Below are 144,179 nucleotides of genomic sequence, written 5' to 3'. Positions count from 1 at the left end.
GGATGAGCAATCCTTGTTGATTTCACTCCCAGCATGGAAAAAAAAATAATTCGGTTCAGGAGATCCTGAAATAAGAGAGAAAATAAGGAGAAATGATGGGTATCTGAAATAATAAAAAGTAAAATGAATTGAAAAAAGTAAACAAGAAAAAGTTTTTTAAAATGGTAAAATTCAGAGACTACGATAAGAAAGAGAATCTCCAAAAATGGTTTAGGGTGTGAGTTAGGCTTGGAAAGTGCCTCTAGTCAAAGGAAGCAGGAGTTGATCTGATTCCACTGCTGTTGGCGTATCTCTCACAGCTCTTTGGCAAGCAACACTCCTCTGGAGGCTGCTGACTGCTTGGTACCCCTCGGGGAGTTTATAAAGAACATTAGATAACATAGAGGCTTGTTTAGCTTAGTTGCTGCATTTAGTTTTGGTATTGAGGATTTCATATGTTGCCAATACTTTCGTTTTGTTATTTTATTATTGTTATTTTTATTATTGTTTATTATTGTTATTTTATTATTGTGGTGTTTGTTTCAAAAGACTGAATGTTAGAAGTATATTTTAGGCCTGACTAAAATGTTATCAGGGCCAGGAAATTTGGTGAGATTTCTTTCAACAAAAATCTCTTAGGCTTATTAGTGCAACTCAATTCTAGGAAGCTCAAGAAAGCTACTAGTTTCAACTCATCCAGTTGCCAGATGCTAATCTCTTGATAGCATGCTGCTTCAGCATTCATTCATCTATCGCTTGCTTTGGTTTCTGCCTTAGAAAAAGGCAGGACCAAATGCAGAGAAACTGAAAATCAAACAAGCATACTCGCTGAGAATATAGTTAAAGGAAATAAGGTTTTTATTTATGAATGCGGCAAAGGTTACTGTTCCTTACAAAATGATAGTGACATAAAATAAAAACAACGACTCTGAAAAGAATGCAAAATAAGCATCTCAGTGTTTAAACTCGCATCATAAATCCCATGGGTTTTATTTTATAGGAAACCCCTTAGGTCCTGGAATGTGTATATCTAGGTAATCCTGAGAAAACCACTAGACTGTAAACTCCATGAGAGCAGAGACCAGATTTACTTTATTTGATTTTGGATTTCCAGTGTTTAGCACGTTCCTGCTATATAGTAGCCGGACAAGAAAAATTTAACAAAGAAATGAATGATAATTAATTGGAAGTAATCAGGGAATCTAGACCTGCCTTAATGAACCAGATGTGAGATATATCCTCTGAAGCCTAAAAAATCAAAGGGGTGATGCTAACAGTGTTGCCTTTTAGAGACAGTTGGAATGGAAAAATGTTTATTTTTTTCTGAGGTCTGCCAGTTCTGTCTTGAATGACCTAAACCATGAAATTTATACCTCAGAATATTGGCAACTATTTAGATGAAACCAAACTCAACCATCTTCAAAAAAGTGACCTTTCAGAGAAAGTTGCTGTTCTTTTATTGACCTCTTAAATCAAACTTATTTTTAATGTGTCCCACATGTTTAAAACACAGTCTGCATCAAACTTAACTCTAAATTATGATGCATCTGAACCTAAATATTGTCTCAACTAAAAATTTTTAATCAAAATAACAGTGCACTTACTGGCTTAATTCAACATGGGGGAGCTGATGTTTCTGAACCCTGGAGGCTAATCCTATGATAGCAATAGTCCTTGAGTAGTGTAGATTCTTTTGCTTCTATTTTTGAAGAAAGGTAATGAATATAAAGGTAATGAATATAAAGGAATATAAACATCAGAGTTCTACTTCATTAAAATGTGGTTTAAAATGAGGTGAAAACTGTCAGAATATTCTTATTATCATGTGTTATGAACAGAGTATGGCAGGGAATAATTTATTCATCTAGAATGAGAGTGCTAACTGTAAAACCCTTTGGTCAAAAGCACAGACTCTGAAGCAGACTAAAGTGCTTAAACCTTGGCTGTGTCACTTACCAGCTATATGACCTTGGTAATACTTCATCTTTTTGGGCCTCGGATTTCTCATTTGTGAAATGATGGTAATAATATTACCTATTTAACAGGCTTGTTGTGAAGATTCAATGAGTTAATATGAAGTTCATAGAAAGTGCCTGGAATAGTGGCCGGGCGCAGTGGCTCACACCTGTAATCCCAGCACTTTGGGAGGCCAAGGTGGATGGATCACGACGTCTGGAGATCTCGACCATCCTGGCTAACACGGTGAAACCCCGTCTCTACTAAAAATACAAAAAATTAGCTGGGCGTGGTGGCAGGCGCCTGTAGTCCAGCTACTTGGGAGGCTGAGGCGGGAGAATGGTGTGAACCCGTGAGGCAGAGGTTGCAGTGAGCCGAGATTGTGCCACTGCACTCCAGCATGGGCGACAGAGCAAGACTCCATCTCAAAAAAAAAAAAAAAAAAAAGGTGCCTGGAATATAAGTGCTAAATAAGTGTTTGGTCACTCATTCTTTGTCATAAAGTGACACAAAACTTTAATCATTCTTTGGAGAAAGTTATGTGAAAAGGAAGAGCAGCATGCAGTCATAACATTAATTCCATCAATTCCTTGGCTGAATCTCTGTGCAATTAGGCAATCGTTTTATTGCCAGTCCTGTTCCAATGTTATTTCACTTCAGTGGGCCTAGGAAGGCTTTAATGCTGACTTCTTTCCCATCATGAGCAGAGTAATGGGTCCTTTGGATACCAAATCCCTTGGTGTAGCTCCCTTGGCTTAAATTAATGTACTCTGTTCAACCAGTCACACCCTCCTCACCCCCAGGATCCCACAGCGTCTCTCATTCTTGCCACCACCAAAGCAGCCTGCCAGCTTGTACTTGCCTCTTGAAGTTCCCAGGCAAGAGTCAGAGAAAGGTTCCCTGTGTCCTCCTAACTCCATGGTATGGATCAGACACTTACATGTGCAGATCCTCTTTCTGCCTTGGCTCACAGCACCCCGGCAACTCTCACCAAAGAAATCCTCCTTCCAAATCCTTGCTCCAGTCTTATTATTAACTCCTTATTACTTGCCATGTGGGTTTTAGGGTTGTCTGACTAGTTCTCAACCATACCACTTGGAAAATGTGTAAGTGCTACTGGATGTTGTCCCTTAATTCATTTTAATATCTGATGTTTACATACCTTGGTGCCTCAGTTAAAATTTCTTATTTTGTCTTCTTATAGAAGCAATAGCCTGGTTCTATAAAGACATTAATGATATTTTTAAAATAAGGTTTTAATCCAGACTTTCTGTTCCTGCAAATTCCTTTTGTGCAGTGTGCGTTTTTCTCTGCTCTTTATCCTTCATCCTGCACCCTTTTTTCAAGAGTCTGGTGGTCCTCGACAGCCCTCATTTCAGAGAAAGGAACTGAACACTGACTGGAAGCTCTCTCTGCATGTGTTGATTGGACTGTACACTGTGGCCTCTCTGCAGGGTAATCTAGCTGGCATTTCCACTGTGGAACACTAGCAAAAATGAATGTGTTAGGTCTTTCATCCAGGGATGATTATCCCAAGAAAAGAATCTTCCAATTTCCTGCTTTTGAAGTATGGGTGGTAGATAGGATCTGGATTGTCAGTTTTCTAAGCCAAAGTGAAGGAGACAAGGGTTTCACCATTCATAATGTAGACTTTGCTGATTCTCCTGTTTCAAGTATTGCATCTCACTCTTGCCCTCAGCCGTGATGTTATCTGTAAGTCTCGAACCTCTGTGGGCCAGATCTTTGGATTCTCCTGGTTCTATCTGTCTTGTACCAGCATACAGTGAATCTGTGTGTGTGATGAGTGAGGAAGGGGATAAGAGACTTTCATCCAGTCTTCCTGTGAATAATGTCATTTATACCTTCACTAACAGAGATACTTGACCCTCCAATTCCTAAGCCTTTCTGCAGGTCTGCAAACTCCCTTTGCCAGATAAGATTGCTATTTATCCTGGTGACTGAAGACAAAGGGCATATACTCTTGGGAGTTCTGGAACAGGTGCTGGTTTCCATGACTGAGAGACCCATAGATGGTTCACATCACGGGACTCTGTGCAGACAACCCCCAGTACCAGCCTGGAGCCTGGTAGACTTGCTAGGTTGCTAGATCCAGAAGACAGGTAACAATCACTACAGCTCAGCTCTCAGGAAGCAACATGCACAGGAAAAAGGGAAGAGTACTACATCAGGGCAACATCCTATGGGACAAAAGAATCTGAACAACAGCCTTCAGCCTTAGACCTTCCTTCTGACAGAGCCTGCCCAAGAAGACGGAACCAGAAAACCAATTCTGGTAATATGACAAAACAGGTTATTTAACACCCCTGAAAAATCACACTAGCTCACCAGCAATGGATCCAAATGAAGAAGAAATCCCTGATTTACCTGAAAAAGAATTCAGGAGGTTAGTTATTAAGCTAATTAGGGAGGCACCAGAGAAAAGTGAAGCCCAGTGTAAGGAAATAAAAAAATGATACAAAAGGTGAAGGGAGGAATATTCAATGAAATAGATAGCATAAACAAAAACAATAAAAACTTCAGGAAACAATGGACACACTTATAGAAATGCAAAATGCTCTGGAAAGTCTCAGCAATAGAATTGAACAAGTAAAAGAAAGGAATTCAGAGCTCGAAGACAAGGTCTTTGAATTAACCCAATCCAACAAAGACAAAGAAAAAAGAATAAGAAAATATGAACAAAGCCTCCAAGAAGTCTGGGATTATGTTAAACAACCAAACCTAAGAATAATCGGCATTCCTGAAGAAAAAGAGAGATCTACAAGTTTGGAAAACATATTTGAGGGAATAATTGAGGAAAACTTCCCTAGCCATGCTAGAGACCTAGACACCCAAATATAAAAAGGACAAAGAACATCTGGGAAATTCATCACAAAAAGATAATTGCCTAGAGACATTGTTGTCAGGTTATCTAAAGTTAAGATGAAGGAAAGAATCTAACTTAAGAGCTGTGAGACAAAAGCACCAGGTAACCTATAAAGGAAAACCTAACAGATTAACAGCAGATTTCTCAGAAGAAACTGTACAAGCTAGAAGGGACTGGGGCCCTATCTTCAGCCTCCTCAAACAAAACAATTAACAGCCAAGAATTTTTTATCCAGTGAAACTAAGCTTCATATATGAAGGAAAGATACAGTCATTTTCAGACAAACAAATGCTGAGAGAATGTGCCACTATCAAGCCACCACTACAAGAACTGCTAAAAGGAGCTCCAAATCTTGAAACAAATTGTGGAAACACATCAAAACGCAACTTCTTTAAAGCATAAATCTCACAGGACCTATAAAACAAAAATAAAATTTAAAAAGACAAACACAAAAAGCTAAAAATCAAGGGATACATGCAACAAATAGCACAATGAATGCAATGGTACCTCACATCTCAATACTAACATTGAATGTAAATGACTCAATCTCCACTTAAAAGATACAGAATTGGAGAATTATAAGAATTCTTGCTACCTTCAAGAGACTTACCTAACACATAAGGACTCACATAAACTTAAGGTAAAGGGGTGAAAAAGACATTTCACACAAATGAATATGAAAAGTGAATATGAGTAGCTATTCTTATATCAGACAAAATAAACTTTAAAGCAACAGCAGTTAAAAAAGACAAAGAGGGACATTTTATAGTGAAAAAAGGCCTTGTTTGACAGGAACATATGACAATCATAAATATATATATACCTAAGACTGGAGCTTCCAAATTTATAAAACAATTACTGATAGACCTAAGAAATGAGATAGAAACAACGCAATAATAGTGGGGGACTTCAATGCTCCACTGACAGCACTAAACATGTCATCAAGACAGAAAGTCAACAAGGAAACAATGAATTTATACCATGGAACAAATGGACTTAACAGATATATACAGAACATTCCATCCAACAACCATAGAATATACATTCTATTCAACAGCATATGAAACTTCCTCCAAGATAGACCATATGATAGGCCACAAAATGAGCCCAATAAATTTAAGAAAATTGAAATGACAGCAAACACCCTCTCAGACTACAGTGGAATAAAACTGGAAATCAACTCTAAACCTTTAAAATCATGTAAATACATAGACATTAAGTAGTCTTCTCCTGAATGATCTTTGGGTCAAAATGAAATCAGTATAGAAATTATAAAATTCTTCAAACTGAACGACAATAGTGACACAAGCTATCAAAACCTCATGGATACAGCAAAGGCAGTGCTAAGTGGAAAGCTCGTAGCCCTAAATGCCTACATCCAAAAGTCTGAAAGAGCACAAACAAACAATCTAAGGCCACACTTCAAGGAACTAGAGAAGCAAGAACAAACCAAACCCAAACCCAGCAGGAGAAAGGAAATAACCAAGATCAGAGCAAAACTAAATGAAATTGAAACAAAAATAAAATTATGAAAGATAAATGAAACAAAAAGCTGGTTCTTTAAAAAGATAAATAAAATTGATAGACCATTAGCAACATTAATCAAGAAAAGAAGAGAGAAAATCCAAATAAGCTCAATAAGAAACAAAATGGAAGATACTACAACTGACAGCACACAAAGATCGTTCAAGGCTGCTATGAACACCTTTACACACAAAAACTAGGAAACTTAGAAGAGATGGATAAATTCCTGGAAAGGTGCAACCCTTCTAGCTTAAATCAGGAAGAATTAGATACCCTGAACAGACCAATAACAAGCAGCAAGATTGAAATGGCAATTAAAAAATTACCAACAAAAAAAGTACAGGACCAGACAGATTCACAGCAGAATTCTACCAGACATTCAAAGAAGAATTGGTACCAATCCTATTGACACTATTCCACAAGATAGAGAAAGAAGGAATCCTCCCTAAATCATTCTCTGAAGTCAGTACCACCCTAATACCAAAACTGGTAAAAAACAACCAAACAAGAAATATGCAGGACAATATCCCTGATGAACATAGATACTAAAATCTTTAACAAAATACTAGCAAACTGAATCCAACAACATATCACAGTGATAATCCACCATGATCAAATAAGTTTCATATCAGGAATGCAGGGATGGTTTAGCATATGCAAGTCGATAAATGTGATACACCACATAAACAGAATTGAAAACAAAAATCACATGATTATCTCAATAGAAGCAGAAAAGCATTTGACAAAATCCAGCATCCCTTTATGATTAAAACTCTCAGCAAAATTGGTATACGAGGGACATACCTCAATATAATGAAAGCCACCTATGACAAATTTATAGCCAACATAATACAGAATGGGCAAAAGTTGAAAGCATTCCCTCTGAGAACTGGAACAAGACAAAGATGCCCACTTTCACCATTCTACTTTGACATAGTACTAGAAGTCCTAGCCAGAGCAATCAGACAAGAGAAAGAAATAAAGGGCATCTAAATCAGCAAAGAGGAAGTCAAACTGTTGCTCTTTGCTGATGATATGATCATTTATGTAGAAAACCCTAAAGACTCCTCCAGAAAGCTCCTAGAACTGATAAAATAATTCAGCAAAGTTTCTGGATACAAAATTAATGTACACAAATCAGCAGCTCTTTTATACACCAATAGCGACTAAGCTGAGAATCAAATTAAGAACACAACCCCTTTTACAATAGCTGCAGGAAAAAAAAAAAAAAACAACTTAGGAATATACCTAACCAAGGAAGTGAAAGACCTCTACAAGGAAAACTACAAAACACTTCTGAAAGACATCATAAATGACAGAAACAAATGGAAATGCATCTCATGCTCATGGATGAGAGAATAAATATTGTGAAAATGACCATAAACCAAAAGCAATCTAGAAATTCAATGCAATTTCCATCAAAATACCATCATCATTCTTCACAGAATTAGGAAAACAATTCTAAAATTCATATGGAACCAAATAACAGCCCATATAGCCAAAGCAAGAGTAAGCAAAAAGAACAAATGTGGAGGAATCACATTACCTGATTTCAAACAATGCTATAAGGTTATAGTCACCAAAGCAGCATGGTATTGGTATAAAAATAGGCACATAGACAAATGGAACAGAATAGAGAACCCAGAAGTAAACCCAAATACTTATAGCCATCTGATCTTTGACTAAACAAACAAGAACATAAAGTGGGGAACGGACACTCTTTTCAACAAATGGTGCTGGGATAATTGGCTAGCCACATTTGGAGAAGGAAAGTGGATCCTGATCTCTCACTTTATACAAAAATCAACTCAAGATGGATTAACTACTTAAATCTAAGACCTGAAACTATAAAAATTCTAGAAGAAAACTTTGGAAAAACCCTTCTAGACATTGCCGTAGGCAAGGATTTCAAGACCAAAAACCCAAAAGCAAATGCAATTAAAAAAAGATAAATAATTGGAACTTGATTAAATGAAACAGCTTTTGCATGGCAAAAGGGACAGTCAATAGAGTAAATAGACAACTCACAGAGTGGGAGAAAATCTTCACAATCTATACATCTGACAAAGAACTAATATCCAGAATCTACAACAAACTCAAACAAATCAGCAAGAAAAAAACAAACAACCCCATCAAAAAGTGGGCTAAGGACATGAATAGACAATTCTCAAAAGAAAATATACAAACGGCTAACAAACATATGAGAAAATGTTCAACATCACTAAGGATCAGGGAAATGCAAATCAAAACCACAATGCAATACCGCCTTACTCCTGCAAGAATGGCTTTAATAAAAAAATTAAAAAATAGTAGATGTTGGCGTGAATGCGGTAAACAGGGAACACTACTACACTGCTGGTGGGAATGTAAACTAGTACAACCACTGTGGAAAGCATGTGGAGATTCGTTAAAGAGCTAAAAGTAGAACTATCATTTGATCCAGCATTTCCACTGCTGGGTATCTACCCAGAGCAAAATAACTCATTATATGAAAAAGATATTTGTGCACACATGTTTATAGCAGCACAATTCGCAATTGCAAAAATATGAAACCAACCCAAATGCCTGTCAATTAATGAGTGGATGAAGAAACTGTACATATATATGATAGAATACTACTCAGCCATAAAAAGGAATGAATTAATGGCATTTGCAATGACCTGGATGAGATTGGAGACCATTATTCTAAGTGAAGTAACTCAGGAATGGAAAACCAAACATCATATGTTCTCACTCATAAGTGGGAGCTAAGCTATGAGGATGCAAAGGAATAAGAATGGCACAATGGACTTTGGGGACTCGGGGAAAGGGTGGGAAGTGGGTGAGGGGTAAAAGACTACAAATAGGGTGCAGTGTATACTGCCTGGGTGGTGGATGCACCAAAATCTTACAAATCACCACTAGAGAACTTACTCATGTAACCAAACACCACCTGTTCCCCAATAACCTATGGAAATAAAAAAAAATTTTAAATTAAAACATAGAAGAAAAAAAGGATGTAACAGAATGATAGGCTGGTGGTAAAATCTGTTTAATCTTGTTCAGTAGAAGGCATAAGTTGTGAAAACTGCCAGATATAATATGGTGTTGCTGTACAGGGATACCTTGTCTTACTGCACTTTGCTTTATTGTGCTTCATAGATATTGCATTTTTTACAAATTGAAGGTTTGTGGCAACTGTATTTTTAGTAAGTCTATTGGCACCATTTTTTCAAGAGCAGATGCTCACTTTATGTCTCTGTGTCATGTTTTGGTAATTCTCACAATATTTCAAATTTTTTCCTTATTGTTATACCTGTTACAGTGATCTGTGATCAGTGATCTTTGATGTTACTATTGACTTCATTTGGGGGCATTACAAACCACATCCATATAGGATGTCAAACTTAATCAACGAATATTCTATGTGTTCTGACTGCTCCATTGATTGGCCATTCCCCCATCTCTTTCCTTTTTTGGTGGGCCTCTATTTCCTGAGACACAAGAATTTTAAAGTTAGACTAGTTAATAACCTTACAATGGCCTCTAAGTGTTCAAGTGAAAGAAAGGGTCACAAATCTGTCACTTTAAACAAAAAACTAGAAGTGATTAAGCTTAGTGAGCAAACCATGTCAAAAGCTAAGATACGCTAGAAGCTAGGCCTTTTATGTCAAACAGTGAGCCAAGTTGTGAATGCAAGGACAGAGTTCTTGAAAGAAATTAAAAGTGCTACTTCAGTGAACACGTGAATGGTAAGAAAGCAAAAGAGGCTTATTGCTGATATGGAGAAAGTTTTAGTGGCCTGGGTAGAAAATCAAACCAGCCACAACATTTCCTTAAGCCAAAGCCAAATCCAGAGCAAGTCCCTAATTCTCTTCAATTCTGTAAGCTTCAGAGAGTTGAGGAAGTGGCAGAAGAGAAGTTTGAAGCTAGCAGAGGTGAGGTCCATGGGGTTTAAGAAGAGAAGCCATCTCCATAACATAAGAAGTTCCAATACTGGTGTAGAAGCTGCAGTAAGTTATTCAGAAGAACTAGCTAAACAAATCAATGCAATTGGCTACACTAAACAGCAGATTTCCAATGTAGGCAAAACAGCCTTCTATTGGACGAAGATGCCATCTAGGATTTTCATAGCTAGAGAGGAGAACTCAATGTCTGGCTTTAAATCTTCAAAGGACACACTGACTGTTTTTCAGGGCAAATGCAGCTAGTGACTTGAAGTTGAAGCCAATGCCCATTTAGTATTTCAAAAATCCTAGGGTGCCTCTCAGAACGTTTGAGTGAAAAAAAAGAAAAATAATCCTAGTGCCCTTAAAAATTATTTTAAATCTGCTCTGACTGTTCCCTATAAATGAAAAAGCAAAGCCTGTATGACAGCACATCTGCTTATAGCATGGCTTACTGAATATCTAAATATTTTATGTCCACTGTTGAGACATACTGCCCAGAAAAATTTCTTTTGAAATATTTCTGCTCACTGACAATGCATATGGTCATCCAAGAGTTCTGATAAAATTGTAGAAGATTAATATTGCTTTTGTGCCTGCTATCATAATGTTATTCTGTAACCAATGATTCAAGAAGTAATTCTGATTATTTTTAAATAAATGAAATCTTGTTTTGGTTGCCAGGCTGGAGTTGAACTCCTGGCCTTAAATGATTCTTCCACCTCGGCCTTCTGTGTAGCTGGTATTGTAGGCATGCACCCCCATGCTTGACTTTCAAATCTCATTATTTAAGAAAGATATTTTGTAAGGCTATAGCTGCCATAGCTAGTGATTCCTCTGATGAATTTGGGCAAAGTAAGTTGAAAACCTTCTGAAAATAATTTACCATTCTAGATGCCATTTGTGATTCATGGGAGGAGGTCAAAATATTAACATTAACAGGAGTTTGGAAGAAGTTGATTCCAACCTTTATGGATGAATTTGTGGTGTTCAAGATTTCAGCAGACAAAGTAACTGCAGATGTGGAAATAGCAAGAGAACCAAAATTAGAAGAGAAGCCTGAAGTTATGACTCAATTGCTACAATTTCATGATAAACTTTAATGGATGATGAGTTTCTTTCTATGGATGAGCAAAGAAAGAGGTTTCTTGAGATGGAATCTACTCCTGGTGAAGATGCTATAAACATTGTTGAAGTGATAAACAATTTAGAATATTCGATAAACTTCATTGATAAAGCAGTGGAAGAGTTTGAGAGGATTTACTCCAATATTGAAAGAATTTCTATTGCGGGTCAAATGCTATCAAGCAGTATCACTTGCTACAGAGAAATCTTTCATTAAAGGAAGAGTCAATTGATAAAACAAACTTTTTTGTTGGCTTATTTTCAGAAATTGCCATAGCCACCCCAACCTTCAGCAACTATCACCCTGATCAGTGAGCAACCATCAACATTGAAGCAAGACCCTCCATCAGCTAAAAGATTATGACTCGCTGCAGGCTAAGGTGATCATTAGCAATTTTTAGCAATAAGGTATTTTTAAATTAAGGTATCTACATTGTATTTTTGTTGGAATGTTGTTGCACATTTAATAGACTACATACAGTATAAGGTAAATATAAATTTCATATGCACTGGAAAACCAAAAAAATTGGTATGATCTCTCTACTGTGATATTTTCCTTATTGTGGTGATCTGAAACCAAACCTGCAATATCTTTGAGGTACGCCTGCCTTGTTTATGTTAGAACGTTCATAGATATATCAGGCCTAACTTAGCATCACAACTAGAACTCAGTATTGTCAATGGTTTACGTCGTTTCTGCATTTAGTGGAGACTTAAACATTCATCCAGATCCTAAATTTTTTTTCTCTCCCTTTTTTTTTTTTTTGGTACGTTTACAGTCTGGAAGGTATTGAAATATCTAAAGAATAATGAAAAACTAGAATTGGGTGAGGCCAACACTCTCATGGTCATTTCTTTCCTGTGTTATTACTTTCTGTGATACCATCCAGCACAAAATAGTATTTATCTATTTTTAATGACATCCAGGGGATAAGATTCCTCTTGGCCACTTGGACCAATGCTTAGGAGACTTCTCTGAAAAGAAGTGTTTCATATGTAGTGTGAATCATTTGTTTTGCTCTTTGAGTTCTTGTGAATAAATTCGGAATTAGTTGAGCACCTGCTATGTGCAGTACCCAGGGTGAGGGCCATGAAAGGCAAAACAATATTTACAAAGTGTCTCTATCCTTATTAAATGTAAATAAGAAGGAAAATATATAAATATTCAAGTAGTTAATTAAAATACAAGGAATATGATAAATATTAAGTGGTTAACAAAGAAAATAAATGCAATATGAGACTCTAGAAACCATAGACAACTGTGAGATGGGGCGATTAGGGAAAACTTCAAAGAGAACATAACACTTTCATTGAACCTGGAATTATGGGTAGGGTTTGGGCTGGAAGAGAAAAAATGAGAGTACACTCAAAGTGAAGAAAATTGGGCAACAGTGCTGTGTGATAGCAAATCTCTACATTGTGCTCAAAAACAAAGGGCAGACAACACCAATTCAGCAGAGGATTTGAGTGGGCATGCACCAGGGTCTAAGACAGGAAAGACAGGATGGGCAAGGCTTATGAAAGGCAATAAATGCATGTTAGGTTGTTTTGAGTATTAGTAGGAAATCACTGGGTGTGGTTAAGGGGAAAAGTAACATGGTATAAGTATTTTATGAAAATTAATCTGGCTATAAAGTACTGCCTGGTTTGGAAAGGAGAAGATTCCTTTTATTTTGCCTTTAGTATATCCAGAGAAGGATTTGAATAAAGCAGAGATATATGAGAGTAAAAGAATAAGTACATTTACTATAGTTTACTTTTATAAAGCAGATAAGGTAATGCTAATATTATTAATTGTATTATTAAGTAATTACAGTAATTGTAATATTTACTGAGAATGTTAAATGTTGTCAAGTATCCGTGAATTTTTACCTAAAAAATTTATGTGGCTCTAGTTATGATATTTTAGTAATCATACGGTTATATCTTCTAACAGCCTAGTAGTCAATCTGGATGAACTGTACTGGGTACCCAGGAGGAAGCACACAGAATTTAAAAGTCTGTCATTGACTTGAATTTATTAGCTCTTCTTTGTTCATAAGAAATGGAAACATTCCATAAAAACCTACTTTTTATTAATAGAAATTAATAATGCCTCTGTAGAGGCATTTTACTCTACATTTCACTCTGGCTGTAGGCTTATTTCAACTTTCTTTATACTAAAGTGGAGGTACATCTTTATCTTTTTTTGTGTGAAAGATTTATGTAACTCAGGCACCAAAATATCTAGAGCACCTGCATGACTAGAAACTTTATAGTGCTAATTGCCAATATGGTACACCGCCAGATAAGCACATCAGATGAAACTCTTAAAAACAAATATTGAGGCTGGCAAGATGGCCAAATAGGAACAGCTCCAGTCTGCAGCTCCCAGTGAGATCAACTAAGAAGGTGGGTGATATTTTCATTTCCAACTGAGGTACCTGGTTCATCTCATTGGGACTGGTTAGGCAGTGGGTGCAGCCCACGGAGGGCGAACTGAAGCAGGGTGGGGTGTTGCCTCACCTGGGAAGTGTAAGGGGTCAGGGAACACTCTCCTGTAGCCAAGGGAAGCCTTGAGAGACTGTGCTGTAAGGAATAATGCATTCCAGCCCAGATACTATGCTTTTCCCATGGTCTTTGCAACCCGCAGACCAGGAGATTCCTTGAGATGCCTACACTACCAGGGCCCTGGGTTTCAAGCACAGAACTGGGCAGTCGTTTGGGCAGACACTGAGCTAGCTGCAAAAGTTTTTCCCATACCCCAGTGGTGCCTGGAATACCAGTGAGACAGAACCGCTCACTCCCCTGGAAAGGGGGCTGAAGCCAGGGAGCCAAGTGGTCTAGCTCAGTGGATCCCATCCCCACAGAGCCCAGCAAGCTAAGATCCACTGGCTTGAAAATCTTGCGGCCAGCACAGCAGTCTGAAGTTAACCTGGGACACTCAAGTTTGGTGAGGGGAGGGGCATCCACCATTACTGAGGCTTGAGTAGGCGATTTTCCCCTCAAAATGCTGCTGGGAAGTTCAAACTGGGCAGAGCCTACCACAGCTTGGCAAAGCCACTGTAGCCAGACTTCCTTTCTAGATTCCTCCTCTCTGGGAAGGGCATCTCTGAAAGAAAGGCAGCAGCCCCAGTCAGGGGCTTATAGATAAAACTCCCATCTCCCTGGGACAGAGCACCTGGGGGAAGGGGTGGCTGTGGGCACACCTCACACAGGAGAGCCCCAGCTGGCATCTGGCAGGTGCCCCTCTGGGAAGAAGCTTCCAGAGAAAGGAACAGGCAGCAATCTTTGCTGTTCTGCAGCCTCTGCTGGTGACACCCAGGGAAACAGAGTCCAAAGTGGACCTTCGGCAAACTCCAGCAGATCTGCATAACAGGGGCCTGGCTGTTAGAAGGAAAACTAACAAACAGAAAAGAATAGTATCAACATCAACAAAAACCAAAACAGCATGGTACTAGAACCAAAACAGAGATATAGACCAATTGAACAGAACAGAGCCCTCAGAAATAATACCACGCATCTACAACCATCTGATCTTTGACAAACCTGACAAAAACAAGAAATGAGGAAAGGATTCCCTATTTAATAAATGGTGCTGGGAAAACTGGCTAGCCATACGTAGAAAGTTGAAACTGGGTCCCTCCCTTACACCTTATACAAAAATTAATTCAAGATGGATTAAATACTTAAATGTTAGACCTAAAACCATAAAAACCCTAGAAGAAAACCTAGGCAATACTATTCAGGACATAGGTATGGGCGAGGACTTCATGACTAAAACACCAAAAGCAATGGCAACAAAAGCCAAAGTTCACAAATGGGATCTAATTAAACTAAAGAGCTTCTGCACAGCTAAAGAAACTACCATCAGAGTGAACAGGAAACTTACAGAATGGGAGAAAATGTTTGCAATCTACGCATCTGACAAAGGGCTAATATCCAGAATCTATAAAGAATTCAGACAAATTTACAAGAAAAAAAACAAACAACCCCATCAAAAAGTTGGCAAAGGAAATGAACAGACACTTCTCAAAAGAAGACATTTATGCAGCCAACAGACACATGAAAAAATGCTCATCATCACTGGCCATCAGAGAAATGCAAATCAAAACCACAATGAGATACCATCTCACACCAGTTAGAATGGCAATCATTAAAAAGTCAGGAAACAACAGGTGCTGGAGAGGATGTGGAGAAATAGGAACACTTTTACACTGTTGGTGGGACTGTAAACTAGTTCAACCGTTGTAGAAGACAGTGTGGTGATTCCTCAAGGATCTAGAACTAGAAATGCCATTTGACCCAGCCATCCCATTACTGGGTATATACCCAAAGGATTATAAATCATGCTGCTATAAAGACACATGCACATGTACATTTATTGTGGCACTATTCACAATAGCAAAGACTTGGAACCAACCCAAATGTCCATCAATGATAGACTGGATTAAGAAAATGTGGCACATATACACCATGGAATACTATGAAGCCATAAAAAATGATGAGTTCATGTCCTTTGTAGGGACATGGATGAAGCTGGAAACCATCATTTGCAGCAAACTATCACAAGGACAAAAAACCAAAGAACACAGGTTCTCTCACTCATAGGTGGGAAGTAAACAATGAGAACACTTGGACACAGGAAGGGGAACATCACACACTGGGGCCTGTCATGGGGTGGGGGAAGGTGGGAGGGATAGCATTAGGAGATATACCTAATGTAAATGACAAGTTAATGGGTGCAGCACACCAACATGGCACATGTATACATATGTAACAAACCTGCACATTGTGCACATGTACCCTAGAACTTAAAGTATAATAATAAAAATAAAATAAAAAATCAAAAAAAAGAAAAGCTTAAGCTTCAAACATTCTTAGGAAGTGTGGGGAAAAAATATATGTATACATTCTAACTTTCTAATGAGGCACAGAATAGATACATGAGCAAAATAGTTGCTTTCATAATAAAGAAGAGTGAATGCAAAAAAAAAAAAAAAAAAAAGAACATACACACCAAAATCTCATCTGAAGGTCACCAACATCAAAGACTAAATGTAGATAAATCCACAAAGGTGAGGAAAAACCAGCACAAAAGGGCCGAAAATTCCAAAAACCAGAATGCCTCTTCTCCTCCAAAGGATCACAACTCCTTGCCAGCAAGGGAACAAAACTGGAAAGAGAATGAGTTTAACAAATTGACAGAAGTAGACTTCAGAAGGTGAGTAATAACAAACTTCTCTGAGTTAAAGGAGGATGTTCTAGCCCAATGCAACAAAGCTAAGAACCTTGAAAAAAGGTTAGACAAATTGCTAGCTAGAATAACCAGTTTACAGAAGAATATAAATGACTTGATGGAGCTGAAAAACAGCACGAGAACTTCGTGAAGCATACACAAGTATCAATAGCTGAATTGATCAAGTGGAAGAAAGGATATGAGATATTGAAGATCAACTTAATGATATAAAGCATGAAGCCAAGATTAGAGAAAAAAGAATGAAAAGGAATGAATAAAGCCTCCAAGAAATATGGGACTATGTGAAAAGACCAAATCTACATTTGATAGGTGTACCTGAAAGTGACAGGGAGAATGGAACCAAGTTGGAAAATAGTCTTCAGGATATTATCCAGGAGAACTTCCCCAACCTAGCAAGGCAGGCCAACATTCACATTCAGGAAATACAGAGAACACCACATAGATACTCCTCGAGAAGAGCAACTCCAAGACACATAATCTTCAGATTCACCAAGATTGAAATCAAGGAAAAAATGTTAAGGGCAACCAGAGAGAAAGGTCAGGTTACCCACAAAGGGAAGTCCATCAAACTAACAGTGGATCTCTCTGCAGAAACCCTAAAAGCCAGAAGAAGAGTGGGGGCCAATGTTCAACATTCTTAATGAAAAGGGTTTTCAACCCAGAATTTCATATCTAGCCAAACTATGCTTCATAAGCGAAGGAGAAATAAAATCCTTACAGACATGCAAATGCTGAGAGATTTTGTCACCACTAGGCCTGCCTTACAAGAGCTCCTGAAGGAAGCACTAAATATGGAAAGGAACAACTGGTACAAGCTGCTGCAAAAACATACAAAATTGTAAAGACGACTGACACTATGAAGAAACTGTATCAACTAACGGGCAAAATAACCAGCTAGCATCATAATGACAGGATCAAATTCATATGCAACTATATTAACCTTAAATGTAAATGGGCTAAATGCCCCAATTAAAAAACACAGACTGGCAAATTGGATACAGAGTCAAGACCCACCTGTGTGCTGTATTTAGGACACCCATCTCACATGCAAAGACACACATAAGCTCAAAATAAAGGGATGGAGGAATATTTCCCAAGCAAATGGAAAGCAAAAAGAAGCAGGGGTTGCAATCCTAGTCTCTGGTAAAACAGACTTCAAAAAAACAAAGACCAAAAAAGACAAAGAAGGGCATTACATAAGGGTAAAGAGATCAACACCACAAGAAGAGCTAACTATCCTAAATATATATGCACCCAATAGAGGAGCATCCAGATTCATAAAGCAAGTTCTTAAAGACCTTCAAAGAAACTTAGACTCCCACACAATAATAGTGGGAGAGTTTAACACCCCATTGTCAATATTAGACAGATCAATGGGACAGAAAATTAACAAAGATATTCAGGACTTAAACTCAGCTCTGGACCAAGCAGACCTAATAGACATCTACAGAACTCTCCACCCCAAATCAACAGAATATACATTCTTCTCAGCATCACATTGCACTTATTCTGAAATTGACCTCATAATTGGAAGTAAAACACTCCTCAGCAAATGCAAAAAAAAAAAAAAAAAAAAAGCAGAAATCAAAGCAAAGTCTCTCAGACCACAGTGCAATGAAATTAGCTTTCAGGATTAAGAAACTCACTCAAAATCACACAACTACAGGGAAACTGAACAACCTGCTCCTGAATGACTACGGGGTACATAACGAAATGAAGGCAGAAATAAAGATGTTCTTTGAAACCATTGAGAACAAAGACACCACATACCAGAATCTCTGGGACACAGCTAAAGCAGTGTTTAGAGGAAAATTTATAGCACTAAATGCCCGCAGGAGAAAGTGGGAAAGATCTAAAATCGACACCCTAACATCACAGTTAAAAGAACTAGAGGAGCAAGAGCAAACAAATTCAAAAGCTAGCAGAAGACAAGAAATAACTAAGATCAGAGCAGGACTGAAGGAGATACAGACATGAAAAACCCTTCAAAAAATCAATGAACCCGGGAGCTGGTTTTTTGAAAAGATTAACAACATAGACCGCTAGCCAGACTAATAAAGAAGAAAAGAGAAGAATCAAATAGACACATGAAAAAATGATAAAGGGGATATCACCACTAATCCCACAGAAATATAAACTACCATCAGAGAATACTATAAACACCTCTGAGCAAATAAACTAGAAAATCTAGAAGAAATAGATAAATTCCTAGACACATATGCCCTCCCAAGACTAAACCAGGAAGAAGTCAAATCCCTGAATAGACCAATAACAATTTCTTAAATTGAGGCAGTAATTAATAGCCTACCAACCAAAAAAGAAAAAAAGAAAAAACTACACCCAGGACCAGACAGATTCACAGTTGAATTCTACCAGAGGTACAAAGAGGAGCTGATGCCATTGCTTCTGAAACTATTCCAAACAATACAAAAAGAGGGACTCATCCCTAACTCATTTTATGAGGCCAGCATCATCCTGATAACAGAACCTGGCAGAGACACACCAAAAAAAGAAAATTTCAGACCAATATCCCTGATAAACATCGATGCGAAAATCCCCAATAAAATACTGGCAAATTGAATCCAGCAGCACATCAAAAAACTTATCCACCACAATCAAGTCAGCTTCATCCCTGGGATGCAAGGCTGTTTCAACATACACAAATCAATAAACATAATCCATCACATAAACAGAACCAATTACAAAAACCACATGATTATCTCAATAGATGCAGAAAAGGCCTTTGACAAAATTCAACACCCCTTGATGCTAAAAACTCTCAATAAACTAGGTGTTGATGGAATGTATCTCAAAATAATAAGAGCTATTTATGACAAACCCACAACAATATCATACTGAATGGGCAAAAACTGGAAGCATTCCTTTTGAAAACTGGCACAAGACAAGGATGCCCTCTCTCACCACTCCTATTCAACATAGTATTGGAAGTTCTGCCCAGGGCAATTAGGCAAGAGAAAGAAATAAAGTATATTCAAATAGGAAGAGAAGAAGTCAAATTGTCTCTATTCACAGATAACATGATTGTATATTTAGAAAACCCCATAGTCTCAGCCCAAAATCTCCTTAAGCTGATAAGCAACTTCAGCAAAGTCTCAGGATATAAAATCAATGTTCAAAAATCACAAGCATTCCTATACACCAATAATAGACAAACAGAGAACCAAACCATGAGTGAACTCCCCATTCACGATTGCTAGAAAGAGAATAAAATGCCTAGGAATACAACTTACAAGTGATGTGAAGGACCTCTTCAATGAGAACTACAAACCACTGCTCAAGGAAATAAGAAAGGATACAAACAAATGGAAAAGCATTTCATGGTCATGGATAGGAAGTATCAATATCGTGAAAATGGCTGTAGTGCCCAAAGTAATTTATAGATTCAATGCTATCCCCATCAAGCTACCATTGACTTTCTTTGCAGAATTAGAAAAAAATTACTTTAAGTTTCTTATGGAACTGAAAAAAGCCCATATAGCCAAGACAATCCTAAGCAAAAAGAACAAAGCTGGAGGTATCATGCTGCCTGACTTTGAGCTATACGACAAGGCTACAGTAACCAAAATAGCATGGTACTGGTACCAAAACAGATATATAGACCAATGGAACAGAACAGAGGCCTCAGAAATAACACCACACATCTACAACCATCTGATCTTTGACAAGCCTGACAAAAATAAGCAATAGGGAAAGGATTACCTATTTAATAAATGGTGTTGGGAAAACTGGCTAGCCATATGCAGAAAACTGAAACTAGACCTGCTCCTTACATCTTCTACAAAAATTAACTCAAGATGGATTAAAGACTTAAATGTAAGACTTAAAACCATAAAAACCCTAGAAGAAAACCTAGGCAATACCACTGAAGACATAGGCATGGGCAAAGACTTCATGACTAAAATACCAAAAGCAATGGCAACAAAAGCCAAAATTGACAAATGGGATCTAATTAAACTAAAGAGCTTCTGCACAGCAAGAGAAACTATCATCAGAGTGAACAGGCAACCTATAGAATGGGAGAAAATTTTTGCAATCTATCCATCTGACAAAGGGCTAATATCCAGAATCTACAAGGAACTTAAACAAATTTACAAGAAAAAAACAACCCCATCAAAAAATGAGCAAAGAACATTAATAGACACTTCTCAAAAGAAGACATTTATGCAGCCAACAAACATATGAAAAAATGCTCATCATCACCGGTCATTAAAGAAATGCAAACCAAAACCACAATGAGATACCATCTCACGCCGGTTAGAATGGCGATCATTAAAAAGTCAGGAAACAACAGGTGCTGGAGAGGCTGTGGAGAAATAGGAACACTTTTACATGTTGGTGGGAGTGTAAATTAGTTCAGCCATTGTGGAAGACAGTGTGGCAATTCCTCAAGGATCCAGATCCAGAAATACCATTTGACCCAGCAATCCCATTACTGGGTATATACCCAAAGGATTATAAATCATTCTACTAGAAAGACACATACACACATATGTTTATTGCAGCACTGTTTACAATAGCAAAGACTTGGTACCAAGCCAAATGCCCATCATTGATAGACTGGATAAAGAAAATGTGGCACATATACACCATGGGATACTATGCAGCCTTAAAAAAGGATGAGTTCATGTCCTTTGCAGGGACATGGATGAAGCTGGAAACCATCATTCTCAGCAAACTAACACAGGAACAGAAAACCAAACACCGCATGTTCTCACTCATAAGTGGGAGTTGAACAATGAGAACACATGGACACAGGGAGGGGAACATCATACTAGGGGCCTATCCAGGGGAAGGGGGATCGGGGAGGGATAGCATTAGGAGAAATACCTAATGGAGATGATGAGTTGATGGGTGCAGCAAACCACCGTGGCACGTGTATACATATTTAACAAACCTGCATGTTCTGCACATGTATCCCAGAACTTAAAGTATAATAAAACAAACAAACTAAAAACAAGTATCAAAAGCACCTTTCTTCTAGATTTCTTGATAACAGCTTTTTTTTTTTTTTTTTTTTTTTTTTTTTTTTTTTTTAATAAAATGCTGGGGATTGGATTGAGGCCTGAATTGAAAAGGAATTGGAGGAGATATTTTAACGTGAAAAAAACTTTAGAGAAAATTTTATTCCTTTGAGCTTTTTTTTGATTGTGTATAATCTGCTCCTATGATGTTAGTGGGCATGATAGTCAACAAAATTTCCTATTAATTCTATTCTGCCTGGCTTATATCATCTTGGTACATCAAGAAAGCCGTATGTATCAAAGGTGTTCTTGGATGCAGTATGAAACTGGACTTTGCAATTTGATGACAAAATGATGGACATTTTAGATCATTTCGGGGAAAAACTGGTCATACTTAGATGGGGTACAGTTTATTGTACTATTATGAATGAAAACACTAGGAATCCATTGAATTCTGATTTCTTTCACTTTTAGCATTTATGTATTGTTTTGTATCACACATGTTCTTACCTATTGTAACTATTATGATTTTGATGAATAAAGAGATTATCTAACATTGCAAACCCAGTACAATTTAGGTATGTTATTTATGGTTAAATTACTGACTGTTAAATGAATGAGTCACTGAATGCTACAAAGTAATTCTGTATACAGAACAAAATTCAGCAATTTTTAAGGCATAGCTCTTGTATTATTTTCCTGCTCTTATATAGATCATAGCTTTAGAGGAAGCACTAAAACCAATGAGGGAAAATTCCCTTATAAAAAGTCTCCCACTTGTTAGAATCTGAACAAATCCTTGACCGGAGGATTCTCGCCACAGATGAATTCTAGGATCATTACTTTGGACTCACCTTTAAGGACCATGGAGTGGATAGAACAGGTTCTATTCTATCCTCTGTCCTCTCTCTGTTTGAAGGTTTCACATGAAGCAAATTTTAATTTCTGTGAAATGGAATCTTCCGACTTGCACATATGATGTAGGTATATGCAATTATTTGCATGCTGACATTTGTCTCTTTCAATGGTTCAGAGATGTTTTACTTTGACATGACTCTATTTCTTCTTGTTTTCACGAGTGTGTGTATGTGTGTGTATGTGTATGTGTATGTGTGTGTGTTGAGGGGAGACTGGGTTTCTGATCTCAGAAATTCTTTGCTGTACTTTCTTATTTTTCCCTTTATTTCAGTTTCACATGGTTTATGAATCCTTTACTCACACGTTTTCTTTACCCATTTGAAGTAGAATATCAACAAAAAGCATTCAAAAGAATTACTAATAAAAGACATTATAAAATAGTTTTAAAAATTCAATTCAGTATGGAGTTTGCAGAAAAAATGGGAATCTGATTTATATTCTCCTTAAAAGAATCAGCTACTCTCAAATTTGACAGTAGCAGAGCAAAACCATGATAAGATATTGAGAAAAAAAATTAAAGGGAACTTTTCATTACTTCCAGTTTTCTTATCCTTGATCCAGCCTTCCAGAACAAATGTAATGCAATATTATCTTTTTGGTGTGGTCATGTTTCTTCCTAATTGAAATCTACAATTGTATTATGGTTGCATTTAGATAGATTTAATCAAATCCTACCCTGCTTTCAACACTGAGATCCAAGTTTATATCTCAAGCCCATTATGTACTGTATGAGAGTCCAGCCACTAAATAAATGGATCATAGTGATCATGACACTTTTCTTTTTAAACACAGAATATCAGATCTTCTATTGTTGACACTTCTTGAAGATAATTGGGAAACTGGGTTGCTATTTGGTCCAGTATGTAATGAAAGGCAAGGTGACTTATCCTCCACAGACTTGTAGGTTTCCAAGTATTTGTTAGACTGTAGCCACCGGGGGTAGAATTTTTAATATATTCTTTTTTCCTAAATGTAACATTTTCTATCAAATGAACTAAATTACCTCTAATATCTTCATGACTATTTTATTCCATTCCATTATAGACTGGACAATTGTAGGTGGCTGTGGAATGACTTTGCCCTTTTGTCAGTAGCTGAATGAAAATTAGACCAGACTAAAGAGACAGGCTAGTGGGTGTAAACATTCAAAAACAAAAATTGCTTAACAAGAATCAAAGGTAGTAACGATTTTCAAAGGCTGCAATTCAGCAAGAGAGATTTGAAGTCTGGAAAGGATGCAGTGGTCATATAGTAATGGAAAGTGTAGAAAACTTCAATATATTCATGGTTGGATTTTTCTTCTTTGTGAATAATGGATAGTGTTAGCAAAATATTCTTTCTTGTGTAATGGAAATAACAATTGTTTTCAATTCTTCTTCCAATTTTTATAAAATTTTGAATAGTAGCCAAATAACTAGCTATTTATGCCTCATCCTTCTCCACGTAGTTTTAATCCCTGGACGTAAAAATATGGTTTACCCAAAGGTGTACGGACAGGAAGAGATTCATATAGTATAGAGACACAGAAAACCTGTAGATTAGGATCTAGGTTTTGCATGCACCATCTGGTCTCTGTTCTCTTGAAGATGTGTACGGTTTATCAGGGGTCAGCAGGTGGAACCTCACCACCTGGGTGTGGACTGTGAGCCAGAAGATAAGATGTTCTCAACACCCATAAATTTCCATTCTGCTCTGAGTGAGGGATGATTCCACATTAAAACAACAATAGTATATTGCCTGTGATAGACATTTGGTTTAGAAATATTATAATAAGAATTATTTATTTCTGCTCTGAATTATTTTTACTTTTTTTGCTTGATAGTATTTGTTTTATACAAAATAGGTACATAATCCATTTATATTACAAAAGTTTATAGTGACATTTAGAATGCATATCCAAGTTCTATTTTAGTGGTCTTTCAGGATCACTGTTGTGGTTATCTTTATGGATTTGTAGTCTCTAGGTGGCAGCATTTCAAGTCTTTAAAATACATATTTTAAAGTATACCAAAAATGAGGTGTTTCTGAATGTGGCTAGTGATATTTTGGGGGAAGTGTGGCAAGAATGCCTAATTTGCTGAGAAAAATCAAGGACTGGTTGAGTTTTCAGGACACATTTGTCATTAATAAAAATGAAATTGGCAGGAAACCAACTGGCTGCCCACAAATAAAAGAAGTTTGTGTTTTTGTTCACAGCTGGGCTTTCCAAGGATTGACAGTGTGAGTCTCCATACACCATACTCTCTAGAGTGCTGGTGGAAAGAAAACCTCCTCCAGTCATTTTTCTCAGAGTGTGTGAGTTCAAAGAGAATTCTCTGCTGCAGTGGTCTGTGTGGCTTCCTAAACAGGGACATGACCCTGGGCTGCATGCCCAGAACAACACCAGATTGGCTGCCTGTCATTACAAGAAACATTTATTGACTACTTATTATATGCCAGCTACAGTCTACTTACTTTACATAAACTTATGGATTTATTCTTCACGATAATCTTAACAAGTAGCCACTGCTATTCTCCATTTTGCAGATGAAATACTGAGGCTCAGAGACTTTGCCCAAGGTAACACAGCTGGCAAGTGGCAGCACTGGGATTTAAACTCACCCAGGCTTACTCCACAGATTTTTTTCTTATCTACCATGCTAGACTGTAGAGTCCAAGCCAGGGAAAAGGCCTAGATAGAGAGATCAAAGTACAGCAGCAGCTATAGTGTGGCTTTCTTGGGCTTAGGGGAGAAACATTTATGTTCAAGGTTTTACAAAGAATTCTTCTGAAGACTTTGAGTCTACTTTCTGACCTGGCACTTCAATTCAGCTCAGCACACATTAATCAAGTACCTCTTATGATCTAGGAATCATGCAAGGCATGAAGCACAGAAAGACAGGTAAGGTACAGATAAGACTTTACCCTAAATCTTAGAAAGATGCTCTTTATTTTACAAATGTCCTTAGATGACAATTCTTTGCCAACATTCTTGAAGCAGCAAAATGATACAGTGAAAATACAGAGCTCCAAATGCATGCTTGTTCTGTACTAGAGGTTAGACTTCCTTTTTGATCCCCTCTCAAGTCATTCAGTGAATTACAACAGATGCCGATATCAGATGAATCTGATTCATAGTGTCTTCTCTGTCTACCTGCAGCAGGCTATGTTTGCTGGAAACTGCTTATTACCCTGCTGGCTTACTGATGAGCTTCTCCGACCACAAATATGCAATAACTTTAATGAAAGAAAAAAAGTAAACTTTCTTCTTCCATTCCTGTATTTTAGATTATTTTTGACTCCTGACCTGTTCTCTAAAATAGCAAATACCATATAGAAAAAGCTATCAGCTGATAAATAGTTTTGCAAAAAAAAGACATAGCAAAACTGCATCCCTAACAATGAAGGCATCATCTGAAATGATATTTACTATCAAATTTCATAAATTACATGTAACAAATAAATGAAAACCTCATACTTTATAACTGTTCAGCAGAAATTGCAACTTGATTCTATGATTATTTTCTACTAGCGACTAGGAACAATTAATTAGGGAGCTCGGAAATTAGAAATGTGAGAAGAATATGTTTGCACTTAAACAATTTGTTCATAAAATGGACTTTAAAAAACTTATTATCTCCATGTCTCTAAAACCCATAGCTAAATAGTAACCTTTCTGGAAGAGATTGTTTGGGGCCATGCCATTGGGGGAAACCCTAGCACTTCATAATAATAATAACAACCATTGAATTAATATTCAATCAAGCTGTATGCTAAGCTCATGCACCATCTCATTCAGTCCTCCCAAACATCTATTTTATGAAGAAGGAACTGAGGCTCAGAGAGGTTACCTTTCCAAGGTCACATAGCTGGTTGTGATAGAGTAGAGTCACCAACCTGGGAGGCTTGTCTAACAATCCTATGCTCATGCCTACCTTCCCATCTCTCCGACAAAATCATTTTACAATTACTCATTGACTGTACTTAGTACCCATTCGTTCAGTATATTGGAACTACAAGCCTTTACTGACTCCCTGAATTTTTGTGGATTTATTTTGGGAAATAAATTTATTTCCCGATTATATACTCTCACTGTTCCAGATGCTTTTTCCTTTCATGACTTGTCACAGTTGTCATTTTGCAATCATTTGTGTGGTGATTTCATTAGTGTCAGTATTAGCTATTTATTGGTATAGCAAATTACTCTGAAACTTTCTGGCTTAAAGCCATAATTACTTATTTTCTCTCATGGCTCCTATGGATCAGGAATTCAGACAGGGCATGCAGGGATGCCTTGCTTCTACTCCATAATGACTGAATCCTCAGCTGGGGCTGGAATCATCTAGAGGCTTGCTCACCCAAGTGTCTGGCAGTTGATGCTGCCTGTCAGCTAGGTGTCTAGCAGAAGCTTTGGTTGGAACATCTATACATAGCCTCAGCATCAGTCCTGGGCTTTCTCACATAATGGCTGTCTCCAAAGGCAGGTACCCAAGACAGAGGGAGAGCACCAATGAAGAAACTGCATTACCTTGTTTGTGAGAGGGAGGAATGGGATAATTTTATTGAGGTATAATTTACATACCATATAATTCACTTATTTTAAGTGTAACATACAATTCAATGTTCCCACTTGTGCCAGATATGGTTTTATTTACACAATTTTGGTAAGCTGGTGCACATGTTTCTTGCAGCTATTTTCTTTCCTGTTGGAAGGGCTGTTGACTCATCTGTAGGTTTTCTATTGCGTGGTTGTCACATTTTTTAATCTTTCATTTGTGGTTTCTCACTCTTAACTCTGTCTTGTCTTAACACAGAGATTCTGCATTTTTGCTTGCTCTTAGGTGCTTACTTTCATCCGTGGCCATGTCTTGGCCTCTGGCTTTTGGGTATTTTTCTGTTTTTAATACCTGCCTCACATAGAAACTATTATTTTTATTTGATCTCTGGCTTCTGATCATTTTTGGGTATAGCACACTCCCTTCCTTGTTTGGCACTCTACGCTCTAGCCTTTTTTCCTTTCACTCTTTGCTTTCATTCCTGCCTCCATTATAGCTCAAGGTCTTAGAGTTTGTTCTTAAGTGGTATAAAAATGGTAGAGTATATAGGAAAATAAAAGCGTAGATATTTTTCAAGGTTTATACCATTGGCATTCATGTGAATGGACACATAATTAAATAAATATCTACTCGTGTTAGGATTAATGATAAAGTGAAGACAATTAGGTATTCTTGAGGTATTCCACAAGTCACTTTGACATCTCTGACGATGGTCTAGCTTATTTGAAACGGAGTCCTTGATTGGAGAAAAAGTATTTTGGGTTCCTGGGCACCATTCTTCCACACACACATATTCTGTATGTTTGTCAAGAACTTTCTTTACACATGTGACTAACCCAAAAGTAGTCATGCAAAATAACTGATAAATGTGGCTTCTGTTGTTGTCAGGCAAGGAATTTCAGCTGTAGACACTATTGACTCACGGCTCTAAACAATTCCTCCCACTTCATTGCAAACGAAACTCTGAATCCTGATTTTGTTCAGGTGTATGACTGAAATGTGAGCAGGAAAGGTGGAGTTAAACTCACACTCCCTAGCTCTGGGCAATAAACAATGAAGTGAAAGCCTACACTCCTCCTTCACCCCTTGGGAGGTGTGGCATGGTGGCAAGAGCTTGGAGGTGCTGCAGCTATTTTGTGACCACGAGGGGGAACCAACAAAGTAGCAGGGAAGCCAACCTAGAGCTCTGACTTATTTTTTTCTTTTGAGATGAAACTTTGCTTTTTTTCTCTGCCTGATCTCAAACTCTTGGGCTCAAGCAATCCTTCTGCCTCAGCCTCCTGAGCAGCTAAAGTAACCAACTCTGGAACTTCTTCTCTAAGGAGTCTTGGTAAGTGAGACACTAAAGTGTCATTAATGTTTAAGCCACTTTAACTCACATATTTTGTTACTTGAAGCAGAAGTGCTCCTAAATGACACAATTCCTAACTGTGAAAAGAACAAATCATATTTATCTCTGTTGGCAACAGAGTAGAAGTATACAACTACTTGCTCTCATTAACAATCTCACTATATGCTGTGCATTATTCCTAAGATTATTATAATTTATAATTTTTCCTTTGGAAATGCAGAGCTCATAATAGCTTTTGAAAATTCTAGACACCTGAGGCCATAATGACTGTGTGTTAAAGAAATATTAAGGTAAGATTATACACAAAAATGGTTTACCCAAGTTTTAGAATTTATGCTTTCATATATTAAAGCAGATAGGGAGAAAATTCTGAAGATCTGAGGAGAGGATTTAGGAAACAGAAATGTTTAGAATTGGAAACTATAACATATCCCTATGGGAGGAGCACAGACTGCTAGGCTAGGGATCATTTTGTACTGCCCAATTGTGTGCAGGACTCCCACTGGAATCAATCAGAGTCATACGCAAAAATCAATGGCAGATCTTGCCCTGAAACTGTAAATGAGGAAAGCTGAAAAATCTGAGATATTTCTTGATATATGTCTGGGAATGTGGCAGGCTTTGGGGAGGTCAGATGCTTGATAGAAATGAATGTGCTTGAAACTCTAATATTGCTGGATAAATTAACAAGAAAGTGAGAATCCTATTCATTGTCTTTCTTTAAACTTGCGATGATTTGTTATTTTTAAAAAAGGCCTCCAGCACTGCAATTATTATTTTTTCCAGATGGTTGAGTATTTTAATGAATAATACTCAGTCTTTGAAGAAATGGTATGAAATTAGACTTTTTTCTTTCCAATAGTCTTAGAAAAAAATTTCTTTTCTTTCAGGCCTAAACCAAACCTGTGTGCCAGAGGCTAAATTCTGTGCATGCTCATTTCTGGAACAGAAATGTTAGGTGAATAAGTGCTGTACCAGCCACTTTATGGGGAGTCTCCTTGACTACTAGAAATAGAATAAAGAAAGCAAGGTGGAACATCTGGCAACGTTAAGTGTCAAAAATCCATTTTCAAAGCCTTTTGTCATGGGGGTTCAAGGGAATAAATAAAAACGTTCTTCTAAGTCCTGGCATGATTCTATATGTTAAGCAGAAGTTGTGATTTATGAAGAAGAAGAAGACTTGAATCGACTAGGTAAACTAAACAGAATCTTGCTCAAAGTCGGTGTTTATTAGAAGTTTGTCTTATCAGTTGTAATTGGAGAGGGAATTTTTAAAAATTTTGCTTTTAATCTTTAGTCTGAACCAGGCCATCTCTGTAATTTATAATCTCATCATTTAGGGGGTAAGTGGTTACTGTATTTTTGTTGCATCTTCCTTGTGGGACACTTTTCATCATTTTTATTAGCATTTTATGACTCCATAGCATGTATTAAGTTAGTATGAGAAATTTACATTATACATTATTTTAGGGTCTACAATATGAGATCCAAGGCAATTTTGAGAAAAAGTAAAAGTATTAAAAATGATCTAAAGTTTTTTGATCTCATGAAAGTCATAAGAGTCGCTTAGTGGATAAGAGCAAAGGTGTAGACAGTCTAATATTTGTGGATGTAGCCCTCAAGACATTTGCAGAATGTGTGACTTCTACAGTATTGTGTAGAATTTGGCGCTTTAGAGATCATGTATTCAGCTCTTTCTCTTACATATGAGGAACTGGAGGAGCTAGAAAAAGTCCATTATCTTGTCCAGCACCATACTTTGGGTTAGTGAAACAGGAAGTGAGCCCACATCTTCTGACCTCTGTTCAGAACAGAAGTCTTTAGACTATGTCATAATATTAATTTCAAATATCTCTAAATTTCTCCAATAGTCCACTGGAGGTCTGTCATTTTATAATTACCTATAGCCTTGTTTTTCAAGAACATTTGCAGGGTTACGGGTTCAATTAAATTAACCCATCAGTACACAAAATTTGCATGTGTTATTTTTGTCCTAAAACAACCTCTTTAAAATTTCCAGCTTACTTCTGGTTTCGGTGTTTTGGGATTTAGTAAATTATTGTGCAATATATTTATACTCTTTATAATATCGCTTCTCTCGGTTTCAATGGGTTTATCAGAAAATGCTGCTATAATTGATCTCTAAGGTCCAACCCTAGAATTCTATTAATCTATATACAATTTCTATTTATTTTGTGGTTAAACTCTCCCTGGTATTAGTATGTTATTGTGTTTCCTTCATTGGAGGATAAAAGCTTTCTTTGTGTTTACTAAAATAATTTTAGACATGAATGGCTAGAAATATTTTTGGCAAGCTTCTGCTTCATCCCTGAGTTAAACTGGGGTTTAAGACTGACCAGGAGAGTAACACTGCTATAGTCTTCTAGAATGCCAAGAAGTCTGGATTAAAAGTAAGTTCCCTGAGCTAGCCGTTGTCTTTCATGTTCTTTAGTGCAGGTCTCTCTTTCTGATCTCCCCGTCCTTGGATTCTCAAGTGCTAGAGATGCAGAACCATTGCTCATTCTACCTTCTCCCACACCCAACCCCCCACCTGCCTGTACTTACTGTACCCTGGGGCAGGTAAGCTATGGCCTCATTCTCCAAAGTTCCTAGGGCCTTAAAGTCCTCTGTTGTCCAGAGCTCCTAGACATGTCATTTTAGTGGTACAGGTACCAGATAGATGCTCAAAGACTTCTCAGGTTGTGGTCTTGGGCCTGCACTGATGGGCTATGAACATAAATTATATCAACTGTAGGGCATGGGGTGGGAGTCAGTGCTACAGGAACTATGGTGCCTGGTTTTTCTAATGTGTCAGTGTCAGTGTGAGGGTGACTATACTGATGATGAGGGTGAAGAGAACCAAATAGTAAACACTACTGGGGAAAACTTGAAATCTGTGCTGATGAATATAAAACAAGGAGGGGAAAATCAAGGTTTAATTTGGCTATGCAAAAAATACCAATTACTTTTGTGACCTAATTTAAATTTAGGTTTATTTATTGAGCAGCAAAATAACAATTGTGTATATAGCTAAATATGTCACATAAATTCTATTGTAAGTTTTATTGATTCCATTATTCAATTTTACTCTTGTACGCTCATTCCCATACTCGTGCAGTGGGATTGTTTCAGATCTTAACAAAAAATTAAATTACATTCTAAGTTAATGGTGAGCTTAAAGGATTTGTGTGAATGTTAATGAATGCCCACCTAGGAACTGTCAGGTACATACAGGCAGATCTTGTGAAGCATTTTCGAATGGGGGACTTAAATCAAACATTATTCTTTGAACAATTCTTTTATAATAACATTTCTTGTTTGTTCCTACATGTTCATTGATAAAATAATGAAAAAAAAGAGTAGTTCTTTATGCATAATTACAACATAGAAAGATAAGTAACAGTACCATTTTGGTATAAAGTTTATGATTCTTTATACACACACACACACATTTTTTGGGGGAGCAAAATTGCTCTCAACATTCTACTTCTTTTGTTTTTACTTTAAAGTATTAGCTTTCCCGGGTTAATGAGGGTATTGCCATAACTGATTTCATTCACCCCCAGTTCTATGAATCCTTATTTCATTTTCACTTATTTTTGTACACCAATATAAAAATTACTTTTAATTCACCATTTCATACCTAACAATGTTTTGTGAAAATCTTCATGTTCTTAAATATTACTCAATATTATTTAATGGCTTTGTATTATTCTATTGTATGTTTATATATATATCATAATATTTTTCCAATCCTTTTTTAAACATTAAGGTCTACTTTAAAATTTTTCCATTGCTATATTTTATGCTGTTATTGTCCTTGTACATAAACTCTTTCACACATGTCTGATGATTCATGTAGAATAAATTCCTAAGTGTGTAATTTATAGGTCAAACAGCCTCCCAAATTTAAGTTTTTATAAATACAGTGAAAATGACCTCCAGAAATGATATACCAGTTTATATACTCCCGAATTTTAGCTTAGCATATTATTAAATATTTATTAATCAAGTTTAACATGATAGCACATTATTTTAATTTGCATTCCTTCCTTTAATAATGTTTTCATATACTTATTAATCACTTGTACCCTTTTGTACATTTTTGTGATTATTAATCTTCTTTATTCATTCCTTTACATATTAACTTTTATTGTACAAATTTATTTATTTATTGTAATTGTATTACAAATTTATTTTATTTTGTTCCTTAACACACTAGCTGTGTAATCTTGGGACAGCTATTTATCTTGCCTGTACCTCAGTGTCTTTAAAGTAGGACTGAATAATCTAGAGCACTTCTTGAGTTAATGTGTTCTGAATCTAAAAAGTGGCTCAGATTTGGGAACTGAGTGGGAGTGTAACTTTTTGTCGGGCTGACCACTCTCAGTTTCCAGCTCTTCCATTGCTACCTTTTTATCTGGTTGTAGACATTAAGCAGCACCGTTGTTAGTTGCATGTCTGTTTTTCTCCTCAAGGTACAAAGCTCTCTTAACAACTCCCTGAAAGTCAAAGCCTCTAGATTACCCTCTTGTCTTGCCTGTAGTTAAGGTGCTTCTGGTGGCTTAGTACCACTACCTGAACTATTATCTTTTATTACAGGGTCCTCTCTCCCCCACAGACATGAACGAACCAGCTCTATGACCACCTCTCCCATAACATCCCAGCCTGCAAAGGCAGCCACCATAGAGCTTCTTAGTGATGTATCAGCGCATTCCTGATGGACAGTGTGTTACTTGGTGTTCCATTCTCCCAGTGAAACATAATTCTGTGGTCAGTATTCTGATCTTCCACGTCTTGTCTAGCATGCCCACTTCTCTCAGCCTCTTTTTTTCTTTCCTCTACCACCTGTCAGGTGACTCTGACATTTCCACCTCACTCAGCATGGGCTGTCACTTTCCGTAGATTTCCAAGAGCCACTCTGGCAACAAATGTACCCACTCCATGAGGTTCCTGCCTGGTGGTTAAATATTGTGCCTGGAGGAAGTGATCCAAGTCAATACATCTTTGTTTATGCAGTTGTATATGCCAGCCTTCTTGACCAAGTGCCCCATAAATGCCATACCAGAGGTACTCTCCTGTCTCTCACTAGTAAAAGATAGATATTTCTTGTAGCTTCTTTGGTGTATAGCGTACTTCCTCCCTTATCAGGCTTAACATGTGCCCATGCAGGTTATGCTCAGATTTATTCTGGTTATAAAGCTGCCATCCAGAAGAGAAAGTAAGGACATCTCCCAAGAGGAATACCTGTTTCTTTGCAGGGATGGAGCCTCTGCAGCATCTCCAGCAAAAGGATTCATGTTTGTGTTTCGTGGTTTTCTACCCAGGGCCCTGATCTTAAGGCAACACACCTTCCTCAACTGAGTATTGAATCATCTGTAGATCTTTGTGACTTAACTTTCCAGATCTTCAATCTGCTGCTCACTAATGTCTTGTCTTCCATTTTGTAGGCTATTAAACAGGCTAATGGCTTTCACACTTAGCCTTTAACTGCATGACAGCCCTCAGTTTCTTGTTATTCTTTTGTAGTTTATTCCTTTGTAGCAGGAACCTCCAACCTCTGTCATCTTTACAGACACTGCTGCCCTTTATCTTCTAAAGGCCTTCCCAAGGCACTGTTGGTGACCTTTAGCAATTCAGTGTCCTGATGCCAAGGCTACCCTGTCTCATATACCATGCAGGATGGCACCCTTTTAATGAGGCTGTGCAGGATGGCACCCTTTTAATGAGGCAGTGAGTGAGCTAGTTCCCACACCCCATCAAACTGCTTTTCTTGGACCACAAGTGGCAGGCACCATTTATGCTTGTTCAGATGTTCAAGAGGCAGGCACCAAGAAAGAATTAGACAGTGTATTAGTTTCATTTGGCTGCTCTAACTAATGACCACAAATTTAGTAGTTTTAAACAGCACAATTATTTTAGTTCTGGAGGCCAGAACTAAAATCAGTTTCTGTCTGAAATTAGTTTCACTCGTCAAGATAAAGGTGTCAGAAAAGAAGCACTCCCTCCAAAAGCTCTAGGGGAGAATCTTTTCCTTGCCTTTTCCAGCTTCTGCTGGCTGCTGGCGTTCCTTTGTGTCACCAGAGTCTTAAAATCTCTCTCTCTCTCTCTCTCTCTCTGTCTCTGCTAGTCATCACTGTAAACCAAAAATAGAATTCTAAGCCCTGCAACCATCCAAATGGATCCCTCCTCTTGGCCAAGAGCATGCCAAAGCTAACCTGAAAAACTAGCTTAGCCCACGATGGGAAAGGGCAGCTGAACAGCCCTCATTGTACCCTCATCCCTTTTGGAATTCAGGGCCAACTAACCAGTATTAACATTAAAACAGAGACCTTAAGACTGGTAGAACAGATTCTTTAAATCTGATGAGAAACATTTACAATCTATTCACTCTGAAGCTTGTTATCTGGAGGCTTCATCTCTATGATAACAATCTTGGTCTTCACAACCCCTCATGGTAACCCATACATTTCTTTCTTTTGATTCCAGGTCTTTAGATAATAGCTCAACAATGGCCAATCAGAAAATATTTGAATCCACCTATGACCTGGAAACCACTCACTCCCCCTTCCAGTTGTCCCACCTTTCTGGACCAAATCAATGTACATCTTACATGTATATATTGACATCTTATGTCTCCCTAAAATGTATAAAACCAAGTTGTTGCTTGAACATGTTGGGCACATGTTCCCAAGATTTCCTGAGGGGTGTGTCACAGGGCATTTGTTACTCATATTTGGCTTAGAATATCTCTTCAAATATATTACAGAGTTTGAGTTTTTTTGTGGACATCACATTGCCTTCTCCTCTGTTTATATTTATGTCAAACCTTCCCTCTGCCTTGGTGCCTGCCTCTCTCTTATAAGGGCAGTTGTGCTAACTGCCCTTTAGGACCCAGCCAGATAATCCAGGATAATCTCCTCATCTCAGGATTCTCAACTAATCACATATACAGAGATCCTTTTCCCAAATAAAATACATTAGCAAGTTCTAGGAATTATGACCTGATATCTTTGGAGGCCATATCTGAGCCTACCACAATATGCAAAGGATTTATTGGGGAAAATAGCTCTGAAAATAAGGGAGAGAACCAGAGAAGATGGAAAAAAGCCTTCAATGCAGTTCTGACATCTCTGAAATGAAGTGACAAGGAAGGGGCAATGTATATAAAGAGTTTCAGACTGCAACACAATTTCTGAAAAGTTTTGTCCAGTCTGATGAAAAGTCCTTGAGACAAAGTGCTCCATTTAAAAAGTCCTGTGTCTTCAGGAATGGGCCTACATTAGTGGGCCCACTGTGTAAAGTCATTGGCTAAATGCAGCCCATTAGAAGCGTGTCCTGGGCAGGATGTGGTGGTGGAGCCAGAAGGGCAAGAGCTTGAACTGTCAGTCATTTACACTTCCCACAGCAGTAAAGCTGAGCAATGAATTTTCATGGCCGTGACATTCATCCATGTATCTCTCCATCAGATCTTGTTGCCACCAAACTTCACATTCTTAAAGGTCACCAACCAGCTGTCCAACCCATTAGCTATTAACCGATAATTAGTTTAGATTTATACCTTTCTGTTTTTCCTTTTATGCTTTCCATAGATTATGCTTGAAGTTCTGCTCAATGGATTTCCTTCCACTACTGTCTTTCCTCAAAACCCCTAAGCAGGTCTATGATCAAAACAGTGTTATATTCTTGGATGGTGACAGAACACCTTGTAGTTATCCTTAAGAAAGCCCTGTGCTTTTCCCTCCTCTATCAACCTGCTATAAGGAACTACTTATGAGTCCATAGACATTGATGAGGGAAAGGCGTCAAGGCAATCAGGGTATGTCCCAGGGAGTCTGATTTACTGGCTCATGTGATTTACTTTGACTATCTAGATCATCTTCAGCCTGGTCCTGAGTGTACCATTTCAGTTGAAATGTGCAATGCTGCTACACATATCCAACTTTGTAATTTGGCACATTAAATAAGATCCAGTTCATGATGGAAGCCTTGGTTCTGTAATTCATGGTGTAAGGGCTAGATACCTTGTGACTACACAACCATGGATTCCCATCATGATGTCTTCTGCCTCTGTCAGACCCAGTTCCAAGCTGAGATCTGGTTTCAAATGAAGGATAGTTGTGGAAAGAAAACGGCATGTCCTTTTCCCCAAATCCTGAGTCTGTGTTGTGATTTTTCTATTAATCCTTCTCTCCACTAAATACACTTCAAGTATCATCCAGTCTGCCTGCTCATAAAGCCTAAATGACAAGGCCACTCACCCCACAGCTTTGTGCTCAATGTTGAGCCTTTTCTCACCTGGGAACCCATTTAAAGCTGGGTGCTTTACGTATTACCTTGTACATGGGTGGGGGCAGTGTACCCAAATATCATATATATTCTCTCTAAAATTTAAAAAGATCTACCAAGCCCTGAGCCTCTTTCTTCATAGTATGATTGCCAAGTGCAGCCAAACTTTCTCTCATCTTAGAGAGGCTATCTTGACCTGCCACAGACCATCACTCCTTTAAAAACTTCTTCTATGTGCAAGTCTCTGACTTTCGTGGAATTTATCTCACCTCCCTCTGGCATGCATATATCTTTCAAAAGCATCTATTTTTTGCTACTTCCTGATCACCAGGTCCAATTAGCATATTACCATCAATGTAATGAACCAGTATGATGCTTGTGGAATATCAAGGCAATCAAAGTCCCTCTAGGATATATTAAGACTGAGAGCTGGAGAGCTGACATAGCTCTGAGTTAAAAGAGTGACGGTGAATCATTTCTAATTTTCTCGATTACTTGTTATAGAAAAGAAGATGTTTGCTGGGTCAATGACTGCATAAAAGGTGCCAAGGGTGGGGATGACTTGCTCCAATGGTGATACCACATTTGAAATAGCAGCTGCAATTGGTGTCACAACCTGATTAAGTTTATGATAATGCATAGGCATCCCTGAACATACATCTGTCTTTTGTATCAGCTAAATAGGGGAGTAAAAAGAGGATATAATAGAAATCTTCACCTCTGCCCCTCTGCACCTTTCATGTCTTTGATGGTGGTATTATTCTCTGCAACATCCAGGGATGGATGTAGTATTGCTTTAAATGAGGTGAGGCTGGGGGATGGGGAAACCAGTAGAGAGCAATGAATCTGGCTTCTTACAATAATAGCTCTGACACCATTGCTTACAAAACCAATGTGCAGAAGGAAATAATCACAGAATGGGTGTACAGTCGCAGTGGATCTACTGTGAGATGGACTAAAACCAAGACTCCATCTATCACCTGACCTCCACAAGACTCTTGTTTGACAAGGATAGCCTTTCTCATCTTTGTGGGTCAACATCAGTTCAGAGTAGTATTTTTCAACATCTGAATATTTACTTCCCTTTTCTCAGTGTACGGTTACCCTGGTACACAGCCGTGTGTTCCTCTGGAGAAGGCTTGGAGGAAGAGTTTTAGTAAACGTCTGTGGCCATGTTCAGGGTCTTCTTCAAGTTCTCCAAATAAGGGATTAGGGGATCTGAGAGCTAGAATTGGCTAAATGGTCTTGTATTCCCATTCCAGTGACTCATGTCAAGTTTTTGCCACTAGACTTAGAATTTTTTCACAGATACATGTCAAACAGTATTTTCATAGCTGCCCATTTATTTTATTCCTAGGGATCTTCATACTCAATTAGCTACCACCAGAGATCCCTTTAGGTTAAAATACTTTGATTACTGCTCCGCCCCATTGGCTTATTACGGTAATTGCACACAGCTTGTCTCTGATGATTAAAGACTGCCACCTGGTTTATATCCATCTGGAAATGAAACCAGGGAGACTAATTTTATGAAGGCATCTGCAACCATCATCCCTAGCCTAAAAAGAACGGCACCATCGAGCTTTTTAAGAATGTTGCAGGCTGGGTGCAGTGGCTCATGCCTGTAATCCCAGGACTTTGGGAGGCTGAGGGAGGTGGATCTCTTGAGGTTAGGAGTTGGAGACCAGCCTGGACAACATGGTGAAACCCTGTCTCTAATAAAAATACAAAAATTAGCCGGGTGTGGTGGCATGTGGCTGTAATCTCAGCCTCTTGGGAGGCTGTCGCTTGAACCCAGGAGGCAGAGGTTGCAGTTAGCTGAGATCATACCACTGCACTCCAGCCTGGGTGACACAGTGAGACTCCATCTAAAAAAAAAAAAAAAAAAAAAAAAAAAAATTAGAATGCTGGTCTTCTCCAACCCAGTGCATTTCCTAATATCTTGGTGAAGGAGATGTCTGCCTGGTTACCAAGAGGAATGGCTAGATTTGGCTAAGCAGATTGCCCATAGTAGTTTCATTTCAACATTATCTCCCTAAGCCTTCATAGTCACTCTTTCTACTGTAGAATGCCAATGTCTGGCATCTATCTTTATCCTCTTTTTGTGTCAGCCACTGTTGAGTCCATACTTTAAATTTTATCCAGCATTTCCAGGTATTTTGTATTTGGAAACTTTTATGATTATATATATATATATAAATTGATTTAATATATTTAAACTTTTATAATTATATATTTATGTATTGATTTAATAATGTATAAATATATAATATTTTATATATAATTAAACATATTCATATTTATATTTTAAGATAAGGGGTCTTGCTATGTTGCCCAGCCTGATCTTGAACTTCTGGCCTCAAGGGATCCTCCCACCTCAGCCTCCCAAGTAGCTGGGATTACAGGCATGAACCACTGTACCCAGCTCTTTTCTGCTTACATATTCTGCCATAGTACAAGAAATGCATTATTTCTATGATTTAAGATTAATATTTATATTATTTTGAATGCCATCTACAGTCCATTATTTTATATTCCCTCTAACTATAATAAAGGCCTTGTTATGCTTTATCTGTTAAATATTCATTACCATATTTTTAATATTGTTTAAAGTTTTTGAGTATAACCTCCTATTATCAATTCACAAATAAATTTTTATCTTAGTTTCTTTCATGTTTTTATAAACCTCTTTGATTCTGCTCTGCATTCTAGTGAGTTTCTTAGTATTGTCAGCCTACTTATCATTTTGACTATGTAAACTACTTTATTCCTTATTGCATTTTTCACTCCAATTGCTATATTTTATATTTACAATATCTTGAAATTTACATGTTCTTATTTTGTTTTTGTTTACTACTCAGTTTTCTGTTTTCTTCTACTTTTAATTGAAGTGATGCCTTCACTGATCCCATTGAATGTTTGCAATATATTTTTAAAAGTCTTTGTCAAACTATTTTATGGGATGAATTTCACCTGGAGTGAATTCCTATACCAATTATTAATATTGTTGGTTGCCTTTCCTAGTGCTGGTATTTCTATTGTTCTTTTTTTATTGCTGTCTAAAAGTCACCACAAATGAAGTGGCTTAAAATAACACATATTTATTATCCTACACTTTTCATGTTTTAGAAATCCAGGAACATCTAGATCAGAATCTAACAAGCTGCAATTAAGGTGTCCAACAGGGCCGAAGCCTCCTCTGAGACTTGGAGTTCTCTTCCAAGCTCAAGTCATTGTTAGCAGAATTTATGTCCTTGCAGCTGTAAAACTAATGTTGGCCTGCGTCTTCAAGGCCAACAGGACGTAGAATCTTTGACTCCTTTTAAAGAACTCACCTGAATAAGTCCGGCCCATCAAGGATTATCTCTCTTTTCATGATCTCAAGTCAATTGATTGAACTTAATTATATTTGCAAAGTGTTCGCACCTTTGCCATATAATGCAACTTAATCAACAAAGTGCCATTAATCATATTCACAAGCTCTGCCTACACTCAAAAGGAGAGAATTACATAGGATATATCAACCAGGAAGTAGAAATCTTGAGTCATTTTAGAATTCTGCCTACCACAGATATATCATGGATTATTTTGGGGGGGAGGGAACATGACATTAATTTTCAGTGGGAGATTTTTCTTTTCTTTGCTTTCTTTACTCGTCTCTGCGGAATGGTATTGCTGCTGCCTCCACTGTGCCTCTTGATTCCTAATCCAAAACCAGGTCTTGCCATTTTTTAATGCTGATTTTCCATGATGATGTTTGGAATGCTGTAGATAGAGAAAAGGTGGTGGGAGAGAGAAAGGTTTTTGGCCTTATGTCCTGATCAAGTGCTGTTCTAAGTCTTCTGCCTCCCTAAATAGAACTATAATCCCGGGTATCACTCTGTATGATTTTTTTTCCTTATTTTAATAATATTATTATTTATTATTTTCAAGCTTTCTTTCAGGATTTGCAGCCAAACCCAGACTTTGGCTTCCAAAAAAACATGAGCCTGGCACTGGTTTTACATGGAGGATGGTGGTCTTCTAGTTTCCTGTGTTCCCACTGTCAACTTCTGCTGCAAAGCCTAGCCACTCTGTACATTCAGTCTCCATTGATCATTGTGCTTTTCTGTCCATTTCTAGACCATCATAATATTTAACTGTTAAGTTGTTTAATTTTCTTCTTTTAATATTATTTTCCTGTCATTTGTACATCTCTGGAACAGAGACAGTTTTCAAAGTGTGAACTCATTATGCCATTTTCAGCCAAAAGTCCCTCAGTGTTTTTTTTTTTCTTATGAAATGTATTTAGTTGGTTATTATTTTTGGACTCAAATTTAGCATCTTTGTGCTTTAAAGAGGTTTCAACATAAAATCATGAGGACTACAAATTTAGAAAAGGTTAGATTTATTTCTTAAAAAGGATTGTAACCTGCAGGCTGGGAAGCAGGCCTCTGGCAGGGACTGAAAACAAGCACTTCAAGGGAGGAAGGGTGAGACAGGAATTTATGCTGAAGGGGTTGGCTAAATATATATATTAAACAGGCTATGGGAATAGCTATGAATATTCATGAACAGGGGAATGCACACAAGATAGTAAGGAAATATGTATGTTACATATGTCTCATGTTCACTTTGGGGTGGAGACTTAACATTTAAATATATTACAATTAGGCCTTACACATCAAAAGGTGAAGCAGGGACATGAAGGCACTCAGTGTGCAGCTTCTGTAAACTGGCCAGAACCAGTCCGTGGTTGATGGTCTCTTATCGAAGAAAGTTACTGAAATCAGTCTTGTCCAATCAAAGCTGTAGTTATGGCTTGTGGAACAGGGAAGGAGGTCAGTCAGTGTCTGGTGGTGAATAAGCTGTGATTGGTAATATATTGCTTATCTTGAGGCCAGCGTTTGTTTAGCTGCTAGAGAAAAAGAGAAACCTTGCGGCAGTTAGCACACAGTTTATTAAGTGTAGGGGATGGGGGTGTGACTTAACCCTCGCCTAGCATGGGCTTAGGTCTTGTTTATAATTTGGTATCTTATTGCCACAAGGAGTCTGTTCCATCATCAGTCTTATGATTTCTGTTTTAATGTTAATGCTGGTCAGTTGTGTTTGGGTATAATGAGGCATGTCTGACTCCTTGTTAAGTCATGACTGGGAATACAGTTTTTAAGGTTTCTTTGGGCACTCATCGGCCAAGAGGGAGTCTGTATGGTTGGTTGGGGGGCTTAGGATTTTGTTTTTAGTTCTCAGAGGGAACATAACCCATTTATGCATATTGCATAAGAAGTAGATTTGGTCTTTTTATTATATTAGCTATGTCTGAGAATTTTGTTAGTGGGTATGAAATGGCAATGAGAAATCTCATTCATGAGCAGCCTGATGACTAGGTTCCATCCCTCTGGATTATTGTATTTATTTTGCCCCTAAAGAATTTTTGAAATTAAAATACTTCTCCATTACTAGAAGAAAGTTGACTTTTAAAAAAAATTAAAACAGAGAATACAAGAAAATGTCTACATGATATTTAAATGGAGGTTAAATCTTGATCTTTCTATGAAGAACCTGCTTGAAGAAAGGCTAGCTGCTGTCTCTTCTCTAAAGACTTTTGTTGTGTGCAAGACAGTGACTTCTTTTACTTGTTTTCTCCAACTGCTACAAAAGGCTTCAAATTGTCTGTTTCTTGTACCTGATGAGTTAAGGGATTTTTTAAAAATAAACTTTTAATGTAGAAGAATTTTAGATTTATGGAAAAATTAAATATAAACACAATACAGAGAGATCCTGTTTCCTCTAAAGTTAACAACTTATACTGCCATGGTACATTTGTCAAAAAATTAATGTTACTTCACTTTAACTGAATTCTAAACTTCATTCAGATTTCACCATTTTTTCTTCTTTTCTGTCTCGGGATCCAATTCAGAATGCCAGATTGCATTAGTCATAATAAAGAGATTCAAAAAATGAAATCACATAGATCCAAATACATTTTATTTGACAATTCTAAATCAAACTACAGCTTGTCTAGGATATATGAGTTCAAAACATTTTCCGTGGAGAAGCTTACTATTAGGGCTATGACAACATCACACTTAAGGAAATAATTTCCACTGGTTGCCCTGATACTGTGGAGGGCATTGAAAGTGGAGAAAAATAAAAACATCAAGACATTGGTGTTATGTTTAGCTTTGCCTTCCAGTGGGTAAGGATTTGTCACTAATACAGAAAAGAAGTATCAGAAATTGAGGATGGGTCAAAATGACCCAAAGGAGAGTCTCACGGTGGATAGCAGAACCTTTAACACCCCAGAGGGCTGGGCTCTCTAAACTGGTTTCCCTGACTACTGGAAGACTCCTATTCAGTGAAGCTGAATGGCCAAGTGTTGAACATTTGGATAAGTGATTGAGGGGTGTGTAGTCACTAAGGAGGCACACTCTGTTCAAAGGCCCTTAAGTAAATTAAAGATTTTCGTCACAAAGGTCCAGCCTTATTTATCTGTGAAATCTTACCTGTGTCTAATTTTGAGACTCTTATTACTAGTAGCTAGGAGGGGTGGAACTTTTCAATACTAAATGCCCTTACGCTTAACTGAACAAGTACAAGGTTCAGTAGACTGCATATAGCAGAACTTCAGCCTGGAGTCTGACATTCCATCACATACAGAGTCCAGTGGGGTTAAGGATTTAAGAGTGGCTTCTCTTCCTACTCCTCTCGTTCCTCCAGCTCTTCTGGCTCAGTTCCAGAGCTGCCTTGTGAAGCTTCCCCTCTCCTAGTCACTAGGAAATTCGAAGCTCCTCCTTCTTTTGACTTTCTCTGCTTTTTCTTTCTCACCTTCGGTGACCATTGATTACGGTTTTCTCCTCAGCCTCAGAGGAATTATTATTTACTTCCAGCTGTTTCTATTTTAGATACGGCTGGGATTGTGTGGGGGTGGTTGTATTTTGGATTCTGTGGGAGAGGAAGCTGTAAAGCAATCAGACATACCACATAGATACAGCACAGTGCACGTGTTCTGTGTGTTATTATGCTAGGAGCACCTTTGTCTATTTCTCTAGGTTTAGCTGCAATACCAAATGCCTACTTTTATTCTCCTTGCTTATATATGCAACAGAAATCAGGAAGGAGTTTGACATTTTCTTTTTTAACACTTCAAACCTATTTTTATTTGAAATATAAAAATTTATACATAGTTTCAAATTAACTTTATATATTCTAATTAAAGTTTCCATTGTTATTCTTGTGTAAAAAGGATGAGTTCATGTCCTTTGTAGGGTCATGGATGAAGCTGGAAACCATCATTCTCAGCAAACTATCTCAAGGACAAAAAACCAAACACCGCATGTTCTCACTCATAGGTGGGAATTGAACAATGAGAACACTTGGACACAGGGTGGGGAACATCACACACCGGGGCCTGTTGTGGGGTGGGGGGAGGGGGGAGGGATACCATTAGGAGATATACCTAATGTAAATGATGAGTTAATGGGTGCAGCACACCAACATGGCACATGTATACACATGTAATAAACCTGCACGTTGTGCACATGTACCCTAGAACTTAAAGTATATAAAAAACAAAACAAAACTAAACTAAACTAAATGAGTACTTGGGAAAATTTGGTAATGGCAAATCATTGAAAAATGCTCAGGAATAGGCGTGTAGGTAAAACAATTATAAATCTGGAAATAATCCTTAAAATCTGGAAGGGTTCTTTACCCTCATTGCTTTACGATTAACTTAAAATTCTCATTTCACTTTGAAGAAATTTAAACTGGAAATCACAATTAATGTATTTTGACTGTGGAATTTGACATTTTCTAGGAATCAGAAATGGAAAGTTAGGGGTAGTGGCACGAGGATGAGGAAAAGACTTTCTTCTGCTTTACTTGTTACATGCTTTCTATTCTTCAGACTTCCCAGTTTCTCTTTTTTCTTTCCTGTTTTGCCCATTTGGACTCTCTGTGTGTCGGCTTGTTTTTCTCTTCTGGTGAATTGGGAGGTCTACGTTCTATTTTTATTGCACGAGTAGCTATTTTTGACACTTTATACCATATTTGAAGCCCTTTCTCTCTACTAATCAATGTCGAATATGAGAGAATGTTTATTGCAGAGCTGAAATTCAAGCCTAAGCACTTTCATTCTAGCATTGTTGCTCTTAATTATTCAGCTCTTAAATGCACATAATGCTGTTTCAACCATTTTTAAATTTAAGCTTTATTTTTAGCATTATTTCCTGTCTTTTTAATTCTTTTTAAAATTTACTTTTTGAGATGGGTTTTCACTATGTTGCCCAGGTGGGAGTGCAGTGGCTATTCACAGACACAATTATAACTCAACTGCTGTCTCAAACTCCTGGGCTCGAGAGCTGCTTATGCTTCAGTCCCCTAGTAGCTGGGATTACAGGCACCACAACATCCAGCTATCTCCTAACCTTTTAAACAAAAATCATGTAGAACAAGATTTCTTGAACAGGGGTTATATACTCTTGGGTTGTAACTTGCCTATGTTTATTTTAGACAGTAAAGAATAGTTTGTTTTACTGGAATGTCTTTTATCTAGAGACTTGGAAAAGTATTGTTGAATCTTTGTTGAGATTAAACATGTGCATAGCTATGACATACATATACACATGTATGGAAATCAGCAGAATTCCAGTTCTAGTTTTTTGTGTCCATCTGTATATATCTGTGTACACTGTATGTGTGTGAAAGAGAAAGAGATATTACTTAAAAAGAAAAAAATATGCAAAGCATATATGAAAAATGTGGTATTTTTTGTACTCCAGAAAACAATTGGTGTTAGATTAGTATACTGGGTGAAACAAAGTGGGGCATGCCATGATGTTAAAAATCTATGCTAATTCATCCACCCATGGCTTTGGCAAGTCTATCAGACAGAGTAACAGGGCTGGCTAATAGTTTACCTAGTCTGTGGAGGTGCATATGCTGCTTTTTTTATTCTTAAATAAAAGTTACCACTTATAAAACATTACTTCTTTTTCCCACTTTAGCTAACTCTCAACCAACAAAAACTCAGCGGTATCAGTTGAATCCATTCAAATTTGTGCTGCAATTGTGCTTTATTAAATGCTTATTTAGAAACATATGACGTTGCTTCCTTCCATTTTCAACCAAAGTTATTTTTTCAGAGAAATATCCTCAATTGTTCATTTTTATTATTTTACTTGTCCTCCTTTACCTTATTCATTTGCCTTTTAAAATAAACATAAAAATTCTATTTCTGATGAGAACCTGGATCTGTGAAGTGCATTCAAGAACAGAGTGAAAGTACAAAGCATGGTAAGAAAAATCAGAACAATATGAAATCATCATAGATTATGGTAGATGAAGATATTATCCCTAAGTTTTTCATAATAAATTTGACAATAAAGGTGATGATAGCTCTTCCCGAACACAACCACTAAATTGTTACCAAGCAGTAGTTATCAATCTAAGGAAACTTTTGATGTACTTAGATGTCAATTTAGTATAGGCTTTTATTATTGTAGAGGTGAAAATGAACCTAAATCTCGTGTCTTTTATGTAAGAAAACAATAAGTAATAACTTCATGAAAAAAATCATTCTTTCTGTACTATTTCCAAAATAAAATGCTTTCATGGAAGGTTTTTCTGTTTTCTTTTTTCCAGTCTCCAAGTTCAGATACTTCATCAGAATACATCTCAATATACATATTTTAAAATTAATTATGCCTAGAACTCTAAATTTTTAATCTTTTGATTTGCAGACCCACGTTTTTCTTCAGAGATAAAAAGCTTTCCTTGATTAATTGTTGAACTGTTAATTTCTTCTATTCATCTTTTCTTTGAATTCCTGTTATGCATAGGTTGAATATTTCACCTTTGCCTTTTTATCATTTGTATCATCTAAACTTCTCTTTCTTTTGTAGGTGATTTTTCTAACTTTTTGTCCCCTAATTAACATACTTAGACCTTCTCATACAATACTTTCTGCTACTCTGTGTTCCAAACATATTTTCCCTTTATTATCTTTTAACAATAAGCTATTTGAAAGAGTTCTGCTTCCAGAAATGGTAAGTTAGCTTATTCGGACAACTGAAGAACATCAAAGCAGTTGTAAAATGACTAAAGGAGTTGGAAAATTATGAACAAAATATCTGACAAAAGGGACTGGCAGAGCTATCTTGCTAGTGAGGGCTTGCAAGGCTATGATATAAAAAGAAAGAAAGACCAGGGAGGTGTGTGTTAGACACTAGTCTTACCTTTCTCCTTCAATGTACTTGCCAGTTTGAAAGGAGTGACTGAGAGGCTTAGAAGCTATACAGAACTTCTAGGCATCTCATACTACTGGCAAATTCCAAACATTGGAATTAGGGCAACAAGTAAGTATGCTAGTAAATAAACTAGGCTTTCAGTTGGAACACTGAAGAACTTTATACTTTGAAAATAAGCATAAAGATTAACAGAGACTAGATCTCACAAAGCCTGACCTCACCTGAAAATCATTTCCATCTGTGATTAGTTTGAGGCGATATACTTCTGGACTTATTCCTGGCAAAGGCAAAGTTCATTGTGGACAAAGAAAAAAAGTATTGCATCTTCAAATGATTTCTAGATATTTCCACATATAATGTTGACACAATAATAAACAGTAAAACACAAAAGTAAAAATAACTGATTAAAAACCTAAATATATCACAATGAGATGCAGATATTAAAGATAACAGACACAAATTTATAAATTACTGTGATAATATATTTAAGACATTCAATTATAAGTTGACATATTTAACCAGACGACTAAAAATTTTAGCAAGAATTGAATGAAAATTTAAAACTAAAATAAATAAAATTAAATATTTAACTCATGGCTTTAATGGCAGATTAGATGCAGTTATAAAGAAAATTAGTGAACTGGAAAATAGTCAAAAGAACTATCCAGACTGAAATAAAGCGAGAAGAAAGGCTGGAAAGAGCATACGATACATATGACATATAGTTAAAATGTCAGTACTTGGAGTCCTTGGAGGAGAGTAAAGATAATGGGACAGAAACAATGTTGGAAGAAATAGTAGATGAAAATTTAGATTTTTTCATGCTTCTATTAAGTTTGCTTTGTCCTGCCTTTGCTTCTTCAAGGTGATAGATACTCAGTGTTTCTATCAAAAATGATTTATAGTCCAGGCATGGTGATTCATGCTTGTATTCCACAGTTTGGGAGGCCAAGGTAGGAGGATGGCTGGAGGCCAAGAGGTTGAGACCAGCCAGAACAACATCATAAAACCACATCTCTACAAATAAATAAAAAACTTAGCTGGGCACAGTGGTGCTTGCCTGTAGTCCCAGCTACTCAGGAGGCCGAAGTGGTAGAACTGCTTGAACCCAGGAGATCAAAGCTGCAGTGAGCCATGATTGTGCCACTGAACTCCAGCCTGAGCAACAATGTGAGACCATGCCCTGTCTCTAAAAAATAAACAAAAAAACCCCAACAACAACAAAAAGGATTTAAAATAGAAAGATTTGTAGGACAAGCTGTATTCCCTGATTGTCTTAGTCATTTCAGGCTGATATAATAAAATACCATAAACTGGGTTGCTTAAGCAACAAACATTTGTCACAGCTGTAGTCTTTTATCCCTCACCTTCCTCCTACCCTTTCCCCTAAGTCTCCAATGTCCATTGTATCATTCTTGTGCCTTTGCATCTTCATAGCTTAGCTCCCACTTATAAGCGAGAAAGTACAATGTTTGATTTTCCATTCCTGGTTTACTTCACTTAGAATAGTGGTCTCCAATTCCATCCAGGTTACTGTGAATGCCATTATTTTGCTCCTTTTTATGACTGAATAGTATTCCATGGTACATATACCACAATTTCTTTATCCATTCGTTGGCTGATGAGCATTTAGGCTGCTTCCATATGAGTTGATTTCAAATTTTATTCCACTGTGGTCTGAGGAGTATCAGATATAATTTCAATTTTATTAAATTTATTGAGACTTTTTTGTGGCCTATCATATTGTTTATCTTGGAGAATGTTCCATGTGCTGATGAATAGAATGTATATTCTGCAGTTGTTGGGTAGAATGTTCTGTAAATATCTGTTAAGTCCGTTTGTTCTAGGATATAGTTTATATCCATTTTGTTGTTTTTGTTGTTGACTTTCTGTCTTGAAGACCTGTCTAGTGCTGTCAGTGAAGTACTGAAATCCCTCACTATTATTGTGTTGCTGTTATAAATTTAGGAGCTCCAGTGTTAAGTGCATATGTATTTAGGATTGTGATATTTAGGATTATGTTGGACAAATCCTTGTATCATTATATAATGTCCCTCTTTGTCATTTTTAGCTGCTGTTGCTTTAATGTTTGTTTTGTCTGATATAAGAATAGTACTCTTGCTTGCTTTTTGTGTCCATTCGTATGAAATATCTTTTTCCACCTCTTTGCCTTAAGATTATATGAGTCCTTATGTGTTAGGTGAGTCTCTTGAAGACAGCAGATAGTTGGTTGGTTAATTCTGATCCATTCTGCATCTTTTAAGTGGAGTATTTAGGCCATTTACATTCAACATTAGTATTGAGATGTGAGGTACTATTCTATTCATGATGCCATTTGTTGCCTGATTTTTTAAAAAAAATTTATTATGTTTTTGTTTTATAGGTCTTGTGAAATGTATGCTTTATGGAGGTTCTATTTTGGTGTATTTCAAGGATTTTTTTTTCAAGATTTAAAGCTCTTTTTAGCAGTTCTTGCAGTGCTGACTTGGTAGTAGCAAATTCTCCCAGTATTTGTCTGAAACAGACTATCTTTCCTTCATTTATGAAGCTTACTTTTTCTGGGATGCAAAATTCTTGACTGATAGTTGTTTTGTTTAAGGAGGCTGAAGATAAGGCCCCAGTCCCTTCTAGTTTGTAGGGTTTCTTCTGAGAAATCTGCTGTTAATCCGATAGGTTTTCCTTTGTAGGTTACCTGGTGCTTTTACTTCAAAGCTCTTAAGATTGTTTCCTTCGTCTTAACTTTAGATAACCTGATGACATTTGCCTAGGTGATGATAATTTTGTAACGAATTTTCCAGGTGTTCTTTGACCTTCTTGTATTTGGATGTCTAGATCTCTTGCATCTAACAAGGCTGGTGAGGTTTTCCTCAATTATTCCCTCAAATATGTTTTCCAAACTTTTAGATTTCTCATCTTCCTCAGGAACACAAATTACCCTTAGGTTAAGCTTTGAATACCTTTTTCAAAAAATTTATTATGTTTTTGTTCTATAGGTCTTGTGAGATTTATGCTTTAAGGAGGTTCTATTTTGGTGTATTTCATAATCCCTAACTTCTTGGAGGCATTGTTCATTTTTTAAAAAAATTTGTTTTCCTTTGTCTTTGTTGAGTTGGGTTAATTCACAAACCTTGTCTTTGAGCTCTGAAATTCTTTCTTCTGCCTGCTTGATTCTATTGCTGATACTTTCCAGTACATTATGCATTTCTCTAAGTGTGTCCTTTATTTCTAGAAGTTGTAATTGTTTTTTTATTTATGTTATCTATTTCACTGAAGATTTTTCGCTTCATATCTTGTATCATTTTTTGATTTGATTAAGTTGGATCTCATCTTTCTCTAGTACCTCCTTGATTAGCTGAATAATTTACCTTTTAAATTCTTTTTCTGGCAATTCAGGGATTTCTTCTTGGTTTGGATCCATTGCTAGTAAGCTGGTGTGATATTTTGGGAGTGTTAAGGGACCTTATTTTTTCATATTACCAGAATTGTTTTTCTGGTTCCTTCTCATTTGGGTAGACTATGTCAGAGGGAAGATCTAGGGCTCAAAGGCTTCTCTTCAGACTCTTTTGTCCCACAGGGTGCTCCCTTGATGTAGTACTTTTCCCCTTTTCCTAGGAATGTGGCTTCATGAGAGCCAAACTGTAGTGATTGTTATTTCTCTTCTGGGTCTAGTCACCCAGAGGAGCTACTGGGTTCCAGGGTGGTACTGGGGGTTGTCTGCACAGAGTCCTGTGATGTGAATTATCTTAAGGTCTCTCAACTGTGGATAGCAGCACCTGCTGTGCTGTAGGTGGCAGGGGAGTAAAATGGACTCTGTGAGGGCCCTTATTTTCAGTTTTGTTTATTGAACTAGTTTTGTGCTGGTTGGCCTCCTACCAGGAGGTGGCACTTTCTTTTTCTTTTTCTTTTTCTTTTTTTTTTTTTTTACTTTAAGTTCTAGGGTACATGTGCACAACCTGCAGGTTTGTTACATATGTATACATGTGCCATGTTGGTGTGCTGCACCCATTAACTTGTCATTTACATTAGGTATATCTCCTAATGCAATCCCTCCCCCATTCCCCCACCCCACCACAGGCCCTGGTGTGTGATGTTCCCCACCCTGTGTCCATTTGTTCTTATTGTTCAATTCCCACCTATCACTGAGAACATGTGGTGTTTGGTTTTCTGTCCTTGTGATAGTTTGCTGAGAATGATGGTTTCCAGCTTCATCCATGTCCCTACAAAGGACGTGAACTCATCCTTTTTTATGGCTGCATAGTATTCCATGGTGAATATGTGCCACATTTTCTTAATCCAATCTATCATTGATGGACATTTGGGTTGGTTCCAAGTCTTTGCTATTGTGAATAGTGCCTCAATAAATATATGTGTGCATGTGTCTTTATAGCAGCATGATTTATAATCCTTTGGGTATGTGCCCAGTAATGGGATGGCTGGGTCAAAAGGTATTTCTAGTTCTAGATCCTTGAGGAATTGCCACACTGTCTTCCACAATGGTTGAACTAGTTTACAGTCCCACTAACAGTGTAAAAGTGTTCCTATTTCTCCACATCCTCTCCAGCATCTGTTGTTTCCTGACTTTTTAATAATCACCATTCTAACTGGTATGAGATGGAATCTCATTGTGGTTTTGATTTGCATTTCTCTGATGGCCAGTGATGATGAGCATTTTTTCATGTGTCTGCTGACTACATAATTGTCTTCTTTTGAGAAGTGTCTATTCATATCCTTTGCCCACTTTTTGATGGGGTTGTTTGATTTATTCTTGTAAATTTGTCTGAGTTCTTTATAGATTCTGGATATTAGCCCTTTGTCAGATGGGTAGATTATAAAAATTTTCTCCCGTTCTGTAGGTTGCCTGTTCACTCTGATGGTAGTTTCTTATGCTGTGCAGAAGCTCTTTATTTTAATTAGATCCCATTTGTCAATTTTGGCTTTTGTTGCCATCGCTTTTGGTGTTTTAGTCATGAAGTGCTTGCCCATGCCTATGTGCCGAATGGTATTGCCTAGGTTTTCTTCTAGGGTTTTTATGGTTTTAGGTCTTACATTTAAGTCTTTAATACATCTTGAATTGATTTTTGTATAAGGTGTAAGGAAGGGATCCAGTTTCTGCTTTCTACATATGGCTAGCTGGTTTTCCCAGCACCATTTATTAAATAGGGAATCCTTTCCCCATTTCTCGTTTTTGTCAGGTTTGTCAAAGATCAGATGGTTGTAAATGTGTGGTATTATTTCTGAGGGCTCTATTCTGTTCCATTGGTCTATATCTCTGTTTTGCTACCAGTACCATGCTGTTTTGGTTACCATAGCCTTGTAGTGTAGTTTGAAGTCAAGTAGCGTGATGCCTCCAGCTTTGTTCTTTTAGCTTAGGATTGTCTTGGCAATGTGGTCTCTTTTTTGATTCCATATGAAATTTAAAGTAGTTTTTTCCAATTCTGTGAGGAAAATCATTGGTAGCTTGATGGGGATGGCATTGAATCTATAAATTACCTTGGGCAGTATGGCCATTTTCATGATATTGATTCTTCCTACCCATGAGCATGGAATGTTCTTCCATTTGGTTGTGTCCTCTTTTATTTCGCTGAGCAGTGGTTTGTAGTTCTCCTTGAAGAGGTCCTTCACATCCCTTGTAAGTTGGATTCCTAGGTATTGTATTCTGTTTGAAGCAATTGTGAATGGGAGTTCACTCATGATTTGGCTCTCTGTTTGTCTGTTATTGGTGTATAGGAATGCCTGTGATTTTTGCACATTGATTTTGTATCCTGAGACTTTGCTGAAGTTTCTTATTAGCTTAAAGAGATTTTGGGCTGAGACGATAGAGTTTTCTAAATAAACAATCATGTCATCTGCAAACAGGGACAATTTGACTTCCTCTTTTCCTAATTGAATACACTTTATTTCTTTCTCTTGCCGGATTGCCCTGGCCAGAACTTCCAACACTATGTTGAATAGGAGTGGTGAGAGAGGGCATCCCTGTCTTGTGTTAGTTTTCAAAGGGAATGTTTCCAGTTTTTGCCCATTCAGTATGATATTGGCTGTGGGTTTGTCATAAATAGCTCTTATTATTTTGAGATACATCTGATGGGCTTCCCTTTGTGGTTAACCTGACCTTTCTCTCTGGCTGTCCTTAACATTTTTTCCTCTGTTTCAACTTTGGTGAATCTGATAATTATGTGTCTTGGAGTTGCTCTTCTCAAGGAGTATCTTTATGGTGTTCTCTGTATTTCCTGAATTTGAATGTTGGCCTGCCTCACTAGGTTGGGGAAGTTTTTAGCTTCTTTGCAATGGGTTCAAACATCCTTCTTTAGCTTGGAGAAGTTTGTTATTACTGATCATCTGAAGCCTTCTTCTCTCAACTCATCAAAGCCATTCTCCATCCAGCTTTGTCCCATTGCTGGTGAGGAGCTGCATTCCTTTGGAGGAGAAGTGAAACTCTGATTTTTAGAATTTTCAGCTTTTCTGCTCTGGTTTCTCCCCATCTTCGTGGTTTTATTTACCTTTCATCTTTGATGATGGTGACGTACAGATGAGGTTTTGGTGTGGATGTCCTTTCTGCTTGTTGGTTTTCCTTCTAACAGTCAGGACCCTTAGCTGAAGGTCTGTTGGAATTTCCTGGATGTCCACTCCTGACACTGTTTGCCTGGGTATCACCAGCAGAGGCTGCAGAACAGCAAATGTTTCTGCCTAATCCTTCCCCTGGAAGCTTCATCTCAGAGGGGCACCCGGCCTTATTAGGTGTCAGTCGCCCCCCTACTGGGAGGTGCCTCCCAGTTAGGCTACTTAGGGGTCAGGGACCCACTTGAAGAGGCAGTCTCTCCATTCTCAGATCTAAGACTCCGTGCTGGGAAAACCACTTCTCTCTTCAAAGCTGTCAGACAGGGACGTTTAAGTCTGCAGAAGTTTCTGCTGCCCTTTGTTCAGCTATGCCCTGCCCCTAGAGGTGGAGTCTACAGAGGCAGACAGGCCTCCTTGAGCTGAGGTGGGCTCCACCCAGTTTGAGCTTCCTGGCTGCTTCATTTACCTACTCAAGCCTCAGCAATGGCGGATGCCCCTCCCCCAGCCTCGCTGCCGCCTTGCAGTTCTATCTCAGACTGCTGTGCTAGCAGTGAGCGAGGCTCTGTGGGTGTGGGACCCTCCGAGCCAGGTGCGCGATATAATCTCCTGGTGTGCCGTTTGCTAAGGCTGTTGGAAAAGTGCAGTATTAGGATGGCAGTGTCTTGATTTTCAGGTGCTGTCTGTCATGGCTTCCCTTTGCTAGGATAGGGAATTCCCTGACTTCTTGCACTTCCTAGGTGAGGCGATGCCCCGCCCTGCTCCATGGGCTACACCCACTTGTCTGGCAAGCCCCAGTGAGATGAATCCAGCACCTCAGTTGGAAATACAGAAATCACCTGGTCTTTTGCATCCTTCATGCTGGGAGCTGCAGACTGGAGCAGTTCCTATTCAGCCATCTTGGAACCGGGCACTTTCAAGACAGCATCAGCTATGGTAACATAGGAATGATCAGGTGGTGGGTAGGGCCCTAAAGCTTCCAAGATAATATGTCCTTTTTCTTGGGCTAAAAGGGTTGATATAGAAAGACCATCAGGTGGGGGCTGGGTTAGGCATGTCCGAGCTCAGATTCTCCTTGGGTGGGGCTTGCTGCAGCTCCTGTGGGAGATGGGGGTGTGGTTCCCAGGTCAAAGAAGTTATGTTCTGAGGGGGATTATGGCTGCCTGTCCTGTGTCATGCAGGTTGCCAGGGATGTGGGGAAAGCCAGCAGTTACTGGTTTCACACAGCTCTCACACAGCCCCAAAGGCCTGTTTTACTCTCACCATGCTCCCCAGAACAGCACTGAGCCTGTTTCCATGCAGCAGGTGAGCAGGCCTGAGATCTTGCCCCAGGTGACCAGCCTCCCAGCTATGAAAGCAAGTAGGGATTTCAGGTTTCCTGCCTCCCCACCTGTCCAGGCTTCTGAGCTGTGTCTGCACTCCTGATTCATTCCCTCCCCCAAGTTCTGTCCAGAAAACCTCGAGTATGGTCAAAACTGTTGCGAAGTTCAGCTGGAAGTTTCCTTCTGCCTGTAGTCTTTTCCCAGTTCCTCTAGCAACATTCCTCAAGGGCATCTGTAAGACAAAGTCAGAAATGGCTTTCCTGGAGACTGTGAACCCACAGGACTCTTCCCACTGCTTCCTCTACCTCTGTATTTCACTCGGCTCTCTAAAATTGTCTCAGCTTCAGGTAAGGTCAAATCTTTCTTCCGTGATCTGGACCTTCAGGTTCCCCAGTGAGGATGTGTGTTCAGGGGTGGATGATCCCCCTTTCACACTTTCACACTTTGGGCACTCATAGTTTGTTGGTTGTCTCCGGGGGCTTGCGGTAGTAATCCACTTCCTTAAAGGGTCTGTAGTTTATCTCAGCTGGCTTTTCTGCCATGTTCCTGTGGTAGTTTTTGGAGCAAAAGTTCAAAATGTGAGTCTGCACATGCTGTTCTGTCCATCTGAGTGGGAGTTGCAATTTAGTCCTGCCTCCTATCCACTGTTTTCCTAACCTCTCCTTTGCCATTCTTGACTATATCTCACAGGGACCCTCGGGGAAGTCAGCCAACAAACTCATGGGTGGGTCACAGGATGAAAGAGGCTCCCAATTATATTTTATGATATAATTTTGAGTGGGGGTGAACTCCCTTGAACAGAATCCGGGGGTGAGCAGGAAGTGTGCTGCAGATATGAACCAGCGCAGGAGCTGGATGCCTGGTCTCATGGGCAAATGGGGAGGGGTATAACCTGAAAGCCTTGCTTGCTCTCTGTGTGGGGAAGCTTATGGCCTGGGGCAGGTCTGAGCTTTGTGCACAGGCTGCCTGGATCTAAATCTGGGGCTGAGTGGGGCACTGCAGGAGTGAGACTGGCCTCACTAACTGGGTGGCAGCTGGGTGAGGCCTGATGCTGCTGGCTATTCTCCACTCCTTTTGCAAACTTTTCTGCATAGCAGAGGCAGTTATACTCCCCCATTGAATATTACCCCCAGTAGCCTGAGAACCACCCCCATCCCCAACAGGGACTACAGCAGGCCCTGCCCAAGGAGAGTGTGAACTCAGCCCATCTAACTCTTCCCCAACCTGATGGTATTTCTTTAACCACCCTGGTAGCTGAACACAAAGGACATCTTAAAATTTGGGGAGTTTTATGGCCCCACCCATTGCCTCAGAAACCAGAATACTTCCCATGGGCAACTTAGGGCAAGCTCAAATCCCACTGCTACTACCACAACTAGTGATCTCTTGCAGGTGCCAACTCCTGGCTGGAGGTCACCAACTCAGGCCATTACAGCACCTTTTGGCAGAATAACACTGTGCCCAGGAAAGAAAAAACAGCTGCTAACACCACTGCCTGAAACAACCTGGCTAACCAGAGGTACTGAGTCTGTCCATGTGACAATTTTGCTCTTATTAGCATAACCAGGATTGGAGAAAGCCAGTACACTAGCACTTTAAGCCTATCTACAACCATGGAATTTCAGAGTCTACATCACTCCTATGCCACCTCCATCAGAGCAGATGCTGGTATCCACTGCTGAGAGACGTGAAGACAAGTCACATCACTGGATCCTTTGCAGACATTCCACAGCACCAGCCTAGAGCCTGGTAACCCCACTGGGTGGCTAGACCCAGAGGAGCAATAGTAATCACTGCAGTCTGGCTCTCAGGAAGCCCCATTCCTAGAGAAAGGGGAAGAGCACAACATCAAGGGATCACCCTGTGGGAAAAAGTTTTCCAAGGGATCACCCTGTGGGAAAAAAATAATCTGAGCAGCAGGCCTTGAGTCTCAGATTATTTCTGCTGGTGGGAAGTTTCTCACAGTACAGACACAATTGCAGTGTTGGGTGTGGTAGAGAAAGTATACCTCTACCCCAACAGATAGGCAGTCTCTGTGATCATGAAGGACTATAGAAAAGGGGCTCTTATTCCTCCTGGCACACCACTTCAGACACATCTGGAGCTTCTCCCATGGGAACACAGTGTGGATGCACCTATGGACAATCTTCCTGGAAGACTTCAGGGTGATTGCAACCCTACAGGAGGAGCACTCCCCAGATTCAGGCCTGCATGGGAGGCAGAGTCACAATTCCTCCCTACTTGGAATATCAACATTCCTACAGAATAAAAGAGGTGCCTGTCTCATCTGAATAGCTGGAACACTGTAACAAGAGTGTTACAGGCTGTGAGGTGGATAGCTTTCCTGCTGGCCTGGCAGGAAGCTGAGGTAGCTCCCACTCTTCACCCTGATAAAACTTCAGCACATCTGAGAGCTCCTCCCACCACCTTCATCAAGGCTGGGACCTCTTACCACCACTGGGTATTACATCTACCCATCTGCCTTAGCTACAACCAGTGCCTCTTCAGGGATACCTTCCTTATTGGCCTGAAGCCTGAATTGTCAACTCAGTAAAAAAATACTGTGGAAAAAAAATGAATAGTACACAATGAGAGAACAAGATAAGCTTCAAGGGATCTCAACTATGCCAACCCCATAGAAGGCAGTGAACTTGCCTACGCACAAAGTACATAACTACTACAACCAGCATCTGGGAAAGCCAGTGCACAAACACTCTCTATAACTAAGGAAATCATACAGATTCTTCACACCTAAAAGCATCAATAATCAAATTAGGCTAAAATAAGTTATAAACATTAAAATTCAATCCTTAAGAAGAAAATTTAAAAAATAAAAAACCACAGTCTGATCAAAAATAAATTCAAGTACAACTTGAAGAAATAGTTATCCAAATGAGAGAGAACTAGAAAAGTAATTCTGGTAATATGACAAAATGGGATTCTAGAACATCTCTAAAGGATCACACTAGCTCCCCAGCAATGGATCCAAACCAAGGAGAAATCTCTGAAATGTCAGATAAGAATTCAGAAGGTCCATTATTAAGCTACTCAAGGAGATAACAGAGAAAGGTAAAAACCAACTTAAAGAAATCTAAAAAAAATACAGGATATGGATGAAAAAGTCTCCAGAGGAATAGATATAATAAAGACAAACCAGTCAGAACTTCTGGAAATGAAAGACGCACTTAGGGAAATAGAAAATGTAGTAGAAAGTTTCAACAATAGACCAGAAAAAGTAGAAAAAAGAACTTCAGAGCTGAAAGACAGTCCTTTCAAATTAATCCAAACACACAAAGACAAAAAATAATTTAAAAAATGAATAAATTCTCAAAGAAATATTAGATTCTATAAAATGGCCAAACCTAAAAATAATTGGTGTTCCTGAGGAAGAGGAGAAGACTAAAAGTTTGGAAAACTTATTTGAAGGAATAATTGAAGAAAAGCTTCCTTGTCCTTGCTAGAGTTCTAGACATCCAAATATAAGAAGCTCAAAGAACTTCTGGGAAATTCACGGCAAAAAGATAGTCACCAAGGCACATAGTCATTAGGCTATCTAAAGTCAAGATGAAGGAAAGAATCTTAAGAGCTGTAAGACAAAAACAACAGGTAAACTGGAAAGGAAAACCTATCAGAGTAATAGATTTTTCAGCATAAACCCTACAAGCCAGAAGAGATTGGGGTTCTAGCTTCAATTTCTCTTTTTTTTGTTTTTGAGATGGAGTCTTGCTCTGTCACCCAGGCTGGAGTGCACTGGCGCGATCTCAGCTCACTGCAACCTCCACCTCCCAGGTTCATGCCATTCTCCTGCCTCAGCCTCCCGAGTAGCTGGGACTACAGGCACCCACCACCATGCCTGGCTAATTTTTTTGTATATTTAGTAGAGACAGGGTTTCACCGTGTTAGCCAGGATGGTCTTGATCTCCTGACCTCATGATCCGCCTGCCTCAGCCTCCCAAAGTGCTGGGATTACAGGCATGAGCCACCGTGCCCAGCCTAATTTCTTAAAGAAAAAATTATCAGTCAAGAATTTTGTATCCAGCAAAACAAAGCTTCATAAATGAAGAAGAGAAAAAGTCTTTTTCAAGCAAATACTGAGAGAATTAGCCACTATCAAACTAGCACTACAAGAAGTGGTAAAGGGAACTCTAAATTTTGAAACACAAGCTTGGTATACACCAAAATAGAGCATCCTTAAATCATAACTGTCACAAGGTCTATAAAACAATAACACAATGAGCAAACAAAGTATCTATGGAACAACTAACCTGATGAATAGAACAGTAACTCATGTCTCAATATTAACGTTAAATGTAAATGGCCTAAATGCTCCATTTAAAAAATACTGAATGGTAGAATGTATAAAATACTATTAATACCAACCAAATATCTGCTGTCTTCAAGAGACTCACCTAACATAAGAACTCACATAAACTTAAGGTAAAGAGGTGGAAAAGATATTCCACACAAGTAGAAACTAAAAGCTAACAGGGGTAGTTATTCTTATATCAGACAAAACAGACTTGAAAGCAACAAAAGTAAAAAAGACAAAGAAGGACATTACATAATGATAAAATAATTAGTCCAACAGGAAGATATTGTAATCCTAAATTTATATGCGCCTAACACTGGAGCTCCCAAATTTATACAAGTTACTACTAGACATAAGAAATAAGACAGATAACAACACAATAATAGTGGACTACTTCAGTACTCCACTGACAGCACTACACTGATAATCAAAACAGAAAGTCAACAAAGAAACAATGGACTTAAACTATACCCTAGAACAAAGGGACTTAACAGATATTTATAGGATATTATCTCAACAATTGCAGAATATACATTTTTCTCATGAGCACCTGGAACATTTTTCCATGATAGAACATATGATAGGCCACAAAACAAGTCTCAATAAATTTAAGAAAATCAAAATCATATCAAGTATCTTTTCAGACAATAGTGGGTTAAAACTGAAAGTCAGCTTTAAAAGGAACACTCAAAACCATAAAAATACATGGAAATTAAATAATCTGCTTTCAAATGACTTTTGGGTTAACAATGAAATCAAGATAAAATTTTTAAAATTCTTGGAAATGAATGACAATAGTGTCACAAGTTATCAAAACTTCTGGGATACAGCAAAAGCAATGCTAAGAATTCATAGCATTAAATGCCTACATCAAAAAGTCTGAAACAGCACAAATAAACAACCTAATGTTATACCTCAAGGAACTAGGCACAGGAACAAAGTAAACTCAAACCCAGCAGAAGAAAAGAAATAACAAAGATCAGAGCAGAATTAAATAAAACAGAAACAAACAAAAAACAATACTAAAGATAAATGAAACGAAAAGCTGGTTCTTTAAAAGATAAACAAAATTGATAGACCATTAGCGAGTTTAACCAATAAAGAGAGGAGATCTAAATAAGCTCAATTAGAAATGAAACTGGAAATATTAAAACCAATACTACAGAAATACAAAACGTCATTTGAAGCTACATTGAACACTTTTACATGCACAAGATAGAAAATTCTGAGGAGATGGATAAAATCTTGGAAATATACAACCTTTGTAGATTAAATTAGGAAGAAATGTAAACCCTGAACAGACAAATAACAAGCAGCAAGATTGAATCAGTAATTAAGAAATTGACAACAAAAATATTTTAAGACAAGATGGATTCACGGCTGAATTTTATCAGACATTCAAAAAAGAATTGGTACCAATTGTACTGAAACTATTCCAAAAGATACGGAAAGAGGGACTCCTCCTAAGTAATTCTATGAAACCAGTATCATCCTATTACCAAAACCAGAAAAGCACATAACAAGAAAATAAAACCCTACAGATCAATATACCTGATGAACACATATGCAAAAATTCTCTACACAATACTCTCTAGCTGAATCTGAGAGCATATCAAAAAGATAATACATCCTGATCAACTGGGTTTCATACCAGTGATGCAGGTATGATTTACCATATCAATAAATGTTATACATCACACAAACAGAATTAAAAACAAAAATCATATAAGCATCTCAATAGATGCAGAAGAAGCATTTGATAAAATCCAACATTCTTTTATGATTAAAACCCTCAACAAAATAGGCATAGCAGGGACATACCTCAAAGTATTAAAAACCATATATGACAAACCCACTGCCAACATCATATTGAATAAGGAAAAGTGGGAAAGCATCCCCCTGAGAATTGGAACAAGACAAGGATGCCCACTTTTACCGCTTCTATTCAAGATAGTACTGGACATCCTGGCCACAGACATCAGATAAGAGAAAGAAATAAATGGCATCCAAACTGAAAAAGGAGAAGACAAGCTGTTGCTGTTCATGGATGATATGATTGTATACCTAGAAAACCCTAAAGACTCGTTTAAAAACTCCTAGATCAGATAAATGAATTCAGTGAAGTCTCAGGATACAACCTAAAGGTACACAAGTCAGTAGAACTGCTATCACCAACAAAGACCAAGCTAAGAATCAAATCGAGACCTCAATTCCAAAACTATAAAAACCCTAGAAGGAAATCTAGGCAATACCATTCATGACACAAGCACAGGCGAAGATTTCCTGGTGAAATCACCAAAAGCAATTGCAACAAAAGCAAAATTTGACAAATGGGATCTAATTAAACTAAAGAGCTTCTGCATAGCAAAAGAAACTATCATCAGAGGGAACAGGCAACCTACAGAGTGAGAGAAATTTTGCAATATGTCCAGGTCATAATGGTTTAATATCCAGAATCTACAAGGAACCTAAACAAATTTATAAGAAAAAACAAACAACCTCATTAAAAAGTGGGCAAAGAACATGGACAGACACTTCTCAAAAGAAGACATTCATGAGGCAAACAAACATATGAAATAAAGCTAAATGTCACTGATCATTAGAGAAATGCAAATCAAAACCACAAGGAGATACTATCTCATGCCAGTCCGAATGATGATTATTGGAAAGTCAAAACACAACAGATCCTGGCATGGCTGGGGAGAAATAGGAAAACTTTTACGCTGTTGGTGGGAATGTAAATTAGTAAAACCACTGTGGAAGATGGTGTGATGATTCATCAAACATCCAGAACCAGAATTACCATTTGACCCAGCAATCCCATTACTGGGTGTATACCCAAAGGAATATGAGTCATTCTATTACAAAGATACATGCATGTGTATGTTCATTGCAGTACTATTCACAATAGCAAAGACATGGAATCAACCCAAATGGCCATTAGTAATAGACTGGATAAGGAAAATACGGTACAGATACACCATGGAATACTATGCAGCCATAAAAAGGAATGAGATTATGTCCCTTGCAGGGACATGGTTGGAGCTGGAAGCCATTATCCTCAGCAAACTAACCCAGGAACAGAATACCAAACACAGCATGTTCTCACTTATAAGTGGGAGCTGAGCAATGAGAACAATAGACACAGGGAGGGGAACAACACACACTGGGGCCTGTCAGGGGGTGGGGTAGGTGGGAGGGAAAGCATCAGGAAAAATAGCTAATGCATGCTGGGCTTAATAGGTGATGGGTTGATAGGTGCAGCAAATCACCATGGCACATGTTTACCTATATAACAAACCTGCACATCCTGTACCTGTACCCAAGAACTTAAAAAAATTAAAATTAAAAAAAGACCTCAACTTCTTTTATAACAGCTGCAAAAAAGCAAACAAACAAACAAACTTAGGAATATACTTAACCAAGGAGGCAAAAGATCTCTACAAAGAAAACTACAAAATACTGCTGAAAGAAATCATAGATGAAACAAACAAATAAAAATAATCCCATACTTATGAATGGGTAGAATCAATATTGTGAAAATGACCATACTTCCCAAAGCAATCTACAGATTTAATACAATTCCCATCAAAATATCATCAACATTTTCCACAGAACTAGAAAAAACAATTCTACAATACATATGAAACCAAAAAAGTGCCCAAACAACCAAAGTAATACTAAGAAATAAGAACAAATCTGGAGGCATCACATTACTTGGCTTCAAATTATATTACAAGGCTATAGTCACCAAAACAGCACGGTACTTGTATAAAAATAGCATGTAGACCAATGGAACAGAATAGAGAACCCAGCAATAAAGCCAAGTACTTGCAGCCAATTGATCTACAAAGCATACAAAAACATAAATTGGGAAAATGACATCCGCTTCAAAATGGTTCTGGGAAAACTGGCTAACCACACGTAGAAGAATGAAACTGGATTCAACAAAATCAACTCAAGATGAATCAAATACTTAAATCTAAGACCGAAAACCATAAAACTCTAGAAGATAACATTGGAAAACCTCTTTCAGACATTGACTTATTCAAAAAATTCATAACTAAGACCCCAAAAGCAAATGCAACAAAAACAAAAATAAATAAATGGGACCTCATTAGCTTCCACATAGCAAAAGAAATAATCGACAGAGGAAACAGACAACCCACAAGGTGGGACGAAATATTCACAACCTATGCATCTGGAAAAAGATTAATATCCAAAATCTACAAGGAACTCAAACAAATTGTCAAGAAAAAAACAATTTCATCAAAAAGTGGGCAAAGGACATAAATAAGAAATCCTTAAAAGGCAATATACATATAAAAATAGCTCAACATCATTACTAATTATCAGGAAAATGCAAATTAAAACCACAATGAGATACCATCTTACTCCTGCAAGAATTGCCATAATTAAAAATAAAAAAATAATAAATATTGACATAGATGTCATGGAAAGGGAACACTTTTACACTGCTTGTTGGAATGTAAACTAGTACAACCTCTACAGAAAACAGTATGGACAGTCCTTAAAGAACTAAAAGTAGAACTACCATTCAATTCAGCAGTCCCACTACTGGGTATGTACCCAAAGAAAAAGAAGTCATTATATGAAAAAGACACATGCACATGTTTATAGCAGCTCAATTTCCAATTGCAAAAATATGGAATTAACCTAAGCACCCATTGAACAACAAGTGAATAAAGAAAATGTGGTGTATATATATATATATATATATAATGGAATACTACTCAGCCATAAAAAAGAAAAAAACATCTTTGCAGCAACTTGGATGGAGCTGCAATCCAGTATTCTAAGTGAAGTAACTCAGGAATGGAAAAGGAAATATTATTTGTTCTCACTCATAAGTGGGAGTTAAGCTATGAGGATGCAAAGGTGTAAGAACGATATAATGGACTTTGAGAACTCAGGGGGAAGTATATGAGAGGAGTAAGAGATAAAAGGCTACACATTTGGTACAGTGTAAACTGCTCAGGTGACAGGTTCACCAAAATCTCAGAAATTACCACTAAGAAACTGATCCGTGCAACCAAAAACCAGCCGTACCTCAAAAACTACTGAAATAAAAAATAAAAATGTAGCATTTTTATATGCCAACAGCTAACAATCTGAAAAAGAAATCAAGAAAATAATCCTGGGCCAGGCGTGGTGGCTCACACCTGTAATCCCAGCACTTTGGGAGGCCAAGGCTGGCAGATCTTCTGAGGTCAGGAGTTCGAGACCAGCCTGGCCAACATGGTGAAACCCCATCTCTACTAAAAAAATACAAAAAATTAACCAGGCATGGTGGTGAATGCTTATAATCCCAGCTACTCAGGAGGCTGAGGCAGGAAAATCACTTGAACCCAGGAGGCAGACATTGCAGTGAGTCGAGATCACGCCACTGCACTCCAGCCTGGGCAACAAGAGTAAATAAAACTCCCTAAAAAAAAAAAAAAAAAAAAAGAGAGAAAGAAAATAATCCTATTTGCAATAGCTACAAATAAAATTAAATATTAAGGAATTAACTTAAGCAAAGAAGTGAAAGATCTCTGCAATAGAAATGATAAAACATTGATGCAAGAAATTGAAGAAGACACAAAAATAGAAAGAGATTCTATGTTCATGGATTAGAAGAATTAATATTGTTAAAATGTCCATACTACCCAGAGCAATCTATAGATTCAATGCAATGCCTGTCAAATTACCCATGACATTCTTTGCAGAAATAGAAAAAACAACCCTAAAATTTATATGGAACCACAAAATACCACAAATATCCAAAGTTATCCTAAGTAAAAAAAAACAAAAAACCAAACAAACAAAACAACTGGAGTAATCACATTACTTGACTTCCAATTATACTGCAAAGCTATAGTAACCAAAATGACATGGTACTGGCATAAAGACAGACACATAGACCGGTAGAATGGAATAGAGAATCCAGAAATAAATCCATACATATACAATGAGCTCATTTTTGACAAAGGTATCAAGAACCTATATTGGGGAAAGACAGTCTCTTCAATAAATGGAGCTGGGAAACAGGATATCCATATGCAGATGAGTGAAACTGGACCCCTATCTCTTCCTGTAATAAAAAATCGAATCAAAATGTATTAAAGACTTAAATATAAGATATCAAGCTATGAAAGTACTAAAAGAAAAAATTGGGGAACCTCTCCAGGACAATGGAGTAGGTAAACATTTCTTGAGTAATACTCTACAAGCACAAGCAGCCAAAGCAAAAGTGAACAAATGGGATTAGGTAAAAAACCTTCTGCAAAGCAAAGACAATAATTTTAAACATAAAGAGGCAATCCACAGAATGGAAGAAAATATTTGCAAACTACTCATCTGACAAGAGATTCAAACCAGAATGTATAGAACTCAAACAACTCTATAGGTAAAAATTTAATAATCTGATTGAAAAATGGGGAAAAGATCTGAATAGACATTTCTCAAAAGAAGACATAGAAATGAGAGACAGGTATACAAAAAGGTGTTCAACACCACTGATCATCAGAGAAATACAAATCAAAGCTACAATGAGATATCATCTCACCCCAGTTAAAATGGCTTTTATCCAAAAGTCAGGCAATAACAAATGCTGAGGAGAATGTGGAGAAAAAAGAACTCTTGTCCACTGTAAAGGGAATTTAAATTAGTATAACCACTATGGAGAACATTAGGAGGTTCCTTAAAAAACTAAAAGTAAAACTACCATACAATCCAGCAATCCTATTCTTAGGTATATACCCAAAAGAAAGGAAATTAGTCTATCAAAGAAATATCTGTACTCCCATGTTTATTGCAGCACTATTCACAATAACCAAGATTTTTAAGCAATGTAAGTGTTCATTCATCCAGCAGATGAATGGTGATATGGTTTGGCTGTGTCCTCACTCAAATTTCATCTTGAATTGTAGCTTCCATAATCCTCACAGGTCTTAGGAGGGACTCGGTGGGAGGTTCCAGGGGTGGGGTTTTCCCATGCTGTTCTCATGATAGTGAATAAGTCTCATGAGATCTGATGGTTTTATAAAGGATTGTTCCCCTGCTCATGCTCTCTTGCCTTCCTCCATGTAATATGTGCCTTTGTTCCTCCTTTGTCTTCCACCATGATTGGGAGGCCTCCCCAGCCATGTGAAACTGTGAGTCCATTAAACTTCTTTTTCTTTATAAATTACCCTGTCTCAGGTATTTCTTCATAACAGCATGAAAATGGGCGAATACAGTAAATTGGTACTGGTAGAGTGGGGTACTGCTATTAAGATACCTGAAAATGTGGAAGCGTCTTTGGAACTGGGTAGCAGGCAGAAGTTTGAAGAGTTTGGAGGGCACAGAAGAAGATGGAAAGACGTGGGAAAGTTTGGAACTTCCTAGAGACTTGTTAAATGGCTTAGACCAAAACGCTGGTAGTGATAGGGACAATAAAGTCCAGGCTGAGGTGGTCTCAGATGGAGATGAAGAACTTGTTGAGAACTAGAGCAAAGGTGACTCTTGATATGCTTTAGTGAAGAAATTGACAGCATTTTGCACCTGCCCTAGAGATCTGTGGAACTTTGAACTTAAGAGAGATAATTTAGGGTATCTGGTGGAAGAAATTTATAAGTGGCAAAGCATTCAATAGGAAGCATAGCACAGAAGTTTGGAAAATTTGCAGCCTGACAGTGCAATGGAAAAGAAAACTCCATTTCCTGGGGAGAAATTCAAGCCTGCTGCAGAAATTTGCATAACTAACACGGAGCCCAATGTTAATCCCCAAGACAATGTGGGAAATGTCTCCAGGGCATGTCAGAGACCTTTGCAGCAGCTGCCCCCCCCATCAGAGGACCAGAGGCCTAGGAGGAAAACATGGTTTCATGGGCCAGGCCCAGGGCCCCCTGCAATGTGCAGCCTCGGGACTTGGTGCTCTGCATCCTGGTTTCTCTAGTCATGGCTAAAAGGGGCCAAGGTACAGCTTGGGCTGTGGCTTCAGAGGGTGCAAGCCCCAAGCCTTGGCAGCTCCCATGTGGTGTTGAGCCTGCAGGTGCACAGAAATCAAGAATGGAGGTTTGGGAACTTCTGTCTAGATTTCAGAGGTTGTATGTAAACACCTGAATGTCCAGGCAAAAGCTTGCTGCAGGGGAGGAGCACTCATGGAGAACTTCTACTAGGGCAGTGTGAAAGAGAAATGTGGGGTGGGAACCCCCACACAGAATCCCCACTGGGGCACTGCCTAGTGGAACTGTGAAAACAGGGCCACTCTCCTCCAGACCCTAGAATGGTAGATCCACTGACAGCTTGCACTGTGCACCTGGAAAATCTGCAGAGATGAAAGCAGACTGAGGGGGGATATACCCTGCAAAGCCACAGGGGCAGAGCTGCCCAAGGCTGTGGGAGCCTGACTCTTGCATCAGTATGACCTGAATGTGAGACATAGAATCAAAGGAGGTCATTTTGGAGCTTTAAGATTTGACTGCCCCATTGGACTTCAGACTTGCAAGGGGACTGTAGCCCCTTCGTTTTGGTGAATTTCTCCCATTTGGAATGGCTGTATTTACCCACTGCCTGTACCCCCATTGTGCCTAGGAAGTAACTTGCTTTTGATTTTACAGGCTTATAGGCATAAAGTATTTGTCTTGTCTCAGATGAGACTTTGAACTGTGGACTTTTGAATTAATGCTGAAACAAGTTAAGGCTTTGGGGAACTGTTGGGAAGGCATGATTGATTTTGACATGTGAGGACATAATATTTGGGAGGGACCAGGGGTGGAATGATATGGTTTGACTGTGTCCCCACCCAAATCTCATATTGAATTGTAGCTTCCATAATCCCCACATGGTGTGGGAGGGACCCAGTGGGAGGTAATTCAATCATATAGGCAGGTATTTCCCATGCTGTTCTCAAGATAGTGAATAAGTCTCACGAGATTTGATGGTTTTATACAGAGCAGCTCCCCTGCACATGCTCTCTTGCCAGCTGCCCTGTAAGACATGCTTTTTCTCCTCCTTCACCTTCTGCCATGATTATAAGGCCTCCCCAGCCATGTGGAACTGTAAGTCCATTAAACCTCTTTTTCTTTGTAAATTACTCAATTTTGGGTATTTCTTCATAACAGTATATAAATGAACTAATACAAATGGATAAAGAAAATGTGGATAATATACACAATGGAGTACTATTCAGCCATTAAAAAGAATGAGATCCTGTCATTTGCAACATCATAGATGAAACTGGAAGTCATTATGTTAAGTGAAATAAGCCATGCACAGAAAGACAAACTTCACATGTTCTCAGTTACTTGTGGGAACTAAAAATGAAAACTGTTGAACTCATGGAGATAAAGAGTATAATGATGGTAACCAGAGGCTGGGAAGGGAAGTGAGCGGGTGATGAGAAGTTGAGGATGGTTACTGGGTACAAAAAATAGCTAGAAAAAATGAATAATATCTAGTATGCTAACACAACAGGGTGACTACAGTCAAAAATAATTTAATTGTAAAATTTAAAATAACGAAAAATATAATTAAATTGTTTGTAACACAAAGGATAAAATACTTAACACGATAGGTACCATTTACTCTAATGTGATTATTATGTATTGCATGCCTGTATTGAAACAACTCATGTAACCTTTAAATATGTATGCCTTCTATGTACCCACAAAAATTAAAAATAAAAAAAGACAAAAAGTAACAAATGCTGGTGAGGAAGCTGAGAAAGGGGAGCACTCATAAAATGTTTCTAAAATAGCACAGCCATTTTGAAAAATAATATGTAGGTTCCTCAAAAAACTAAAAATGGGGCTACCATGTGATCTATCAATCCCACTACCGAGTATATATCCAAAAGAAAAATCAATATATTGTAGAGGTATCTGTGTTGCAGCACTATTCACAATAGTGAAGCTATGGAATCAACCTAAGTGTTCATCAATGGATGAGTGGATAAAGAAAATGTCATATATAAACACATTATTCAGCCCTAAACTAGAATGAAAATCTGTCTTTTGTAGCAACGTAGATGGAACTGAAGGACATTATATTAAGTGAAATAAGCCTGGCAAAGAAAGACAAATATCATATTTTCTCACCCATATGTGGGAGCTACAAATGTGGATTTCACATAGATGGAGATACAGAGTATAATGATGATTATCAGAGGCTGAGAAGGGAAGGGAGAGAAGAGGATGAAGAAAACTCGGTTAAGTGATACAACAACACCGTTATAGAGAAGGAATAAGTTCTACTACTTGAACTACTATAGGAGGGAAATAAATAATTTATTGTATATCTCAAAATAGAAGAGAAGAACTGTAATCTTTCTAACATGAAGACAAGATAAATGTTTGAGGTGATGGATATCTCAATTACCCTGATTTGATCATTATACATTGTAAACAGTTACCACAATAACACATGTATCCCCAAAATATGTACAATGATTATATATCAATTTTAAAAAATGGAATTATATGCATGAGAATATATTAATACCTATTTTATCAGTATCAAGACCTAGAGAGTTTGTTTGTGTGTCTGTGTGTGTGAAAGGTGTCTGTGCTTCTGGTTAAATCTATCATATGTTAATTTTGCTAGAATAAACTTTTGGTAGATTTAGCCTGAGAAATGTTGCTGGCTATTATAATTCTCTTCTCAACAACAGGAACCAAAATATGAATGCAGAACCTTAGATTGTATTCCCATGGAAACGAAATGTGAGATGCTTTTGAAGCAGACTAGAGAGGTTTGCACTGTTCTGTTATAATTAATGCCTTTTTCTGGTCTGTGGATTAAGAGGTGTTTATTGCCCTCTGCTCCAAGCTGGCATCCTCTCTGATGAATTCACTTTGAACTGTAAAACAAAGAGATTTTTCGAAGTATAGACTTTAAAGAGATGATAGTTTCTAAGAGGGTAACCAGTGTGATGAGAGAAATATTTCCATTCATTATGTAGGTTTTTGTTTTACCCTGTGGGACTAGGAAAGGGAAACGAACTGTTTCGCACAAAGATCAGTGAAATACATCTCAGTAGTAAATGAAAGGTTGAATTTTATAATCCCAAATTAATTGATACTGATAATAAAAAATCTCAAAATCAATATTGCAATTAAAATAATTTAAACCATGAGTAATATCAATACCATCATATGGGTAATTTGAAAAAACTAAAAACTCACCACTTCGGTAATTTTTCTGTATGCATTGACAGGACTATATAAGATGCCCCGGTGGGCCTGGTGTCAGTTAAATCAGGAAATCCATAAGATATTTTAAGAGATACTATCCCAATAGGAACCATGTCCCGGTACCCCTCATTATGGGGTTCCTTAATCTGATGGTTTCTTCTCGTCAGTTCCAGTATCTCTTCTTGACAATACCTAATGAAACATTTTAAACTCGTAACTTTTAGAAAGGCACTGAGTCCACAATGTGGCATAAAGTGTATAGGGCTCACAAAAAGTTAAAGGAAGCTTAAACTGAAATCACCAGTGTAGTTAAGCATTAGCAAGAAAACTCTTCTCCTACTGATGTATCCATCCTGGCAGAAGTCATAAAAGTTCTGAAATCACAGAAATGAAGGGAAACAGAGAAGCCAGATAGTGAATTGGATACAGCATTTGAGACCCATTTTATGCATGTGTGGGAAGGAGCCAAGGCTGACAGAACTGCCATTTTCAGCTGAGAGCTCAGCCAGGGCAATGCTGAAGATTTTGCCAAAACAGAAACCTGGAAAGCAGGTGAGAGAGCAGGAGGTAGAGACACTGGGTTATCTAAGTTAATTAGGTAGACTGCATCTCTTTTCGGCCTGGGGCTGCCTGTAATAGACCAGCTGGATGTGTGGCACTGGAAAGTGCTGACTAGTTAGTACCTGAATAACAGCCTACTGCTGAGACTGTATACGTGATTGAGTCCAATAATGCTTCTGAGGCAATTCTTCCTGCATTTATCTTTTGGTTTGCCTTGTTCTCTGCCAATGACTTTACTCTTAAGGTCCATATGCCATACTCATCTGGTTGCTTCCTCAAATCTAGATAACTGGAAACTTTTTAAAATAGGAATTTGAAGCTATCTATCTAATAAGCAAGTTTTGAAAAGAGTGGAAGATAACTGAAGCCCAATAAAAAACACCTGGAATATGAGATACTATTGTGACTTGTGGGAACAACAGTGCTTTGGTTGAGTGAAGACCCTGAAACAGGCAGATCCTGAAAGGTGGATGGAGTGAGCATCAAGGCAAACTCCCTGCTATTTCATTTTCTTCAAGACATCACTGCTTAATAGTTCATGAAATCACTCAGTAAAAAGTGTAAAAAGTCTATCCAGAGTAAGTAGTCATCCAGGAATGGTTCCTACTGCATGGATTTGCAGTTTAGAATCTTGGATTAGGAAAGCAATTTTATTCATTACGGTGTGTATTAAGAACAATGGAAAAGGAAGAGGGAAGTGAAAAAGAATGAATGAAACCTGAAAAACAGCACTGGAATCAGGCTACATTCTTGGAAATACATTTCTCCAAATATACTGGGTCTGCATTTCCTTTCGGTGCACCTCGACTGCTTCCATTTCTCATAATGATATCCACATGCACTGCTGGTCTGGTGGCTTCCTGGTATTGCAGCTCATCCCCTCATGTCTATCATACAGAGTGGCTAAGAGTATGAACTCTGGAGCTAGACTGTATTTTCAGCTCTACCAGTTACTAACTTCAGGCAAGTTATGTAACTGTGTTGTGCCTCTTTTACCTTGTATGTAAAGTAGAGAAAACAAAAGTACTTACTTTAGAGGCTATCCATACATAAGGCGCTTGTGCCTGGCACTTGTGAACATGATAAAAGTACTACGTGCTATTATTACTAATTGCCATAAGCCTCTAGCTGTCTGCAATTGCTCAATGTTCAGTTCTGAAACTACGAAGTCTTTCTGCCTTAACATTGTCAACTGCAATTCACTGATAGATGTACTCATACATTCATTTTTTCATTCACTGGGAAAACATGTTTTAGATACCTGCAATGTGTCAGACACTATAGCAATTTCTAAAACATAGTTCCTGTTGCCAAGTACCTGAGAGAGAGAGAGAGAGAGAGACAGAGAGACAGACAGAGAGAGAACCCTACAGATATGAATCCAAAATGACTCCACAGATAATAATGATGGAAATTCAGGCCAGGATGGAGGTGTCAGATGAGACTTCCTAAAAGGAGTGACACAGGAGCTGAGTCCTGACAACTGAGGGGAGTTATCCATGGATAAAAGGATTGAGTGGGTTGAGATGTGTGGAGAGGGCTTTCCACTTTCTACTGTCTCTGGAGATGAGACAGTAGAGCACATTAGAGAAACTGCAAGTAATTTGATGAGATGCACATATAAAGTAAGGGGAGGGTGGTGGTGAGAGATGAAGTGAAGAAGAAAGAAAGGGTGAGATCTTGAAGTGCCTGTTTTACTGTACTATAGAACTAGGACTTTATCTTTATAACCATGGGGAGCTCAACATATTTTAAATGGTAGGATGTCATGATCAGATTTGTGTCTAAGAAGTCATTCTGGTGCCATTATGAAGGATATTGTATTAGAGGTGAGTAAGACCAGAGAAGGGAAAGTGAGTTAAGAGGCAGTAGTCTGGGAGAGACTTAGTGACTGAAACTGTGATAAGGGGAGTGGAACTCAATATAAGCGAATGGATTGGAGAGATATTAAGAAGGTAGAATCAGCCTTTTTGATGGCTCTGTTTTTATTCCTTGTCTATTTGCTACTGCTTAACTCTCTGCAGTGTTGAAAAAAAAGGGATGTGTCTTTTTCTTCAGTATATCTCCACTAATGTCTTCTTCAAAAGGGCTCCTATGAAACAATGCCTTTTGTGTCTACATGGGCAAATTTCATATATTTGCATGAGTTTGGGTGGGAAAAAATACCTTTCAAACACAGTGTTTAGTAGAAGATTCTATTATTCAGAGTATTTCTTTTGGTTATTATTTGCTATCTCACACCATCAACTCTCCCCCTGGTTACTACAATAGGTTTCAAACTTTTTTATTTTTATTTTTAAAATAAACCCACTGGTTACAGATCATGCTTTTTGCCTGCAGCGTTATGTAAGGCTTTCTGGATATTTGTTTTATGCTCACTCATGCTAGAAAATATCCTTGAGTCTGAGCCAGTGTCTCTGATGACACTTCAACAACAAGGTTGGTGATTAGCAAACATTTGGGTTTTTAAGAATCCTCTGAGGAGCTGGATCGATAAAAGATTCCTAAGCCCCACCTTCAGATACTCTGATTTGGTAGGTGTGGGATAGGGCCTAGAATCTTCATTTTTAAATGTGCTCTAGGTGATTCTGAAATGAATCACCCACTAAAATGCTACACAGTAATTTTTCTAAATTTGATTGTTTATTGTTTATCTGATTTCTCAAATAGAACTTGAGTGAAATCTTTTGCAGTAAACAATAAATAAATTGCCATTATTATAGTATATTCCTTTTACTATTTTCATAAGCTGTAATCAGTTTAAAATAATGACAGTATGGAGCTTCTTAGGTGAATGGTAAGGTATTCGAGGATGTTGAAAATGACCTTTCGTGGCATTTAGAAATTAAAATATCCTGATTATAGGGTAAGGAGCAGTTGTATGTTGCTGTGAAAGTTGTTAGAAATACAAATTCTCAGCTCCACCTGAACTACTGAATTAGATATTTGTGGGTGCAGTCCAGCAATCTGTGTTTTAACTAGCCCTCCGGGTGATTGTGATGCTCATGAAAGTGGTCTAATGCAGTTATATCTCTACATGGAAATGATATATTTGAGCTTTTAAAGTCTAGAAATGTATCTTTTAACTGTGGAGATGTTGCATCACTTGTTTCTGTAGTGTGAATTCACATGCTAAAGCATGTATTAATTGGGATTTGGCTCAGCCTGAAGTGACCACAAAACAAAATAACCATGGATTTAAAAGGCAGAAATAGATTTATTGCCTTAAAAAATACTTTCAACTTTTATTTTAAATTCAGATGTTACACGTGCAGGTTTCTTACATGGATATATTGCATGATGCTAAAGTTTGGGATACAAATGATCCCATCACCCAGGTAACGAGTATAGTATCCAAACGGTAGTTTTTAAATCATTCCTCCCTCCCTTTCTCTCCCCTTTAGTAGTATGCACTGTCCATTGCTTCCATCTTTATATTCATGTGTAGTCAATGTTTAGCTCCCACTTATGACTGAGAACATGTGGTATTTGGTTTTCTGCTCCTGCATTCATTTGCTTAGGATAATGGCTTCCAGCTGCATACCATGATGCTGCAAAAGACATGATGTCATTCTTTTTATGGCTGTGTAGTATTCTATGTTGTATATGTACCAAATTTTCTTTGTCCAATCCACCATTGATGGGCATCTAGGTTGATTCCTATTGCAAATAATGTGATAAATATACAAGTTCATGTGTCTTTTGGGGGAGATTTATTTTCCTTTGAGTATATACCCAATAATGGCATTGCTGGGTTGAATAGTAGCTCCATTTTAGGCGCGTTGAGAAATCTTCATACTTCTTTCCACAGTGGGTGAAGTATTTACATTCCCACAGTGTATAAATACTCCCATTTCTTTACAGCCTCACCAGCGTTTGTTATTATTATTATTTTTTACATAATAAAATAATATTTTATTATGTAAAATATTTACTATGTAAAATAGTTTCTGACTGGTATGAAATGATATCTCCTTGTGTGTTTTTGTTTGTTTGTTTTTTGAGATGGAGTTTTGTTCTTGTTGCCCAGGCTGGATGCAATGGCACTATCTCGGCTCACTGTAACCTTCACCTCCGCCTCTGCCTTGAGCCTCCCAGGTTCAAGCCATTCTCCTGCCTCAGCCTCCTGAATAGCCTGGATTACTGGTGTGCACCAAGATGCCTGGCTATTTTTTTTTTTTTTTTTTTGTATTTTTAGTAGAGGTGGGGTTTCACCATGTTGGCCAGGCTGGTCTTGAACTCCTGACCTCAGGTGATCCACCTGCCTCGGCCTCAAAAAGTGCTGGGATCACGGGACTCATTGTGGCTTTGATTTGCATTTCTTTTATATTATAGATGTTGAGCATTTTTTCATGTTTGTTCGCTGCTTGTATGTCTTCTTTTGAAAAGTGTTCATTTGTTTTTTCTTGTTGATTAGTTTAATTTTCTTACAGATTGTAGATATTAAACATTTGTCAGATGCATAGTTGGCAAATATTTTCTCCCATTCTATGGGTTGTAGGTTGTCTGTTTACTCTGCTGATAGTTTCTTTTGTTGTGCAAAAGCTCTTTAGTTTAATTAGGTCCCACTTGTCATTTTTTGTTTTTGTTGCAATTGCTTTTGAGGACTTGGTCATAAATTCTTTGCCAAGGCCAATGTCCAGAATGGTATTTCCTTGGTTTTCTTCTAGGATTTTTATAGGTCGAGGTTTGCATTTAAATCTTTAATCCATCTTGAGTTAATTTTTGTATATGGTAAAAGGTAGGGGTCCAGTTTCATTCTTCTGCATATGGCTAGCCAGCTATTCCAGTACCATTTGTTACATAGGCAGTCCTTTTCCCACTGCTTATTTTTGTCAACTTTCTTGAAGATCAGATGGCTGTAAGTGGGCAACTTTATTTCTGGGTTCTCTAATCTTTTCCATTGGTCTATATGTCTGTTTCTGTACCAGAGACATGCTGTTTTTGTTATTGTAGCCTTATAGTCCAGTTTGAAGTTAGGTAATATGATGCCCCATGGTTTTTTCTTTTTGTTTAGGATAACTTTGGCTATTCAGGCTCTTTCTTTTTGTTCCATGTGAACTTTAGAATAGGTTTTTTTCTAATTCTGTGAAAAATGGCATTGGTAGTTTGATAGGAATAACACTGAATTTGTAGATTGCTTTGGGCAGTATGGCCATTTTAATGATATTAATTCTTCCAATTCATGAGCATGGCATGTTTTTCCATTTGTTTGTGTCATCTCTGACTTCTTTCAGTAGTGTTTTGTAGTTCTCCTTGTGGAGATCTTTCGCCTCCTTGGTTAGATGTATTCTTGGGTATTTTATTTTTTTCTGTGGCTATTGTGAATGGGATTGCATTTTCAATTTGAATCTCAGCTTGAATGTTATTGGTGTATAGAAATGCTACTGATTTTTGTACATTGGTCTTGTATCCTGAGACTTTCCCAAAGTCATTTATCAGATCTAGGAGCCTTTTGGCTGGACTTTAGGATTTTCTGGATATAGAATCATCCTGTCAGTGAAGGAGATAATTTCACTTCTCTTTTCCTATTTTGACACCTTTTATTTATTTCTCTTGCCTGATTGCTCTGGCTAGGACTTCCTAGATGTCTTTCTGACCATATAAGTCTAGGAAAAGCAATACGGGACTGGTTTGACTGTCCACAATGTTAGATACACGGCTCTTTTCATTTTAGTGCTCAGTTTTACAAACACTGTTTTCTCAAAATCACCCATGATCTCAAAAGGCAACTCTGGCTGGAGCACATATATCTACATTCCTGTCAACAGAGAAGGAGAAAGAGAAGGGGATGGACACTTTCCAAATGCACACAACACCTCCACTTTAATTCCATTGTCCAGAAGCAAGCTATTGTACATTTTTAGCTTCATAGAAGGTTGTATTGATTCTGAGATGTGATATGCCTGGTTAAAATTCAAGAGTTTTATTATTGAAAAATAATAGGAAAAACAAATCTGGGGCATGAGGAGTGTATTGGTTGTTTCTTGCAAAGTGGGAGTATACACTCATCTGGGAAGTGTACATTTCTGACACGTTTTTCTTTCTCCTGCTCTTCCTCCTCTTTTTCCTCCTCCTTCCTTCCTTCTGTTTAATATAACTCTTTATTCATGCTTTCTGACTCTCCTTTACAGATGTTAATCTTGTTCTTTAGTTATTCTCAGTGATTTAGGGGAGGAAAAGGATGCTTAATCCTACAGAATAAATAATGATAATTCTTGTTGCCTATGTCATGTCTCCATCTCCATCTGTCTCTCTCTATGAATGTGTACATAATGTTTTCATACAAACTTTTGTTTCTCTTAAGTGTCGTTATATGTGTATGTTACGTTCATGAAATATAAGAAAATTCTCATTTTTAAAATAATGCTTCTAATGGTCCAGTTTCTCAGAGTTTATGAGTTGTCATGTCAAAGTGATTCCAGAACCAAAGGGAAATATCAAATTTACATGATAATATCAATGACTTATTTTAGACAGCTTTAAATAATTTGCTCCTCATTTTTTCCAGCTTCATATTTCCTGACATTTGAACCAGACAATGGCTGAATACAAACGTTTTATGTGCTCTTTAGTGGAGACACCTACTGTAAAATGATTATTAAAAAGCCTATGAATCATCTCTTTCTCTAAAATATTCAGTTCTTTAAGCTGATTGCTATTAGCTGCTCATATTATTTTAATTAGAAAAAAACATGGCTGCTGAAAATCAGCCAAAGGTTCTATAAATAAAAGTATCCATCTCGCAGAGTCAAATTTTAATTAACCTTTTAGCATGCCAACCTTTCCACTAGAATTTTTTAGGGCTTGCAGCCATTCATTTTGTTCAAAAGCCATTGGGCTATTTTTCATCTGTATGTAATTTAAACCTATAAGAGAGTATTCCTGGAATACAAACTCACTATTCATCAGCTGTCACTTTAATACCTTTATTTAAGTGAAAAGATATCCAAGTGCAATACAGTTGGTGTGATAGTGAGGAAAAGATACAAGATAGAATAAAATAACTGTCTCTTCTTTTTTTCCCATTTCTCTCCCTTTTCGAGACACCATTTGTATCCTGACCTGCTTTAGGCATGTTAGGTTTCTTAGCAATAGATTATGTGTGAATAAAGCAACACCAGACTGTAATTACTGGGAATCAGACAGTCCACTTTTTACCTCTACTCATTATCCACATGAAAGGTATTTTCATAAACTATTTTTTGGAAAATCCATATTTGACATAAATAAGCATTTTCTGTCGATTGATTTTGTATGTTGCTGTAACTGTGTCTGTGGAAGAAATGCCAGATCAAAGTACAGAAGATGGCTGGACCTGAGTTCACTTCAGTCTTTGGTTACTAGAAAAATCGGTTTTCAGGAAAATGTTTCTAATTGTTATGCAGTCAATGAAAGCCATCAAACACAACCATGAAAACCACTGTCAGAATCTGTGCTTGATAAGTAAAAAGGCCTAATATTAACTTAGTTTCTATGGTCATATTCAAAATTAATGTGATATTTTTTCTATTTAAAATGTGCAACTCTCAAAATTCTGTGTGTATTACAGTAATCAGGCTTCAGCTACATTAAATTTACTAAACTTACGAAAAGAACCAAATGATAATATGCTCCAGTTTGCAAATAATACCCTAAGTCTACAGTGACTGATTTAGTGAATGTAGTTTTAAGTGGAAAACGTAAAGCTCTTAATGGTTGACCATTGAATGCTTAAAACTGCACGTCGGGCTGTCTCAAAGTTTCTACTTTTCTGACCACTGCTTTTCTGTTTTTTGGTCATATCCCTTCCTGAAACTCAGTTCTTTAAAGAAAAATGCTTTGTAATCTGTACATACACCAGTATATAAATGTCAGTTATCGCTATTGGGCAGGACAGAAAATTAGGTAATCAGGCAAATGGTTAAAAGCAAGAGTGTAGTAAGTATAGAACTTTGTGACAAAGACAACATAAGACTGTAGGATGTTGGATCAAAGGAGACAGAAAAGGATAGCTGTGGTTCTGCAATGGGCAAACTGTAGAGACAGGGTGGTAGGCAGCTTCTGATGTGGCTCCAAATTTCTGCTTTCCTCCAGCTTCTACAAATGCTCTTCCTCTCTGTCGCCCTAAGCATGCTAAGGTGACAGCTCTGAAATGGCTCCCAGTGGGCTCCACCCCTTGTATTCAAACCCTTGTGTAATCCCCTCTTCTTAAGTGTTAACTGGATTTAATGCCTTGTGTCTGGTGAATAGAATACACTAAAATTAATTGGATATAATTTCTGTGATTCGATTACAAAAGACAGTGATTCCATCTTGCTAGCACGTTCTCACTTGCTGGCACTCTTTTGCTTTACAGCTTGCTTACTCTCCTGAAGCAAGCTGCCACGTTGTGTTCCACAATGCTCTTTAGAGGGGTCCACAAATTAAAAACTGAGGCGGACCCTGGCCAACAGCTCATGAGGAACTGAGCTTTGAGTCCAGCAACTACAAAGAAATGACTCCTGCCAGCAATCACACAATGAGCATCAAAAAGGACCCTTCCCAGCTGAGCCTGGGAGCTAAGCCATACCTAGACTCATGACCCACAGAAACGTTGAGATAATTGATATTGTTGTTTTAAGCCACCAAGTTTGGGATAATTTTTACATAGTAATAGATAAATAATACAGAAAGACTGAAACATCTATAAACCCCCACAACGAGGAGGGAAAGCGGGGACAGGGTTGGAGGGTGAAAGGGAATGCTCATATCAGCATACAGTTAGAGATCAATAACCAAAGACACAGATCAGGGAGGGAAGAAGGGAAAGAGAGTGAGGCAGAGAAAGAGGGAGAGAGGGGAGCATAGAGACTAATCTCACTCAAAGGTCAGTGTTTAAACAAGTGGAAACAGGACAAGTGGAAACAGGGCAAGGACAACATGGACGCCATCTAAGATTAGGGCAAAAGGATTGTACCACAGCACAACCAGAGTAGGGCCTTGCTAGCAGAGTGCAACATACTGCAAGATTCCCTGCTTCTCCTCACTGGTGACCGCAGTCCAGAGGAATCACATTTAAAGGAGTCTAATCCATTATACTCCTGGTAGCTCTCTTGATAAATCTTTGGTTACAAAACTTGCAATATTTATACTGTTTGATATAGTTGGGATATTTGTCCTTACCCAAATTTCACATTGGGTGGGGCCTGGTGAGAGGTGTTATGGTCATGGGGGTGAATCTCTCATGGTTTGGTGCTGTCTTTGCAATAGTGAGTGAGTTATCGTGAAATCTGGTTGTTTAAAAGTGTATGGCACTTCCTCTGCCCCCAACACTCTCTTGCTCTTGTTTTCACCATTTGATGTGCCTCCTTCCGCATCACCTTCCACAATGAATGAAAGCTCCTTGAGGCCTCCCCAGAAGCAGATGCCAGAAAAAAGATTTAATTGGCTCATGGTTCTACAGCCTGCAAAAACATGAGCCAACTAAACCTTTTTTATTATAAAATACCCAGTCTCGTATATCTATTTATAGCAATGCAAGAATGGCCTAACACATTGTTGCAGGACAAATAGAACTCAGGCTTGTGAATCACAAATTCTGTACCCTGTATCTATGTCCTATTGTTTTATATTTCATATTCAATTATAGCATTGCCTTTTTCCTCTGATTCATGCAGATGTTACAGAATGATGTGAGTTGTGTGTGTCTGTGTGTGTATATGTAATATAATCTGAAGAAAGTACACTGCAATGTGATATCTAAAATCACTACAGCTGTGCCTGCTGAGATGCCTCTCACTCACCAAGCTTGGTGTTTGCAGAGTATGTCACTCAGAAAAAAAAGCATGTGTCTCTAGACATCTATGGCTTGACTAATAATAGCAAAGAGCTTTCTGCAGTTCTCATCCAACTTGGGGTCCAGATAATTCTCACAATTCCATCGGGGACTTTGAGAGAACTGTTTCAGGAATATAGTGAGTGATAACCTTAGATCTCAGATATAAAAATTCCCCTTAGGTCTTCTGAATTTGAGTTTTGCCAGGAAGCCTTGCTTTAGCAGTTTGTGTTTCAGTCCACTGAATAAGAAGCTTCATCTGACTGGTAGGCTCTCAGCACACCCCACTTCTTGTGCCTCTCAGATTTTCCAAAACACATTTGGTTAGAGTGTCGGTGGAAATAACACCTATAATCAGGATTAGAGTCTGTTATTCTTTCTCCCAGCTAGCGTTGTGTCCCTCCTGAAGAGGAGGAAATGACCAAGATATCCCTGTTGATACCCTGCTGGACCTACCTACCCATGGGGTGGAGCTGAACCATACTTAGTGCCATATGCTCTAAGTTTTAGCATTTTCTCAATATTTATTCTAGTTCTGCTTTGCTCACATATCTCTACAGTCATTAGGTTAATTGCATCCTACTCTTTCAGAGGCTGACTCACCAGCATTGACAGTCAGGGTTCCCAGTGTCCCACTTCAAGTACAGCTTTCTGGGGCCCTTGACACCATAGCTTCCTCCCCATATTTAAATTTTGGTGCTAAAATGGACATCTTCTGACAACTCGCTGTGGTTTTAAAGCATCTCTCTTGATCTGCTCTTTGAAGAGAGATTCTTCCCTCCTATGGGAAGGTGGGGAACAGGAACAGACAATTTCTTCATGTCATTATAGATCCAAACCCTAATTGTAGGCATATGAAGATATGTTTACTATTACAAACATATATAGAAATGTTTATTATAGGCATATGAAGATATGTTATAAAGTTATTTTTGAATATCAATCTCAAACGTATCTATAAAATTTTCCTAATGGATAAAAATTTATCTCATACCACCCTTCTTTTCTACTCTTTTCAATACAACTCTATCACTTTTTATTTTCTACTTTGATGACCCTTTAATTTTAACAAGCTTAAAACTGTCTTTGTCTGTCACTTAAAGATAGATTATTTTTCTCCTTTACTATCATAGATGAGCTATTATTGTTATTATTATTGTGTGTGTGTGCATGTGTGTGTGTGATCAGAGTTTTGTTATTACTCAAATGAGTCTCCCTAGGCAGTTGGGGATGAGAGTTTTTAAAGATAATTTGGTGGGTAAGGGAATACCAGTGAGTCAAGGGTGCTGACTAGTTGGGCTGGAGATGAAATCATAGGAAGTGGAAGCTCTCCTCTGGCACTGAGTCAGTTCCTGGGTGGGTGACCACAATATCAGATGAGCCAGTTTATCAATCTAGGTGGTGGCAGCTGATCCATCAAGTGCAGTATAAATAGTTTCCAAGTTCTGGAGAAATCAGGTAGAGAAACAAATATGCTCCAAATTTTGTTCACAGAAGTATATTTTACTCAATTGTTAAAAGTTGTAAATAGCTCAAAAGACAAGTTTTCTTGACTCTGGAAAACAAAAAGGACCAGCAATGTTTTAAGCAAAATATTCAAAAAAGATTACTTCAGTTTTCTATTAGTTCAGTCCATTCAGCTAAATCCTGTTCCGCTTGATATTCATGAACATTTCAGCTCTCCATAGGAGTCCTGTAAGTTTTTTTCCTTTATTCTAATGTCATAATCTCCAAAGTTATCAGAAACTTCCATTCAAAAACACCTGTAAAAGTTTAATAGCTTATTATAAGACCACCATTGGAAGAGGGTCAGAATAAAACAATTGTCTATGAATGACAAAAAGCCTTAGGGCAGCCACAGTTAATGACACAATAAGAAAATCTGTTACTTCTGTGGCACACAATAATTTAGCATAACAATTATAATGATTGCTGATAACATATACTAAATCATATCAGAATTATAGGAGTTTCACATAATTTTGGAACATACACCAATAATACATTTACACAAATATAGTCCAAAGAAAGCCAAACTTCTTTCATATTTGGCAATGCTTCCTGTATGATTTCTGTACCAAATAAGCCAAATGTCATTTTTGGACTTTAGAGGACCTAATATTGAACAGATTAGCTTAGAAATAGACGTAATTTATAATTTGATTTTGGAAAGTTTGTCAAATAGCAAAAGTTTAAGACACTGGATATTACAAAATAGAATCTCAGGTCACCGTAAGTCATTCATTTGGCCAAAATGATAACTCAAAAATTTTTTAAAAAGAAAAACCTTTACTCTGATAGAGGACTTAACTTTCCAAACAACAAGACCTGATGACAATAGCATGAGGCCAACTGAATCTGTCTCTTCTCTCTCTCCTTTCGCTATTTTTTGTAGTTTACTTAAAAGGCAAACAAAAATATTTCATTGTCTTTCAATGTTACATGAAAGTCTTTTTTAAAAGGAAAAACCAAATTCCATGTTTGCAATAGTGCACCTTTAGTAATAATGCTAGTTTTTAATAAAATTTTATAAATATATACAGTTTTAGTTTGACCATAAGATAAGATTTTCATAAACTCTTTGGAATCCTTTACAATTATCCACTAAACAGCAGAAACAAACCCTGTTCCATAGAAAATTGATGGATCCAGACACATGGGCCCAGATTCTGGCCCCACATCAGCATGATTTTAATGTTTTAACAAATGGAGAAAAGCTAAATAATATCCTTCAAATCTTAGCCAAGTTGTTTATACCCACAGAACTTTATTTTACAAGATCAACCTGTTACAAATCCTTTTCAACTTGCTTAAACCTTCAGTTTTGTCCCATTATTCTTTTAGATTAAGAGAATCTATAAAAACTCTCTGAACTAGACAAAATTACATTATCTTTAACGAAAACCATATTCCCATACCTTCTTATAATCTCCCACCAAGATTACATTCTGCTTTCCTTCTATACCTTGCAACCTTATACATAAAATGGTTTCTCCAGTAGTCTCAATTACATGTTAGAATGTTTACTCTTAGCATCCTTTATTTTTGATGAAAAACCTGATAAGTAAGTGATTTTAATTATGTACTAGGTGTGGCGCCTAGGACATCAGACAGAAGTGTCTGATTTTTTGTAGCATGGCTAGGGGGCATGGCTCTCCATATGTCCCCAGGCCTTATCTATAATCTAATGCATGCTCCAAAGTAGATACATTGAACAATTTTCAAAAGTCAAAGAAGCAATTTATGACCTTGAAGCATTTAGAAAATCTGATATCTAACCTTAAATTTAGACCAAATATCTACATTTTGAAGACATTTTTATTTTACCAATGATCTTTAAAACTGTCTTTATTTCCAAAAGATTATTAAAGTCATGTGAAAAAAAGACATTAAAGTTTCTATTATTCTGACAAAATATTTGATTTAAATTTTTATTTTTCTAAGCCAATTAATCAGAGCTTTTAAAATATAAACATCACACATACAACACATACAAATACATAGGCAGACAGACAGAAAATTCAGCACTTTAAGATTTTTTATTTGCCAGTTTCTTAATTGTATTACTAGTTTCAGGGTGGAGCCCTTGGAGGAGCAGGGCCAGGAATATATGCAGTTTCTAGGGCCTAATAAGCAGGTACACCTGGAAGGCAAAGACAGATCCCCAAAATTAAGGGTGCCATTTTATACTGAATCCTGGATCCCCCCAAAGAAGGGAAATACTATGGGAGAAGATAGTGCAATGCTTCTATCATACATTTAATTGCAAGGCAACCGAAAGACAATCAGCCCATTTTGTAATCAGCCCATCCCCCATGGGAGTCTCATCTCTCAGTGGGGTTTGGGGATGTTTCTGTATCTTCCAGGTGGTCAAGAGCATGCTTCTCTGGTCCAAGCATGCAAAGATCTAAGTATCTCTTTATAACTGACACTAGCCATTTTTTAGAGTATATAAGTTTTTTACCTAGCTATTACACACCAAGGCTAAAGCTCTCCCATAATGCAAAGTAATTTTTGATACTCCCCAAAGTAAAAAAAAAAAAAATCAGATAATGCAGTGCAAAACAGAACAGAGCCTTAGATTTTGAGAGGGACCTATTTTTGTTTCTAATTCCTGGGGTTCCATGAAGAAAACAGGTTTTGTTGTTGTTGTTTTTCCCCAGAATGGGGTCTGTGTAGACTCCTCTGCTTTTGGCCAGAAGTCCCCAAGCTGTTAGAATTTATCATAGGTTCTCTCATGTTGACATCAAGAGTGGCAAGATGACAAAATGGAGAAAAACAATTCAGTCCACTGAGAAGAAAATTTTTTTTCAGGAAAACATGATTCAAGAAGATAAAAAAGATAAAGGCCTCTTAAATACATGTAGCTTGGATATCTGTTTTTAATTAAGCCGATTTTAACCATAGAGTTCTGATATGGTTTTGCTGTGTCCCCACCCAAATCTCATCTTGAATTGTAGCTCCCATAATTCCCATGTGTCATGGGAGGGATGTGGTGGGAGGTAATTGAATCATGGAGGTGGGTCTTTCCCATGCTGTTCTCATGATAGTGAATAAATCTTATGAGATCTGATGGTTTTATAAAAGAAGAGTTCCCTACACATGCTCTCTTGCCTGCTGCCATGTAAGATGTGACCTTGCTCCTCTTTTGCCATCTGCCATGATTGTGAGGCCTCCCCAGCCATGTGGAACTGTGAATGAATTAAACCCTTTTTTCCCCATAAATTATCCAGTATCAGGTATATCTTTTTAGCAGTGTGAGAATAAACTAATACAAGCTTTTTTAAAAAAAATCCTTTTAAATCTCTTATTACCAGACTCTAGCTAGGACAGACAGTCAATATTTCTGGCTTTTTAACTTTACCACAGATAACCTCCCATGTGAAATGAATAAGTTTTAACAAAGGCTATGACTTAAACCATGGATGCATAAACTGTCTCAGATGGTAAGCAGTTTTTTTTTTTCTTTACAAAAATTAGAATATCCCCAAAGGTAGTTCAGAGGGAGGAAAACCCAAGACAGGAAATCAGAAGCTATTAATGGCAGTGGTGGGTGAGGGGAATGCTGAATAAATGGCAAAGTTACATAAATAACACACCAGAAAAGAATTATTCTGGAAGCTAGGACTTTAACCCAGCCTACCATTGTCAAAAGACAAAGCCTTAGCTACTGAGCTAGACAGCACTGAGCAGTTTCTATTGCTATTCCCAGAAGAGCAGCCAATTTCAAGCTTGCAAAGACTCTTAACTGCTCAAGATAATTTTTAGGGTTAACTGTGACATGTGTCCTAAAATTTCTGTCCTCTGGATGGGAGAAATCAAGAGATAGTATCCCTACATGGTTACAAGATTAAGCTCTTAAGGACACAAAACAAGACAGAAAAATTTCATTTGGTATTGGTTTCAGGGACCTGCAGCAAAGTTTGTAACTGACCAGTTTGCTGGGATGGCTTGAAAAGCAGGCTTATAGGGGTCCTAAACCCTCATTCTATCCTGTGATAACCCTCTCTCCATTACAGAAAGACAAATTTTTAGCACAAAGTGCACTAGATTTGCTACAGCCTAAAACTAGTCTCACAAATTTTGTTTTCTATTAATCAAATCCTTGTGGAGGAGACGAACAGTGACATTTACCATTTACACACACACACACACACACACAGAGGGAAACAGAGAAAGAGAGAGAGAGAGAGGCCAGAAACTTGGGTGGTAAGAATTTCTTACCCTTTTTGCTGGCATTCCAGATTTCCAGGTTCCCTTTCTCTGCAGCTCCAGGAAGAACAGATGACCCTGCTTGCTGTGCCAGAGCTATGGGGGTCAAGCCACATTACAAAAGAAAATTATCCTTTTCTGTTTCACGGAACCATAAGAGATTCTTAATTTTGCAAGATGCTGCCCAATGGGCTGCAAGGGGAACCGAATTAACATTTTCCATCCCAGCAAAATACACATAACAAAACAGACACTAGTCACTTTGTTCAGCACCTAGTATTCAACTTCACAAAGCTTGGACTTTCTCCCATTAATCCCTGTTGTCTTTGATCCACTCCATGTGGGTAGGGATGGCCTCCAAACAGTAATTCACAATGGATGGTCTCTGGCCAAGGCGAAGATCAGATAGTCATCCCAAGAACTTCCTTGGCATGTTGAGCTTTCTTCAGGGCTCACTGAATGTAACCATACAAGTAAGGAGGGTTCTCTGAGTTAGGGGTGCTGGACTTTTGTCAGCAATTCCTTCTTATAGCCCCTCTGCATATACAAACACACACAAAGATGAGATGTACAGAAGGCCTCCCAAATCAAGATCCCTAAGAATTCCAAGAGAATCCCTTCTAGACTATACTCCTATTGTTCATCTGATAAACCTCCCTAAAATCTTCCTGATTGAGAAGTCTCCCGAACCAAGAGTCTTCCTACTACTTAGGGAGATCTAAGTTAGACCCCACAAAGGAGCCAAACTGAGACAGAAACACCATGGTGGAGCTACAAACAGACTCCCCACCATGGGTATACGGAACAAGTCAGGAGAAGAAAGGAGACATCGATAGCACCTAGAACGTTCACCAACCCAGACACCCTGCAATGGGACTACAGACAGACATGATGTGATAGGGCTACAGTTAAGGGATGTCTCCCCAGGAATACTTTTCTTTTGCAATTAAATCCATGTACATTGGGTCAGCAGTGCCCCACCAGTAGAAAGAGTACCAGAATTATCCCCCAGTCCAAGAGAACTAGGCAACCACTTGAGCTGGCCTCTGGATACATCACTGGAGAGAGGCTACCAAATCACAGGTAGGTAGCCACTAGGGCAATCCTGGACAAGCCTCCAAATTTGTAACTGCCCAGTGGGTTCACCTTGACCGCTGCCTAGACACAGCCTATTTATCAAGACATGGGAATTGCAGTAGATAAAGAGTAATTCACACAGGGCTAGCTGTGCAGGAGACTGGACTTTTATTATTACTCAAATCAGCTTCCTATTATTTAAGTTGTAAGGAAACAGTTGATTTGCAAGATTCTGGCACTAAGGCCTGTATGGAATGTTTTTTCTATTCTGCACATCTTCCTAGCAGCTAAGAAAGGGAGAAAAATTTTGTGACTCTTTGCATGTCTAAAAGTATCTTTATTGCATTCTCATTTGTAAATGAGAAAATTCTGGGTTAAAAATTATTTTCTTTCTGAATCAGCAAGTGCTGTTGATGAAAAGCCCAGTGTTGTTCTGATTTTCCTTCTTTGGATGTGACACCTCTCTCCTTCTTCTTTAATTGTTTGGATTTGTCTCTTTAACATAGTTCTCTGAAATGTCATGACAACATGCTTTGTTTTGGATATTTAAAAAATTAAATGTGCTGGTACTTTTTGAGTTCTTTCAATTTGGAAATGTGTACTCTAGTACTGAAAAAGTCTCTTTTTAAAAGATATCTTTATCTCCATGACTTCCCTTCTATTCTCTTTATAGAATTCAGATTAATTAGTTATTTGAGCACTTGGTTTGATGCTCTCAGTTGTTAGCTTTTATCTCACATTTTTTATCTTCTTGACATTTTGTTTACTTCCAAGCTTCTGTAGAAATCTTTGTTTCAGCTATGTTATTTTAACTACTAAGAATTCTTCCTTATAAATATCATCCATTTTTATTGATGCAAAAACTTCCATCTCCCTGATGTGTTCATTTGCATTTTGGTTTAAATTTTGAAATGCTCTTGCATTTCCTGCATTATCTTTCCTCTGGATTTATTTTCTTGGTTTGCTTACTGACTTCTCCCTTTCTCATTTAACACTGAAGCCCTCAAATTTTGACTGGAAGTTCTGTGATTGCCAGTACTTGCAAATAGTACTCCTTACTCTTGTAAAATTGGTCTGAATGACGGCTGATCACACAGGCCCCAAATGTCAGTACAGGGAGGCATTGTTTAACTTTTTCAGAAAAAATAAATTCTACAGTCTTGTACCATTGGCTTTTAGTAATTTGTGCAGGGTGGGGTAGAGGTCTTGCGATCATTCTGTTTTGAAGAGTAGCTCAATAATTACTCTCATTTTCAATTGTGTGCTTCGTTCTTACTCACGATGTGCCTTGTTTTAGTCCATTCTCACACTTCTGTAAAGACATACCTGAGGTTGGGTAATTTATAAAGAAAGGAGCTTTAATCAGCTCATGGTTCTGTGGGCTGTACAGACTCTGCTTCTGGGGAGGCCTCAGGAAACTTACAATCATGCCAGAAGGACAAAGGGGAAGTAAGCACATCCTCACATGGCCAGCAGGAGAGAGAGGGAGAAGGGGGAGGTGCTACACACTTTCAAACAACCATATCTCATGAGAATTTTGTCACAAGAACAGCAAGGGAGATGTCTGCCCCTATGATTCAATCACCTTCCACCAGACCCTTCCTCCAACACCAGGAATTACAATTCGATGAGATTTTGGTGGGGACACAGAGCCAAACCATATCATGCTTCATATACCAATGATCTTGTCTTCATCTATTCAATATTTCTAGAGAATAAACCTCCAGTTCTTGGCCCCTATGGTTGGGGTACCTAGATACTTGTATTAAGTGTGTGGAAGTGGAGGAGAAAAATTGAGAGTTCTGAACAAAGAATTTCAATCTATCATGCATCTTCTTCCTCTACTCACCCCATCCCAATACACACTCACACCTGTTTTCTTCTCTAGTTTTCTGCCCTTCTCTGCAACAAATGCTGCTAAGCCCTGGGCTTGGCTAGGGTTCTATAGGGGCTGGTAGTGGAAGCCTGCTCATTTTTTGTTAGCATCCTTCTCTGCGTGCCACTAGCCTGGAGTTCTATCTGTCAACATGTTTTTGCTGCACTATTGTCTCAAGTTTTCTGAGATATGTTATTTCTTAAACTCTGAATGGATAAACATGTATTCAATATGGTATTTTTAACTTGAACATTTATAATATAAAATAATCTATATTTATGAATATCATCTATTGAGCACTTGTGTGCCAGACACTCTACTAAGCACTTTATGCATGTTAGTTCATTTAACATTCACAATTTCCATTTTAAATGAGGAATCTGAGATCAGAGAGATAAAAGATAATTATAAGATGTCTAATAAAAACAAATTTTTAGTGTAATCAGAATTAACTGCTTTGCTTTAAAAATCTTTAATCAACAATAAAAAAACAGGAGGGAGGAGCCAAGATGGCCGAATAGGAACAGCTCCGGTCTACAGCTCCCAGCGCGAGCAATGCAGAAGACGGGTGATTTCTGCATTTCCATCTGAGGTACCGTGTTCATCTCACTAGGGAGTGCCAGACAGTGGGCGCAGGTCAGCGGGTGAGTGCACCGTGCGCCAGCCGAAGCAGAAGTGAGGCATTGCCTCACTCGGGAAGCACAAGGGGTCAGGGAGTTCCCTTTCCAGGGGTGACAGACGGCACCTGGAAAATCGGGCCACTCCCACCCGAATACTGTGCTTTTCCGACGGGCTTAGGAAACGGTGCCCCAGGAGAGTATAGCCCACACCTGGCTCAGAGGGTCCTACGCCCACGGAGTCTCACTGATTGCTAGCACAGCAGTCTGAGATCAAAGAGCAAGTCCGCAGCGAGGCTGGGGGAAGGGCGCCCGCCATTGCCCAGGCTCGTTTAGGTAAACAAAGCAGCCTGGAAGCTTGAACTGGGTGGAGCCCACCACAGCTCAAGGAGGCCTGCCTGCCTCTGTAGGCTCCACCTCTGGGGGCAGGGCACAGACAAACAAAAAGACAGCAGTAACCTCTGCAGACTTAAATGTCCCTGTCTGACAGCTTTGAGGAGAGCAGTGGTTCTCCCAGCATGCAACTGGAGATCTGAGAACGGGCTGACTGCCTCCTCAAGTGGGTCCCTGACCCCTGACCCCTGAGCAGCCTAACTGGGAGGCACCCCCCAGCAGGGGCAGATTGACACCTCACACGGCTGGCCAGGTACTCCAACAGACCTGCAGCTGAGGGTCCTGTCTGCTAGAAGGAAAACTAACAGAAAGGACATCCACACCAAAAACCCATCTGTACATCACCATCATCAAAGACCAAAAGTAGATAAAACCACGAAGGTGGGGAAAAAACAGAGCAGAAAAACTGGAAACTCTAAAAAGCAGAGTACCTCTCCTCCTCCAAAGGAACGCAGTTCCTCACCAGCAATGGAACAAAGCTGGACGGAGAATGACTTTGACGAGCTGAGAGAAGAAGGCTTCAGACGATCAAATTACTCTGAGCTACGGGAGGATATTCAAACCAAAGGCAAAGAAGTTGAAAACTTTGAAAAAAATTTAGAAGAATGTATAACTAGAATAACCAATACAGAGAAATGCTTAAAGGAGCTGATGGAGCTGAAAACCAAGGCTCGAGAAGTACGTGAAGAATGCCGAAGCCTCAGGAGCCGATGCGATCAAATGGAAGAAAGGGTATCAGCCCTGGAAGATGAAATGAATGAAATGAAGTGAGAAGGGAAGTTTAGAGAAAAAAGAATAAAAAGAAACGAGCAAAGCCTCCAAGAAATGTGGGACTGTGTGAAAAGACCAAATCTACGTCTGATTGGTGTACCTGAAAGTGACGGGGAGAATGGAAACAAGTTGGAAAACAGTCTGCAGGATATTATCCAGGAGAACTTCCCCAATCTAGCAAGGCAGGCCAACATTCAGATTCAGGAAATACAGAGAACACCACAAAGATACTCCTCGAGAAGAGCAACTCCAAGACACATAATTGTCAGATTCACCAAAGTTGAAATGAAGGAAAAAATGTTAAGGGCAGCCAGAGAGAAAGGTCGGGTTACCATCAAAGGGAAGCCCATCAGACTAACAGCGGATCTCTCGGCAGAAACCCTACAAGCCAGAAGAGAGTGGAGGCCAGTATTCAACATTCTTAAAGAAAGAATTTTCAACCCAGAATTTCATATCCTGCCAAACTAAGCTTCATAAGTGAAGGAGAAATAAAATCCTTTACAGACAAGTAAATGCTGAGAGATTTTGTCACCACCAGGCCTGCCCTAAAAGAGCTCCTGAAGGAAGCACTAAACATGGAAAGGCACAACCGGTACCAGCCACTGCAAAATCATACCAAAATGTAAAGACCATCGAGACTAGGAAGAGACTGCATCAACTAACGAGCAAAATAACCAGCTAACATCATAATGACAGGATCAGATTCACACATAACAATATTAACTTTAAATGTAAATGGACTAAATGCTCCAATTAAAAGACACAGACTGGCAAATTGGATAAAGACTCAAGACCCATCAGTGTTCTGTATTCAGGAAACCCATCTCACATGCACAGACACACATAGGCTCAAAATAAAAGGATGGAGGAAGATCTACCAAGCAAATGGAAAACAAAAAAAGGCAGGGGTTGCAATCCTAGTCTCTGATAAAACAGACTTTAAACCAACAAAGATCAAAAGAGACAAAGAAGGCCATTACATAATGGTAAAGGGATTAATTCAACAAGAAGAGCTAACTATCCTAAATATATATGCACCCAATACAGGAGCACCCAGATTCATAAAGCAAGTCCTGAGTGACCTACAAAGAGACTTAGACTCCCACACATTAATAATGGGAGACTTTAACACCCCACTGTCAACATTAGACAGATCAACGAAACAGAAAATCAACAAGGATACCCAGGAATTGAACTCAGCTCTGCACCAAGCAGACCTAATAGACATCTACAGAACTCTCCACCCCAAATCAACAGAATATACATTTTTTTCAGCACCACACCACACCTATTCCAAAATTGACCATATACTTGGAAGTAAAGCTCTCCTCAATAAATGTAAAAGAACAGAAATTATAACAAACTATCTTCTCAGATCACAGTGCAATCAAGCTAGAACTCAGGATTAAGAATCTCACTCAAAACCGCTCAACTACGTGGAAACTGAACAACCTGCTCCTGAATGACTACTGGGTACATAACGAAATGAAGGCAGAAATAAAGATGTTCTTTGAAACCAACGAGAACCAAGACACAACATACCAGAATCTCTGGGATGCATTCAAAGCAGTGTGTAGAGGGAAATTTATAGCACTAAATGCCCACAAGAGAAAGCAGGAAAGATCCATAATTGACACCCTAACATCACAATTAAAAGAACTAGAAAAGCAAGAGCAAACACATTCAAAAGCTAGCAGAAGGCAAGAAATAACTAAAATCAGAGCAGAACTGAAGGAAATAGAGACACAAAAAACCCTTCAAAAAATAAATGAATCCAGGAGCTGGTTTTTTGAAAGGATCAACAAAATTGATAGACCACTAGCAAGATTAATAAAGAAAAAAAGAGAGAAGAATCAAATAGATGCAATAAAAAATGATAAAGGGGATATCACCACCGATCCCACAGAAATACAAACTACCATCAGAGAATATTACAAACACCTCTACGCAAATAAACTAGAAAATCTAGAAGAAATGGATAAATTCCTCAACACATACACCCTCCCAAGACTAAACCAGGAAGAAGTTGAATCTCTGAATAGACCAATAACAGGAGCTGAAATTGTGGCAATAATCAATAGCTTACCAACCAAAAAAAGTCCAGGACCAGATGGGTTCACAGCCGAATTCTACCAGAGGTACAAGGAGGAGCTGGTACCATTCCTTCTGAAACTATTCCAATCAATAGAAAAAGAGGGAATCCTCCCTAACTCATTTTATGAGGCCAGCATCATCCTGATACCAAAGCCTGGCAGAGACACAACAAAAAAAGAGAATTTTAGACCAATATCCTTGATGAATATTGATGCAAAAATCCTCAATAAAATACTGGCAAACAGAATCCAGCAGCACATCAAAAAGCTTATTCACCATGATCAAGTGGGCTTCATCCCTGGGATGCAAGGCTGGTTCAATATACGCAAATCAATAAATGTAATCCAGCATATAAACAGAACCAAAGTCAAAAACCACATGATTATCTCAATAGATGCAGAAAAGGCCTTTGACAAAATTCAACAACGCTTCATGCTAAAAACTCTCAATAAATTAGGTATTGATGGGACGTATCTCAAAATAATAAGAGCTATTTATGACAATCCCACAGCCAATATCATACTGAATGGGCAAAAACTGGAAGCATTCCCTTTGAAAACTGGCACAAGACAGGGATGCCCTCTCTCACCACTTCTATTCAACAGAGTGTTGGAAGTTCTGGCCAGGGCAATTAGGCAAGAGAAGGAAATCAAGGGTATTCAATTAGGAAAAGAGGAAGTCAAATTGTCCCTGTTTGCAGATGACATGATAGTATATCTAGAAAACCCCATTGTCTCAGCCCAAAATCTCCTTAAGCTGATAAGCAACTTCAGCAAAGTCTCAGGATACAAAATCAATGTACAAAAATCACAAGCATTCTTATACACCAATAACAGACAAACAGAGAGCCAAATCATGAGTGGACTCCCATTCACAATTGCTTCAAAGAGAATAAAATACCTAGGAATCCAACTTACAAGGGATGTGAAGGACCTCTTCAAGGAGAGCTACAAACCACTCCTCAAGGAAATAAAAGAGGATACAAACAAATGGAAGAACATTCCATGCTCATGGGTAGGAAGAATCAATATCATGAAAATGGCCATCCTTCCCAAGGTAATTTACAGATTCAATGCCATCCCCATCAAGTTACGAATGACTTTCTTCACAGAATTGGAAAAAACTACTTTAAAGTTCATACAGAACCCAAAAAGAGCCCGCATCGCCAAGTCAATCCTAAGCCAAAAGAACAAAGCTGGAGGCATCACGCTACCTGACTTCAAACTATACTACAAGGCTATAGTAACCAAAACAGCATGGTACTGGTACCAAAACAGAGATATAGATCAATGGAACAGAACAGAGCCACCAGAAATAATGCCACATATCTACAACTATCTGATCTTTGACAAACCTGACAAAAACAAGAAATGGGGAAAGGATTCCCTATTTAATAAATGGTGCTGGGAAAACTGGCCAGCCATATGTAGAAAGCTGAAACTGGATCCCTTCGTTACACCTTATACAAAAATCAATTCAAGATGGATTAAAGACTTAAATGTTAGACCTAAAACCATAAAAACCCTAGAAGAAAACCTAGGCAATACCATTCAGGACATAGGCATGGGCAAGGACTTCATGTCTGAAACACCAAAAGCAATGGCAACAAAAGCCAAAATTGACAAATGGGATCTAATTAAACTAAAGAGCTTCTGCACAGCAAAGGAAACTACCATCAGAGTGAACAGGCAACCTACAAAATGGGAGAAAATTTTCGCAACCTACTCATCTGACAAACGGCTAATATCCAGAATCTACAATGAACTCCAACAAATTTACAAGAAAAAAACAAACAACCCCATCAAAAAGTGGGCGAAGGACATGAACAGACACTTCTCAAAAGAAGACATTTATGCAGCCAAAAAACACATGAAAAAATGCTCACCATCACTGGCCATCAGAGAAATGCAAATCAAAACCACAATGAGATACCACCTCACACCAGTTAGAATGGCAATCATTAAAAAGTCAGGAAACAACAGGTGCTGGGGAGCATGTGGAGAAATAGGAACACTTTTACACTGTTGGTGGGACTGTAAACTAGTTCAACCCTTGTGGAAGTCAGTGTGGCGATTCCTCAGGGATCTAGAACTAGAAATTCCATTTGACCCAGACATCCCATTACTGGGTATATACCCAAAGGACTATAAATCATGCTGCTATAAAGACACATGCACACATATGTTTATTGCGGCATTATTCACAATAGCAAAGACTTGGAACCAACCCAAATGTCCAACAATGATAGACTGGATTAAGAAAATGTGGCACATATACACCATGGAATACTTACTATGCAGCCATAAAAAATGATGAGTTCACGTCCTTTGTAGGGACATGGATGAAATTGGAAATCATCATTCTCAGTAAACTATCGCAAGAACAAAAAACCAAACACCGCGTATTCTCACTCATAGGTGGGAATTGAACAATGAGAACACATGGACACAGGAAGGGGAACATCACACTTTGGGGACTGTTGTGGGGTGGGGGGAGTGGGGAGGGATAGCACTGGGATATATACCTAATGCTAGATGACGAGTTGGTGGGTGCAGTGCACCAGCATGGCACATGAATACATATGTAACTTACCTGCACGTTGCGCACATGTACCATAGAGCCTAAAGTATAGTAGTAATAATAATAATAATAATAATAATAATAATAATAATAAATAAAATAAAATAAAATAAAAAAACAATAAAAAAACAGACTTTGAGTGAGAGTGTCTTTCATCCCACCAGGCACTAGCCTGAGCTAATGGCATGACAATGTATGTGTCTTGCTACATTAAGTTTATATATTAGACATTTTCTATCCTGTGAATGACAGAAAGTATCACTTCTAGCAAATATAACAAATTTGAAGAAGAATGGATAATTTACTATTATGATTTTTTCAGTTACTGAGAGCATATCTGAAAGATTCATTTCATTCCCAATGTGACTTTATTTTAAATACTACCTTTAAGGGTTGAATTTTAATTAGGATTTATTAGTGGCTAAAAAAAATTATGTAACATCACATAAAGGCTATGAACCACAATATATAAATAGAAGACAAAATACCCTGGCGAGGGAAAGGATGCAAGTGTCCTGGGATCCCACACCCAGCAAACTCAGTCCCTTTTCTTCTCAAACAAAAAGAATCTTGATCTCCTTAAACAGAATGGTTAAACCTCACACAGTTAATAAAAGACAGTGCTCAAAATGTTGTGTGCATTTTGAGTCTTCAGAATAGCTCTAGGCTTACAAATATCTAGCCACCTTAGAAAAATTTTCTTTATCATTCATAAAAAATGAATCAAGATATTTCACCAACAATAAAATATTTTTCCCCTAAGGCAAAAGAATAATCAGTCCTATTCTTGCTTCCCTGCCCTTATTCTTGCAATCAAGCAAGATAGAACCAGGTTATCACATGCTGTGAGATGAAGGCATGTATTACCTTTGGGACTTTTCCTAGTCAGGTAAAGAGGAGCTTTCTTCCATGCTATGTTTAGAAACAGTCCCCCAAAGATCATGGAGTCAAAAATATTATAATCCAGTACTATTCTTTTTTTACTCACTAATCCCCTGTGTATGGAATTTTCTGGGTGTTGGTGGGATGGGGATCTGACTTTTATTTATGTATTTGTAACTTTTTTTTTTTTTTTTGAGATGGAGTCTCGCTCTGTCGCCCAGGCTGGAGTGCAGTGGTGCGATTTCGAATCACTGCAACCTCCACCTCCCGGATTCAAGCGATTCTCCTGCCTCAGCCTCCTGAGTAGCTGGGATTACAGGCATGCGCCACCATGCCTGGCTAATTTTCTTTTTTTGTTGTTGTATTTTTAGTAGAGACAGGGTTTCATCATGTTGGTCAGACTGGTCTCAATCTCCTAACCTCGTGATCTGCCCGCCTTGGGCTCCCAAAGTGCTGGGATTACAGGCATGAGCTACCATGCCTGGCCTATTTTGATATACTTTCAAAGTTACAGAAAAGGTTCAAGAATAGCCCAAGGAACTAGGAATACTCATGTAACCTATATTCAGACTCACCAATTGTTTACATTTTTCACACTTTTTCTCTATGTACTTGCAAATTATTTTTTCATTTGAAAGTAAATTGGAGACATCATGAATTTTTACCCCTAAATAATTTATTGTGTGTTTCCTAATAACCTGTTAATTATCTTATGTATTGACAGTATAATTATCAAAATTAGGACATTTCCTTGTTTTGTCCCTATTCAAAATCAAAACCAAGAGCATAGATTGCATTTATTTTTCAAGTCTCTTTGGTATCCTTTAACTCAGAACAGATCCTCAGTCATACTTAGTCTTTTGGCTTTAAATTTCTGAAGAGTATAGATCAGTTATTTCATAGAACATCCCTCAATTGATCTGCTGTTTCGTCATTGTTAGTTTCAGTTTATGGACTTTTGTCAGCAATTCCACTGAAGTGATATTTTATCCTTCTCAGCGGCTCATACTGGAGTGCACATGATTCAGACTGCACTAATATTATTAGTTTTGATCACTCGAGTGAAGTGGTGTCCATGAGGTTTCTCCATGGTGGTAGAACCATTATTTTCCCTTCCTAATTATTAGGTACTTGTGGAGAGGTACTTTAAGGCTACATAAATATCCTCTCCATTAAACTTTTATCTACTAAATGTGATACCCACACATTGATTTCTGACTCCATCATTTTTTGTTCATTTTTCTTATCATTTGCATTCCACCTTAAGGAGTGCACTCCCCTTCTCCCATTTATTTATTTATTCATGGAGTTATGGATTCTTTTTCTTTTTAAAGAATGTTTTTTTCTTCATTGGGCACTAATAGGCCAATAGAGAAATACAACGATATAGGTAAATGTAAGCTTATTTCTTATAAGATTCATCATAAACCGTTTTTTTTTTCAGCCAATGGAAGCATTTGAGGAAAAAACACCTTTCAAAGGGAACCTGTATTATGTTATTGGAACATTTGTTAAAAATCTATTAACCTCTAAGAGGCCAAGAACAGAAATTCAGCAATAAAAGGTAAACGTAAGTATGCTATTTTTTTAAAAAAAAATTAGATTCATGGGGGCACATGTGCTGGTTTGTTAGATGGATATATTGTGAAAGGCTGGGGTTTAGGCTTCTGCTGAACCTATCACCCAAATAATGAAGATAGTACCCAATAGTTAGTTTTTCAATCCTTGACCCTTTCCTTTCCCATTTTGGAGGCTCCATTGTCTATTGTTTCCATTTTCATGTCTGTTTGTACCCATTGTTTAGCTACCATTTATAAGTAAAAACATGTGGCAATTGATTTTCTGTTTCTGTATTAATTCACTTAGAATAACAGCTTCCAGCTGCATCCATGTTGCTGGAAAGGACATCATTTCATTCTTTTTAATGACTGCATAGTATTCCATGGTGTTGATGTACCACATTTCGTTTATCTAGTCCACTATTGATGGGAACCTAGGTTTATTCCGTGTCTATGTTATTGCAAATAGCGTTGTGACATACTAGTTCAGGTGTGTTTTTGGTAGAAGGATTTCCTTTCCCATGGATAGATACTGAGTAGTGGGATTGCTGGGTTTGAATAGCAGTTCTATTTTTAGTTCTTTGAGAAATTTCCATACTGCTTTCCATAGAGGCTAAACTAGTTTACATTTCTACCAATTGTGTATGAGCATTCCTTTTCCTCCACATTCTCACTTGCATCTGTTATGTTTTTGACTTTTTAATAATAGTCATTCTGACTGGTGTGAAATGGCACATCACTGTGATTTTAATTTGCATTTCTCTGATGATTAGTGAGGTTGAGCATTTTTTCTGTTTGCCTATTTATGTCTTCTTTTTTTTTTTTTTTTTTTTTTTTTGAGACGGAGTCTCGCTGTTTCACCCAGGCTGGAGTGCAGTGGCGTGATCTCTGCTCACAGCAAGCTCCACCTTCTGGGTTCATGCCATTCTCCTGCCTCAGCCTCCCGAGTAGCTGGGACTACAGGTGCCCACCACCATGCCCGGGCTAATTTTTTGTATTTTTTGAGTAGTGTCTGTTCATGTCCTCTGTGCACTTTTTAATGAGGTTGTCTTTTTTCTTGTTGATTTGTTTTAGTTTCTTGTGGATTCTGGATATTAGTCCTTTCCCAGAGGCATAGTTTGCAAATATTTTCTACCATTCTGTAGGTTATCTGTTTACTCTGTTGATAGTTTCTTTTGCTGTGCAGATATCTTTATTTTAATTAAGTCCTAATTGTCAATGTTTGTTTTTATTGCATTTGCTTTTAAGGTCTTAGCCTTAAATTCTTTGCCCAGGTCAAAATCCAGAATTTTATTCATCAGGTAATAATCTGGTGAATATCACAAGGTAATAATCTATTACAATCAATATTTATTTGCGTGGTCAAATTGTCCCAGATTTGGCCAGTGGAAGTCTTTTTAAGGTGACTCAGATGTTTATTTAAAATGTCCCCTTATTCCTTACTTCCTTGCTTTCTCTCACATGAAGAGTTTCCAAGTTTACCTTGGATCTCCCCTGGCCCAGCGCTAGTATCAACTATTTATCTTAGGAGTTCTGGTTTCCTTTACTGGAAAACAGTCTTTAGAGACCAAGATCTGGGGAGTAGGCAGGCAATTGCTGCTGGTGTATCATTGCTTCTATGCCCTTTCAGTGAATAGGACTTGAAAATATATAAGTATGTGTGTATAAATGACAAACCTCACTACGATTACCTTCAATATATTTGTTCATTTGGTCAAGCTAGACTACACAAAAGGAAGTTTCAGAATTGATAAGCTACAAAAACATACCTACTAACTAGAGTTTAATATTTGTTAAAGTTTTATTTTTGAGATAAAATGCACATAAGTTAAAATGTACAGATCATAAGGATACAATTCAATGAGATCTGAAAAATGCACATACCCATGTAGCTCTTCCCTAACAAGTTAGAGAATGTTTCCTTTACCAGAAAGTTTTCTAATTTCCCTTCTCAGGAAGAAAACTCTTCAAAACCCTAGGGAAACTACTCTTCTGATTTTTTTCACCTTACATTTGTTTTGCCTATTTAAGAACTTCATGTAATTGGAATCATGTGACACACACACACACACACACACCATGTTCTTTTTCTCTGTCTCTTTCATGAGTATGTTTGAGATTCATATGTTGTTGCATGTATCAGTAATTTGTGCCTTTTAATGACTTAGCAGTATTCCATTGTATGAAATACCAGTTTATTTATTCCTTGTGTTAATGATGGTTGATTAGGTTGTTTCCAATGTTAGGCTATTGTGCATAAAGCTGCTGTGAACATTTGTGTAAAAGTCTTTGTGTGGACAAATATTTTCATTTATCTCGGTAAATACCTAGGAGTAGAATTGCTGGGTAATACGGTAAGTGTGTGTTAACTTTATATAAAACTGCCAAACTGTTTTCCATAGTGGCTATATCACAACATTCCCATCACAACATTATAAGAGTTCCAATTCCTCTACATCCTCACTAACATTTGGTATGGTTAGTCTTTTTAATTTTAGCCATTTTAGTGAATGTGTAGTGGTAGCTCATTGTGGTTTTCACTTGGATTTTCCTAACAACTAGTGATGTTGAGCACTTTTTCATATGCTTAATAAATATTTTTCTTTATGATTTGTTTGTCTCATCAATTACTAACTTAGTGAATACTTTTTAAAAACTTATTAATGCCTATAATCCCACTACTTTGAGAGACCAAAGTGGAAGGATAGCTTGAGGCCAGAAGTTTGAGACCAGCCTAGACAAGATAGTGAGACTCTATGTCTACAAAGACAACAACAAGAATTTGGTCAAGCATGGTGGTGGCTGTCTTTGGTCCCTAGCTACTCAGGAGGATGAGGATCCCTTGAGCCTGGAATTTGAGGATGCAGTTAGCTGTGATTGGCCACTACACTGTAGCCTGGGAAAGGGAGCAAGGCCCCTTAATAAAGATCTCTTAAAAAAAGAATTATGAATGGTTGTTGACTTTTGTAAAATAATTTCTGCATCTATGAGATGATTTTGTCCCATTTTATGTTCAGTTAATATGATGAATTACATTAATGAATATTTTCTATAAACCAATTTTGGGGCCTTCAAAATTATCCATATTGTTTGCTTTCTATTTTATAGTCCTCACCTCTTAACTTTTTAAATTTTCTTTGTTCTACTAATTAGCTCTTTTATGAGATTCCTGAAATGGAAACAAATTTATGGTTTTAAATTATTCTTATTTTCTAGTATAACTATTTGAAATTATAAAATTCCCTCTAACTCCTGCTTTACTTACATCCCATAAATATTGATATGTTGTAAATCTGTTGCTCTTCATTAGAAATAATGTCAAATTTGTAGTCATCAAGTCTTTTACCCATCAAGTCAAACTATGTTGGCAACTGTAATTCATTGCTTATGTGTAAGGCTCTTAGTATATGTTTTCATGACCTGTCTTGGTCACAGTTATCAAAATGACAAAACAGAAATTTTACCTGATCCCCGAGTCCATTATTCCAAATTAATTAATGATAACTTTGTCTGTAGTTCATATTTGAAGTTGATTCTACAAATTCATTATCAATAGAATGTATACCCTCTCCCCAACCTCCACTAATGAGTAGAGTTATCACTCTTTTCACATGTGTAGTGCCAGGTAGAGGTAGGCAGTGGTAGAAATATGCCTTTTTATGGCTGTCAATCTTCCAAACTCCTTTTGTATTTTAAGAAATATTCCACTCCTAGAATCTTGTTGGAATCCAGAACCCCAGCTCCTAGTATAGAAGCCAAAAGAGGATGAACTTTCCTTCCTCCAGGCCATGGCATTCGAGGTGTATGGGCAGGTGATATTGGCTCTGCTTCTGCAAGAGATATTATTTTGGGTTATGAATATAAAGCTAAAGGGACAATTTCAAATTTAGTCCAGGTTGTAGTGGACAACAGTGAATGCAATGACATCTAGTGGTTTCTGCAGTAATGCACAGTGGCAGTGGTGTCTCACAGTGCTGTGGTCAGTGGAATTAATGGCTGCTATGACCAGATTGATCCTGCAAAGTAACCTCACTTGAGGCTCTGATCCTTTTCTGCCTGTCTTTGCTTGGTTCCTGCCTGTTTGGGAAGCCTGACCTCCAATTTTCCTGAACAACTTTGAGTAGTCCTACATCCCTATAGTAAAACTCATTTCTGCTTAAATTAACCAGAATTGATTTCTTTTCTTTTAAACCAGGAACCTGATTTCTCTTCTTTGTAACAGTAACCCTAATAGTTACAAGATCAGTTACGAGGTCATAGGGACAGTTTGAGGCCAATAAATGGAACTGTCAGTAAATGAAAAGATAATGTATCTCTCAGTCTCTTAACTAGGTAGCAATAGCACCAACTTTTTAATCAACTTGAAGCAGTAATCCAGGCGAGTACATCTGAGAATGGTCTAGAGTTTATTCTATTCTTAGGCACAGAATGATTAAATTTACATATGATTGCAAATGGTATGTGGTGGTATATGACAAAAGATATATTCAAATCCTTTTATACAAATTACCAATTTTCATTAGTAACATTACAGGTAGAAAAATTTTATTTCTTTCATAGGATGATATAATATTATACACATACTAAAAATTCCGTCAGAGGCTGGGCGCGGTGGCTCACGCCTGTAATCCCAGCACTTTGGGAGGCTGAGAGGGGTGGATCACCTGAGATCAGGAGTTTGAGACCAGCCTGGCCAACATGGAGAAACCCCATCTCTACTAAAAATACAAAAAATTAGCTGGGTGTGGTGGCACGTGCCTGTAATCCCAGCTACTTGGGAGGCTGAGGCAAGAGAATCGCTTGAACCCGGGAGGCGGAGGTTGCAGTGAGCTGAGATCACACCACTGCACTCCAGCCTGGGTGACAGAGCGAGACTCTGTCTCAAAAAAAAAAAAAAAAAAAAATCCATCAGAAAATAATACTACACATTAAGAAAATATGTATATGGTTTTAAGGCAAAAATGACTCTGTTTATTTTTTTAATCAACTCTGTGTGTACTATAGCTGATATAGCCAAAACATTACCCTCTTCCTCTAGTTACCAAAACGTAACTTGGCTGTGGGCTAACAGTAAGAGCTAACATTTGCTTTACTACTCGTATTTCCACATAATTTAAAATATTTTTAATTAACATTAATCACTTCTTTAACTTTTTTAGCACATTAAATATTAAGATGTAGCATTAGAATGGAAGGCTGCATGAGCACAGGAATAGAGAGAGACACAGGTGTTGGGAAAAGCCACTAGGCACACATAACATTAAATGCTGCTCACTGTAGCTAGTCTCCTAAAGTCCATCTCCCAGAAAATAAGACAATTTTTAAACTTTTCAACCAGTATTGACTTAGAAGCTGATGTGCACATACTGATGCCGTTTCACACAGAATTGACACAGATGTGGAATCAAGATCACAGTCTTGGTGGAGGAAGGGGGGCAGAAATCAGTGCTTTCAAAAAGCTCCCTAGGTAATTCTAATGTGTAGACCAGATTAAGAACCTGTGGGCTAACCCAGAGCCTCAGGGGCTCACCTTCTATCTTAAATTTCTTTTCCCTAAAGGAGTTATGGTGCCAGGCTTTTAATGTAAAAGAAAATAAATTATCTTCCAGTATAATTTTGTAAATGAAGACTTCCCAAAAAATCCTACTCAATAATAGCTTATTGTGGAAACACTGGACAATTGTACAGTTACTAACAATAATAGAAGACTCCCTTGGAGAAGTCATGTGGAGAATGAAAAACATATTTACTCTTCAACTTTGGAGGTGGAGTATGGAGATGGATAAAATATGTGTGTGTATATTTATATATATATATCCATTATTCATATTTCAGTAAAATACAACAGAATAAAAGAATGAGGTCAACAAAGTCCTATAGAAAGGAGTAAAAATAATTGTACTTACTGGTAGTGAATAAAACTGAAATAAATTTATATAATTTGTATAACCTGAAAAGTTTGAACATTACACATTTTTTGTTTTATATTTAGAATCTTATCTGAAGGAAAGTTTCAAAAGAACACTAAATATGTTAGATCTATGTCACCCAAATTAGAACTCAAAATTGTAATGCTGTGCTGAGTGACAGTGCAAGGACCGGAATCCGCCACTGTAAATGCTGACTTCAGTGCTTTGTTTCTGACTGCTATGCAGCTATCTGCCCAATTTCCATGCACATTTTACTGTTTGACCTTGAAAGAGCCCGACTAATTGGGAATTACTTATTAAGGATCCATTTAAAAACTGTGTATTTTCTAGCAAAGGCTAAAATTTACACAAAGATGTATATTGCAATACTTTGCATTTTAGGAGTGGGCTGTACAAATTCTTTTGGAAAGCCCTCACCATTTTTTATACGAAATTCCTTCTAGGTACTGTTCACATTTCCACTAAAATAGCCAGGTAAAATTTCCAGAATAACTTCAATCCCCAGGTACTTATGTAAAAACAGACTATTTTCATAGTCATCCTTTTCAAATTCTCTTTTCATCATTAAAACACTTTATTAGTCCTTGTATTATCAGAAAGCAAACCTAATTTAAAAATAATGGGGAGATGTAAGCAATGTCCCTAGTCTTCAGAATTTATCAATATGGAGCAAAAGATTTAAAGTGATTTCTTTTCCCCTCTAGACAACGTCAGAATACCAAGCCTGCAGCCTGTTATTTTCAGGGTGGCACCCAGAGCAGGGGGAGGGGAGGAAAAAGCATCCTTAATTATTGAGGCATTAGAAACCTCCCACCCTGCTTGGAGTGCCTTTCCAAAGTGAAGCTAGAGGAGGGTTTCTCAAGCCTCTGTTTCTTATGGGGAGCTTTGGCCTTTGCAAGGTAACTCTTTCTCTCTGATTTCCCTTTAACGAAGCAGGTGAAAGGCCGTTTGGCACCAGGCGGTTCCTTTTACTCCAGCTGCCTGTGAAGAGCGCGGTTGCCAGGCAACCAAGTCTCCCGCTTGCTGCCTGTCTCACGCTAGGAAATTTGGAGGGTTTTGAGGCTGTTGTCTGTTGCAGACAACTTACACTGAAATGCCTTGAGGTTTTTAGAACTATTTTTTTGTATTGCTTACAGTAAAACTACGTTATCTTTCCCAATTTTCTCTCTTTTAGGGAAGACAGACTATTTAGAAGGTATATGGCTATATTTCCACAGGAAAATATCCAGACCTTGACTTCAAAATCAGAAGTAATTTACATTTTAAAAAAAGAACAAATGAGCATCACAGCTGCATTTCATGTGTTTCTTCCTGTCAGCTTAATTTCTTTCATTTTCTTTACCCCTTCTTTTGCTTTAAAAACTTCTTTATTTGCTTTCCTTCTTTTCTTTATTCTACCCCACTTGCATGTTTCTTTTATCTTTCTCTGTCTTCCTCTTACCAGTGATATTAACTGCTATTCATGCATTCATCTTCAATCACTTGCTCATCCATTGGGACAATGAATTCGAAATGAATCAAGCTTCACTTTCCAACCTCACTAGCTGATGTATTTTTATTCTTACTTCTGAATTCATTTTATTTTTGTTTTATCTTGTGGCTAGGTAGGATTACGGGGAAATAAGGGACAAAATATTCCCAATTATTTGGATTTCTCTTGTTCCTGACAGAAAACCCATTGCTTTCTGAGCCTTTCAGTACGTGCATTCTTTTCGTATTGTGGTCCTCTTGGCACATTCCATTAGCTTTGAAGCCATAGGTTCTGTAAGCTGTTTTGGCCCCACATCAATGTAGGACATTGTCTTACATAATGTTATGAAGATATTTCATTGATATTTCATTCAATTTCAAAAGACACAAAAAAGGATACACTTCCTTTTGTTCTTTATTTCTGAGTCTGGCAATGATTCATAAAATAAATGAGAGCAAATTGGTCTGGTTGTGCTTTTATTACCAGTGATGGACTCTGGTGCTGCAAGGGGAAACCACCTGGTAATGATCAAAGAAGATACGTTGAAATTCTCCTAGAAAGATGTACATGTAAGACAACAATGCATGACACCCTCTGGTGGACCCTTCTCCTCCCTCTAAAAAACTCGCTGATACTTATTCATCACTGCGAGGTAACAAGTAGTACACAGATCTATCTTCTCACAAAGGATTTGTTACAATATGGAAGCAGAACAATTTGACATCATTATCCGAAAATCCACTGTGGAAGATGAATTCATGTGTCAAAACTGCTAAAATGGATAATGGGCATAATTGTTAATACACTTACTGTTGTGATTTTTTAGTGAGTAAATATGTAACCATTCACACATCTTTCTGTAATTTATAAGTAAAAATCTCTCCCTTTGTGACTCAGTATTGTGATCTTCCATGCTCACTATGAAAAACATAATAGAAGTATGATATGATAAAATCAGAGTGCTGTACTATAGTGACAAGAAAAGAGGAGGTATGGATTTTAATGTGAGTTCAACCACTAGTTAGCTCTTTTACTTTGGGCATTCCCTTAGTCTTGGTGTCAATGCCCTCTTCTGTAAAGTTGTGAGGTTTGAGATATTCTCTGAGATACATTCTGCTGTTAAAATTCTATTATTGAATTTGAAAACACTAAACCTTTCAGTGAGCATAATTTGGAAAAAGTGGTATATATTTTTTTAGCTGGTAAAGTTTTTAAGTGAAAAAAGTGTTTAAACCTTCTTTGTATTTGTTAATTGAGCTTTTTTTTATTTAGACATATGAGTTCAAATTGTATAGCTGTTTTTGACACTATAGCCAGTAGTTAAAAAGCAGTTTCCGGAGGCTGCCTATGCTTGAATCTAGTTTCATCATTTACTAGTTGTAAAACATGGGAAAGTTTTTAAAATGTCTTTGTGCTCAATTTACTCCTCTGTCAATGGGGAATAATTACAGCACCCTTCTTGAAGAGATATTATGAGGAGTAAGCGAGATGATTTGCATAACTCCTTAGCAAATGATTAAAGCATTAACATATTCTTGATACATATGAGCTTTTACAATTACTCTGGTGTCACCAGCTATCCCAGGCTATTATCATTCCATACTTTATTATTATAATTATAGCCACCTAGTTTAAAAGTCTCTTCCTTTCAAATCTATCCTATACATTTCTTCCAGCAAAGACTGCCCCAAACACAATTGTCTTCATTGCCTTCTGATAAAAACTAACAACAGACTTCAGTGATTTCCATAGAGACTTGAGTATATATTGTCCTGGCATTTAAGACTCTCATTAATATTGGTTCAATTTGTCTTTCCAGCTTCATTCCATTACCTCCTCCTATATACACGCTTTAGCTGAATGGAACTATCCAAGTATCCCTGAGAACTCGCACTCTGCTTTTCTGTGGTAAACTCTTAAGGGAAGAGACAGTGATAAGTCTTTATACCCCAGTATAAAGTCCAGGACCTGGCACACAGTAAGCATTCAGTATTTTTGAAATGAACAGTCTTTACTTGCACTGTTTTCCTCTCAGAAGTCCTCTCTTCTTATCTTTACCTACATAACACCTATCCTTCAAGGTCCCAGCTAAATATCATGAGTTACTACCATTCATAGGCTACCTACTTCCTTCATAGTATTGTCATGTATTTACCTTCTAGCATTTATATTCCACTGTGATTATAATTATTTTTGTTATCTTATGCCCTAATTTTTGAATGGTGTTGAGAACAGTGTACTATGTCTTAATCAATTTTATTTCCTACAATGCCTAGCATTTTTCTTTGACTATGTTAATTGCCAGTGGCTAGTTGTTGAATGAATCAATATGACTAATAGGATCCTATTTGTTAACCATTGTTTCTCGACCATTAAAAAAACCATCTTACTTCAATAGAACAAAATCTTCACCCCTTGCCAGGCTCCTTAGTCTCTCCAAGGTCCAGCCACATCCTCTCTGCCTAACGTGACTTTGGGTAGCTACTGAAGCCCTACTAGCTTTTCATTATTCCATGGACACGCTATATACATTCTTAACCATGTTCCTTTGCTGATGTTTCCTTTGCTTGAGGGCAATACTGTCTTTGTTGCAGCTATCCAAGCCTGACTTAAGGTCTCATTCCATACGTTATTACTGCAATAATAGCCAACTAGTTTTGAAGTCTCTTCCTTTCAAATGTAACCTATACATTTCTTCCAGTGAAGACTGCCCCAAACACAATTGTCTTCATTTTCTTCTCCCAAATTCATCATGGAGCACTGCTCTAGACTTCCACAATGCTTTTTCTCTTTCATCACAGGAAAGAGAAATTTAGGTTCTTAATTTAGTACTTAATCATACAATTTAATCATACACACACCCTAGAACAATGAAACAATAAAAGTAGGAGATAATTTAAAAGGGCTTTACTACAGAAATTCTAATAATGAAGCTTGAAAGGGGCTAGTTCCATATTAACCCACTCTCTGTAATTCCTTTCCTCCTCCTCCCTGGGTTACCTCTTATATTAGCTGTACAGACACCATTCATGACAACTTGTTTCTAAGATATTTAAGGAACTTTGCATTTCTCTGAATCCCTTCTAGCTAATAATACATTCTTACACATGGTGTTGATTATATTTTAATTCAATAAAAATATGTTTTAAATGTGTATCCTAAATTTTCATGTGTTTTTTGTTTTTATAACTCAGTTAAATATCATATTGTTGGGGGAAGAGGTCACGTTTGGAACTTCCTGTGAATTTCCCATATTAGGAAGCATAATGCTGATCACACTGTAGATTTTCAATGGATGCATGGACAGCATTCATTGTTAGATGAAACCTACTTGGCAAAATGTTCTCCTTAAATGCATTTTATAATATTTGACACGCTAACTTCATTCCATTTTTTTCTGGTCTAAGTTACTGTCATGTTTATAGTTTTTTCCTGGTCCATTGACTTCTAATTTACTGTCATACTTACTAGACTGCTCAGTAACTAAGGCAACTAAAGCTATATCTTTGGAGAAGATTTACACAGATACACCTTAGGGTTAGGTAAACTGGTGTGATAGGATTTGCTTTCTATAGTGCATCAGTATTGTTTTTACCTTATGCCTGAAGATGAAAATGGGAAGTATGGTAAATATTTGGTGAATGGCCTACGTAAAATACATTATACTACATATTTATAAATACCATCTAGATAACCCTATATAGTTGATGGTACTAAGTTGTTCTTGTAGACATGAAAACTAAAGTTATTAGGTTGGTGGAAAAGTAATCGTGGTTTTTCATATTACTTAAAAAAAGTGGCCAAAACCTCAATTACTTTTGCACCAACATAATAATAAAGAAGTAATTTACTCAAGGCTTCATCTATAAACTTGATCTCAGGCCCATCTGATTCCAAGGTCCTTAACAAATGGGGTTAAGTCCATGGATCTCCAACTTCAGTATGCAAAACAATCACTTAAGGAACTTCTCAAATACATATTACTAGGATCTACTCAAAAGATTATAATTTGTTACACTTATGTTAAGACCCAAGAATCTTCATTTTAACAAACACATTAAAGCATTCATTTGGGAAAAAATGAGTTAAGGAATAGTTAAGATAGTAATAGTAATTATAACAATAACAAATATATAACACGTGAATCAACACCACACTACCCACCATTTACTGCGTCACCTTACTGTTTGTCAGACACTATGTTGTAAAGCACTTTATAACATATTTTGTCATGTAATTCTTACAACCACCTTATGAAATATATATTATTATCATCTTTCTTTTACATGAACTAGAGTCATATAGTCCACACAGTTGGCAATTAGTGGGAATAGTCTGATTCTAAATGTCATGCTCACATCTCCATTAAAGAGGCAACAAAATGAAAGATAAGCTCCTTAGCAAGGTCAGTGTGAATAGGAATCAAGCAGAACTTGGGGGTTAAATAATAAATGGAAGATGTGAAAAGTAGAGAGCTTAAATTATTATTTTGTGAGTTTTTCCAACAAATAGTAAGGGGAATAAGGGGTTATTTTAGGGACTGATATAAATTTGGTGAAGACTTTTGTTTTAATATGGAACAGTCATGAAGATGTTGAGGGGAAAGAACAATGGAGAAAGAGAGGTTGATAAGGATGAAAGAGATAAAATTAATGGGAAAAATCTTAGGGAATATGGGATAAATCCATTAGCTTTGCAGAGAAGCATTTATTTTTTCTGGGATGGAGGGAACTAGAAAGTATGAACACAGCTGTGGTTATAGGTATAGGTATTTGACTAGAGATGTAGACATGGACATTTATGTGTCAGGAGATGGAGAGTTAAAGTAGCTTCTATGTGATGAATTTTACTTTATGTGCTGAGAAAATTAATGGGGCCTTGTATTAGTCCATTTTCACACTGCTGTAAATACCTGAGACTGGGTAATTTATAAAGAAAAGTGGTTTAATTGACTCACTGTTCTGCATGGCTGGAGAAGTCCTCAAGAAACTTATAAACATGGTGGAAGGGGAAGCAGGCACATTCTTTACAAGGTGGCAAGAGAGAGAGCAGGCGAAGGAGGAACTTGCCAAACACATGTAAAATCAGCAAATCTCGTGAGAACTAGCTCACTATCATGAGAACAGCATAAGGGAATCCACCCCCATTATCCAATCACCTCCCACCAGGTTTCTCCCTCACATGGGGATTATAATTCAAGATGAGATTTGGGTGGGGACACAAAGCCTAACCATATCAGACCTTCAACCAAACTGATAAAGATTTAGGATAGCTACTGAAAGGAAGAAGATACAAAGTGGACCAGAAATATGTAAAATAATTGCTATGGGGTTAAAAGCCCAGTTGAGGGGAAAGATCATATATTGTAGGAGCATCAGTATGTATGATTGTGTGGCTTTTGTTTAGTGGTGTTCAGTACATCAGAGAAGTAGGCACCAGAGTAGGGTTCATCTTGGTTTAGGGGTTTTAGGGAAACAAATGGTGTGGACAACAGTGAAAGGTACTTGAGTGTGTTGACAATAGGCTTGTGAAATGAAAGACTCTGGTTAGGCAGCTACGGGAAAACTGTGAAGCTAGTAGAGTCTTACAGACATGGGGAAAAAAGTGACCAATATATTAGGTTTTAAAGAGCTGTTAGAGTAGTAAATGGTAAAAATAGTGAAGGAGCTGGAAGAGTGGGCAGGTGTGGACCAGAAATGGAATGAATGGGACCTAATGTATTTCAGTGTATTTGGCAGGAACCTAAAAGTAATGCAAGTTTATTTATTTATTTATTTATTTATTTAGCTCCCATAATCTAAATCTATTCTTTTTTTGAGTCAGGGTCTTGCTATGTTGCCCAGACTTGTGTTGAATTCCTGGCCTCAAGTGATCCTCCCAGGTCTGGCTCCCAAAGAACTAGGATTGCAGGTGTGAGCCACCATGCCCAGTATCTAAATCTGTTTTTTCTTGTACCTTTTAAGAAACCCAAATTCCTAAAGGCTGAGGTCTAACTTTTACCTGATTTCTTCTTGGGCTTTATGACTGCCTAGACCTTTATTCCAAGTTTCCATTACTGTCAATCTTGCCATCAAGTACTCGTTGTTAGTCAAATTAGGACACAGAAGTATTTATTCATCTAATTTCTGCAATAATGATTGCAGTGTGCAGACCGTGCATCAGGATCACCTGGGGAGTATGTTAAACATTTACATTTCTGGCCTTTACACCAGACCTACTTAATCAGAATCTCTGTGGGGGTAGATCCCAAGGAATCTATATTTTTAATATGTTCCACAGGAGATTCTGACTCCCATGATTATTTTAGGAGATGGCAGTTTCAGAGAGGCAGAGCTTATTAGATTTTTCTCCTTTAATTTACCATTCCATACCACTACATTGGCTCCTGTTTGTGGAGCAATATGCTGCGCTGGTGGGCTTCAAGATGGAGGTGGAGATGCAAGAAAACAACTCAGTCTTGGAATTTGTACCTTTCCTAAATATCTTACACACAAGCTCCTTTTACATGCATAACATATCTCCGTCCATTATTAACAAGAACACTGTACACATTTGAAAAAACAAAATGAGAGGCGAGTTCAAAGTGGAAAACTTGACAGAAAAAAACAGTAGAGATGATTGTAAGCAAAAGGTTATTTTGGGGAATGCGTGGGTGTTGAGAGTGGATAGGCGAGTAAGAGTTGCAATTCAGAAAGGGATAGAGATGTGTTGATGGTGATTACAGATGTACTGTCCTTCTTTTAGTTGAATTAGGTATCTGGTGATGTTCATATATTTGAAATCTACTGCCATAGCTACATTTTGCTTTTTGGGTAGTTCTGTGATTAATTAATAATCAATGGTTTCTCTTGCCACTGAACCCTTAAGCTGTTGGATCTCTCACGTAGAGAAATTTCAGTTCACACATAAGAAGAAATCTTATTTTTGGTATCCTGGTACCTAAAGGCAAATAGAACATATGTTATTTTCTTCAGTATCTGCTGACAGTTTTCAAGGAACAAAGGCACAGTGCTGCATCTAAAATCTCCCCTCAGTGGCACAGAAGCCAGGCTTCTGTATATTAATGAATCATATAACAAATCAACATGCTTATGGAAGAAAACAATTTACAAAGAATTTTTATCACTTGATAATATTCTATTTGAATACCAGAAGCAATGAAAATAATTTTGGGAGTATCCTTTTGAGGAGGAAATGTATCTTATATACATTTTCTTTATATCTGCAAATTGTGCTTCTCTTATATTTGTATTGTTAATGATTTATTTGACTTAATATAAAAGACTGCCCCTTACACACACACACACACACACACACACACACACACATTTTCTTCCTCCATCCCAACACCCTCCTCTAACCCACCCTTCTCTTTATTTCTCTGTGTGTCTTCTAGGCTTATTGGTATATTTGGTCCTTCATGTTACAGATCTTACAACAGAAAACATTTCCAGATTAAGAATGAAAAAACTCGTTCTGGCTAACACGGTGAAACCCTGTCTCTACTAAAAATACAAAAAAAAAAAAAAAAAAAAAAAATTAGCCGGGCGTGGTGGCAGGCACCGGGGAATGGCGTGAACCCATGAGGCGGAGTTTGCAGTGAGCCGAGATCGCACCACTGCTCTCCAGCCTGGGCGGCAAAGCAAGACTCTGTCTCAAAAAAAAAAAAAAAAAAAAAGAATGAAAAAACTCAAAATTGCATAATCTTTGTATGCTTTAGAATATGGACCAAACCTTTCTTTGATTAAAAAAATGACTGGCTGTCAAAAAACATGCAAGCTATTTATCACTTGATAGAAATTCATGAATTAAGTTGTAATACAAATCTTTTAAGTTTCACCTCCCTGAAGTGATTCCTCATCCCCTTGTCCCTCCTGCTTCCAGTAACAGTGCTAAGATTTATGGACTGTCTATGTTCAATCTGAAACGTGTGACAATAAGAAAACATGACTATTCCATTGCTTCTGCAAACACCACTTTGCATTGTTCCTACTACATAATGAGAAAAATTATCTTAGGGCCAACATTTGGTCCAATATATTCACTTAATAAAGTTTGTTCAACACTAGCTGTGTTATAAATGAATTTATGGCCTCTCTATTCTAAAATCTACAATCTTGATAGTCTATCAGTTTGGCTAATGATACTCATATCCTGCCTATGAGCTGTGTCTCCTGAATTTATTCACCTTTGGGAATCATGCCCATATCTGTGGTAATCAGTGACCTTGATCTTTTTTTCATTTTCATATTCCAGCCTTTTATCCAACTTGATGTATTTTTATTATCCTGGTCCCAGTCTTCCCTGATCAGAATTCTGGGGCCATGAACTAAATAAACCCTGACCAGGCTGCTCTTTGTTTTGATTGCAGTACATTTGACTTGGTACTCAGTATCTTGTCCTTTAGAGCACTATAATAATCCACCTTTATTTAGAAGTAATTATTTCATGCCTTGATAATGGAAAAATTCTCCTAAATTGCCTATATGATACTTCTCAAATCCATTATTTATATTACTGCCAAATTAATTATCCTAAAAATATACATTCACTATGATATCTTCTCTAGTAAAAAGTTTTAATAACTTTACAATGCTCACAACATCAAATTGAGATTGCTTAGTTCGCCATTTTATGTCTTCATCCACAGTATGTTCTCTATCTAGTTACCAAGCCTTATATCTAGTTATTTTCCTACATATACAGTAGTCCCTCTTTATCTACAATTCTTCTTTCCATAGTTTCAATTACCCGCAGTCAACCATTGTCTAAAAATATTATATAGAAGTTTCAAATTGTGGCTATCCTAAGCAGCGTGATAAAATCTCACACTGTCCTGCTCTGACTCGCCTAGAACATGAACATTTGTCCAAAATATTCATGCTGTATGCCCTACCCACCCATCAGTCACTTGGTAGCTGTCTCAGTTATCAGATCAGTGTTGCTATGTTTGTATTTAAATAACCCTTATTTGACTTAAAAGGGGCTCCAAAGTGCAAGAGTAGTGATGCTGGAAATTCAGATATGCCAAAGAAAAGCCATTAACTTCTTCCTTTAAGTAAAAAGATAAAAGTTCTTGACTTAATAAGGAAAGGAAAAATATCATTTGCTGATGTTGTAAAGATCTACAGTACAATAAAATATTTTGAGAAAGAGAAAGACCATGTTCCCACAACTTTTATTTTAGTATATTGTTATAATTGTCCGATTTTATTATTAGTTATTGTTGTTAATATCTTACTGTGCCTAATATGTAAATTAAACTTTATTAAATGTATGATGATATAGGAAAAAAAACATGGTATATATAGTTTGGTGCCATCCAAATTTTCAGCCATCCACGGAGGCTCTTGGAATGTAAGTGGGGGACTAATGTAGCTTTTACTCTGGCTTTCTTAATATTGCTTGATTATAGCTTTTACCTTTTATGTTTATTATATTTTCTCCCTGAAATACCCTCCCTCTCTAATTCAGTTATGAAAATCATTCTCATTTTCTAAGGTTCACTCAAATTCTACTTCTTCCAAGAGATTTTCCTAATTGCACTTGTAGGAAGTTATCTCTCTTCTCTGAATTCCAATAGTATTGTTTTCCTCATTTGGTGCTCATCAGATATTGCTGTAGCTATTTCAAAACATAACATATCTGCTCAAGCAGATAACAAAACTTGAAAAACAGAAACTGTTTTTTTTTTTTTTTGTATACCAAACAAAAGCTTGAGCCTAATAGGTACATGGAAAGTATTTTTAATGAACAGTAAAGACTAACACATCAAAGTATAATACCCACATGAGAGATTAAATATTATTTTTTAAGATAATGATAATCATCCTTAAAGCATGAGGATGAAATTTATAGGCCTAAAAGACTATTTTCACGATGCCCATGTAATCTCAGTAGGGTATATTTAACTTCAAAAACTATTTCCAACCAGTATGCTATAAATATTAAATAGAGTTCACAAAAGGTCATAATGACTCACTAGATTTATATAGAAAGTGATGCTAAAGTGCCATAGGATTAATCACTTACTAGATCTTAATCTTAGCTTTATTTTATTTGTTTAAAAAAGTAGATAATATTTGTCTAATGGAGTCATTATTTATTCATGTATCTAAAAATATTTATTGAACATTGGTTATGTGAAAGTTACTGAACTAGGAACTGGAGATATAATGGTAAACTCTTCCCTGATCTATGCTGAATTTGGGAAAAATTAAGATTATCAATTACTATTGTCATATGAGGGGAAAAGAACATTTATATTTCAAAGACAGACAAAAGATCATGGACTATTTGGGGAAAATAAATGACATGTTATCAAATTTTATAAATTCTTCCAAAAAAAAGTAGGCATCCACTATTTACCATGTACCATAGTGTGTGAAGGGCAGCTATTCTAGGCTTTATTATTGTTCAACAGTTTATATTCCCATCCCCAGCAGAATGGGCAGAATATATTTCACCCTCATTGATTTTGGGATTGTTCATGGGATTGCTTTGACTAATGAAATGTGTGAAGATGAGACAGTGTGACTATTCTAAAATGAGGCTTAAGAAGTGTCATGAGTTTCTCTTTCCTCTTCCATTATTGCCATTTGCCAAAATACCATTCCTCATGCAATCACTGTTTCTATAGTCTTAGTTCCAGAATGAAAACTATGTGGAGAATATCTAAACTCAACCAGAAGCGTGGAGTCATAATTAGTCAAGCCAGCTGAATATTGGGTTGACATAAAATCTTAACAAGAAATAAATTTGTTATTCTAAGACTCCCAGAAGTTTGATTTTTTGTTACTGTAGCAAAAACTGAATCATACAGCAGTAAATGGGATATTGTGTCTGGTGGAGAAGAAAGACACTATTAAGCAGGTAATTATCAATGCTCTGTGTATTTGGGAGAAATGGAGCATTTCTAGAAATGTGTATAGCAGGTGGACTTACATTATATTGAGCAAAGAGAAAAGCTTTCTGAGGTGGCTGCTACTTTATACAGATTAATTTATCTTCTAATAATTTTTTAGTATATTCCATTCCAACTTCCATTAGGGAACAGATATACCTTTGGGAAACTACATTTCAGGATAATCAGGTGCTATATTCAAAGCCAAAAGCAAATTCTATTTTCATTTCATGTATTAGTTCTACACAGTTATACGTTATTTTGGTAAAGGACTAAAGGGATCCTTCATCAAAATTTAATGCCAATATTCCTGTAGCTTCTGTATGACAGGTAACCTCTACAGGTATAGGCTTATTTTATAGTAATTGAGAGTATGTCTCTCAGGCTATAGAATAAGAGATTCCTTAGCTTGGTGTGGTCTTTGAGGTGACCTGATACAACACCTTCATTTTGCATGCGAAGCAACGGAAGCCCGTAGAGGTAAAGTTACTTACCTAAGTCCCCTGTTGGAATTCGGGTAAGTTCAGGAATGGAGTTCAGGTATTCTGATTTTTGGGTCACAATGCATGCAACATTGAAAAAAAAGTTTTCTCTAAGTTACTGTCCTTTGATGAATTTTAGAGAAAGAGTTGATTATAAATATTGTAAGTTGATATGGTGGTTTAACTTACATGCAAGAGGTCAATTTTAGAGGCTAAAAATTTTTATTAGCTGTGGGGCAAAAGGATCATTATACTATCGACCAATGTTTCCTACATTTACCTGCCATCCCTGGACATATTATATACTTTTATTTATGATATCTTTCACAGTTTATAATTAAACAATTATTTCTGTGATTAGTCAATTAACATATAGCTTTCCTTTTATACTCTAAGATGGTAATGAGTGCAATGCTTGACACATGGTAAGTACTGAATAGGTTTTTGTAGAACTAATTAATTTTTTTTCTCAAACAAGTAGAATGATCATTGTTCACCATATAGTGTGAAGGGTGTCCCAGGCTAATTGACCTCTTGTTGGCAAATTGTCAACAGAACATATCAATTTTTCATGGAGTCTGAAAGAAATGAATTAATTACTTACCTTAATGATATTTTTTATTAACAGATTACACAATGAATATAATATTAAATTATAGCTTTAATGATAATAAAATATAAACTGACATACAATTATTCCATTAAAATTATTTTATTTAAGAAAAAGTTGAGTGCACAATGACTCATGAAATGAAGTCTATTCAAGTGGAATTAATAGAATTACTAATAAAAGACTTCAAAATTATGTGAATGGCTAATGCTTAAGATATAGCAAACTAGAAATGCAACAATGCCTCTAATATACTATCTTAATATTAAGAAGAAATATCTGTTAGATTAGGATGGTCTCATTGCCTAATTTGTAATGCTGCATCACTGAGACATGTAAAAAATAAAGTTTTAAGGAGAGTAATAAAAGTCCCCAATACTTATTTTGCCCATTTTATTTTTTGGCATTCTAGAGCTAGAAGGATATGAGGAAAGGGAAGTCCTATGTATAACTCAATAACCGCGTTTATGGTCCTGATGTATAGATATTCCAGAGCCCCAAAAGATCTTCACTCTGCTTTCTTCGTTGTTTGACCTGCTGCATTCTCCAAGAAATTACCATGAGCCATTTAAGAATAGAAGGATGCCCTCTGGCCTCGAAAATTAGGGCTATGTATAGCAAAACTTGAACTAACAAGAATGCTCTATTACTGAGTAAAAATTATCCATGTGTACCTATGATTGTGAAAGAATCATGAATTATTAGGGTTTCTGAGGAGGCCATCAATGAATATCATCCCTCTTTCTCAAGTTATTATTAAATTATTTGAGCCATAAAACAAAAGATTAAATATATGAGGCAAAATATAATCCTTATCACTGCCAGAAGCCAAGAAGCATAACGTGGCTTTAGATCCATTAGCAGAATGGGCTTGCTACCAGAATCCCAGAATTAGAAAGATCTCATCCATTTATGGAAAACTCTGGACATGGGGCAGGTCTCCTCTCAACAGACTCTGGCACAACTTGTAGCATGAAAAGACAAAGAAGGGCTAATGGTCTCTGTTGGAGGCTGGCATCAAGAGAAAACAGGAAGGTGAGGAAGATTTTGTTCTTCTCACATTTCCAATCAGAAAAGTCACTCCATCTTATCAGGGAGAAAGTAAATTTTAAAAAATGCCAGAAGTACATTAATTGAGCTCTCTACACACAAAGAAAATTAAAGTAGAGGAAAGCTTGCCCCAATTATGCTTGATGAAAATATTTTTAGTGGCAAGATACTAAAGCTGGATTGCATAAAGAAAATGCGGTACATATACACCATGGAAGACTACATAGCCATTAAAAAGAATAAAATCATATCCTTTGCAGCAACATAGGTGGAGCTAGAGGCCATAATCCTAAGCAAATTAATGCAGGAACAGAAAACCACATACTGCATTTCTCACTTACAAGTGGGAGCTAAACATTGAGCACACATGGACATAAACGTGGGAAATATAGACTCTGGGGCCTACTAGAGGGGTGTGGGTTGAAAAACTACCTATTCGATACTAAGCTCACTACCTGGGTGCAATATACCCATGTAACAAACCTGGACAAACCCATATCTATAAAAGTTGAAATTTTAAAACAAAGATACTAAAGTTTCTATTAAAAAGTAGGAACAAAATTGGGTCTCACATCATCTTCTTTCAGGAATAGAAAGATCTCGGTTGCAAGTAAGAGGTAAGAAAAATTTCTGGCAAGATGTTTATTTTGATGTGGACAAAAAGCTAGGTATGTTTCTATAAAAGAACACTGAATAATTGAAAATCAGTTGAAAATCATAAAAAGGAAACTTAATGTACTTTTTAACATGAGAAATATACATAAAATGTGTTCACCTAATTTTTAGAGTCACTACTTTATCATAAAGAAATACGTGTTTATTGTGAAAATATTTAGAAAATAGGAAATAGATAAAGGGAATATGTCTTTCTTATTCATAATTTTCAGAATCAATTTTTCTTTACATGTTCATTGTTTCTCTACAAGATTTTGTATATCTTTTCATACTAGGTCATACAGACAATGCAGTCTTAAAACTAAAAAATTCACACACATTTCAGTCTGGTTATGAAATTCCGTAAGTAAGTTTAAATGAAGAGACTTCGTGAAAGGATTCCACATGGAATTGTGGTTGGAGATCAGGAACAAATGAGGGTTGTTGGGCATCCGATGCCAGCAACCATAGGAAGTTATAGGGCCAAGAGACAAAAGAAGGGCATATTGTTTTTTGGAAGCTCAGTAGGAAAACTGATGTGGCTAAGGAAGGGCAGCTTCATGGCAACTGTGGCTTTTTTTTTTTTTTTTTTTTTTGAGACGGAGTCTTGCTCTGTGGCCCAGTGGCACAACCTTGGCTCACCGCAAGCTCCGCCTCCCGGGTTTACGCCTTGCTCCTGACTCAGCCTCCTGAGTAGCTGGGACTACAGGCGCCCGCCACCACGCCCGGCTATTTTTTTCTATTTTTTAGTAGAGATGGGGTTTCACCGTGTTAGCCAGGATGGTCGCGATCTCCTGACCTCGTGATCCGCCTGCCTCGGCCTCCCAAAGTGCTGGGATTACAGGCGTGAGCCACCGCGCCTGGCTGCAACTGTGGCTTTAAAGAGACACAGCTTCTGCTGGAGAAGCTGCCCAACAGCGGAGAGGGATCAGGACAAAAATCCACTGATCTCTCCCTGTTCGTACCCTTTGATCTCCTGCCAGTGACCCTCATAGGCCAAAGCCGACCGAAAGCCCACAAGGCCGAGAAACCATAGGATGCAGCCTGCAGTAGTCAGCCTGCCAGAAAACAGGTCAGAGAAGGGAACGGAAGGTACTGGATCAAGAAGGTGGGGAAAAAAAGGAGAACAATTGTGCACAACTGATTAAAAATTACTTATGAGTAGATTTCTATGGCTGTGTAATAGTCCAATATAACCAGACCATCTATTACAACCACTACCTGTTGATTAAGTGTTTAGATTGTGTCCAATCTTTTCGCTTATAAACCACATTTTCAATGCATAGCTTTTTTCATTTCTACAATTTTCTTAGAGTACATTCTTAGAGGTTGAATTATTACATTAAAATGTACAAATATTCTTAGGCTGCTTAAAACTTGCTGATAATGTTTTTTAACTGTACATATTAGCCTTCCACCAGCAGTGTAAGAGTGTGCTTATTTTACTGAACATTTTTGAGCATTGCATATTCTCATAAAAAAAATTTATTCCATGAGAATTTGTCCACAAAAACAAATTTACATATTTGTAAAAAGAAACCTTTAAAGATGCATCTCTCTAATTGTGTGACAAATCTTTTTGCATATGCCTTCCTAACCTAATCGTTTCAGCATTGTGAGGTAATAGTATGTTGTTGCTGTTGCTGCTGCTGCTGCTGTGCCAGCATCATTGATTTAATAATTCTGTCTCTCCAAATACTGATTTGGGTTGCTTCCTTTATCATTTGGTGCATTATTGTATACAATGATGTGTGTTTTCTGAGCTATCTGATTTATTTCATATTTCAGTCAATTTTTGTGCAATGTGGCAGAAACAGCAGCTCTCCGCTAAGCCATTCTGTGAAATATTTTGACAATGCAATGCACGAAAGATAGGGTTTAGGCTCCCTAAACATATTAGGAGACTTTCCATCTCCTTCTTTAGTTTTCAGCAGTTGGTGATCAACTTTAATGGTAACAACAACAACAACAACAACACAATGAAATGACAGCAGCATTCAACACCGTGTGCCAGGTATTATGAAGAAGCTACTGCAACACCTCAGACCATAGCCACAGTGCCTCTCTTCTAAGTCAGGAATGAATTTTGGGGAGGATTAAGTATTTTCCTTCAATAATTTGTTGATTCTATTTTCTAAATACTTAAATTTCTCAACTTCTTTCTACTCTCATTGCCACAGCACTATTCAAGCCATCATCTCTTTTGTTAGATTAATGCAGAGTTTTCTGTTCTCATCTGGTTTGATCTTTCAGTAGCCTGCTGTTTAACTTTTCTGTTATTATTTTTTTAATTTCAGTGACTATTTTTATTTCCAGAACCTCCATTTGGTTCTTTTTCAAATACATGAGTTTTTTTCCCTCGTAAAATCCTTATTCTTGATGGATTCTCTTGCTTCTTTGATCTCTCTGAATATTTTAAACCTACTTATTTTAAAAGGTCTTTTGAATCTCTTTGATCTCTATTTCCTTAGTATGAAGTATCTCATTCTGGCTTTTGCTGTGCTTGTCTCCAGTGGGAGATTTTTCCCCAAAGACCTGGACATTCCTTGGATTTTGCAAATCCCTATGTTGCAATTTCAATGTTACCAGGACCCTATTGGGTCACCAGTTTGCGACTATGTTTAATACTAGCTTCTTGTTCAAGGTTTCGGAACTGTATGGATATTGTGAAGTTGGGTTGCACCCTCATGCGAGATAAAGGCTTGGATCCTGTTTTGCTGAGAATTGTTCTTTCTACTCATGGCCCAGGCAAGGTGTCTGTCTCTAAATCAGAGGTTGTAGCTTTTACAGTCTCCATGTGTATATAGTTTTAAAATCAGTTGAGTAAGTACCTTAGGAGAGCAATTGCTGGATTGTGTGATAAGACTGTTCAAGTTTGTAAAAAAATTTGCTTATCCATTCATCTGTCAATAAACAATTGGGTTGTTTACACTCTTTAGTTATGGTGAATAATACCACTAGGAACATACCCAGAGGTTGAACTGTTGGATCATATGTTAGTTCTATTTTTAATACTTTGGGGAACTTCCATACTGTTTTTCATTTCTTTTTCTTTTCTTCTTCTTCTTTTTATTTATTTATTCACTTATTTATTTATTTATTTATTTGTTGTTGTTGTTGTTGAGACAGAGTCTCACTCTGTTGCCCAGGCTGGAGTGCAGTGGTGCAATCTCAGCTCACTGCAACCTCCGCCTCCTGGGTTCAAGCAATTTCTTGCCTCAGCCTCCCGAGTAGCTGGGACTATAGGCATGCACCACCATGCTTGGCTATTTTTATTTTTTTTATTTTTAGTAGAGATGAGGTTTCACCATGTTGGCCAGGCTGGCCTCAAACTCCTGACCTCGTGATCTGCCGCCTTGGCCTCCCAAAGTGCTGGGATTATAGGCATGAGCCACCGCACCCAGCAGGAACTTCCATACTGTTTTTCATAGTGGCTGCACCATTTTGCTTTTCTGCCAACTGTGCAGAAAGGTTCCAGTTTCTCTCCATCCTCACCAGTTTTCTGGGAATTTATTTCATAACAACCATCCTAATGGGTATGAGTTCATATCTCACTGTGGCTTCAATTGGCATTTCTCTAATGATTGGTGATGTTAAATATCTTTTCATGCACTTATTGGTGAATTGGTCCTGTGTATGTCTTCTTTGGAGAAATGTCTATTCAAATCCTTTACCCATTTAAAAATATCCTTTTGGTTTTTTGTTGTTGAGTTGCAGAAAATCTTTGTATATTCTAGATACTAATCCTTTACCAAATATATGATTTGCAGATATTTTCTCCCATTTCTTGGATTGTATTTTGCTTCTGTATGGATATTTGTATCCCCCCAGAGTTCATATATTTAGATCCTAACTCCCAAGGTGATAGTATTAAGAGCCAAGGCCTTTGAGAGATGATCTTTGTAAGATCTTAAGATCTTAAGGGCCCTCATATATGGTATTTGTGCTGTTATAAAAGAGAATGCAGAGAGCTATCTAGCCCTTCCCATCATGTAAGGACATAGCAAGAAGTCACCATCTATGAGGAGGAAGATCTTCAGCAGACCCAAATTTGCTGGCACCTTGAGCTTGGACTTCCCAGCCTTCAGAACTGTAAGAAATAAATTTGTGTTGTTTATAAGCTACCCAGTTTCTGGTATTTTGTTATAGTAGCCTGAACAGACTATGACATCTTTTCACTCTGCAATTTAGTTCTTTTAAGCTAAAAACATTTTTTACATTTTTGTGAAGTCCAATTTATCAATTTTTTCCTTTCATGTATCATGCTTTTAGTGTCCAATTAAAAACTTACCGCTAAACCGAAGGTTATGTAAATTTTCTCCTGTTTTCTTCAAGAAGTGTTCCAGTTTGCATTTTACATTTACATTTATGATCTGTTTTTAGTTAATTTTTGTAAAAAGTATAAGGCCTGCATCTGAGTTTATTGTTTTGCATATGGGTGTTCAAATGTTTCAGCCATTTGTTGATAAATACTATTCTTTCTCCATTCAGTTCCTTTTTTATCTTTGTCAAAAATTAATTTACTATATTTGTGTGGGTCTGTTTATGGACTCTCTGTTTCATTGATCTGTGTGTCCATTCTTTAGGTAATACCATATCTTGATCATCATAGATTTAGTAAATCTTGGGACAGTGAAGTGTGAACACTACAATTTTTTTGTGCTTCTTTAGTATTATATTAGCTATTCTAGGTCTTTTGACTTGCTATATAAAGTTTTGAATCAATTTGTTAGTATTTACAAAATAGCTTGATGGAATTTTTATTGAGATTGCATTTAATCTATATATTAAATTGGGAAGAACTGACATCTTAGCAATATTAAGTTTTCCAGTTCATGAACACAGACTATCTCTTTGTTTGGTCTCTATGCAAAGATGGAAAAATACTTGTCTAGCTCTAAGTTTTTCTTTTCCAGAAAGTTCAGTTCCAAGTCCTTTACCAGGCCTGGGCCTTATGGCCCAAAGTCTCATTCACACAGTGTATTAAAATTCATGTCTCTAAGGTGTGTATAATGTCCTGCTCACTTCCTGAACCACAGCTTCTTTCAACAGACTAGATTTATTTGATTTGATTTAAGGTACTTTAGAGACTTTCTCTGTAGGTTTTTAAAATGCTGTTCCTTCTCCCTGGGATCTCTGCCCTTTTCTTGATACTTATCTCTAAATCTGAGTTTAGACACCATAATCTCAGTGAGGCTTCATCTACTTCCTGACTAGGTTGAAATTTCCTACTTTTGCACTCCCTCCATTCTAGTGCTTATAAACCAGGCAGTAGAAACAAGTAATTTTAAGTAAATACAAATCCTTTACTATATTTACTAGCATACTTTGTAAAAGGCACACAAAATCACCAACAATCCTTCTTAAAATCCTTTTTAAATTTCCTTTTCCACCCTCTGTCAACACAAACTCTATTTTTCTTCATAGCCTCTTTTCACAGAAGCATGAAAAAAAAAATTCCTTTGAGTCCCAGGGACTATTAGCTCTATAGCCAATATCTTCTGTTCCTAGTTTTCAATATGTTATGAACTTATCTACCATTCCTTAATCCTTCTCCATTTCCTCCCCTGCCAATTTTCTGAATTCCCAGCAAAGAGCCAAAAAAAAAAAAAAAAAAAAAAATTCTGGAAAGACTCATTATTTTTGAAAGGTTAGAGAGGAGATCCTGTGTGGTCACACCCACACTCTGCTTTTCAAGTCATGGCTCTACCTGCTTTCTTCATTTCCAATTTCTAGCACCCAGAAAAATTATCTGCAACAAAGCAAGCATTCAACAAATGAATAAATGTCTGTCTTTCTTTATATATCACACTTAAATGTAGACATTTTCTCAAATATGTATTTCTTGGTTGAAGCTCTTATTCTGGATATTTTAGTTTTTATGCATTTAAACATATGCACCTTTTTCTATTAAAAAATTAACAAAAATTAAGATTGGGTGTGGTGGTTCATGCCTATAATCCCAGCACTTTGGGAGGCTGAAGCGGGTGGATTGCTTGAGCCTGGGAGTTTGAGGCCAACATGGCAAAACTCCATCTCTACAGAAAATACAAGAATTAGCCGATCATGGTGGCACAACCCTGTTGTCACAGCTACTCAGGAGGCAGAAGTGGGAGGATCGCTTGAGCCCGGGATAGCTTGAGGCTGCCATGAGCTGTGATTGCATCATTGCAATCCAGCCTGGGCAATAGAGCAAGACCCGGTCTCAAAAATAAATAAATAAATAAAAATAATATAGTTCATGATGTTTTGTATGCTTTTTTCCCCTGGTCCATTATTATCATATCTTGGACATCTCATTATGTCAATAAAAATAAATTACATAATTATTTTAATGACTATATTTATTACAATTCTCATTTCCATTTAACCAATTCTTATTTTTTTGTAAGATAGGTCACTTGTAATTTTTTACTATTAATTATAAACTATGCTCTAATTCATAATTAATATGTAATTATATGTAATTTTTTTGCTATTAATTATAAACCATGCTATTTTGAATGACATTTTATATGCATCCTTGTACTTGTTTAAAAATTTCCTGAAGATAAATTCCTAGAAATTAAAATGTTCTGATAAAGCATATGCACAATTTAAATTATTATGCATTTTCCAGACTGTCCTCCAAAAAATTTACGTAAGTTTGCTCTCTCACTACCAGTACTTTGAATTTCCTTTTCTTCACACTCTTGACAACTGAAGGTATCCTCCAAAATGTCATCTTTGCCAATCTGATAAGGTGAAAAAAAGCTATCTTATTTTTAATTTTACTTGCATTTCTTTATGTGAATGGGAAATTAATATGTTTTCATGCACTTATTCGCTATTTGTAATTTTTGTTTTCTTAATGCACTTTAATTTCTATTTGGTGTTCATCACTTTCTCACTAATTTTTAAGAATCTTAAAAAATTATACATATTAACCTTTTCTCTTTCCTATATGCTAAATGATATAAACATTTACTCATGTTCATTTTCTTTTAAATATTTTTTTTTTCATTAAAATAGTAAGTGAGAAAGCTCAAGTAGCCACATGGAGAGGTCATGTGTAGGTACTGTGACCGGCAGACCTAGCTGAAGTCCCAGCCCATAGCCAGCATCAACTGCAAGTCATGTGAGTGAAAAGGCGTCAGATAATTCCAGCCCCTAGTCATTGCATTATTCTCAGGCACCACGTCTTCCCAGCTGAGACTTCAAACATAATGTAATAGAAAGAAGCTGTTCCTATAGCATCCTACCTGAATTTCTGACTCATAGAAGATGTGAACATAACAAATGGTTGTTTTACGTCACTAAGTTTGAGGTGGCTTGTTACGCAGCAACAATTAATGGAAAAACAGTCTTTCATATTTTCATCCACGTACAAATTTCAATGGTCATCATCTGCTACTATCCTTCTAAGGAACTTGTCAGTCTGACATATATATTTCCTAGCCATTTCATTTTCAAAGAAACTACTCTCACTCAAATATTCTTCACATAACTGTACAGCTCATTTTTCTGGGCCTTGAACAGCTGAAAAAATGAAGGAGAGAGTCACTTGTCTCAAACTGACTTAATTAGAATATTTACCTGGGATATTTGAAATAAGGATGATGAGAGCCTGAATTAATTGGCAATGGAATAGAAAAAAGAAACATGGGGAAGAAAATTTCACTTATGAATAACAGAAGTTTTGAAAATTCTACAGTTGCCACATTTTTTGTGTGTTCTAGATGTTTAAATTTTTCTTTGATTCAAAAGCATATGTATAATTAAAATGCTTATGGTCACTGGCTTAGGAGGCTTTCATTTTCTTGCTATAAACCATGCTTGACTTTACTCATATGGTATACTTCAGTTGTTCAGAACTGATTTTACTCATATTGTTCTCCCTTTCTGGAATGCAAACTTCAATGCTCAAATCTTAGCTTCTTTTGGAAATATTCTTGAGTTGCCAAGGTGCAATTTATGATTTTATCTGTAGTGATTTACTTTGCACTCCACTCACACCTTTAGAACCAACTCTCCCACTGGATTTTAATCATTTGTGTACATTTTTTGTTCCCCCACTGGATTGAACACAAACAGAATGAGCAACACTCATTATCACATACAGTAGCACAACATGAGAAATTCATCCTTATCCCATGACCTTTTAAGTTGCATATGATTTGTATAATTCTACCAAAAATGATCAGTCCTAAGAGACAGGATGCATTTTAGTCTCTACTCAGAATAGATGGGAAATTGATATTTATTATGTTCTATGTTCCAGGTACTCTCAGAAACCACCTCTGGCCTGAAAAGAGGCCGACTGAAACATATACCTATTTGAAGATCCCTGGCACACAGATACAGTAGAAGAAGCCCAAATGGTAAGATACTCATGACTGTGTCATGGATGGGCCATGCTGAAACCAGATTAACCGTTCCAAGAAAGGAGAGTAATTTACCTTCAATTACTTGATAGAATTGGTTATAATCCTAATAGTTAATATCTATAAAATGTGTACTGCCATTTACTTTTTCCAGTAGCTACTATATAAATACCAATTGGATAATTTTTGAAGCACTGAGAGTTATAAAATGAAAGATGCTATAGTAATACTGAGAATTATTATCTCCTTGAAAAATAAAACACGTAAGATATAGATTCATAAAATTTACTGATGACTATCATCAATTTAACTATCATCAATCCTTCACAGGAATGAGAGAAAAAATAAATCTTATACAAATAAATGGACAGAGTTTATAAAATGAGTAAAACGAAATGAAATACCTTAGAAAGTGAATAGCTAAGTACTTAGGAAAAAAGAGAAGAATGTACTAAAATTAAATAACAAGGAAAATTATATTTCAGGGAACATAAAAATAAGCACATTTCATAGTGAAGGTGAAATTAGAATAAGCATAATGTGAAATAAAAAGAAAAATGTAATTTGGGTTAGATTTTCTGAGCAGCTAACTGAACTTTTCAGGTGACAATTCCTTTCCATTCTGCAGTGAAATGACGCAGCAGGAGGTATGACTTTTCTGTTTTCTTAGCATTTTTGCCATTTAGAAATCGAATATGTGAGGGGATTTATTCTATTTAAAACAAAAAATGGAACTTTAAACATGGTATCATGAAGCTAGATTTGAAATATTAATAACCTGATTTACATTCTACCTCTCCAGAAAAATGTAAGCAACAGAATTTCCATGAAGCTCTCGGGGTTTGAAATTAGCTTAGAATGCTAATAGGGCAGGGCACATTACTACAAAATATTTGAAGATTGTAAGCACCAAGATGGGAAGGAGAATGCTGTCCGATCCAAAAGAGAATAATGAAAAGAAATAGGAGGAAATTGAGCAAAGGAAACTTTAACCTACTATCCGAAAAATTGCTCAACAGTGACAGTGGAACAGCGCCCCAAGGAAGTGCTAAAAGCTTGATGACATGGAGAATTTGAACCAGTCTACATCTCTCTCTCTTTTTTCTTTTTTGAGACAGAGCCTCACTCTGTTTCCCAGGCTGGAGTGCAGTGGTGCGATCTCGGCTCACTGCAATCTCCGCCTCCCAGGTTTAAGCGATTCATGTGCTTCTGCCCCCTGAGTAGCTGGGATTACAGGCATACACCACCACACCAGGCTAATTTTTGTATTTTTAGTAGAGATGGAGTTTCGCCATGTTGGTCAGGCTGGTCTTGAACTCCTGGCCTCAAATGATCCACCCGCCTTGGCCTCCCTAAATTCTGGGATTACAAGCGTGAGCCACTGCGCCCTGCCCGTCTACATCTCACTGAAAAAATCCTGTTTAACATCATTCAAAATACGCTGTCTAGGCTTGGTGGGAGAGGCAACATATAGCAAGCATTATTTTTCTCTCATTTGTAGCAGCCCTAGTTGATCAGGTTCACATATATTGTGCGCTTATCACTTCTGGATCTGGAAATTACAAATGTGCATGGAACGTAGGAAAAAGCAAAGGAGACTCAATCATTTAAAAATTGTAGAGCTGGCCGGGTGCGGGTGGTTCACGCCTGTAATCCCAGCACTTTGGGAGGCCGAGGTGATCAGGTTGTGAGGTTGACCTGATCCTAGCCAACATGGTGAAACCCGTCTCTCCTAAAAATAGAAAAATTAGCTAGGTGTGATAGCGCGCGCCTGTAGTCCCAGCTACTCAGGAGGCTGAGGCAGGAGAATCATTTGAACCCAGGAGGCGAAGGTTGCAGTGAGCTGAGATCGCACCACTACACTCCAGCTTGGGTGACAGAGCGAGACTCCGTCTCAATAAACAAAATAAAACAAAACAACAACAACAATAACAACAACAACAACAAAATTGTAGAGCTGAGAGAAACTAAAGAGTCAATATGACTCAGCTTATTTATTTTACAAATTAAACCACCACCACCAAGGAAACAAACAAGCCCCAAACCTAATGCCCGAGATTAAGTGATTAATTGAAGATCATATTATTAGGCTGTGGCAAAGCCAAAACTAGGACCCACATTTCCTGACACAAACAAAAAATCTAGTTCCCTTTCTATTCATATTCTCTTGGCCAATCAAGAGCTTTCATAACTGCTTAGTAACTGGATGCCAAGAGGCTTAGGCCTCCTACCTTCCTGAATTTAATGTATATAATACAGCAAGTCCCCATAGCCTGAGCTTCTTAGCACAGATTGGAACAGGAGCTGAAAACTCATATAGTAGTGGGACAAGACTGGTAATAGAAATTATCAAAGCAGATAAATGTTTCCATATTAAATGAACAGAAATAATTCTCATTTTCCACAAAGACATACGTACCCATTGTTTTCCTTTTTGACAAATAAACTTTGGGTATATTTAAGGCATACAATGTGATGATTTCTGTATACATTGTGAAGATTCATGTATACATTGTGAAATGATTACCACAACCAACATAATTAACACATCCAACACCTCACATTACCATTTGTGTTGTGTGTGTGTTCGTGTGTGGTGAAAACAGTTAAAAATCTATTCTCTTAGGAAATTTCAAGTCCATAATAGAGTATTTTTAACTACAGTCAGCATACTATACATTACACCTTCAGAACTTATTCATCTTATAACTGAAAGTTTGTGTACTTTGATTAACATCTATCCATCCCCCGACCTTGGCAACCACCATTCCACTTCCATTTGGATACATTTTATTTCTTTTTCTTGCTTAATCCCTCTGGCTGGAACTTCCAGTAATATATTTAATATTAATGGTAAGGGTGGGCACCACCGTGCTGTTCCTAATCTTAGAGAGAAGGCTTTCAGCATTTCATCATTGAATACAATGTTAACTGTGGGTTTGTCATCTATGGACCTTATTATGTTGAAGCAGATTTCTTCTATATCTAATTTAAAAGTTTTTAAAAAATCATGAATAAATATTGAATTTTGTCAAATGCTTTCTCTGCAACTATTGAAATAATATTATTATTATTAATAAGAGAATGAAATTATTTTTTATTCTGTTAATGTGGTATAGCAAATTTATTGATTTGCATTTATTGAACCGTCCTTTCATCCCTGGGATAAATTCCACTTGATTGTAATAAATGAATACTTTAAATGTGCTATGAATTCAATTTGTTACGTTTTTTAATTGAGGGTTTTTATATCTGTATTCATTTTCTTTTCTTGTGGTGTCCTTATGGGCTTTAGTATGAGGATAATGCTGGTTTTGTAAAATAAGTTTAGAAACGTTGACTCTTTCTCAATTTTTGGGAGTTTTGAGAAGCATTGGTATTAGTTATTCTTTAAAAGTTTGGTACAATTCACCTATGAAGTCATTTGGCTCTGGACTTTTCCTTGTTGGGGAGTTTTTGATTACTGATTCAATCTCATTACTTATTATTGGTCTGTTTGGACTTTCCATTTCTTCACAATTCAGTCTTGGTAGGTTGTGTTTGTCTAGTAATGTATCCATTTCTTCTAGGTTATCTAATTTGTTAGTGTATAATTGTTCACGGTAGTCTCAAGATCTTTTGTATTTCTGTGGTATCAGTTGCATTGTCTCCTCTTTCATTTATGGTTTTATTTATTTGAGTCTTCCTTATTTTATTTTATTTTTTTGGTTAACCTAGCTAAAGATTTGCCAGTTTTGTTTATCTTTTTAAGATGCCAACTCTTAGTTTTGTTGATTTTTTCAGTTGTCTATTTTCTATTTCATTTATTTGTTCTCTAATTTGTATTACTTCATTTTTTCTACTAACTTTGTGCTTAGTGTTTTTCTTTTTTTAGGCTGTGTATTTGACATATTTTTTTTTTTCCTTATTGAGATGGAATCTCACTCTGTGGCCCAGGCTGGAGTATAGTGGCGCTATCTCAGCTCACTGCAATATCTGCCTCCCAGGTTCAAAATATTCTCCTGCCTCAGGTTCCCCAGTAGCTGGGATTACAGGCACCCACCACCAGGCCCGGCTAATTTTTGTATTTTTAGTAGAGACAGGGTTTCACCATGTTGGCCAGGCTGATCTCAAACTCCTGACCTTGGGTGATCCAACCACCTCGGCCTCCCAAAGTGCTGGGATTACAGGCATGACCCAGTGAGCCCAGCCTATATTTTCTTAATATGGGCATTTATTGCTATAAACTTCTCTCTTAGAACTGATTTCGCTGCATCTCATGAATTTTGGTATGTTGTGTTTTTATTATCATTTGTCTCAAAATACTTTTTGATTACCTTTTTTCTTTGACCTGTCCTGTTGGTTGTTCAGGAGTGTAATTTCCACACATTTGTAAGTTTTCCAGTTTTCTTCCTATTTCTTGTTTCATGTGATTGTGGTCATAAAAAAAAACTTAATATGATTTCAGACTTCTCAAATTTGTTAGGACTTATTTTGTGGCCTAACATATGATTTATCCTGGAGAATGTTCCATGTGCATTCAAGAAGAATGTGTATTCTGCTGCTGTTGGATAGAATGTTCTGTGTATGTCTGTTAGGTCCACTTGGTTATAGCATTATATAAGTCTGTTCTTTCCTTATTGATTTTCTGTCTGGATGATCTATCCATTGTTGGAAAGGGGGAATTTAAGTCCCCTACTATTACAGTATTACTGTCTATTTCTTCCTCCAGTTCTGTTGATATTTGCTTTCTATATTTAGGTGCTCCAATGTTGAATCTATATATATTTACAATTATTATATCCTCTTGATTAATTGAACCATTTATAATGTCTTTCTTTGTCTCTTATGAAAGATTTTGACTGAAAGTCTGTTTTGTCCTATATAAGTGTAGCCATCTCCACTTTCTTTCAGTTATCATTTTTGTATTAGAGTTCTCCAGAGAAACATAATTAATAGAATATATATAGATAGATAGATTAGATATGGATATAGATAGATAGATAAGACTTATTATGGGAATTGATTCACGTGATTATGAGCACCAAAAAGTCTTAAAAATGTTTTGTCTGCAAGCTGAAGAACCAGAAAAACTGGTGGTATAATTAATTACTCTCATTCTAAAGGCCTGAGAACCAGGGTATCTAATGATATAATTTTTAGTCAAAGGTGAAAGGTATGAGAACAAGGGTAGGGGAATTGGGTGAGCTCTAGTATTAGTCTTGCACTCTTAAGGCCTGAAATCTGGGGTTTTCATGTCCAAGAGGAGGAGAATATGGACATATCATCTCCAGAAGAAAAAGCAGATTCACTCTTCCTCTACCTTTTGTTTCATCTGGGCCTTCAATGGCTTGGATGAGGCCTGCCCACATTGGTGAGGGTAACTCTCCTTTACTCAGTCTACTGATTCAAATGATAATCTATTCTGAAAACACCCTAGCAGATACACCCAGAAAAAAAAAAGTTTTACCTGTGTTTTGTGCATCCCTTAACCCAGTCAAGTTAACACATAAAATTAACCATCATAATCTGCACTATGTTTTTCCATCCCTTTACTTGAAGCCTAGGTGTGTTCTTAAAACTAAAATTAGGCTTTTGTAGGCAACATATTGCTCAATCTTGATTTTTAAAAAATCTGTTTAGCCACGCTGTGTCTTCTGTGTAGACAATTTAAACTATTTACATTTAAAGTGATTATTGATAAGTAAGGACTTACTTTGGCCATTTTGTTGTTTTCTATTTCATAGTTTTTTTATCCTTTCTTCCTCCTGTTTCTGTCTTCCTTTGTGATTTCTTGATTTTTTGTAGTGGTATAATTTCGTTAATTTCTCTTTCTATTTTTATTATTGTTTTAAACATGTCACCATCCTGTCTTTTTTTTTTTTTTTTTTTTTTTTTTTTTGAGACAGAGTCCTGTTCTGTTATCCAGGCTGGAGTGCAGCGGCGAGATCTTGGCTCACTGCAACCTCCGCCTCCCAGGTTTAAGCGATTCTCATGCCTCAGCCTTCTAAGTAGCTGGAACTAAAGGTGTGCACCACCATGCCCACCTAATTTTTGTATTTTTTGCATGTTGGCCAGGCTAGTATCAAACTCATGACCTCAAGCAAGCCACCCACCTCAGCCTCCCAAAGTGCTGGGATTACAGATGTGAGCCACTGTGCCTGGCCCTAATTATCTTTTGCTTTAATACTTTTTACTAGATTCATTTAATTATTCAGTAAACATTTAAGTCAGAAGCAAGGTTAATATGTTTGAGTAACTGTGGAAGGCCAATATGGCTAGAATAGAGTGAACAAAGCAAAGAGTGATTGGACATGACATACAAGAGAATGGCAGGTCCTAGATCATGTTTACACCTAGTGAATAGTAAGGATTTTTATTTTATTTTATTATGTATGTTACAGATGAGGTGATTAACTGTCTCAGTTTACTTGGGACCAGTAATGTTCCTAGAACATGGAACTTTTCACATTAAAGTTAGGAAAGGGCCAGGCACAGTGAGTCAAGTTGGTCACCCTAGTGATGGGAAACCATCTAATGATTTTAATCACAGTACATAACATGACTTGTTTTAACATTTATGAAGATCACAATGACAGAGAACTGACTAGAAATTTGAGAGTAAGACAAGGAGGTTTGTTAGGTAATTATTGTGGTAGTCTTAGTGAACAATGACGGTAGTCTTTACTAGAGTTTTTGTGATGGTCTATAGTGAGCTGTGGTCAGATTTAGACAACTATCTTGAAGAAAGTGTCAGTAGACTTGTCAAGAGACTATACATCAAGAGTGATGAAAGGAGAAGAGTCATGAAATAGTAACTGGATAAATTATGGTTCTTTTCACTGAGGTGGGGAAAGCTGGTGTAAAAGCAAGACTGAAGAAGAAGATCAAGAGTTTAGGTTCAGATATGTATGCTTGAGAGCCCAATTTGTATTCAAGTGGTGATATGTAATTGGCATGTTCATATGAGTGCAGAGTTCAGAATATTTGAGGGTACGGAATTCTGAGAGTAATCAGTACATGGAGAAATATTTAAAGCCTAGTGCCTGTGTATGGTCAGAGTATGGTAAGAGATGTGACAAGTACGATATCCTGCATAAGACATGAATGGGATATTAAGGAGTGGGAGGCAGATAAGATGAGGATAGCCCTTCAGGTAAGCCTAAAAAGAGTCCATCAATAAGCTAGGAGGAAAAACATGAAAATACAGTATCATAGAAACTAACAGAAGAAAGCATTTCAAGCACGGGTTATTGAAGAACTTGTCAAATGCTGTTGCAATGTCTAGTTAAGGTAATCACAAAGAGTTAATTTTAGGATTTAGCAAGATAGAAGTTATTGGTAAGTTTGACAAGATTGGTTTCAGTAAAGGAGAGGGAATAAGAACCTGATTGCAATGATTAGAAAAAGGAAAAGAAGTGAAGGAGGAGAGCTATTCATGCATTGACTATTTGGGATTTTGCTATAAAAGAGAAATGAGATAATAGTTAGATTTGGGATGTTAAAAACAACAGAGTATTTCAAAGTTAGAAGATATTACTGCATTTTTGCATGCTGATGAGCAAAAGCTCAGTTAAGAGAAAAAAACTGATAGTGCAGAAAAATGCAAAATCTTTGAGTATGCAAAAATAGAATGGGATTCAGAACACAAGTGGAAGGGTTGGCAATAGATAGAAGCCTGACATTTTACTCATTTTAGTATTAAGTAAGGACTTGGGAACAGATGTAGGTTGGTTGAGTACAAGAAATATATCTGCAACAAAAGAAATGGAAGAGCACAGTCACACAAAAAAATTATCAAGAGTCAATTTACCTTATGGTGGAGAGTCCCTGAGTGCTAGAAGAACTGAGGTAAATTGAAACGCCCATGCCACCTAGAAGAAAAGCAGCTGCTACTTGGCTCTACACAAGTTATTTGTTGCCTGATCTTCTGATATTCCAAGAGATACTTGACATGTGGATTTTAATGGAAAATCTCCCAACTTTTAAATGTTGCCTCAAATTAAGTAAAACAAAGCAATCAACAGCAGCAACAACAAAAAGGCACCATATAGGACAAGCAATTACTTCTGACATCTAAATCTAAGCTAGGGACGATGAGTTGAGATCTTCTGTTCTAGAGGTTTAAAATCTGGTCTCACATCTATGACGGAAGTTAGCATTTGTTCATTGCTTCTGAGGAACCGAAAATTAGGCAAATACTAGCATATATTAACCCACACTTTTACTTCCAATCTAAGGGAAGAAATTTGATTTCCTAGGAAGTCACTAACTAGTTTCCTTGAGACTTACCTGATCAGTCCAAGAGGGATTTGTGTAGAAACTGTGAATAATGCACACAACCTGGAGATTTCTTTTATTCATAACTGGGTAAATGGGGGAAAATAAACATAGAAACTAAAAAAGAATTAAGTGATGTAGGAAAAAGGAGCAGAGTCCTGAGACTCAGAGGAAATAACATCCAGGAGAACTACGACCTGGAGCCCAGAGAATTTTTATTAATCTGCTAATATTTTCAATAATATTAGTAATTATAAAACTGTGGTAGCAGTAGTAGTAGCAGCAGCAGCTGCTGCTAAAATTTATTGAACCCTGAGTATAGGCCAGGCATTGTTCTAAGTGTTTAATAGGTATTAATTCATTTGAAACTCACACCAAACTTGTAAGGTAATTAGTATTATTATTGCCATTTTAGAGACGTAAACTGAAGCACAAAGAGAGTAAGTAAATATCTCCAGGATGCAAACTGTTAAATATAAAATGATCTAGCAAACACTTTTACATGGCTTTAATTACCATAAAATATTTCAGCATAGAAAATGCCGTGTGTATGTTAATTTTTTGATTTATATAAACTCCCAGAGTGATTAAAATGTGGTGGTGGGAGAGAGAGTTATCAGAATTTATTTAAAGTTTTTTTTTTTTTTTTTTTTTTTAGACAGGGTCTTTCTGTGTTGCCCAAGCTGGAGTGCAGTAGTGCTCGTCTCACTGCAACCTCCACGTCCCAGGCTCAAGTCATCCTCCCACCTCTGCATCTCAAGTAGCTGGGACCACAGACATGCACCTCCATGCTTGGCTAAGTTTTGTATTTTCGTAAAGACGAAATTTCACCATGTTGCCCAAGCTGGTCATGATCCCGGACTCAAGGGATCCACCCACCTTATCCTTTCAAAATGCTGGGTTAAGAGGCATGAGCCACTGTGCCCAGCCACATTTAGTCTTTAAAGACCCTAAAAGCAGCAGCTACAAGCAAGTCAGCTTTCTTTATCTCTGGTTAGAACTGGTATAAAGGATGTGATAAATTATTTTCATTGATGAAATTAATGATGTTTAAAATTTTTTAATTGGATAGAGGTAATAATCAAGCACCAGTGTGTTTGCATAAACAAGGTTTACAATCAAGAAGCTCATTCCCTTTGGACTAGTATTCAGAGGCCTAGATTCATTCCAGCCCTGAGATGAACCACAAAACAGAGGATTCTGTTGCCTGATTCTGATTAAAACCTGGCTGGATTCAACCACTAGAAAGCTGTTACATCTGTCTCAAATGGATCTTCTTACAAGGTACCCTAGAGTATTTAAAAAGATGGGGGCTGAGACTTCATCATTCTTCATGTGAACAGACCATATGACTATTCTTGCACCATTTGCTGCAATCCAGTCAGAAGTGGCAGGGTTGAGACCAACCCCTACCTTCAATGGAACATTCAACCTGTTACTGGGTAGTGAGGTACAACATGTAGTTCTTTTCTGCCTTTAAGTACTTTAGGCTGCTGCTATCTGCATCTGAAGAATCTAATAATTATTGGCTTAATTCATACCAAATATATTAATTAAGCCAAGTTGGCTTAATTCTAAGAAAATATATCAATATAATAAAATAGATACGGAATTTTAGAATTTTTTCAGGAAAAGCTATTTTAAATGCAAACCAAATAAGGTTGGATAAAGAAGGTCATTTTATATTAATGAAAGGTACAATTAGGAATAAGGATATAATAATAGCCTGTTTGATAATAAACCTAATAGTAATAGCCACAATTTATTATATCCTGGCTACTGGTGAATGTGCAGAACTCTTTAGATACATGATTCTGCTTCACACTCATTTTGTGATGATAGGAAATTTTTAAAATCTGTTTTCCGTATGAGGAAGCTGAGTGTCAGAAACATTACGTAACTTTCTCGAGGAAGTTTTTCTATATAAAATGGCAGAGAAAGACTCAAAATCAAAATTTTCTCCCTCTAAAATTGGTGCTGTTAAGCACTATATTGTATTGTTTGGTATGCTTTGCATAGTACCCTCTATTCACTCATTTATTAAATAAATATTTAGTGAGTGTCTACTACTAGGTCTCAGGCTTTGAAACTGGTAGTGGAAATACAACAAATAAATAAGAGACACAATCCATGCCCACATGGAGCCTGTATTGTGACTTTAAACTAGTAATTACACTAGTAACTGCAAAAGTGCAATTCTGGTGCTAAGAAAAAGTGGTACAGAATGAATGCAGAGAGCTCTGAGAACATATACAAACGAGATCTAACCCGAGTGGCACAAAGTACAGAGTTGTTGAACAAAACTTCCCTGGGAGAGAGATTAAAAATTAGGTATCCTTTTGTCCTCCAAGAAATACGGATGCAGCAGATCTGAGAGGTGCCTGTCGTATTATTAAATAGAATGCTTAACACAACATAAACACTTTACCATTAAACATATAAGTTGGTGGGTGAAATTATTCACATCCACAGTGAATTCCTCACACCACAAAAAAAATTACAGAATCCCCTTATGTAGGACCTTATCAAGTGTTTGTTCACGGATTATTAAATTCACACAGAGAGAGAATCAAAAAGTTCAAGGGTTCCACAGCATCTGCTGCATAAGCATAAACTAGAAGTTTTAACGACATGAATCTCGGCTATCATAAAAAGTACTATCACTTGTCCAGTGATTTTTATTTTCATTTTAGCCATAGGAAGTTGAAATACTCAATCCTTTGTTTCAATTCCAGATATGCTTTACATGTGTTGAATCATTCATTCCAACCCAAAGAGATACATACTATTACTTATGCCTTTTTATGTTGGGGAACCTGATCATAAAATGTAAAATAATTGGCCAAAGCTTGTATGTTTAGTAACTGGAATTCAAACCCCAAGATTCAAACACAAGCACTCTGACTCTAGAGTCCTGTTCTTAACACCAAGTTAGACTTTATAGGTGCTCATGTTAACTGCTAGTATATTTAGAAAATATCTGCATACACATATACTCCTAAGAGTTGATATATCTATGAAATGCATACATGTATATATGTTTTAATTTCCAAATTTTTCTTCCACAGAAAGTAGAAAATATCAGAAGAAAAACTTGAGAAATTCATAAAAAATAAAACTCTGCTGAGTACTCTGGGAATGGAATGCCTTATTGGTAAATTCCCTTTAACTTTTCTGGCATAGATAATTTGTATGCCATATCCAAAATTTCATAGTCTGCAGTGTAGGTGGGGCATGCTCCCATATTATGTCATAAAACAAACACAGCCCTGAAACTCGAACTGAAAAATATGGCACAAAATACTGTAGACAAATATAGTTTTCCCTAGGTTGCAAATATATAAAAAATATATTCAGATAATGCCCTTCTTGCTTTACAGTGGCCTCAGCTACTAGTTTTGTACAGTGACATTTCCCAAGATGGTATTTCTCAGTACTTTCGTTTATAAGATGTTGCTAGATCTTAATAAGTGTGCTGTGAAACATTATCCTCTTTGACTCCCAGTTCTCTTACTCATCCTTCAAGGTCCAGTTCAAAAGCCACTTCCTTTGGGCATTCTTCCCTGATCCTGCTCCTCCGAAGCAGGAAGGAACCTCTTTTCTTCTGCACTTCCGTAACTCTTCATGTCCTCCCAATTTATGGGTGCTTGTAACTGTTATCTTGCGTCAGAGTAATTCTCTCTTAGACTGTAGGTCTTTTGATGTCAATGTCTACATACCCCCACAAAATATAGCACTAATCTTACCTCTAAATATAAATAACACAGTTATTTGAAAGCTAGAAATGAAAATACAATAGTCATCTAATTCTATCCTGTTGTTATTTTCCTTTCCAGAACAAATCCAATTCTGAAAGAAGTTATAAATGTCAATTAGATCTATGTGAATGCTTTAAAAAATTATTATTAAAGACTAGTTCAGGCATTCAAAAATCTTACACAATACTCTTATCGATTGATTCTAATTGACTTTTAAAACCTGCTATGATATATAATGAATATATGTTTTCCAATACACAAAGCTAATGATTTAGAACAGATTTTCCTTCCTTAGAAATTACCTAGTGAAACATAAAAATGAAGTTTTATGGAGATATAAAGCAATAAGTATAAAAGTATTACAAATGAGGTATCTGAGGTATTACCTACCATTAGTTTTCTATTAGCAAGGGTATATGATAGTTTCATTTGTTTTAGGAAGATATATTATATAAGGGAATGAAATCCCAGACACAGAAGGGAATGTACATTGATTTCTTTGAAAATGATTTATGATTTAGGCTCTGGTGGGAAATCATTTTTTTAATTTTACATGTCACTTGAAAACATTCACCTAATTTGGTCTAAAAAAGTTCCTTTTCTCCTGAAAAAAGTCTGCTGTTAAATGAAAACTTCTGTAAAAGTTCTACATTTTCTGATTGTTTTAGATTTCAAAGTTTAAAGAAAATAACGTGGACCTAGAATTCCTCTTTAATTATATTAAGGACATAGATCAATGATAGCTTAGTGACACATTTGAAAATAGTCTAAGTGATGGGGAGAAGGATCAAGGTCAAGTTGGCTGTTCTAAAGTAGTGTGTTGAAAAGTCTGTTTCATCCCTGTGATTTATATGAGGAAAGATTTCAGTCTATAGATTTTAATTGTCTAAACACTTCTGTTTTATTAAGAATGATCTAAACTTCGTTGCTCATAGCATATTTAATATTACATCATTATTACTGAGAAAGTAATGATATTTTGTGAATCTGATAGTAGAGAGAAGATAATTAAAACTTACAAACTTTCTTGAAAGTTTTAGAAAGCATAATATAATTTCTTGCACATAAAAGAGAACATCATACCTATGCATATCAATAAGTTAAGGTAAAATGTTGGTAATTAAATGTATAATTTGATTAGCATGTGGTAAATTTAAGACATAATGACAGATCTACGACTCTGATCTTTTTTACATATTCACATTAGAATTATTTCTACTTGATAGCAATCAGATTGATTGAAGAGTTATTTATGAAAGAATTGCACACAAACATTGTATACAAGTTTAGTTTTGATGGTTTAATTTTTAACAGAAGTGGAATAATATAATAGAAAAGATTAGTGTTAAAAATTTTCCCAATTCTTCATGTATGTACATGTGAACAAGTTAGGAAATTATATCATTTCGAGTTGTCTTGAACATTATTCTTTATTCATTAAATAAAACCAAAAGCTCGAAATTCCCCAAATGTATGATGAGTTGATTGTATTACACCCATTTTTCTTTAGCTTGAAATTCCCCAAATGTATGATGAGTTGATTGTATTACACCCATTTTTCTTTCAACCTTTGGATATCTTCTACTAATTTGTTAGTGACTTGCTGCTTCTTTCTGTCATGTAAATGAGTCCACTTGCCTGATAGTAGTTGGAGCCTCACCAACGTGTTACAATTCAAGTTCCCGGGGATGAAAAAATAATTTCACATACAATTTATAATCTGAAGACAGAGCCAAATGTAACTATTTATTTTGTAATTTTTATCCTGAATTTTGGTTGGTAGGGTTAGGGAGAGGTGTTAGAAGGAGATGGCATTCAAGAATGCAGAGTTCCCTAAACATATTTTGGCAAAAGTAAGGAGAAGAAGAGGTATGGAAGTAGGAAACCTCAAGAAAGAAATTAATTTAGGGAAAACATATTTCATATTAGGTTTAAAATTCATGTATCAGTAACAGTGCAGTGTTTTAACTGCACATTATTTGGAATGTACCTATATTAATAGAATTTTCTATTGTAAACCATAAACACTTGTGGAAAGTTTATCTTTATTGCACAGTACTGACTCTTTTCCTGACTTGAGCAATAAAACCTGTAACCTTGTACTTGGGCTTGAATAGGTATCTTCAAGAGCTGCTTGAAAGGAGATGACGAATAATACTGTTCATGTAGCTCATTCCACATATTGTTTTCACAAAGTGCTAAACAACACTAAGAATAGCACAGCAAGCAAAGAAATCAATAAAATCAACATGATTTTAATGAAGAGTAGTATTTGTTCTCTATAATGAAGAAATGCTGACATTTTGTAGTGTTGAAAATCTAGAGACAGGCACTATTTTGTTTGAAAAGTGAAGTTTCATTATAGAAACATTAGGTCTACAATGGTCTATTGGCATGGATGCCAATTTCTTAGTGCTTCAAAGACAGCTTAATGAATGTCATAGGTTAAAGGGAGAAAATGCAACATCAATTTGATTAATATTCAGAGCTAATGGAAAAAGAATGATTGATTTTAATATCCTTCACTACAACAACCATACCTGTATGATGATGTGCCAGAGAATGAAGAAAAGAACTGATGTGGTACTTGTAGAGGTACTACTATCACAAAGGTTAAGAGCGCAGCCTCCACAGTGTGACAACTCATATTCTAATTCTGGAAAATGCCTGTTTCCACATAGGTTTATTGAGGATTAAATAGATACTACACATAAAGCACTTAAAATAGTGCCTGGTACAACAGTGTGATACCTCTATGAACCCACCAGAGTGCCTAAAATAAAAACATTCAAATGATACTAAATGTGGAAAAAGAATGTGGAACACCTAAAACTCATATATTATTACATGCAGGTAATAGAACCTCAATAAAGAAGTACATAAAACATTAGAAAATATGTTAGCAGTCACTGGTAACATCAGGACCTGTCTAAATTCATATTACAATTATCATTTCACTTTTTTTCAGCCTTGTTTATGCCTAATCAGGACAGTATACCTCACTAATGCTGGGAGATAACATACTTCTAATAAATTGTTATTAATTAAAGTTGTTTTGTAAATACTTTATAAGGACAATGAAAATTTGGAGCAGATAATATAGCTTTAATATTTCTTTTAATTTAATTAAGGAATGGTTTATGTCAACAGATAAAAATGATATAACTGGGCCAGGCTAGGTGGCTAATGCCTGTAATCCCAGCACTTTGGGAGGCCGAGGTAGGTGGATCACCTGAGGTCAGGAGTTCAAGACCAGCCTGACCAACATAATGAAACACCGTCTCTACTAAAAATACAAAATTAGCCAGATGTGGTGGTGCATGCCTGTAATCCCAGCTACTTAGCAGGCTGAGGCAGGAGAATCGCTTGAACCTGGGAAGTGGAGGTTGCAATAAGCCGAGATGGTGCCATTGCATTCCAACCTAGGCAACAAGAGTGGAACTCTGTCTAAAAAAAAAAAGACATAACTTAAGGAAGCAAAAGTTATGTATGAGCCATAGTCAATATGACCCCCTTCCGCCAAAAAAGCCCTATATTTCTCACATGAATGTTATAACAGCAATAAAGAAATTCCAAGACAAATTCACTCTCTATTCCTCACTCTGATTCAAAAACTTCTTTTAACTTTTACCACACACACAAACGAACATAGGTATGTATTCTGAGCATATACATGTATATATTCTGAGCTTAGATTTAAAAAGATATACTAAACTGTCATTATTTTTGGTATTTAAAATTATTTTGTAGCAGTGAATTGATTCACCTCATAATTTACTTATCTTATTTTTTGATGTTTAGGATCGATTTTATTTTTATTTTTAATTATGATTTCTTTAGGATTACTAGGTCAAAGGTATACACTTGGTTGGAATTCTTGGTTAAATATTTTCATTTTGCTTTTCACAAAAATGCTAATGTACACATTTTCACACTGTACGTCACAAGTATAGCCAAGTTGAATCACATTCTGGCTATTAAATGACATGTTTGTCAGTATAAAACATCACCAAAGAAGTTGCTGTTACAAGCTTATCATATAATAAATGTGTGATTTTTTAACTTTTATTATTTTGATCAATAATGTAGTTATATGTTTATCAGATGGTTACTCAATAGTTGGATTGCCTCTTCTTTGAATAATCTCTGTAAATCCTTTGTCCACCTTACTGTGTGAATCCTGATGCTTGCTGTATAATTGATGTAATCTATACAATGTTGAGGTTAGTCTTTACCTGCTATAGTTGTCAAATTTCATTTATTTATTTGAGATGGAGTCTTCCTCTGTCGCCCAGGCTGGAGTGCAGTGGCAATCTCAGCTCACCGCAAGCTCCACCTCCTGGGTTCACGCCATTCTCTTGCCTCAGCCTCCTGAGTAGCTGGGACTACAGGCACCCACCACCATGCCCGGCTAATTTTTTTTGTATTTTTAGTAGAGACGGGTTATCTTTTTTTTTTTTATAATAACCAAAGTCATATATGTT

Source organism: Pongo pygmaeus, chromosome 5 (genome assembly GCF_028885625.2).
Source record: "Pongo pygmaeus isolate AG05252 chromosome 5, NHGRI_mPonPyg2-v2.0_pri, whole genome shotgun sequence".
NCBI classification, from domain to species: domain Eukaryota; kingdom Metazoa; phylum Chordata; class Mammalia; order Primates; family Hominidae; genus Pongo; species Pongo pygmaeus.
Note: the sequence above shows the minus strand (reverse complement) of the source record.